The 144,179-nt window shown below is 39.5% G+C and overlaps 2 protein-coding genes, 1 non-coding gene and 1 pseudogene across 6 annotated transcripts in view; 3 read left to right on the top strand and 1 right to left on the bottom strand.

Moving 5' to 3' along the window:
• RSRC1 (arginine and serine rich coiled-coil 1) overlaps nucleotides 1-54,411 on the top strand; it is a 464,346-nt gene extending 409,935 nt beyond the window's left edge. The window contains exons 8-10 of the mRNA XM_062212576.1: nucleotides 39,712-39,818; nucleotides 53,341-53,493; nucleotides 54,119-54,411. Of these exons, the coding sequence (XP_062068560.1) occupies nucleotides 39,712-39,818; nucleotides 53,341-53,493; nucleotides 54,119-54,211 (353 nt within the window). The 3' untranslated portion in view covers nucleotides 54,212-54,411. The remainder of the gene's footprint in view (nucleotides 1-39,711; nucleotides 39,819-53,340; nucleotides 53,494-54,118) is intronic.
• Nucleotides 54,412-73,002: 18,591 nt separating this feature from the next.
• Nucleotides 73,003-137,789, top strand: MLF1 (myeloid leukemia factor 1). Of its 4 annotated transcripts, none has more exons than XM_062178328.1 (8): nucleotides 73,003-73,150; nucleotides 99,597-99,744; nucleotides 125,551-125,595; nucleotides 129,442-129,501; nucleotides 131,300-131,428; nucleotides 133,492-133,651; nucleotides 135,597-135,738; nucleotides 137,220-137,789. In XM_062178328.1, the coding sequence occupies exons 1-8, from the start codon at nucleotides 73,104-73,106 to the stop codon at nucleotides 137,323-137,325; spliced, it is 837 nt and encodes a 278-aa protein (XP_062034312.1). In that variant the 5' UTR covers nucleotides 73,003-73,103; the 3' UTR covers nucleotides 137,326-137,789. The 4 variants fall into 4 exon arrangements, with proteins under 4 accessions (XP_062034312.1, XP_062034303.1, XP_062034320.1 ...); XM_062178319.1 differs by having other exon boundaries at nucleotides 129,418-129,501; nucleotides 137,220-137,786; XM_062178336.1 differs by lacking the exon at nucleotides 125,551-125,595 and having other exon boundaries at nucleotides 129,418-129,501; nucleotides 137,220-137,788.
• LOC133752701 (U6 spliceosomal RNA) lies at nucleotides 88,584-88,690 on the top strand. The gene has a single exon (XR_009864967.1). It is a non-coding gene; the product is annotated as a U6 spliceosomal RNA (small nuclear RNA).
• Nucleotides 122,540-124,915, bottom strand: LOC133777225 (protein Churchill-like; annotated as a pseudogene).
• Nucleotides 137,790-144,179: the final 6,390 nt, after the last annotated feature.

Below are 144,179 nucleotides of genomic sequence, written 5' to 3'. Positions count from 1 at the left end.
GTATTCATTGGTGAACTTGGTTGTTATTACTGACACGTGAACCTTCAACTAGCCCTCAACTGGCTATCATGAAAACTTTCCAGGACCACTAGGGGAAAGAAGTTGAGTTCCCCACTACTCTCCAGAAGCCTTCCACTGACACTTCTGCATAAAACTTGCTGAATGGTTGTGAGTAACTTGAAAGAAAACCCCAGAGACAGTGGTGGGGCACCCTTTTAACAAATGCAGCCTTGTGGCCAGAGTTGTGGCATGGTGGGTAAAGCCACCACCTGTGGCACCAGCATCCATATGGGCGCCAGTTTGGGTCTTGGCTGCTTCACTTCCATTTCCAGCTACCTGCTAATGGTCTTGAAAATGGCAGAGGATGACAGGATGGCCCAAGTGTTTGGGCCCCTTGCCACTCATGTAGGAGACCCAGATGAAGCTCCTGGCTTCCACCTGGCCCAATTCTGGGCTGTTGCATCCATTTGTGGAGTGAAACAGCAGATTGAAGATATCTGTGTGTGTGTGTGTGTGTGTCTCCTTCTTTCTCTGTAACTCTGACTTCCAAATAAATAAATAAATCTTTATTAAGGAAAAAAAAAAAAAAAAGAAAGAAGGCAGGCAGGCAAAAAGGCATCTGGCATCATGCACAGTGGGTCAAGCCTGCAATACCCGGCATCCCATATGGGCACCAGTTCCAGTCCCAGCTGCTCCACTTTCAGTCCAATTCCCTGCTAATGAGCCTGGAAAAGTACTTGGGCCCCTATCACTTATGTGGGAAACCCAGAGGCTCCTGCCTGAAGCCTGTCCCAGCCCCAGCTGTTGTGGCCATTTGAGGTGTGAACTAGCAGATGGAATGTCTCTCTCTATCTCTGCCTTTTAAAAAAAAAGGTAGCCTCACAAGTACTCTTTCTCAATGCTTTATTTTTGTTTGCTATATAGTTACTGTACATATGTACAACTTATTCCATGATGTTTTGATTACATGTATACATTGGATAATGAAATTTTGAATGTCTCACAAATAATTCTTATTGGTAAAGAGAAAACTGACTTTGAGAGCAAGATGTTGAAAAGTTAGTAGAGTCATATTCTGAATGTGAAGTTTTGGAAATACTCTAGCCAATCTATTTCTGTCGTTTATATATGTACAAGAGTGATATGCAATAAAAAATGTTTTGAATCTGAAAGAATTATTTCAAAGAGCATAAAGTATCTTCAGTGATAAGGAAGCAATAGACCACAGTTTGAAAGCTGCTGCTTTCTTACTAATATTTAAAGAATTCTACATAATCAGTGGCATCTTAGATTTATTGATGTCATATTATTACCTACATCATATTATTTCATTGTGCTTTTTATCATATACTTTCTCTGTTATGACCTGCCATATTTAGCTTAGATACATGATTCCTTGTGATTATGACTGGCAAGAGGATGTTTTTCAACCAACAGCAAGCATTTTGGAAATTTTAGACATTAAACAGGAACTGCTTAGATATTAGAGCATATCAAGATATTATTAGAAACTTTAGAAACTCTAGTAAAGTGTTTGTTATAGAAATAAAATGCTCTGGTAATTTTTTAAATAAAGTCAGTTTTCTTTTTGACAGGTGAAAGAGGCCATTCCCACATTACCCACCACTGTTAAAAGAGTAGCTTATTTCTAACTGAGTTAAGCCAGGAGATGAGTCCCTTTGTTTAACACTTCTTAAAGTAAAAGTTAACATCCTGCCTTTATCTAATTGCTATCAAAGGCATTAGCCTATTTGGCTGTAGCATGATTCAATTGCATGAGGTCATGCAGCCTAGCTGTAATAACTTAAAGTGCTTCACTTGGTGATAAGAAAATATATTAAAATGCTCTCAGGTTCATTAGTTACTGCCTAAGGTCATGCTTTATGGTCAGTCCATTTACTAAAGTTTATTGTAATTGCACTAAACCAAACTCAACATTTTTAAGTCTTTTGATATAGGAAACGTAGTGAGTTTTAAGAAAGCATGCTTGCATTTTAACCCACTTTTTAAATGGTGATTATTTTCATTTTTCCCACTTAGTAGAGGAGTTGGAGATAAATTTAATGTTATCTTGTCACTAAAGCATACATAAAAGATTTTTTCAGCCTTAATTTTGAAGACAGATTTTTAAAAATCTCCAATGTAAATGGGAAGGTTCTGATTTAATTTCATTTTTTGCTTTGATTTCAAATCCTTCTCTATACTTGCATAATAACCAAATGAGAGCAGGTCCCTCCAAGTCCACCCTTTGTATCCCTCATGAGCATGTGTTGCTTCATTAGGCTGACTCAACCACCTGGTGTGGAATCTTTGGTCTCAAGAGACTCTCTCAACATCTGGCATTAGCTATGATCTTTGTATATGTATGCTTAATCTTTTTATTGACATTTTGTAAGGAAAAATAATGTGAGACAAGTTAGGAAGGTATATATATATATATATATATGGAATAATATAAAATAAAACTACAGGAGACTGACATGCAATAATATTCTGTAGTGTATAGAAGAAATAAACAATAAATAGAAGATCAGTAAGTATTTCAAATTAATTTATTTTGGAACTTAATGTGATATGTATGATATTAAAGGTTTATTTATTTTATGTGAAGTATTGTTGCTTGGGGAATTATCCTAAGGCAAAAACTCCATCATCCATACAAAAAAACTATAGATTTCACTTGACTATTAAAAATTATTATAGCTTTTTAAAATCATTTTAATAGATTAAATTTTTGAATGATTTATTAGGAAAACAGGAAAAAGGATTGGTATCTTAACCTTCTAAATGATAATGGAGTTGAGTTTCTGAAGTAGGGAATATTGAGATAATGTATGAAAGTGAGTGATTTCTTATCACAGAAAAACTAAGAACATTATCCATTATGTCCTGAAAAAAAGGAAAGAGTTATTGAGTAACTGTAATTGAATTAGTTACAGTAAAAACAAAAGTATGATGGCTTCCTTTTATATGAAAAATTTTTACTGTATTAAAAATTTTAAATACATTTTAAAGAGCAAAATTATATGTAATTCTTTAAATTATCATATGTATTTAAAATGAAGCAAATCTGGCTCCCTATGCAGAAAATAAAATTAGTGTGTAGTAATGTGAAGTGTCACCTTTTTTATGTCTATTTATAGATGTAGTCATTCCATGTAGTAGTATTTAATACTTTTATTAGAAGCAAATAAAAATGAATTACTGAATAAGATATAGCTGTCATTTTTATGTATTTAATTTAGATAAAATAGACATTTGACTTTGTAACATATATATTTACTTGGGGTATGGAACATTGTTGAGACTCTACATAGCAGATCTGTAGGTGAATGAAGATAATTTGTGCGTGGAGCCCCAGAGATGGAGACTGACCCTGATCTTAATCTACTGACCTGCTGAATGATCTTGATTGGTGTTCAAATTATACACATACAGCTAAGATTGGGAAGATTGTGCAGCTATTAAACACATTGCTGTTATAACTTAATGGGACAAAGATTAACAGCATCATTGAACACTAATTTAATATAACAGATTCACTAAGCACAGTTTTAGCAGTTGAAGACAAACCTCTCTAATAATTTGTGGGGGGAGTGGAGACATCATTTATTATTCTGATACTTAAGTGAGGTCAGTACACTAAATTATATAAAGCTTTTGCTCTTCAATTATTGTCTTTTGCTGCCCCATTTTGAGGTTGACTGAAACTGGTAATTATATCATGATTATGTGGTTTATAGGATAGATATCTCATTTCCTGTTGTCTACTAGGAAATAGCCCAGGAAAAAGTGCCGTAAAATAAAAAAGTACTAGCTGTAGCAGCACTTTCACTGAAAACTTCTTTGCCTGTTTAATATTATTTTTAATTTAGTCATTCTAAAAATGAGAGGTGTTCTTAATGTAGGTTCCTACTGATCAGAAATTGTGTATTGTCCCCCCTTCACTACTGCATATTTCTGGCAAAGGGTGTCTAGGAGGTTCAGGTGGGAGGGAGATACGGAAAAATTTTTTTAAAAAATGTTTTTAGTAGAGCAAGACAACAACCAGACAAGTAAACTAGATATGATCTTTAAGATTCCTCACAGTTCTAACATTACGTGACTTTATTTAGCAGGAAATAAAGTGGCACTAGAAGTGAAATAAAATGTTAACTTGAAAACAGATGGACTGCAGTAGTGAAGGAGGGACAAACTAAACCTGATAAAAGGGAGAAAAGTGCTTCCAAAGGCTACAGTGCAGAAAAAGGAATTCTAAGAGTCATATTGCTTGGGAAAGTGGCCATTTCTGTCATGGAAACTTGTTCTGGAAAGACACATAAAAGTGTAACTCAGCAATAGCAAAAAAAAAAGCTAGTATTCATATTTGCTGTTAACTGACTCTACTCAGTGGTTCCTGACCTGACTCTAGGGGTTTTACAGTACTGAACATCTTCTTTGATCTTCAGTGGAGTTGGAGAATTCAGGGAAGCATATTGAAGTAAAGTGAGACTTGTTAAATCCCCTTTAGCAAATGCTGCAAGAAGCCCTGGGCTGGAGCAGTAGGTCATTGTTCAAAACTAAGCAATTGTTGAGGATCTTGGATTGGTGGTGCCTGTAAACTTTCATTCCGCAACCCAGCAGAAGCTTTCAAAGCAGTTTTAGTCAAGTCCCATTTCATATTTTGAATTTTGGACTGTTAGTTTGTTTTCTGGTGTGGGTAAAAAGGGCAAGCGGATACTGAGCCTAGAATATAGGAAAAATTTTTTGTTCCTTTTAGTTGTTGCTTTAAGAGCCAGCTCTTTCTTTTTATGAGATTCTCCACACATGGACCAAACTAGAGAAAATAAAGACTATTTGACGTATCCAAAGAAGTCAAAATTTTTAAAATGGATTCAAGACTAGAATGCAAAAAATAAGGATGGATGGAGTAGTTTATCAGAGTTTTAAAATAATATTAACCATGTTATCTTAAATGCAATTAGGGAATAATTGAGATGTTTTATGTTCTTAGGGCATGTTAACAAACAGAAAGCCAAAATTATTCAATCAGGGCAAGCAAACCTATTATGTGCCAAACTCTACACCTTATCTGTATTCTCTTGGCATCTACTGAGGTAGATAAGGAAACTGAGATTTGGGAAGGTAATTTTCCTGTAATTGCATTACTAATATGCACTAGAACCAAGATTCAAACTCAGTTTGTATATCTGAATCCCTTGTTTTTAAGATTTATTTGAGAGGCTAGCATTGTGGCAAAGTGGGTAAAGCCACCACCTGTAACATTGGCATCCCTTATGGGTGCCAGTTCATGTCCCAGCTGCTCCACTTCCAATCCAGTGTCCTGCTAATAGCCTGGGAAAAGCAGCAGAAGATGACCCAAGTGTTTGGGCCTCTGCCACCCATGGGGGAGACCTGGCTGAACTCTTGGCTCCTGGCTTTGGCCCTTCCCAGCACTGGCCATTTGCAATCATCTGGGAAGTAAACCAGTAGATGGAAGATCTCTCTCTGTCTCTCTTTGTCTCTCTGTCACTCTGACTTCCAAATAAATAAATAAATCTTACTTATAAAAATAAATAGATGTATTGAAAGGCAGAGTGATAGAGGTTGGGGGTGGGCATTTTAGATGCCTGCCACAGCCACGGCTAGGTTAGGCCAAAGCCAGGAGCCAGGAACTCCATCTGGGTCTCCTACGTGACTGGTAGGGACTCAAACACTTGAACCATCATCTACTGCCTCCCAGTTGTTAAGAGCAGGAAGCTGAATGGGAAACGGAGTAGCCAGGAATTGAAGCAGACACTCCAAAATGGAATACAATATCCTAAGTGGCAGCTTAACTCTGTGTCACAATTCCCACCCACCCTTATTTTTTAATATAGTGTCTCAGTGCCCATAAAAAATAAATTTGACTTTTAATAATAATAGTTGACAAAGTAGAATATTTCTGTTGTCACAAAGCCCCAACTAGACATTAAATCAGCATGTAATACATATCACTACCTAATTAGGTATAAACACACTTTTATGATCTTTTTCTTCAAAAAGCTTCTGTCTTTAAATTTTAATTCTGTTGATGCCTCTAAAAGTATGTATACAATCTTAATTTGTATATTGTACATATTTGCTTCATAAAAAGCAGTGTCTCCAGTGTGAATTATTCATGCAGCATTTGGTTCCTGATTATGCACATACTGCCTTCAGGTCACTCAGGAAACTCAGGCAATGAAAATGTGTTTTAAAGACAGCTTAAGACAGGGTCAGCAGACTACCACCAACTGACTAAATCTAGCCTATCACCTTGTTATATAAATGAAGAACAGTTGGGGACAAAAGCCACACTCGTTTGCTTATGTATCTTTTGTGACTTCTTCTACAGTAGCAGAATCACATAGTTGTGACAAAGACTATATGACTCACAAAACCTCAAGTATGTACTGTCTAGGCCTTTACAGAAAAGTTTTCAAACCTTTGTCTTAAATCAGCAACCAAAAAAGTACTTCTAATACCAAACTATAATAGAAAACAGTCAGATACATGCTGTTTGAGAAAACCTGGTAAAGAAGAACTGGCTGCCAAAGTTGGAAGGTGCCTTGAAACTGAAGAAGATGGACAGAGATGGGTATGTGGCTTAGCTGGTAAGGCGCCATAAGGGATGCCCACATTCTTGGGTTTGAGTCCTGGCTCCATTCCCAGTTCCAGCTTCCTGCTAATGCCCACCCTAGGAGGCAATAGGTGATGGCTCAGGTACTTGGATTCCTGCTGTCCATGTGAGAGACTTGGATTGAGTTCATGGCTCCCAACTTTGACCTGGCCTAATCCTAACTGTTGTACCCATTTCGGGAATGAACCAGCAGACAGGAGCACGTTTAATATCTCTATATATATATACCTCCGTCCCTCCCCCTCTCTCCCTCCCTCCCACCCCAGTCTCTCTGACTCTCAAATAATTTTTTGAAACAGGTAAACAAATCCAGGATTACACAATGTATAATTTATTAGGGTCTTAAGGACAGACGCATAGTCTTGGGCAGCCACAAGACAGATGAGTTCCTACAAAGCCGAAGAAAAAGGTGGACCATGGCTAATCAGAATGTACCTGGACTTCCTCAAGAAATGTTAACATCCCTGGCATCAGATAAGAGATATTCCAGGGTCTGTGCTTGGCATATAGTGCTCAGAAGATTATTTTAATAGCTTTGTTTATCCCACAGGGTTAGGTCATGGTCACCTAAAAGTTAAAATCACAGTTACAACAAACATGGCTGTAATGTCAAGCTAGAGCCTTGTACACACACACCTACATGCATACATATGTACTTACATACACATACACATATGTTGTGTAGATATAAGTACACATAAAGTAAGTTATTTAGAAATTATCTGTTCTTCCATGGCATCTGTGCCCCTGTACACGTCTTACCTAGATTACTGCTATATTCTGATAAAATTTATCTAAAGGGACAGTTGCGACTTAAAATATATTTATGGCTAATTTCTCTGAAAAGTGAGAAATGTGTCTTCCACATGTTTACATATTTGAAATATTAGATTTCTATTTAAATAGAACAGGCCAGTGGTTTCTCAAACTTTAATGTGCCTCCAGATCACCTGGAGAGTGATTTTAATACACCCAAAGTTTCAGATTCAGTGATTCTGAGATGGGGACTGATAATTGGATTTCTAACAAGTACACGGATGATAATGATAACTTTGGTCTAGGAACCGCACCTTGAGAAGTGTTGAAATAGACCTTGAAGATAGTAAAAGGGTAGCAGGAGACCAATTATTCACCTAGCTGGCCTGAATCTTCTGAAAATTTACCACCCTTCCCTAGAATGAGCTGTGTGGCATTATGAACATTAAAACTGCTTTAGAAGAGGTGCTCAAGATTCCTATCTTCCACAATGGTGGAGCATGAGGAATTTACAAAGCTGCCAAAGCCTCAGAAAAGTATCAAGTCCACCTCTATAAGCTTACCTCTGTAATGAGCCTATGCCTGTCAAGTTTGTGGAGACCGCTTGTGCTGCAAATCAGTCTGATTAAGGTCAATGACAATAAGAAACCAGGGGAATGAGTAAAAGACTTCTGCAGATTTAACAGGAGGAACCTCATAAAGCAGTTGGTTATAGTTGTGTAGTAGTTAAGCACCAGGGCAAAGAATCTCGGGCCAAGAATGACATCAAAGAGTATTTTTTTAAAGATTTTATTTATTTATTTATTTGAGAGGTAGAGTTACAGACAGTGAGAGGGAGAGCAGAGAGAAAGGTCTTTTTTCCGCTGGTTCACTCCCCAAAAGGCCGCAACAGCCACAGCTGGGCCAATCTGAAGCCAGGAACTTCCTCCAGGTCTCCCACATGAGTGCAGGGGCCCAAGGACTTGGGCCATCTTCTACTGCTTTCCCAGGCCATAGCAGAGAGCTGGAATGGAAGAGGAGCAGCCAGGACTTGAACTGGCCCCCATATGGAATGCCGGCGCTGCAGGCGGAGGATTAACTTACTGCGCCACGGTGCCAGCCCCATCAAAGAGTATTTTAAACACAAGAAATGAACAAAGAAAACTGGCATACAGGGGGAAAATAGAGAGGCTTTGTTAAGTATGTGTGAAAAAGCAGAATACAAAATAGAATATATACTACAAAAATTTGCGACAGTATAGCCAATAAACATAAGGTAATATAACAGTGAAACGTATGAAGAGTGGAAGGATGAGGGCTGATGCAGTGGGTTGGGCCCCCGCCTGCAGCGATGGCATCCCATGTTGGCACTGGTTCTAGTCCCGGCTGCTTCACCTCCAGTCCAGCTCCATGCTAGTGTGCCTGCGGGTGCAATGGAGGATGGCCCAAGTGTTTCAGCCCTTACACTCACATGGGAGACCTGGAAGAAGCTCCTGGCTCCTGGCTTTGGCCTGGCACAACCCCAGTTATTGTGGCCATTTGGGAAGTGAGCCAGTAGATGGAAGAGCACTCGCTCGCTCTCGCTTGCTCTCTCTCCTCTCTGTAGCTCTGCCTTTCAAATAAATAAATAAAATCTTTTTTTTTTTTTTGAAAGAGAGTAGAAGGGTGAAATGGTTATTTACTATTTTATATTCTTTTTTATATTGCTTTTTCATTTGAGACACAGAGATTCACAAACTGGCCTTTTTATTTACTGGTTGAGTAACCTTGGCCATATCACTTAACCTCACTAAACTTCAGCTCTTCAAGTAAAATAAATATTAAAGCAATGTTTATCTCTCAGGGATTTTATAAGGGCTAACTACATGAAAGCACTTTGCAGCATTTATACAAGTGTTAGCTAAAGGCTATATAAATACAAAATGTTGATTGTGGAAGAGTTTTTTGAAATGGAGAACATACCTATTATGAAAATATCTCACTATAATAAAGAAACTCCCCTAAAGTGTGTTAGTGGAAAGAGATGATCACCACTTTCCTCAGCTGTCAAGTGTCCTAGATTCATTTGTTAGGTATTTCATTAGTTGTGAGATTTAGCCTTCAAATTTCCATTAATTCAGATTGTTCAAACTATTGAGTTCTCATTTGTCATAATTGTTAGCTCTTGGGTATTACTAACAGAAATATTGATGTGTAGCTTGGCCTGTTAATTATCAATGGAAATCATAAAATCAATATCCTTAATAGCTGTTCATTATATAGTTGCTGCATTTGTAGGACTACATTGAGTACCATCAGTGAATGGTCAGTTCAGTCAAAATCTGTTACCAGATTAGCCACAGAACTTTTTTAATATAATATTTTATTTATTTATGACTTTATACATAACTACTGCAGCATTTTTTAAAATATTTATTTATTTGAAAGGCAGAGTTACAGAGAAAGACAAGGAGAGACAGAGATCCTCCATCCACTGGTTCACTCCCCAAATTGCTGAAACCGGGCCAATCCAAAGCCAGGAGACAAGAGCTTCTTCCTGGTTTCCCATGTGGGGACAGAGCCTGAAGCACTTGGGCCGCCTTCTACTGCTTTCCCAGGCACATTAGCAGGAAGCTGGACTGGAAGTGGAGCAGCCAGGACTCTAACTGGCACCCGCCCATATGGGATGCTGGCACTGCAGGTCGCAGCTTTACTCACTACGTCACAGTGCTCGCCCCCCATAGCATTTTTAAAATAAGCTATCCTCTTGCTGTCTGAGATTTGTACTGGTTATAATTTTGGTCCTTCCATACAGCTGGAAGCCCCTATTACCCTAGAGGAATTCCTGCATTTCTGTGTAATAGTCATCTTGGTATAAACAGGGCTCTAACTCAGTCCAGCTTCCCATCGTAGAATTAATTTCATCTAGTCCATTCACTCAACCAGCTTACCCTTACTGAATCCCTACTATCTGCTAAATGCTGTGGGAATACATATAAGTATGCTTCAAAAAGCTCATGAAAAATGGAATGAAAAGATAAATTTTGATGCAAAAAACTTTGAAAGCTGTGCATACTTTTTTCATAAAAGTCATTTTTCATGAACATTTTGAAGACCCCTCAAATTCATAAGCCTCAGTTTTGTTTGGTCCCCAAATAAAGCCTTCTTTTAAATTCTATTTTCCACAAATATTCAGAGGTAGTAGATCTGGGCTCTTTTGTATTGTATCATCTACTGGGTGAGAAAATGTATGAAACTATAATATAAAAATATTGAATAAATGCCATGTTGGTGGTTCAGTCAACTCCAGAGATTTGGAAAGGCCTCAGAGAGAGTGGCATTTGTGCTGAATTTTGCAAAAATAAAATTCATTTGGGGTAATCTAGGTGGTAGGCATTCCAGCCTGAAGTAAGAACTTAAAAAGGATATTTTGTGTTCTATAGAAGTTCATAGGAAGATTGCTAATCAGACTTACAGGTTCAAGGGAAGATTTCTGGTGAAGGTAAATTCTGCACTGAGGGTTAGAGAACAAGTGTCGAGCAGATGAAAGGGAGAAAGGATAGCAATATTCCAGGTAGAGGAAACAGCTTTTGTGAAACCTAGAGACGTGGCCCAAAGATCCCAGCCTGTTTGTTTTCCTTTTCCTCTCTTTCTCAGATTTTTATTTTATCTCAGCTTCCTATCATTTCATGCATTTTTTGCATGTCTCTTTGTTACATTTACCTCTTCATTCTTTCTGTACTTGCTTCTTCCATAGCCCCCATTTCTCCCCTTAACTGTCCACACTATAGAAAGTCTATGTTGTATTTGTTATGCTTAATAGCCTGTCACTATATTTCTTTCTTCCTCTTTTAAAATACCTATTAAAGTGGTATGCATGTTTCTCCCCAAGTACATTCTATTATTCACATATGTGAACATAGGTGATTTGCTTTTTCATATATTCACCTTTTTGTCCTCTTGTGTCAATGACATTTAACTGGAAAAGATTCACTAATCTTACGTTATTGACTATACACAGAAGCTAAAGAGGAAGCTTTTAGGGATCACCTTTACTGTCAGCGTTTGCATTGCTGTTAGCAGAGATTGCATTGGAATATTCTTCCTGGGATCCCTGTGGCATAGATGTTATTAAAATAATCTTGGAAGGCTCCATAGAGGAAGTAAGTACAATGACTGTCTATTACTTTATTTTCAACACAGTACCTTTCTCTAGGCAGAGGCATCATCTATGAGCTAACCTGCACCTCAGTGATGTTTGCTTGGCCTCCCTTTTCTTACCACAGACATTAGTACTTCATTGCTGTATGCCACACCCACTTCCTTTTTATAATGCATTAAGAAGACTATTCATTCTGCAAAATTAGAGCTAGAAAATAATAGTCTGATACCAGTGCAGTATATGGAAAACAAAAGAACTACTTATATTCAATTATTTTCATTTTGGATGATGTCTTTTTTAATTTTAATTTTTTTATTTATTTGAAAGGCAGAGAGAGAGAGATTCATCTCCCAAATGCATCCAACAGCCAGGGCTGATCCAGGCTGATGCCAGAAGTTGGGAATTCGATCCAGGTCTCTCACATAGGAGCAGGAATTCAAGCACTTGAGCTATCACCTCCTGCCTCCCATGGTGCATGTTAGTATGAAGCTGGAATCAGAAGTGGAGCTGGACTCAAACTCTGGCACTCCAGTATGGGGTATAGGCATCCAAAGTGGCATCTTAACTGCTGTACCAAGTACTTGCCCCTAGATGACATATTTGATTCACCAAATAATTGACATACTTGTCATATTCCTTACTGAGTACTCCTGAAAAATGATTCTGATTATGCCACAATATCAGATCCAGGATTGATTCTTTAATGTAACATTGGGACTCTGTCCTAGCAGTGTGTTGTAGCAGATGAAACATGGCCTTAGAATCAGAGGTTTGTCTTCAAATGCTAGCTCTAACAACTACTAGCTGACTGGTTTCTCTTTTGTTTCAGGAATGGGGAATGTCCAACCCATAGGCCATATAATGCCCACCAAATTATTTGGTCTGGCCCTGCCAAGGCAACCACAGGCAGGACTCGAAATTCAATAAATCTATAGCAGGCTAATTAAGTTGACAGTGTTGTGTACCCCATGAATGATGTTATAAATATCCAAATGTCTCTTGGCGGAAAAAAGTTTCCCCACCCTTGGTATATCATAACAGACCTCAGGGAGGTATATTCAACTACACATCCATACCATTGTTTTTCTCCAGGAGACTCACTTTCCTAAGCCAACTGTGTCATAGCATCTTTCTCCTCAATCTTTTTACACCTTTTCCTTTTTCCTTATGCTCAACTGATGACCTATCTCACCCTCATTGACCAAACGTCCTCACCTTTAACACCTGCACTTCAGTTAGCCAACTGGAATTTGCTCCTGCCTCCTATCCTCTTCTTCCAGCTCTTGTATTAGTGCTAGTGTCACATCCTCCAGTGCTGTTCCCAGATACTTCTTGCTTTATCAAGCACTTTTCCCCTTTCTCCTTTCTCTTCTGAATTACTGATCTTTCTCTTTTCTGTATCAGGAAACAATCATTGTCTACAATTTCATCTTAATATAACACCATTGAATCACAGTGACCATCATTTTTCTCTGTTATCCTCAAAGCCAGATTTTTTTTTCTTAAGATTATTTATTTTTTTGAAAGAGTTAGGGAGAGAAAAGGAGAAAGGAAGGGAGGGACGGAGAGAGAGAGAATCTTCCATTCACTGGTTTCCTCCCCAGGCATCCAACAGCCAGCTCTGGTCCAGGCCAGATTCTTCCAGGTCTCCCATGTAGGTGGCAAGGGCAAATATTTGGGCTGTCTTCCTATGCTTTACCCAGGTCATTAGCAAGGAGCTGGATCAGAAGTGGAGCAGCCAAGATACAAGCCAGCAGCTATATGGGATGCTGGCATTGCAGGCAGTGGCTTTACCCACTATGATACAATGCAAGCCCCTGCCAGATTCTTTCTAAGCATATGGCTTTCACTACTTTACCTCTAATTCACTGTTTTTAAAATGCAGATTTATTGAGATATGATTCACATGCCATGCAGTCACCCATTTACATATATAGTTTAGTGGTTTTGATACATTTAACGAGTACTATAACCATCACCACAATGAATGTTAGTGTATTTTCATTACTTGCAGGAGAAACTCTACTCATTAACAGTCACTTCTCATCTTAAACGCTAATCATAGGTAAGCACCAGGCTTTTTTCTATCTTTATAGATTTACCTATTCTGAATATACCACGTAGATGAAATTGATCCACATGTGGAATTTTTTGGTTGTTTTTTTCACTTAACAAAATGTTTTCCAGGTTCATCCATGTTACAGCATGTATCAGTTATTTCTTTTATAACTAACATTCCATTGAGAGGATATAATATATTTTAAGTATCCATTCATCATTTGAAGGACATTTGAATTATTTACACTTTTTGGCTATTATAAGTAAAGATTCTGAACATTGATCTGTGAGGAACATTTCAATTAAATGGAATATTCAGAATAGGCAAATCTATAAAGGCAGAAAGATAGTGGTGATGACTATGACTAGGTGATGGAATAGAAAGTAGCTATTAATGGGTGTAGAATTTCTCCTGCAGGTGATGAAAATGTGCTAAAATTCATTGTGGTGATGGTTGTACAACTCAATCAGAAATCACTGCACAAATGTTTATGCAAATATGCTTCATTTCTCCTGAATTGCTGGATCATGTTGTAAATCTGTGCTGATAATAAGAGTGTCAATTGTTAGATCAACAACAGGAGTCACTGTGCACTTACTCCCCATGTAGGATCTCTGTCCTTAATGTGTTGAACTATGAGAATTAACGGTAAAACTAGTCTTCAAACAGTATTTTATATTTTGTGTGTCTGTGTGGGTGCAGTCTGTTGAAATCTTTACTTAGTATATACTAAATTGATCTTCTGTATATATAGATAATTAAAAATGAATCTTGCCGGCGCCGTGGCTTAACAGGCTAATCCTCTGCCTTGTGGTGCCAGCACACCGGGTTCTAGTCCCGGTTGGGGTGCCGGATTCTATCCCGGTTGCCCCTCTTCCAGGCCAGCTCTCTGCTATGGCCCGGGAAGGCAGTGGAGGATGGCCCAAGTCCTTGGGCCCTGCACCCGCATGGGAGACCAGGAGAAGCACCTGGCTCCTGGCTTCAGATCAGCACAATGCGCCGGCCGCAGCGGCCATTGGAGGGTGAACCAACGGCAAAAAGGAAGACCTTTCTTTCTGTCTCTCTCTCTCTTTCACTATCCACTCTGCCTATCAAAAAAAAAAATCTATAAAAAAAATGAATCTTAATGAAGAATGGGATGGGAGAGGGAGTAGGAGATGGGATGGTTTGCTGGTGGGAGGGTGGTTATGGAGGGAAAAACCACTATAATCCAAAAGTTGTACTTTCAAAATTTATATTTATTAAATAAAAGTCTTCTAAAAAAATCTGTGTTCACCATGGTAAAAACTGCCACACAGTTTTCCAAAACCACTGTACCATTTTATATTCTACCATGTAATGTACAGTTTCCAGTTTTCCACATCTTCTTTAACATTTATTATTCCTTATTTTAAATCATAGCCATTCTAGTAGGTATGCAGTAGTATCCCATTGTAGTTTCAATTTTCACTACCCTGATGGATAGTGATGTTGAGTATATTTCATAGAATTGGCCATTTGTGGCCGGCACCGTGGCTCACTTGGCTAATCCTCCGCCTACGGTGCCAGCACCCCGGGTTCAGTTCCCAGTTTGGGCACCGGATTCTGTCCTGGTTGCTCCTCTTCCAGTCCAGCTCTCTGCTGTGGCCCAGAAGGGCAGCGGAGGATGGCCCAAGTGCTTGGGTCCCTGCACCCGCATGGGAGACCAGGAGGAAGCACCTGGCTCCTGGCTTCAGATCGGCATAGCTCCAGCTGTAGCGGTCATTAGGGGAGTGAACCGACGGAAAGAAGACCTTTCTCTCTCTCTCTCTCTGTCTCTCTCTCTCTCTGTCTATAACTCTACCTGTCAAAAAAAAAAAAAAAAGAATTGGCCATTTGTGTATATTTTCTTAGGAAAGATGTCTGTATAAACCAGAGTCCAAGATTTACTGGAAATTTTAGAGTTCAGATTGTTTGAAACTTTGATTTTTTGAATGCCTGTCAAGAATGCCAAGAAGGCTCAAAATCCAAAATATCTGGTTGAAATAAGATTCCTTAAAATCATGACATAATATAAACCAAATTTGGTCATTGTTACAAGGTGATTATTCAAATCTTTGAAAATAAGCACATATTTAAATAACCTATAAATCTTAATAAAAATTCAGCTGTTTTTGAACAATTAGAATTTAACAGACATCAAGAGAACATAGTAGATTACTTTAACACATTGCTTTCACAGAGAATCAGATTTTAATTCTATGTCAAAGAGAAATTGAGCTTCCTGTGATCTTTTACTGTGAGGTTTCCTTCCTTTACCTTCTTTCATATTGATGACCAGGTTTCTGTGTTTCTGTGTGTAACACAGCTTTAAGCATCTTTTGCAGGGCTGGACGAGTGGCGACAAATTCTTTCAATTTCTGTTTGCTGTAAAAGGTCTTTATTTCACCTTCATTCACAAATGAGAGCTTTGCAGGATATAATATTCTGGGCTGGCAGTTTTTCTCTCTTAGTACCTGGGCTATGTCTTGCCATTCCCTTCTAGCCTATAGAGCTGCTGATGAGAAGTCTGCTGTGAGTCTAATTGGAGATCCTCTGAGAGTAATCTGACGTTTCTCTCTTGCACATTTTAGAATCTTTTCTTTATGTTTCACTGTGGTGAGTTTAATTACAACGTGTCTTGGTGAGGATCTCTTTTGGTCATGTTTACTAGGGGTTCTATGAATTTCCTGTACTTGGATGTCTCTGTCCTTCTCCAGACCCGGGAAATTCTCTGCAAGTATCTCACTAAAAAGGCCTTCTAATCCTTTCTCCCTCTCCATGCCTTCAGGAACTCCTAGAACCCGAATGTTGGGTTTTTTAATAGTATCCTGTAGATTCCCAACAATATTTTTTAGATTTCTAATATCCTCTTCTTTTCTTTGGTTTGACCGTATACGTTCCTGTTCTCTGTCTTCTAAGTCCGATATTCTCTCTTCTGCTTCGCCCATTCTGTTTTTAAGGCTCTCTAATGTGTTTGTCATTTGATCTATTGAATTCTTCATTTCATTATAATTTCTCATCACTATCACAGTTTCTTGTTCTACTAGTTGTTTCATTTTGATTCCTCCTTAACATTTCATTTTCATGAGAGAGATTTTCTATCTTGTCCATTAAGGATTTATGTAGTTCAAGAATTTGTTTTTGAGAACTTCTTAATGTTCTTATGAATTTTTTGAGTTCTGCTTCTTGCATTTCTTCGATCTCATCATCTTCATAATCTTGAATTGGGGTGTCTTTTTCATTTGGGGGCATCATAGTGTCTTCCTTGTTCTTGTTACCTCGGTTTTTGCGTTTGTTGCTTGGCATATTGGAGATATTCTTTGGTTTCCTCACTGTGGTGTTTTTTCTTGTTACTATAACTCTAGATTAAGTGGACTGTCTGCTTTCGATGGAGCCTTAGAGGCTTGATATGGGTGTGGCCTGAGAGCTCTGTTTGGTTCCTCAGGGTTAAGGGTGTGCCAAAGGTGACACTCCCAGGTTAGGAGTGGTAAATCTCTCTCTTTCTTTTTTCTTTCTTTTTTTTTTTTTTTTGATTCAAAAAGGAAGTAATTCCACAGAGCCAAACGGAATTGGAGGTAGTTAGCAGGTGAATGATACACCCACAGGAGCCAGAGATCGGAAGCTCTTTCCCAAGGACCACACAGGGAATCTGTGCTGCCCTCAGTGTGGGCTCCAATTCTCCTGCAGTCTCCCACTGGGTTGCCAAGGTTACTGAACTGCAGCGTCTCTGGAGAGTACCCACGTGAATTCCATGAGTTCTCTTCCCACCATCTCCTTTTTCACAGTCTCAATTCATCAGCACCACACATTCATTAGATCCTAATCTCCTGTTATTTCACCCTCCCAGAGTCAGGTTTTTCTGCTAGGCTCAGGGCCGGTGCAGACCTGAGGTCACCCTGCTTATGACGTATGTCCAAAATGGCGCCTGCTGTTTGTCTTGCTCGCCTTTGAGAGGTGAGCGGAGAGAGAGAAACTCGTGTCCATATTGGTCACTTTTTTTTTTTCTCTCTCTCTCTCTCTTCTAGTTAGCCTGGTGAACTTTTCCCCATGAGGTTTCAAGCCTCGTTCCCTCTAGTCTCCTCTTTCTGCTACCCTGCTGGTGTTTGGGCTATTGAGGTTCGGCTCACCTCGCGTTCCAGCGCTGGTGTGTTGAGTCTGCCGCTGGTGTCCCGAACTTGGGCTCCCACACTCTCCACGCAGGTCCACTGTGAATCACTAGTTCCGGAAGAGTTTCCTCTGCTGTTTCTTCCCCTACTCTTCCTTGAACCTGCAGTATCTCCACTTTTATTAAACTGTCTCTCCCCAGACTATCAGTGTGCTCCCTTCCTATTCCTCCATCTTGCCACTCTGGATACTGATTTTATACACAAATTTTCTCTTTAGCTACTTTCAGATTTTCCTTACAATCATCTTATCATTTTATTTCTTCCAATTATTATTCATTTGTTCATTTTTCTTACCCTACTCACCTGACTGGGGGAGTACCTCTCAGTACCTAATATTAAATGGTGATAGCTAATATCATTATCTTCTTTGTGATCATAAAGGTCGTTGTTAAAATATTCACCATTAGGTATATTTGCTTCGTCTTTTATTTATTTGGGTTGGGTGTTTTGTTTGTTTTGGATAGGTTCCTCTTGTTTCAGATCAGGGATGTTTCCATCTTTTTCTAGTTTGTTTTCAACCTCAAAGAAATGTTGAGTTTTGTTAAATAACTTTAGTTTTTTTAGTTTAGACTTTCTACTTTAATCAGAGAATGTTATGAATTACCTGAACAAACTCTCTAAGTATTTGGAATTCTAGAATAAATCCCATATGTTTATGATATATTATTCTTTTTACATTCCTGATTTCCTTTGTTTATATATAAATTTCACATTTGTATGTGTATGTATGTGTCTTTAAATCTGTATGTCAATCTGTGAGTGTGTTTGTAGGTTTTACTCTTTTAACATCTGCATTCGTGATTTGCTCTTCTATAGCATCAATCTATTGAGTTTAGAGGCAAGATTGTGCTAACCTAATAAAATGAGTTAGGAAGGAAGTCAGTTTGTATAACATCAAAATTATCTTTTCCTTGAATTCATGTTATGTTTCTAAGAGATTTTTTCACGAATGATTCAGTTGATATAGGGAATAGAGTACTAGTAGACTGTTGACTTTATTTTTGTCCTTAGTGGATTCCTTACTTCCTGTGATCTCAAAAATACATTTAATTTTATTTTTAGAAATGTGTTATCTGGTGTTACTTGCTGTGTTCAGCTTAAGTATCAGTGAATTTTACTCTCCATAAGCCAGAAAACAGAAGTCTCTGTTTCCCATTATCATCTTCCAATGTGGTTTACTATACCACTGCATTAAAACTGTTTTTGTCAGAAACACCAATGCTTTTCATTTTGGCAAATCTAATGGAATATTCCTCATATTCAGTCTCAGCAGCATTCAACTCAGCTACCAGCCCTGGCCAGTTCTCTCTCTTCTTCTTTCTTTTTTTTTTTTTTAACTTTTATTTAATGAATATAAATTTCCAAAGTACAGCTCATGGGTTACAATGGCTTCCCCCTCCCAAAACTTCCCTCCCACCCACAACCCTCCCCTTTCCCGCTCCCTCTCCCCTTCCAATCACATCATGATTCATTTTCAATTCTCTTTATATACAAAAGATCAGTTTAGTATAAATTAGGTAACGATTTCAATAGTTTGCCCCCATATAGCAACACAAAGTGAAAAAAAAATACTGTTGGAGTACTAGTTATAGCATTAAATAAGAGTGTACAGCACATTAAAGGCAGAGATCCTACATAATATTTTTTTAAAAATTAATTAATTTTCTATGCCATTTCCAATTTAACACCAGGTTTTTTTTTTTCATTTCCAATTATCTTTATATACAGGAGATCGATTCAGTATATAATCAGTAAAGATCTCATCAGTTTGTACCCACGCAGAAACACAAAGTATAAAAATACTGTTTCAGTACTAGTTATAGCATCACTTCACATTAGACAACACATTAAGGACAGATCCCACATGGGGTGTAAGTACACAGTGACTTCTGTTGCTGACTTAACAATTTGACACTCCTGTTCATGGCGTCAGTAATCTCCCTAGGCTCTAGTCATGAGTTGCCAGGGCTATGGAAGCCTTTAGGGTTCGCTGACTTTGATCTTATTCCGATACAGTTCTCTCTCTTCTTCTATCCAAACTCCAAGTGTTGTTTATTAGAACTCAGTTCTCTTCTTGCCTAACTCCATTTTTCTTCTCAGGTGATTTTACAATTTTCCATTGGTGTAAATGTCTTATATATGCTTATTACTTCCAAAATTTTATCTTCAGCACACATTCTGTTGTTCTCCTGTTCTGGAGACACTTTTTAAAAAAACTAGGCTTATTTAATAACCTCACAATAAACTGGTTTCATTGTCAATGTGAGAGTGACAGTAGATAGTTTAGATTGAGTGTTCTGGGCAGATCTTTCTGAAAAGCTGTTACTTAAGCTAAACCTGAGAAACTAAAAGGAACTTGCCATCCAAAGAGCATTCTAGGTAAAGGGAACAGCTTCTGTGAAGATCCTAGTGTAAATATAAGCTGAGAATGCTTAAGAACCACAAAGAGGGGCCAGCGCCGTGGTTCACTTGGTTAATCCTCCACCTGCGGCACCAGCATCCCATATGGGCGCAGGTTCTAGTCCCAGCTGCTCCTCTTCCAGTCCAGCTCTCTGCTGTGGCCCGGGAAGGCAGTGGAGGATGGCCCAGGTGCTTGGGCGCCTGCACCGTGTGAGAGACCAGGAGAAGCACCTGGCTCCTAGTGTAGCTCCGGCCGTAGCAGCCATTTGGGGAAGTAAACCAGCGGAAGGAAGACCTTTCTCTCTCTTTCTCTCACTGTCTAACTCATCTGTCAAATAAAGAAAGAAAGAACCACAAAGAAGGCCAGTGGGGCTAAGGCCTGAGTTTCAGGTTTGGTTGAACAATTCAGTAGGAATCAGAGTCTGTATAGTTTTTTAAGTAAAAGTGTAGAATTTGAATTTTATTCTACACTTGATTTTAGCAAAAAGGCTGAGAAGCAATTGAATTTTATTCTAAATGTAGGATATGGTATTTGAGCCTGAAATTTGGAAAAATATAATATTTGAGGCTCATTTGCCTATTTATATGTGTGTGCGTATTTATTTATTTATAAATAAAGGTCACAGAAAGAGACTATAAAGAAGAAAAAGGGGCCCAGGATTGAAACTTAGGAGTACCCTAACATACAGAGGAGCTTTTATATAAGAATGAGGAATTATGGCCAGTGAGGAGGGAGAAAAGCAGAAATACATGATGTCATGGAAACAGAAAGAAAAAAGTGTTTCAAGAATAAGGAAGTTGGAGCCAGCGCTGTGGCTCACTTGGTTAATCCTCCGCCTGCAGCACCAGCATTCCAGCCGGGTTCTAGTCCCGCTTGCTCCTCTTCCAGTCCAGCTCTCTGCTGTGGCCCGGGAGTGCAGTGGAGGATGGCCCAAGTCCTTGGGCCCTGTACCTGCATAGGAGACCAGGAGGAAGCACCTGGCTCCTGGCTTCTGATCCTTGCAGCGCCGGCCATAGCAGCCATTTGGGGAGTGAACTAATGAAAGGAAGACCTTTCTCTCTGTCTTTTTCTCTCACTATCTATAACTCTACCTGTCAAATAAGGAAAAAAAAAAAAAGAATAAGGAAGTGGTCACTTCTATTGAATGATGAGTAAGATGAGTTGGAGAAGAAATAGAAACAAAATACTGCTACAGAAGTCCTAATTGAGCAGCTTTGAGGACAATGAAAGTTAGCTTTTAAGTACTCCAAAAAAAAAAAAAATTGTGTGAGTTGAACAAATATCTTCCATATTCTCAAAATTTAGACACAGAATTAGGGAGAGAGAGAACCTTCAAACCTCCAAGTAACTTTCTTCCCCCTAAAAAAGAAATGCTACATTCTTCAATCACAGTGACCAATTGATGTTCATCTCCCCGTTTAGTAAATACTTATTGGATTCATTGTGAATGTTTAGTATATTCCAAACAGTGTTCCTTTTAAACTTTCAAATATATCATTTATTTATCTGATTTATTCCAGTTTGGCCCATTTCTATTTGTAGGGATAGTTGGTAATATTTTGGAATAAATCAGGTTCCCATAAAGCTTACAGCTTTGCAGTATCTCTGACTAGAGAAACACAAAGAAATAGGTATGTTTACCTAGCAGTCAGCACACAGAGAAATAAGTAAACCTGTCTGTTTGAAAGAAGAATCCTTCCTGTAACCTCTCTTTTGAACAAAGATTTTTTGCAGTCAGTAATTATTGTTTGAGGTAGTTACTGGCTCTATGAATTTGTTTACTATACAAGATTTTAAGAAAGGTGCAGCAGGGACACCCTGAAACTTATCTTCCAAATCCGTTTTCTAAGCATTTTGGTGAAATGGCTTTCTGATGTGTTGGACAGTAATTGTTTCCAGAGACTTGCTTTACTGTCTGACTAATCACTGTCTCGTTGCTTTTGGATTATTGACCTCCTATGTCCATCTGGCTGCCAGGATCAAGCCCTGAGTCAGCCTGTAAAACCTTTTCTTGAAATGCTAAAATTAATTGTGGATTTGCAATGATTTCATTTTCAATGGTTTATTTTTAGTTCTAACAATATTTTTAATAGTTTTGTGACCTTTAAGTGAGTTTAAGTAGGCCTGGAAATATGTTATGCATATATATGTATGTGTATGTATGTAAAATTTATTTTATATAAATTTTGCATATGTAAAATTTTATCTAGCTTAATGTTCATGAGCTGAGATTTTTGTTCCTACTTTGTTTACATTTTTAACTTGAATTAAAGTGGCATTCTTATCCAACTTAACAAATATTCTCTGGTTATTCAGTTATAGATGCTACAAAGTGGCAAATATACCTTAAGAGGTTTATACAGTTCTACTTGTGTGGACTCATTATCTTCTCTGACTTTGAGAAACTACAGAATGATTGTTATAAGCACTATATCTCCCCATTCCCAAAGATCACATGTCTTTAGAATACCAGTTACCTATCTGTGATTGATATGAACCTGTAAGAATTAAAATGTGTGATATATTAATAGAATGCTCAGAAATTAAGTTGTTATGGTTAGAGATTATGCCCTAGAGTCACACTTACCTTCCACATTGCTCCCTAGCAAATGTGCATGTGAAGTGCAGAGCTGTTAAAAAGTTCTGTTCACCATCTCTTCTTTCATTTTTATGCTTCCTACCTTGCTCACATGTTCAGAAACCCTTGTCATACCTTGTCCTTGGGGCCGAGCACTCACACAGTCCTACTGTTCCCATCAGTTCCTCGCCTCCTGAGGGTTTCCTTCCTCCAGATTTATCAGTCTTGCAGAACTCTGTTGTCTTCTATGAAATAAACTCATCTCTGCTAAAGTACTTTCTTTGTCCTGAGATATTATTAGCTGTTTCATTACACCATATCTAAACCAGAAGGAAATGGATGATCATATAATGAGTTGTGAAACTGGAACTTAGAATACTTAGTCACTTATTTTACCTGTAAATAGATCTGGATCTGCCTTTTATTTTTATAATATTATGACTTGAAACATTGTTTATCATGAAAAAAACACTTCTACTAAATACCATTAGTCGGAGCAAATTAATGGTTATATTATTTCTATAGCTAGTTTCCCTCAAAGTTTCTGATGAATAGACTAAAATATGTATCCTGTTTGCCATTTGTTAAATCCTTTATTTATTTATTTTTTAACAGGCAGAGTGGACAGTGAGAGAGAGAGAGAAAGAGAGAAAAGTCTTCCTTTAGCCGTTGGTTCACCCTCCAATGGCTGCCGCGGCCGGCGCACCGCGCTGATCCAAAGCCAGGAGCCAGGTGCTTCTCCTGGTCTCCCATGCAGGTGCAGGGCCCAAGCACTTGGGCTATCCTCCACTGCACTCCCGGGCCACAGCAGAGAGCTGGCCTGGAAGAGGAGCAACCGGGACAGAATCCAGTGCCCCTACCAGGACTAGAACCCCGGTGCCAGCGCTGCAGGTGGAAGATTAGCCTATTGAGCCACGGCGCTGGCCCAATCCTTTATTTCTTTATATTCTACTTCGATCCTTATCATGTCTGAATGACCCTGTCAGTTTAATCTAGCAAATGTGGGTATTAGATATGGTTTGCTTTATTAAGATCATAATGTATTAGAAGTATGTTGAAGTATAGAAACATTTCCCCATTTGTAGAGTATAATCATTTATACACATAGTTCATGGCTCTGATTATCATTTAGTCTGTATAACATTATCAAGCAGATTTCAGGCCTATCCACAGCTAGAAGCAGTAAGTTAAAATCAAATAAGAATTATGGATATAGTCCTTGATACAACTTAACCAACTGGATTTCAATGTACAGGAAAACCCAGGGCCCACATGACTTTAATAATAGAGGTAATGTGTCATTTATAGCTTTTTTGATTAAAAAGCCAAGAATCTTATTTGCATTTCTTTGAAGGAAAAAGCTGAAATGAAAGTAGAATATTGGCAAAATGATTCACCAGATAGATAAGAAATTATAATTACGGATTTCAGAGTACAGTTTAGGATGCTTTTGTATATTGCTTCTTAAATGATAGTTTAAAGAGTAGACATTATTTATTTATTTGATTTGAGATCAGTATGTTGTAGTTCTATTCCCTGGACAGTTAAAATTTCCCTAACCAGTCAGAATCTTTTTTTTTTTTTTTTTTTTGACAGGCAGAGTGGACAGTGAGAGAGAGAGACAGAGAGAAAGATCTTCCTTTGGCTGTTGGTTCACCCTCCAATGGCCACCGTGGCTGGCGTGCTGCAGCCTGCGCACTGTGCTGATCCAAAGGCAGGAGCCAGGTGCTCTCCTGGTCTCCCACGCAGATGGAGGGCCCAAGCACTTGGGCCATCCTCCACTGCACTCCCGGGCCACAGCAGAGAGCTGGCCTGGAAGAGGGGCAGCCAGGACAGAATCCGGCACCCCGACTGGGACTAGAACCCCAGGTGCCAGTGCTGCAGGTGGAAGATTAGCCTATTGAGCCACGGCGCCGGCCAAAGTCAGAATCTTAAATATATGCACTTACCCTTGATTATTTAAAATCCCTGAAAAGTTGCCTTTTCTAATAGTCTACCATCTGAATACATTTTCAAGAATATATTCATTGACCAAAAATACAAAGAAAAATTTTGCATCAACTATTTTTGTCATTTTAACCATCATCTACTTGTGTGGCAACTTTTTTATAGAATAATGTAAATGTGGCCCAGGTTTTGGTTCTTAAATCAGAATAAGTATTTGCAAGAATAGTATCTACTTGTGATAAATAACCTTTTCACAAGTTTATCAGGTTCCAAAGGCCATTATTTCTTAAAAGTTTTTGATTTATTATTTATCTGAGAGCCAAACAGACGTAGGGTGGATTCCCATCCACTGCTTCACCCACCAAATGCCTGCAAAGAGACCAAAGCTGAGAACTGAGAACTCAATTCAGGTCTCCCGTGTGGTTGTGGGAACCCAATTGCTTGAGCCATCACTGTTGCCTCCTAGGATCTGCATTTGACAGGGAACTAGAGTCAGGAACTGGACCTAGGAATTGAACCCAGGCACTCTGATTTAGGATACAGGAATCTTAAACATTAGAGTAAATGCCCTCTGTCCCCAAAAATTGTTTTTAAATTGACCTAAGTAATAATAAATGGTTTTCTACTTTAAGTATTGTATCTAATAGACTCACATTTGGAGGGCCTTTAATTTTATTAATCATGTGTCTTTCTACTTATTCTTGAAATTTAATTACGTTATACCTTGCATCTATTATAATGCTGAAATTCAACATGCAGTGTTAGAAGCAAAGTTTCTACTAAGAATCAATTTAATGTGAAATGAAAATAGTCTTGCATAATTTAAGCATAAAAATAGATGACTTAGACTCCCTGTTTTCAAGACTTACTACAGAATAAATAGCTCTTTAAAAAGTTTGTGGGAGGCCGGCGCTGCGGCTCACTAGGCTAATCCTCCGCCTTGCGGCGCCGGCACACCAGGTTCTAGTCCCGGTCAGGGCACCGATCCTGTCCCGGTTGCCCCTCTTCCAGGCCAGCTCTCTGCTGTGGCCCGGGAGTGCAGTGGAGGATGGCCCAAGTTCTTGGGCCCTGCACCCCATGGGAGACCAGGAGAAGCACCTGGCTCCTGCCATCGGATCAGCGCGGTGCGCCGGCCGCAGCGCGCTACCGCGGCGGCCATTGGAGGGTGAACCAACGGCAAAAGGAAGACCTTTCTCTCTGTCTCTCTCTCACTATCCACTCTGCCTGTCAAAAAAAAAAAAAAAAAAAAAAAACACCCAAAAAAAAAAAAAAAGTTTGTGGGAAGTGCATGTTATGAAAAATTGTACATGGATTTCAAAATGTTTTTATATAAAAACTTACTTGTAGCAGTATTTTCCATGAGCCTTTAAAAAATTATTTATTCTTTTATTTATTTGGAGGGTACAGTGACAGAAAGAGAAGGAGAGACAGAGAGAAAAAGAAATTTTCCTGGAGCTGGAGCTGAGGTGTAGCCTGCAGTGCCGGCATCCCATATGGGTGCCAGTTTGAACCTCGGCTGCTCCACTTCTGATCCAGCTCTCTGCCATGGCCTGGGAAAGCAGTGAAAAATGACTAAGTCCTTAGGCCCCAGCACCCACATGGGAGACCCAGAAGAAGCTCCTGGCTCCTATCTTTGGATTGGCCCAACTCCAGCCATTATAGCCATTTTGAGGAGTGAACCAACGGATGGATGGCCCCCCCCCTCTGTAATTCTGCCTTTCAAATAAATAAATAAATATTAAAAAAAAAAAAAAGAAAAGAAAGAAATTTTTCATCTACTGTTCACTCCCCAAATAACCATAACAGCTAGGCTAGGCCAAACCAGGTCTCCTTGTGGGTGTCAGGGACCTAGTACTTGGGTCATCATCTGCCACCTACCAAGCACATTCACAGGAAACTGAATCAGAAGCGGAGATATGACTTGATCTAGGCGCTCTGATATGGGATATGGATATCCTAAGAGGCAGCTTAACCCACTGCACTACAAAGCCCCACCCCCTAAACTTTTGAAGTACCGTCATATAAAACTATAGCGATCAGGAGATGTAGATTACTCTAAGTATAGGCACATAATGAAAAAAGACTAATATGACCAGATATCAACCATCAAATATATGATAAATTTTTAACAAAACTTCTAAAGCTATTTTTAGAGAACAAAACATCTTTTCAATAAATGGTGCTGAAAAAAAATGAATATCCTTATGGAGAAAAATAAACATTGACCATTCCCTCACATCATATGTAAAACTTAGTTTGTTTGTTTTGTTTTGTTTTTTTTGACAGGCAGAGTGGACGGTGAGAGAGAGAGACAGAGAGAAAGGTCTTCCTTTTGCCGTTGGTTCACCCTCCAATGGCTGCTGCGGTAGGCGCGCTGCGGCCGGCGCACCGCGCTGATCCGATGGCAGGAGCCAGGCTCTTATCCTGGTCTCCCATGGGGTGCAGGGCCCAAGCACTTGGGCCATCCTCCACTGCACTCCCTGGCCACAGCAGAGAGCTGGCCTGGAAGAGGGGCAACCGGGACAGGATCGGTGCCCCGACCGGGACTAGAACCTGGTGTCCCGGCGCCGCTAGGCGGAGGATTAGCCTAGTGAGCCGCGGCGCCGGCTGTAATACTTAGTTTGAAATGTGTTATATGTGTACATATAAAGGCTAAAATTGTAAAACTTCCAAAAGAAAATATAGGAGAAAAATCTTTCTGGCCTAAATTAGGCGAAGATTTCTTTGATAACATACAAAAAGCAGAGGCTAGTGTTGCTGCATAGCAGTTAAGCCACCTGCTGTGATGTTCCCATCCCATATCAGAGTGCCATTTTGAGTCCTGGCTTCTCTGCTTCCAGTCTAGTTTCCTGCTAATGCACCTGGGAAGGCAGCAGATGATGGCACAAGTACTTGGGCCCCTGTCACCCATGTGAGAGAACCAGATGGAGTTCTAGGCTCCTGACCTTGGCCTGACCCAACCCTGGCCATTTCAAACATTTGGGGAGTGATCCAGCAGATGGAAGCTCTCTCCCTTTCTGTGTTTCTCTCTCTCTCTCTCTCTCTCTCTCTCTCTCTCTCTCTCTCTTACTCTGTCTTTCAATAAAATGTGTATGTATGTGTGTGTAATATACAAACTAATTTTTAAAAAATGAAAAATTGGACTTTTTAAATTAAAAACTTTTGCTCTTTGAAAGACACCATTGAGAAACACAAAAGCAGGTTACAGAATAGGAGAAAATATTGTAATACACATCAACAAAGAATTCATATTCAGTATATATTAATAGCTCTTATAACTAAATAATAACATGAAACAACCCAATTGAAAAATCAAGAAAGATTTGAATACATACTTCACCAGAGAATTAATAACTAATAATTGCATGAAAAAAAGTGCTCAGTATCATTAATCAGGGAGATGCAAATTAAATCAGCAGCGAGGTACTGCAGTGTATCAATTAGAATGGCTACAATTGAAAATCTGTTCATGGCAAATATTAGTGAAGATGTGTAACAATCTCTGGATCACTCTTATGCACTGGTAGTAGAAATGTAAAGCAGTAAAGCCACCTTGGAAAATGGTTTGGGATTTTCTTAGAAATGGAAACATATTAGGCCAGCGCCATGGCTTAACAGGCTAATCCTCCGCCTTGCGGCGCCGGCACACTGGGTTCCAGTCCCGGTTGGGGCGCCAGATTCTGTCCCGGATGCCCCTCTTCCAGGCCAGCTCTCTGCTATGGCCCAGGAGTGCAGTGGGGGATGGCCCAAGTGCTTGGGCCCTGCACCCGCATGGGAGACCAGGAGAAGCACCTGGCTCCTGCCTTCGGATCAGCACGATGCGCCGGCCACAGCGGCCATTGGAGGGTGAACCAACGGCAAAAAGGAAGACCTTTCTCTCTGTCTCTCTCTCTCTCTCTCTCTCTCTCTCACTATCCACTCTGCCTGTCAATAAATAAATAAATAAATAAATAAATAAAAAGAAATGGAAACATATTCTGCCATACAACCCAAGTATTCCAATATTATGGTAGTATTCACTACCCAAGAGAATGAAAACATATGTTTGTACAAAGACTTACTTGATAGAATAACTTTTCTCAAAAGCTAAAAACTGGCGACAATCCAAATGCTCAACAGGTGAATAGATTTTTTAAAATTGCAGGTATTTGTATAATAGAATTTTGCCAGCATTAAAAGGAACAAACTACAGATGTACTTAACAACATGGACTTATCTCAGAAACATGTTGAGTGAAAGACATCAGCTATCAAAGACTATACAATTTATATGAAATCTGATTTTCTGAGGTCAGGGTATAGATAGATTGACAAGGAAATTATTGATAACTATGGCAGTGTTCTGTATCTCAATTAGAGTAGTGGTTAAACAGGTTTAATATTGCCATAATGAGTGCAATTATCATAGATGAAGTAAATCTATCTTTTATAGATAAGGGAAGCTAATTTTTGAAAATGCAATTTGAAATATTTAATTATTTCCTTTATCCTTAGTATTTTATATGCTGCACTTCAGTAATATTACAGTAAAATATTCTGCTTTTAAGAAAGAAGTTAATCTTCTCCCATCTACTACCACTCTCCCTACCCTGTCTAGGTTTAAAAGATCAAAATAGTATATGAAATTGATAAGTAATTAAAATAAGCACACGTAATTCTAACTGTCACCATGTAAGGTTTTCAGAGATTCAAAAACTAACAGCCACTAGTGTAATGGAAATGATACAGAATTTGAAGTGCAAAGACAGTGTCATACTCCAACTCTGACTCTATTGCAAATCTTAAACTTTTAAAAATGAGACTATTCATTACTAAATATTATGACTTTTCAGAATCAAATGAAGTAACAGATGCAAAAACAAAGTATAAACCCAACAAATCCCTGTACCTCCCCTCAGTACATTCAGCTTATAACTGTGTGCACATAAAAATTACAAGCAAGAGTTCATTTTGTCTATGCACTCTAAGAGGCCAAAAACTACATTATTTTCTGTTTTCTTTTTAAGATTTATTTATTTGTTTGTTTGAAAGTCAGAGTTACACAGAGAGAGAAAGAGAAGCAGAGAGAGAGAGAGGTCTTCCATCTGCTGGTTCACTCCCCAACTGGCCGCAAGGGTCAGAGCTGTGCCAATCCGAAGCCAGAGCCAGAGGCTTCTTCTGGGTTTCCCACGTCGGTGCAGGGGCCCAAGGACTTGGGCCATCTTGTACTGCTTTCTCAGGCCATAGTACAGAGCTGGATCAGAAGTGGAGTAGCTGGGACCTGAACTAGCGCCCATATGGGACGCCAGCACTGCAGGCCACAGCCTCACCCGATATGCCGTAGCGCCAGCCCCAAACTATGTTATTTTCAACCAGAAATGTTCAGCACCTGGCATAGAAACATGTTGACTACTGTTTCTTTTTTCTTTTTTAAAATATTTTATTTATTTTATTTGAGAGTTAAGAGTTACAGACAGTGAGAGGGAGAGACAGAGAGAAAGGTCTTCCTTCCATTGGTTCACTCTCCAAATGGCCTCAACAGCTGGAGCTGTGCTGACCGGAAGCCGGGAGCCAGGTGCTTCTTCCTGGTCTCCCATGCTGGTGCAGGGGCCCAAGCACTTGGGCCATCTTCTGCTGTTTTCCCAGGCCATAGCAGAGAGCTGGATTGGAAGTGGAGCAGCCGGGACTAGACCAGCACCCATATGGGATGCCTGCGCCGCAGGAGGAGGATTAACCTGTGCCACGGCACCGACCCAGACCATTGTTTCTAATCTCCAATATTTTTATTAGTATGTTCAGAGAAATCAGGGTCCATGGGACCATTAACTATTTTATCTAAGCTTCTGAACACAAATAGAATGTGCTTATAAGAAGATATTAGAATGAATAACTTTTTATACTGACTACTTTAATGTTTAAATAGTAGCTCTTTGCTCCTGAGGCCATAAAGGAATAGATCACAGAAGACTTGGCTTAGGTTTTCTGCTTATCCTGGCCTAGCAAATACCCTGGTTGAGAGAATCAAGTCCATGTAGAATTTGGCATCACTAATTTCTAGTCTATACAAGACTTTCTATTAAAAATGAAAACTAATAAAGAACTAGCCATGAGAGGAAATACAAGTATGAGATGAAGTCAAGCCAATCATCATATTCTGTATGTTTTAAGTAGTTAGCAATTCAAAACCTGGGGTTTTTTTTTTCCTCTCTTTTTTTTAATCAGACACTGAGTATACTCCCCACTACCTACCTCATCCCATGGTGTTAGAGATAGGCTACAGCTGTGTAACTCAAAACGACTGGGCTGTTACTAATACCGGCACTGCTGACATTTTCCTAGTAAGTTTTATGTCATTAACATTAATGTTATTCATACACCTTTTTCTCTAGCTAATGGGCAGCCAGAACATAAAAACTTGAAAACAAAGCCAAAGGCATTACTGGAAGAGAGTTGGAGATTTATTTTTTTTAATATCCATTGCGCCTAGGAGTTCAGTAACCAGTGCTTTTGAGGGACTCTAAGGAGAGTGTTTCTTGTCACATTCTCTGGGATAGAGAACTAAATGGATATGTTGCCTCTGGATTCGATATGTATTTGTGGAGAATTTTTCTTTTCATTTTACTATGAACCTCTAATAAACTGGTGTATCTACTTTGCAAAATACAAGCTGAGTTATGCACTTCCAAACACACTTTTGTATAAATGATTCAGTATTTTAATAGTCTTCATTTCTGTCTCACTGATTTTCAAGTTTCAACACAGTTTTAAAAAATAAGGATTTAGACATGAGATAATATTCCTAGGAAAATAACCAAGAAATTTCAAGTTATTATTTCTACAAGTATTTTTTAGTATTTCCACCCTTGAGGATGTTTATAATAGTCAACCAGTATCATTATTCCTTTTTTCTCTAATGTTTAATAAATCTGTAACTTTGATATTATATTTTATCATGAGATTCATATTGATATCTCTATATTTGAACCCAAATGGCAATATGAATTTGTGAGAGCTTGGTTTTGTATTAATACCTATATTCTGTAATGTGTATTGTGTGTATATGTATGTTTATTGTAAATACATTTGCCTTTATATATTCACAGATTATTTATATAGAGGCATAAGAAAAAAACAGGCCTAGTCAGTCATGGGTGTTCATTATATATAAATGTTATTGGGGATGCAAAGATATAAAAGATAGAAGAACCTAGTAATTGCCTTTAAGATCAGAGCACAAAGCATTAGTTTGGATTTTACAAGGCCAGCCAGCAACAAAAGAGCAGTAATTTATGAGCTCAGCGTAAAAGAATAGCATAATTGCATTAAAAATTAATGCTAATGAACACTAAAATGGGGAAGGTGGTTATGATGAAAGTTTGTATTCATCTTCCCTGGTTTGAATGATGGCTAGTGGCTTGATTAATGGCTTAATTTCTATCAATTAGCGGGGAAAAAATCTCCTGCGAGACAAGGGTAAATTGAGCATTGAATTACATATCTTGCTTTTGTGTGCTAAGAAAAAAGAGCTGCGTATCTCTGATATTAGCCACAGTGACAAATGTGGTGTGCCCCACGATGTCTGCATTAGCTCTCCTGACAGGCGAGTGGTGTGTGGTTATGGGGTGTTTGGAGATGGCTGGCAGACAGCATTCACTGCAAGTTCCTTAGAAACGTACAACTCTTCCATCTACAGAATTTTAATTAGAGTCAATAAGAATTCAAGAATTAAAATGGACAGCAAACAGCAACTGCAGAGTCTGTGTTCTAGCCTATTAATCTGGTATACCTCAAATTATATTCCTTTCTTTCATGTGTTAAAATAAGATTTCCAGTAGCTTTAGTTTTGTTGGAACTATTATTTCTTACCACTCTATTTAAGTGGATTGGACTGCATAATTCAATAGTTTATGTAGTTGGACTACACAGTGGTTACTGGTTTAGCCAAATTCATGAAAACCGTTCTAGGTTTTTGTCAAAATAATTGCTGTACAGTAAATAAAGAACAACTCTAAATTACCTTCTTTGGTTGTATGCAGGCTTAGGGTGGCAGGGAAGGCAAGGGTTTCTAGGAATGTTATGTTTTTTGTTCAATTATAAAGGCTTTTGGAAAGTGACATGCAGCTGTTTAAAAACTTTTTTCATACATAAAAATTATGTTTATACATCTGTGATCTCTCAAGATAATACCTGAAAAACAGTCTATATCTCTTCTACAAAAAAGCTACATTTTGTTTTCCTAAATGAATAAGCATTAAAATGCTTTCAGAACAAGACCAAGAATATTTATTATTTTCTAGGAAGTGGATGGGATAGCAGAAAACATAATTTGTTGCTTTGCAAGAGTGCATCCATTTGACTGGGAAATAATGACTGAATCACAATTCAAGGATTGATTCTCTCACCAGCAAGCCATGTGACTGTGGCCGAGTTACTTATCACCTTCAGTTTCTCATCTTTACAGTGAGAGTATTAGTATTATCTCTCATAGTTATGATAGTTAAATTCATGTGATGGCTTAGCACAGAGTCCCTGAAATGGTCAATTTGTGCCACCACTGCTTTTCCATGTTCTGTTCTCAGAGCAGCTCATGTGGTCTTCTTAACAACTGCTTCATGGGAAAATTTGTCTCTGTGGCCTCCCTCCCAGAAAGGCATTGCAAATGCACATCAACAGGAAGAGTTCTGTGAGTCCACGCACACTAGACTGAAACGCAGTTGCTTTAAAACGTTGTTTCTCTCATGTACAAGTGCCTTCGGGTAGCTGGTGTTGTGACACTTCCCTAGGACCAGGAGAACCTCCCGTCTGTCTGGTGAGTCGCTGCAACCCGGGTAACCACAGGTCAGCCAAACACTACATCCCCACTCACCTAGCAAGCCATGATTCAGTGGCGGCACTGGGGTCTTGGTTAACCACCAAGTTAACCACCTTCTGTGCCTTCTTGGACATACAGACAGGCCTGCCCTCCACTGCATCCATTCCCAGTCCCCTCCTCCAGTCATTCCCACAATACTGCCACCCCACAGGGATACCTCCGGGTGTGTGAGCCACAGTATGTATGGCTTTAAACCATCCTAACAGAAATTTGTAAACACAAACATCATAGCCAACTTCCATGTCTAGTACTGTTACTGAATTAGCACTTTAGAGCTATCACTAGTGATAAACCATTGTTTATTAAGTCCTTTTAATGCTTCATTAGTCATGCACTGAACACAAGCATCATCTCAGATTTGCGTGGCTTACTCCTTCACATAGTGCTTTATTTTTTTTAAAGGTTTATTTTCGTTCCTCTTTCTATCTCCCTTTCTTTTTGTATTTTCATTTATTTATTGAGAGACAGAGAGAGCTCCCTCCCAATTGCTGGTTTACTCCCCAGATGCCTGCCAATGCCAGCACGCTAGGCCAAGGCCAAAGCTGGGAGCCAGGAACTCAATCCAGGTCTCCCACATGGAAGACTCAGTTGTTTAAGTTGGAGTCAGAAGCTACAGGCTGGTAATAAGCCTAGACCCTCTGTGTGATGTAACCACTGAGACAAACGCCCCCCCCTCCCTCCCCTTGTTCTTTCTGCTGAAATATTACCACATCAAGGAGTGCTTCCCTGGTTACTGTGTCTGGAGCAGTTCCCCTTCCTCCTGTGTAGTCCTCTTCTCTGTTCTCTTTGATATTTTATTTCCTTGTTCATTATTTTCCTGGTAAAATTTAAACTCCATAAAGAAAGAAACTCTTACTCATTTCTAAATCCTTAGGATATGAAACGATGTCTTGTACATTGACTGTGCTCAAATATTTGAATGGAGGAAGAGGAGAGAAGAGTGAAGGGTAGGAAATCTCTCAAGCATCTTGTGATGTTTAGATTATTATTATCCCAATGCCACGGATGAGAAAACCGAGACTAACACTGCCTGAACCACTTGTACAAGGCCACAAAGCTAGTACAGAGCAGTGTCAGGGTTTAACCCTGACAGTCCAAACCCAAGGCCCTTAAAACTAACCAAATACATTTAATTTCTTAAGTTGCTAAAACTTCCTATGATTTGACAATTTTCCCCCATGAAGTTTTTTTGTTTTGATGGTTTCTTTAATGCTGTTTAATTTACAGTTATTCAACAAATATTTCTTGACTGCTTACTAAATAATTGAGCACACTCCACTAAGTTCTGGAGGTAACACAAAGAGGTATGTCCCCTGTAATTGGGGAGATGAAACTTCTACTCACAAAAAAGATTAATCTCACTGAAAGACGGCACATGCTAATGCTCAATGAATTATAGAAAAGGTCCCTTTTCTCACAGGTGGCAAGAGAGAAGATATAATCAAAAGGTAGACATTAAGCATAGTCCTAAATTTCAGGGAGGATTCACAAAAGAGCATTCCAAGTGAGTCACTCAGTGTGATTTTTTCTTTTTTCTGAAAATAAAGCATAGCCTGATGCCCAGTTCACTTACGCTTACTTAAATGTTTAACAGAAATTCTTCTTCACTGGTACAACCACATAGAAGTTATTCCTGTTACTTAGTCTGATATGGTAAGCAGTTGAATATAAGGTGAGCTTTTCTTGGACTCCATCCAACAGGGGTATTATTAGAGACACTTCACAAGGTTCACTGACGTACAACTCAACATAGATTTCCCAAAGACTAATAAACAAGCCCAATTCCACTTAAGTTTTTTCATCTTGCAAGTTATTTGTGTTTATCAGTTCCAGAAATTCATCCCCAGGGACATTGGCCTTATGAGCAACCTTAAAATGTTTCAGGTAGATGGATTTCTAATGTTTTGTATGCTTTTTAAGAGAAACATTTTTAATGTACTATTAGGAAAGGAAAAGCAATGACTGTGTTAAGATTTATACTCATGAGAGATTATTTTAATAACTGTAAAATTCCAAGTAAGCTTTATGAGATGCTTTGTGTGTTTTATAACAGCCATCTTTGGCATACAAGTTTGTTGCTGTTTGCTTTTTTCTCATTCTTGTCAAGCACTTGAAAATGGTTTACATTTCCAAGGCTTTTTTTTTTTTAAATCTATTGTGTGCCATAAAAAAGGAAATTCATGGATGTTTCCCTTCTTGACTAATATTTGAGTCAATTTAATCTGAAAATAAGACAATCTTTTGTATTATTCATGTATTTGTAGCAATACTGTTAGTATATACATATTTTTTTTCCTCTGGAAAAATATTGTAAGTAACTCAGTAACTGTGGGGCCCACTGACCCAAATTCTTTATAACATAAAATGCTTTTTAACTTTAGGGAAATTCATAAAATATTAATATTCAAAAGGAGTCCGTTGAACATGAGATCTTGGTATGTCTGAGATAGCTTTCATGACTCCTTGCCTTTCATCCAATTACATCTTGGGCAATAGTGCCATCTGCTGTTCACAACTTAGAGTTACTAGGTCTATGTTTATATTCTACAAATGCAGTAGACTAAAAATTTGCCTTTACAAATGAAAGGTTTATATTGGATAGTCTCATCTTACCGTTTTTAAATTTGCATATAACTTGATAATGGTTTTAAATAAAACTTTGTAAACTTTGTGAAATTCATTACAAACATAACTTGAACTCATAGGAGAGGCTAATTTTTATAATGCAATGTCAGTAATAACTAATAAGATATTTGGTTTTAATTTTTCATAACAAAAGGAACAAATATAGTCTGTGCAGTTAGTATTGATTCTTTTCATCTGTAGTAACTTGGCTTTCTGATTCCCTTATTTCTTATTTTACTGTGAATTATATATTCCTTCTGATAACTGACAAACAACATATGCAAGTTCTATATTTCCCAATTGTGTGCTTATTTAAGAAAATCACCAAGTGCTAATGGATGTCTTTTCATGATTATCATTTTCATTCTCTCAGTAACTTTATTACTTGTCTATTTTTGCCATATGGCTGATAAATATAGGATACTGTAACATAAATGATAACTAGTTTTAAGACACATTTTTCACAATATTACAATTGACACATGATTTTTAAATACCAGATTGGCATGTATAATTAAAATTATCAATTTTTTTCCTATGTCTGTTGTTTTCAGACACCACAGAACTAAACTATTAAAAGGCTGAAAATGTAAGTCTTCCATGAATCTCTCAAATTTTAATTTAAACATCGCTTTCTTACAACCAGTAAAATGAATCCCACATTGAAAGATAAAAGCTATGCCGGTTTATTTTCATATTAGAAGTCAGGCAAACTGGCTTTTTCCTATCTGCCCTGTCACTTTGTTATTCCTGTGGTGATCTTTAAAGAAGCACAGTGAAAATGTTCTGTTTTTCTCTAATCTTTCTTCTTCTTTCCTTTATAATTCCTCCAGTGCTGTTTGTTAAGCATACTAGCCCTTGCCCAGCTTCAGCAATAACACTTTTATTTGTATCAGGAGCTGGTTGTATGTTCAAATTTAAAGCTACAAACACCACAAGCTTTAGACATCAAGTCTTGTTTGCGAGTTCACCTCTGACATTTAATACTAATGATGTGCTTTGCAAATCCAAATTGGAGGATATGTTAGAGAATACATTCCAAGGGATCCAATACTTGATATGTATGAGACATCATCCTGAAGTCAGAAATAATGTCTCTTGGTTGGGAATTAGTGATTATGAAATAATCGTAGTGAAACTAATTAAGACCAAGAGGAACAAATGTTTTCATATTGGCATTAAAACTGGATCTCATGGAATGGTACCCACTGTGACTTTACCCTGCTGTATTAACATTACTACATATGTGTAATTGTGTTAATATTAAGAAATTAGCTGGACAAAGAATCTCGTTTCACATACTGAGTACATTGCATAATTAGAATTCAAAGTAGCTTTTGTTCTAAAGGCCTGTAGAACTATTTGCTCTTCAGTGGCACTCTGTGTTTATGCTTGCATGTAAGCAAGACAGTGTATTCCACCCAAGATATGAGTGTTGCCTGTGGTGGCTGCTACTTCCAAACATTCCACTCACAGTTTCTCACTTGAGAAAAGACTGGCTATATCTTCCAGAGACACATCTTCGAAAGAGCTCTTTTCCACAAATAAACCAAAGCTTGCATAAGACTAGGTAATTGTAATTGTGATTAGCCAGAAGTTCAGACAAAGATCTTTCAGAAAACATTTCTATCTTAATTTATAAAGCCTACTTTCTTTTCATACTCTTTATATTTATCTCCATAGCAACTTTTAACCTTTTCAGTTGGAGCTTCTGGGATGTAACAATTTCTTTAATGTAAATAATTCTACTTGTCAAAAGAGTTATTACTGTGTGTGAGTGTGTGTTTTGTTTTGTTTTGAAATATATAGCTTTCTTGTTTTCTTTTAAAGACTTATTTATTTATTTGAAAGGCAGAGTTACAGAGAGAGAGAGAGAGAGAGAGAGAGAAGGAGAGACAGAGAGGGACCTTCCATCCACTGATTCACTGTTCAAATGGCTGCAATGGCCAGGCCGGAACCAGGAGCCAGGAGCTTCCTCCAGTTCTACCACGTGGGTGTGGGGACCCATCAGCACTGCAGATGGTGGCTTCACCTGCTGTGCCATAGCACCATTCCCCCAGCCCCGCTTTTTTTTTTTTTTTTTTTTTTTTTTTTTTTTTTTTTTTAAGCCGAGACAGAGGTCCTATCCGCTGGTTTGCTCCCCCAGATGCCTGAACCATCTATGGCTAGACCCAGGACAAAGCTGGGAGTCAAGAACTTAATCCAGGTCTCCCACATGAGTGGCAAGAACCCAATCACTTGAGCCATCATTGGCTCCCTCCCAGGGTGTACATCAATAGGAAGCTAGAATCAGATATGCGGCCTAGACTCAAACTCAGTCACTAACTATGGGATGCAGGTATTCCGGATGGAATCATAACTGCTGCACCAAATGCTTGCCTCTGCAGTTGTTTCTTAGAAAGAAAATCCAGTTTTTATCTGTGAAATCTAGATCCCAAAATTTTTAGTTGCCTTAACTGTGTAATGGCTCCTAATTCAGCTATAGATTCATACCTGCTTAGAGCAGAAGTTTAAACAGCAAGGCTGTGAACCATAATGTTATTTTTTTCCACCCAGCTGGCATGTAAAAAAGAAATGCAAGGGGCCAGCACTGTGGTATAGCAGGTAAAGCCACCACCTGCTGTGCTGGCATCCCATTTGGGCACCAGTTTGAGTCCCGGCTGCTCCACCTCCAATCCAGCTCTCTGCTATGGCCTGGGAAAGCAGTGGAGGATGGCCCAAGTGCTTGGGCCCCTGTACCCGCATGGGAGATCTGGAAGAACTCCTGGCACCTGGCACCTGGCTCCTGGCTCCTGGCTCCTGGCTCCTGGCTTCTGGCTTCGGATCGGCACAGCTCCAGCCATTGCGGCCATTTGGGGAGTGAACCCACGGATGGAAGACCTCTCTCTCTCTCTCTCTCTCTCTCTCTCTCTGCCTCTCCTTTTCTCTCTGTGTAACCCTGACTTTCAAATAGATAAATCTTTTTTAAAAAACTTAAAAGCCCTCCTACTATATTAGCATAGATTACCTGATCAAGAGTTCCTACTCAGCAATGTTTTATATTTTAGATGAGAGTCTTCCTAGGAATGTTATATTTGTGGATCTGGGGAGGGGCGAAGAATTTCTTTTTTTAAAAAATATTTATTTGAAAGAGTTACATGGAGAAGGAGAGGCAGAGAGAGAAAGAGAGAGAGAGAGAGAGGTCTTCCATCTGATGGTTCACTCCCCAATTGGCTGCAACGGCCAGAGCTGCACCAATCTGAAGCCAGGATCCTCTTCCAGGTCTCCCACGCGGGTGCAGGGGCCCAAGGACTTGGGCCATCTTCCACTGCTTTCCCAGGCCATAGCAGAGAACTGGATGAGAAGTAGAGCAGCCGGGTCTCGAACCGGCACCCATATGGGATGCAAGCACTGCAGGCAGTGGCCTTACCTGCTGCACCACAGGAATTTCTTGTTATAGTACAACTGTAATATCTTCATCATATTTCATAAGTAGTAAAATTTCCTCATAGAAAGAAAGAACATTGCTTAGATCGAGTGTTAACAAGCTTATACCAAGATACACTTACATTATACTCTTCTTTTTTTAGACCAAGCCACCCTGGTAGAACAAGTGAAAAGAGTAAAAGAAATTGAAGCTATTGAAAGTGATTCTTTTATTCAGCAGACATTCAGGTCAAGTAAAGAAGTCAAAAAGGTAAGTTTTCATCCAGGCATTATGAACCACACTTTGGGTGCCAACTGAAGAGATGCTTTAATAATGCATTTTTCTAAAATGTGAGTGCTTCCTCTAGTAGATGAAGAAGGCTTAGAGACTGTCAGGTTTGTTATTGAAAGAGAGAGAGAGAGAGAATGAATCAGAATCAGCTCAAGCTTAACTTGCATAAAAATATACTGTAAAAATGTGTCTGATGCCATTTTTATTTTATAATTCATGGAGAAGACAAAAAGTAAGATGTCAACTTTATGGTTCTTCTTTTTTTTTTTTTTTTTTTTTAATTAGAGTTAGACAGTGAGAGAGAGAGAGAAAGGTCTTCCTTCCATTGGTTCACCCCCCAAATGGCTGCTACGGCCGGTGTGCTGCACCGATCCAAAGCCAGGAGCCAGATGCTTTTCCTGGTCTTCCAAGTGGGTGCAGGCGCCCAAGCACTTAGGCCATCCTCCACTGTCTTCCCAGGTCACAGCAGAGAGCTGGACTGGAAGAGCAACTGGGGCTAGAACCCGGCGCCCATATAGGATGCCAGCACTGCAGGCGGAGGATTAACCAAGTGAGCCACAGCGCCGGCCCAACTTTATGGTTCTATAACAAGTAATAAGCATTTCATGAACATATATAGTTTTCTTTTCAAATATATACATCTATTTTTTGAATTGACTGCTAGAGAAAAATTAGAAACTTATACAAGTAGTAATATATATCTTCAGTCTTTGCCAGTTGGGTGTCACTCAACTCTACTAAGGAGGCTTTGATTGACATTTTATTTCTGTTGACTTTTCCTTAGTAAGACTGGTTTTAGGAATTTTCTTATGTTCTCCAATAGGAAAAGGCATTTTAAGGTAGAAACTTATTCTATAATAACATTCATGTAATAAAGATATGGTTATAATTACCACTTGTTCTCAAATATTCTATATCTATAAGTATATTTATGGCTGTATTACTGATGAATGTAACATTTATTAATTTTTCCTCTGATGTCAGATATTTAAGTAGTTTTAAGTTTAGAAGTATAACATAAATGCTTGCAAATAATCATTACTATCTTCTTAAAATAAAACTTTCAAGTTGGAGTTCTTTGTTAAAAGTTGACATTGTTTATTTTAGCACATATCCAAAGTCATCCACCAAAAGCGCTGTACCAGTTCAAATCTCACCCAAAAGTGCAAAATGTCTGCCTCTCACACCATGGTTAACACAAGGTCCTATCAGCCAGTTTCATTTCTACTAATCTGATAGGTGAAAACAGACATATTGTTTTCATTAGCACTCTCGTTGTTACTAGTTATCTTTCAATGACTAGACACTTTTTAAGTAATTAATTCATGAGATAGAAATTGAGCATGTGTTATGTGCTAGGCACAGAACCCAGTAGCCTTGGATAATCTATAGTACCTGCGTTGTCAGTATGTTGATTGCATTTGAACTTTTGATAGTTTGACATCACAATGCCTGAAAAATGGAGCTGTGAAATTCATAATCATAAAAATACTTGCCCATTAGTTAATCTTGCTTGCATATTTTTTTTCATTTATTAAACTTTTATTTAATGAATACAAATTTCCAAAGTACAGCTTATGGGTTACAGTGGCTTCCCCCCTCCCATAACTTCCCTCCCACCCTCAACCCTCCCCTTTCCCGCTCCCTCTCCCCTTCCATTCGCATCAAGATTCATTTTCAATTCTCTTTATATACAGAAGATCAGTTTAGTATATATTAGGTAAAGATTTAAACAGTTTGCCCCCATATAGCAACACGAAATGAAAAAAATACTGTTAGAGTACTAGTTATAGCATTAAATAACAGTGCACAGCACATTAAAGACAGAGATCCTACATAATATTTTTTTTTAAAAATTAATTAATTTTCTATGCCATTTCCAATTTAACACCAGGTTTTTTTTTTTTTCATTTCCAATTCTCTTTATATACAGAAGATCGATTCAGTATATAATTAGTAAAGATCTCATCAGTTTGTACCCACACAGAGACACAAAGTGTAAAAATACTGTTTCAGTACTAGTTATAGCATCACTGCACATTAGACAACACATTAAGGACAGATCCCACATGGGATGTAAGTACATAGTGACTTCTGTTGCTGACTTAACAATTTGACACTCCTGTTCATGGCGTCAGTAATCTCCCTAGGCTCTAGTCATGAGTTGCCATGGCTATGGAAGCCTTTAGAGTTCGCTGACTTTGATCTTATTCCGATAGGGTCATAGTCAAAGTGGAAGTTCTCTCCTCCCTTCAGAGAAAGGTACCTCCTTCTTTGATGGCCCCGTTCTTTCCACTGGGATCTCACTCACAGAGATCTTTCATTTAGGTCTTCTTTTTTTTCTTTTCCATGGTATCTTGGCTTTCCATTAATCTTGCTTGCATATTATAAGGCCATTTATACTTACAGAATTACTGGGACTACTTTTTTTTTTTTAAGATTTATTTATTTAATTGAAAGTCAGAGTGAGAAGGAGAGGCAGAGAGAGAGAGAGAGAGAGAGAGAGATCTTCCATCCCTGGTTCACTCCCCAAAGTGGAGTCACCGGCTTCAGCCATGAATGGCTTCACCGGCTGCAGCTGTACCGATCCGGACCCAGGATCCAGGAGCTTCTTCCGGGTCTCCCACATGGGTTCAGGGGCCCAAGGTCGTGGGCCATCTTCTACTGCTTTCCCAGACCATAGCAGAGTGCTAGATCTGAAGTAGAGCAGCCGGGACTCGAACTGGCACCCATATGGAATGCCAGCACTGCAGGTGGCAGCTTCAGCCGCTACACCACAGCACCGGCCCCTGGGATTATTTTTGAAGGTTTATTTATTTATTTGAAAGGCAGAGTGACAGAGACAGAAAGAGAGACATGGCGGGGGTCAGGGGTGGGGGAGTGAGGAGTGGGGATGGGATCATTCATACACTGGTTCATTCTCAAAATGTCCCCAAGAACTGGGGCTATTCCAGGCCGAACTCCATCCAGTTTTCTTCATGGGTGGCAGAGACTCAAGTACTTCAGCCACCACCTGCTGCCTCCCATGAAAATTAGTAAAAAGCTAGAGCGGAAGGAGAATAGCCCAGACTCAAACCAACCAAACACTCCAATCTGGGTGCACACATCCCAAACAGCAACTTAATCTGTACACCCACCTCTAAAATTTATTTTTTTAATTTATTTTCCTACTATTTATTTTCTGAAATTCACCCTGATTTGTCAGTTCTCATTTGACTCTTTTATAATAAATTAGAATTTTCTTTCTGTAGAAATACTTATTCTTCCATGGTCATTATACTGAGTTTTCTTCTAAACAGTTTTTTCCTGTTTGATACAATTGCTATTGTTTCTCTTTAGATTTCTTTTTAATTCAGTCCCTCTCTTTCAAGAAAGTGTGCATTGAAAGGTAGGAAGTGGTGCCAACAGGAGAATGTGCTGAAAAAAAAAGCCTTAGGAAATAGCATTTACATTGGTGAATGCACAGTAGTCTAAAGTCTTAGTCATCCAACATTAGACTTTTTTTTATTAGTCATAATACTTTGAAATGATCAGAACAGCAGTGATAGGCTAACAATGAGTAATTTCTCAGTCTATTGAAATATAAAATAGAAGGAAAATATATTAGTTCAGAAAGTGATATCCCTTGCTAGTTTCTAAAATATCTGTGTCTGTAATATAACACAGAGATTCAGGATGCCCAAGAAGCTGAATTATTTATGAGGAGATTACTTAGCAAAGGGAGGTAAATTATCTTGAGGACTATTTCATCTAGATCATGGGGAGATATGATAGGCTATCCCTGATGCATAGCAACAATTAACTGTCTTGATGACTGAATTACCCATGATGCTAGTTTTAACATCTTTCCTCTGGACAGTTCTATATGCTTTGGTATGAAGTTTGTACCTTTGAAAAAGCTCTTCTATGCCAGTCATCCCTTCAGTTGATACAGTCTTTCTTTACCTGCGTTAATTCCACTAATTAAGCTATGGAGCTGTTACCAGAAAAGTGGCTATTATCAGTGACATGCTAGACACTATGTTTCCTGCAGCCTGTATTGATTGAACTAGTTTAACTCTCTAAAACCATTTTTCTGTCTGAGTATAGAATCTGATAGCTCCTGTTATATCATTAACTTTAAGATCCAAGATACAACTTGTTTTCAAACTGTTGTTACAGAGTGGTTTCTTAGCAGTTATTCGATCCTGTTATTGTTACATCTGGCAGATGACTGCCTGCCTATGTTGGAAAGGAGAGTAAATAACCTTATGCCTGGGGGCCTTTAGTTCTTTTACTTGGAAGTACATTGTAAAACTAATTTTTCCTAACAGAACCACCAGGTGGCAGTGATACTCAAAACCACGTTTGATTATGGCCATGTTGAGGCTTTGTTTTATCGTCAAAATAAACTTTTCTTTGACAGTTTTAATCACTTAAATAAAGAAGAAATCAATATTTCTCCCCTCATATTATTAGCATCCATTTTTAAGTAATAATTTCCATCTGTGATCCTAACCATTGAGAGCTTCACTTTCTACAAGTATGTGCTTATGTACTTCTCAAAGAAAATGTTAAGGTATTGTGTAGACATTGTGTCTTTGGCAACTGGAATAGTAACTCAGCATCATTTCAAGGCAACTCAACATGGACTGCCAGCCTCCTGTCCAGGTCTTATCACAGCATGGCTGAGATATGCAAAATTATACACACATCAATTGGCATACTTCCCACTTTCCTCTATGCAGAATGTTGAGCTTTACTAGTAGATGTTCTCAGCTTTATGAAGAATCAGTGTAACCTATCACATAGGACCATGAGCCTTCTCAAACCAGTGTGTTGTAAACTTACACATGCTTGAGACCTTGGCTTCAAAATATGAGAAAGCTGTCAGATCAATCTAATACATATTTCTTTACATGCATATAAAAATTAATATTTTAATTTCCATGTGTTTCTAAATTTTGTGTTGTTCTTACTGTTGATTTCTAGTTTTATGCCTTTGTGGTCTGAGAAGATATAGAGTATGATTTCAACCTTTTTAAATTTACTGAGACTTGGCCGGCGCCGCGGCTCACTAGGCTAATCCTCCGCCTTGCGGCGCCGGCACACTGGGTTCTAGTCCCGGTCGGGGCACCGGATTCTGTCCCGGTTGCCCCTCTTCCAGGCCAGCTCTCTGCTGTGGCCAGGGAGTGCAGTGGAGGATGGCCCAAGTCCTTGGGCCCTGCACCCCATGGGAGACCAGGGGAAGCACCTGGCTCCTGCCATCGGATCAGCGCGGTGCGCCGGCCGCAGCGGCCATTGGAGGGTAAACCAACGGCAAAAGGAAGACCTTTCTCTCTGTCTCTCTCTCTCACTATCCACTCTGCCTGTCAAAAAAAAAAAAATGCTTTAAAAATTTACTGAGACTTTATTTGTGGCCTAATGTATGGCCTATGCTAGAGAATGTTCCATGTGCCAATGAGAAGAATATATATGCTGTTGGGTGAAATGTTCTGAAGATGTGTGTAAGGGTCATTTCCTTAAAGTATGGTTCAACCCTGATTTATCTTGTTGATTTTCTGTCTGGGTGATATGGCAATTGATGACAGTAAAGTGTTAAAGTCCCCACTATTATTGTACTTGAGTCTGTCTCTCCCTTTAGGTCTAATAATATTTGTTGTATATATCTGAGTGATCTTATGGTAGGGGCAGATATATTTGTGATTGTTAGATCAAAGGTCTTTCTAAATTTATCCATTTATCAACATATAATATCCTCCTTAATTTCATTTTACCGTTTTTGATTTGAAGTCTGATATATCTGATATGAGTATAGCTACTGCTACCTGTTTCTGGCTTCCATTTACATGGTATATCTTTTTCCAGCCCTTTATTTTAAGTCTATGTGTGTCTTTATCTGTGAAGTAAATTTATTGTAGACAGCATATAGTTGGGTCTTATTTTTTACCCATTCAGCAAACTGTATCTTTTGACTGGGGTTAAATCTATTTATATGCAAGGTTAATATTGATAGATAAGAAATAACTCCTGTCATTTGGTTGATTGTTCCTGTTCTGTTAGTGAATGTGGTACTGTCACGTGTTTTCATAATGTTTGCTTATAACACAAGACTCCTGTCAGGATTTCTTACAAGGCTAGTCTAGTGGTAATGAATTCTCCCAGGGGTTTTTGTTTTTTGTTTTTTAAATATCTTACTTATTTCTCCTTCACTTATAAAGAATAGCTTTGCCAGATAAAATATTATTGATTGCAAGTTGTTTTTTTTTTTCTTCTAACATCTGGAAATATATATTGTCTTCAGGCCTGTATGGTTTCTGTTGAGAAGTCTGTTAGTCTAATTTACTTTCCTTGCTATGTAGCTTGACTTTTTTCTTTCACTGTATTTTGGATTCTCTCCTTTTTCTTATCTTTTGACAATTTGACTGTATTATACCTAGGAGAAAACTTTTTTTTATTGACTTTGTTTGGGGTTCCTTAAGCTTCCTGCATCTGGATGAACATATCTGTTTCAAGAATTGGGAAATTGAAGATTATTATTTGGTTCAGCTTGTTCTCAGTGATTTTTTTTTCTTCTCTCTCCTTGAGGTATCCTTATCATATAAAATTTGTTCTCTTAATGGTATCCCATATGTCACATAGGCTTTTTTTTTTTAATTCTTTTTCATTTTCTCTCTTTCTCTCTCTTTTTCTTTTATCTGACTGTACTACTTCAAAAGTCTTGTCCTACAGATCACAAATTCTTTCCTACACTTGGTATATTGTGCTTTTGAAGCTCTCATTGATATTTTTTATTTCACTGATTGAAGTTATCAGCTCCAACATTCCTATTTGGTTCTTTTAAATTATTTCTTTTAATTGACCTTCTCATCCTGTTATCTATTGTTTTCCTCACTTCTTTAAGCTATCGATCTCTATTTGAAGAAACTAAAAAGGAAATAAAAAACTTCCTTGAAAAAAAGTGAAAATGAAAACACAAATATCAAAACCTGTGAGGTACAACAAAAGCAGATTTAGAAAGAAAGTTTATAGCGGTATATTGCTTACTCTGAAAAAATAGATCTCAAATGAACAATCTAATGATGCATTTCAAATATTTAGAAAAATAAAACTCAAAATTAGCAGGAGGTGGAAAATAATAAGAATCAGAGAAATAATCACAGAAATAAATGAAATTGGGGAAAAATACAGAAAATAAACAAAATGAAAAGTTGGTTTTTTGAGATTGAAAAAAATAGACAAATCTTTAAGCAGACCAACAAGAAAAAAAAGAGAGAAAAGTCAAATAAATATAATTACAGATGAAAAAGGAGACATTACAACCAATACTACTGAAATACAAAGGATTATAAGAAACTACTATGTGAAATTGACATCTTTTCATTTTATTGTTTATAGCCCTTGGTGATATTCCTGTGGAACTATGGTCTTTTTACTTTTTACATGTTGAATTCTTTGTTTAGTGGAACATTAAGCATTTGGTTATAATGTAAATTAAAAATACATTATCTCAAAATAAAAAAGCTAGTAGAATACTTATATGCTAACAGACTGGAATATGCCAAGGAAATGGATAAATTCCTGGATACATATAACCTACCATGATTAACTCAAGAAGATATAGAAAGTCTAAACAAAAACAGACCTATAACCAGTAACGAGATTGAAGCAATAATTAAAAGTCTCTCATCAAAGAAAAGTCCAGGACCTGATGGATTCATTGCTGAATTCTACAAAATACTTAAAGAGGAACTAACCACAATACTTTTTAAATTATTTCAAAGTATTCAAAAGTTTGGAACTCTGCCAAGTCTTTTTTACAAGGCCAGCATCACTCTGATACTAAAACCAGACAAAGACACACAACACAAACAGAAAACCATAGACCATTATAGTTACAAAAATGTTCCACAAATTATTAGCAAACCAAATCCAACACTACATCAAAAAGATTATGCATTACTATCAAGTGCATTTATTCCAGAGATGCAAATGTGGTTCAATATTCACAAATCAATAAATGTCGTAAATCACATCAAAAGACTGAAGAACAAAATCTGTATGATCATCTCAATAAATGCAGAGAAAGCACTTGATAAAATTTGACATCCCTTCTTGATAAAACCCCTCTACAAATTAGGTATAGAAGGAACATACCTCAAAATTGTATAAGGCTATTATATATGACAAACCAATAGCCAGTGTCATGCTGAAAGGGAAAAGCTGAAAGCATTTCCCCTCAGATCTTGAACAAGACAAGGATGTTCAGTTTCACCACTCTTACTCAGATTAGTACAGGAAGTATTAACGAGCAATTAAGGAGGAGAAAGAAAGAAAGGGCATCAAAATGTCAAGGGAGGCGAACAAAGTCTCCATCTTTGCAGGTGATGTGATGTTGTACATGGAAAATCCTAAACAGTCCACCAAAAAGCTGTTAGAACTGCTAAGTCAATTCACTAATCTTGAGATACAAACTCAACATACTAAAAACAGTAGCATTTTTATGTACTAACAATGATCTTGCTGAAAAAGAAATCAGAAAAGCAATCTTGGGGCCAGCACTGTAGCGCAGTGGATTAAAGCCCTGGCCTGCAGTGCCACCATCCAATAAGGACGCCAGTTTGATTCCTGGCTTCTCCACTTCTGATCTAGCTTCCTGCTGATGCACCTGGAAAATCAACAGAGAATGGCCCAGGTCCTTGGGCTTCTGCACCCACCCGGGAGACCTGGAATAAGCTCCTGCTCCTGGCTTCAGATCAGCTCAGCTACAGCCATTGCAGCCATTTGGGAAGTGAACCAGCAGATGGAAGCCCTCTCCCTCTCTACCTCTACCTCTCTCTATATCTCTGTCTTTCAAATAAATAAAGTAAATCTGAAAAAAAAGAAAATCAGTATCATTCACAATAACCACAAAAAGTCAAATATTTAGGAATAAATTTAGCCAAAAAAGTGAAAGATCTCTACAATGTAAATTAAAAAACATTGATGAAAGTAAACATCAAGGGCACAGAAAAGTAGTAAGATATTCTTTGCTGTTGGATCAGAAAAATTAGTATCACTAAAATGCTTGTATTATCTAAAGTAATCTACAGATTCAATGTAATCCCTATCAAAATAACAATGACATTGTTAACAGAGTAAGAAAAAACATTCTGAAAATTCATATGAAATCACACACACACAAAAAAAATATGAGAATAACCAGATCAAACATGAGCAAAACAGAATCGAGCTTGGAAGCATCACGAATACTGGCAGTGACGTGGACAAAGGGGAACTGTTATACACCATTCATGGGAATATAAATTAGTGCAGCCACTATGAAAAACAGTATGGAGATTCCATTAAAAACTAGAAATGGGGAATAGCATTGTGGTATAGCAGGTAAAACCACTGCCTGCAATGCCAGCTTCCCACATGGGCACCAGTTTGTGTCCCAGGTGCTCCACTTCCTATCCAGCTCCCAGGAAAAGCAGGGAAATGTGGCCCACATGTTTGGGTTCCTGCCACCCACATTGGAGACCCAGATGAAGCTCCTGGCTCCTGCCTTAGGCATGACCAAAGGCTGGCTGTTGTAGCTGTCTCAGGAGTGAACCACTGGGTAGAAGATATATATATATATATATATATATATATATATATATATATATATATATATATCCCTCTCCCTCTTTACTTCCCTCTCTCTGTAACTCTGACTTTCAAAATAAATAAATCTTTTAAGAAACAAAAACTGGAAATGGAGCAGCCATGTTGATCCAACAATTCCACTACTGGGTATGTACCCAAAAGACACAGACTCATCAAAGAGTTAACTCCTTCACCATGTTTATAGCAACACTGTTCACAGTAGCCAATATATGGAATCAACTAAGGTGTCCATCATCAGATGAATGGATAAAGAAAACGTGGCATGTGTACACACTGAAATACTATTCAACTAAAAAAAGAATGATTCCTGTCCTTTGTTTGCAGCAAAATAGGTGGAACTGGTGGACATCATGTTGAGTAAAACAAGCCAGACAAGAAAGACAGATACCATATTTTCTCCTTTATATTTGGGAGCTAAATTTTTTTTTAAAATATGAACACAGAATGTTGATTACTAGAGGCTAGGAATCCAAAAATATTTTTGGATTAAAACAATAGAGGAACTTGGGTGTGGTTCATTATTGGTGGCAAACATATTAATATGAGATGTTAATAGGGGCCATGGGGTGAGGTATATTTGGGAACTCTTTGTAAAGATTAAGTTTATGGAAAAAAAACTTACACCAAAATAAATAAAAAGATTTTGAAAAAAGTATTTTGATTAGCATTATTAGTAGTTAGCTTTATTATTCATAAATACCTCCATATTTAAAAACAGCTTATAGAATAGATTTTTCTTATTTTGCTTGACTTCTTAAACATAACTACCCAAACTATCTAGCCTTCAGGGCCTTGTTTCATGATATAAATCTTTCCTATAGCTGTAGACCAGCTCTCATCACCATAAAAACAAATTATTTGATTGAATAAAATACTTCAGATGATATTTTGAAGGTGGATCTTGACTTCATCACCTGCAAAATAGCTCAGAATTTGTTTCCTTTCAACTGTCTGCAGCCACAACCCTAATCCAAGTCATCTCCTCACTTGGTACCTAGGTCGCAGCCCTTCATAAATCATCCTGTTCTTCTTGCATTTCTCAGTACAGAACCTACCTAGCAACCAGAACAATCTTTTTGAGCTTCTGGTACTGACCAACACAGAATAACTGGTTTCAAATTCATCCTCTCATCATAAACAACTATAGAACTTAACAAGAAACATGAGGCTTTATTTTCAGACATCAAATAATAGCCCACACAGGACTGGTGATCTTTGAGAGAAGGGAAACAAGATGAGTCCCAAAATGTCCAAAGTTTTGCCTGGGAGCAGTTTCCTGCTGTGTTTCTAGGAGGTGATACCCAAGCAGAGTGATGATGTGGCTGAGTTAAAGAAGCAGTGACCCTAGTTCTGGACTGAAGTGTCCCATTGCTTACTGTGCACCTCTGGCCTGTCTGATATTCGGACACACCCAGGTGTTCCCCACCTGAGATCTTTGTAGTCAGCCCTCAGTCCAGAGCAATAATCCTGTTCCTCCTCACAGACCTGGCTCCTTCTCATTCTCCAGGTCTTAAATTTCACCTGAGAGACAGTGCTTCTATATACTCCGCCAAAAGTAGACCCTCCTCCCGGGTCCCCGTCATTCTCTGTGTCAGCACCTTTTTTACTGCTTGAGAGCATGTGCTACAATTGGTGATTGTGTATTTATTTTGGTATTTATCTGTTTTTCATCATCTACTGCATTAGCAACATGTAACCTCCACTTGGCACAGAGACCCTATCTGTTTTTTCTTCCTGTGCACCCAGTGCTTAACAATTAGGAGTGCTCAGTAAGTACTGGGTAAGTAGATGAGTTTCCAACTCTAAGATAAATGACTAAGAAAGGAGTAACTAATTCACGCCTGTGTCATTCCGCACAGATTTTCCCCAGTGATGTCTGTTTTGTTCTTCCTTCAGTGAATAGATATTCCAAGTAGGTATTTCTTTTCAAAAGAAAATAGAAATTGAGGAAGAATAAGTTCAGAACCAGTAGATCTAGAAAAACACTACATAGTGGAATTAACCTCCCTTTCATCTTGGGTGGGTTTTTTATTTTAATTTCTACTTTCAGATTCTAATCCATATCATTTTATCCCTGCAACATTATGCTAATGAGTCACTTTCCTGGCTTTCTGTCTCAGCAAAGAAGATGTTGAAGTTTGCCTGAGTGAGCACTATACTGTTGGCTATGTCAAGGCAGGAACAATGCTTTATCAGTCTTCGTGTCCCTAGCACTTAGTGCACTGCACAGTATGTAGTGAACTCTCAGTAAATGGGGAATGAATTGAGTGTCTACAGTTTGCCAGATGTTGGAAGAAATCCTACAGTATTTTTTTCAAAGATATGACATTATTTTTTCTGAACACTTCTATATATTTTTAATATTTTAATTAGCCTTAAGAGATAAACTTTGAGTCCATCAGCTGATGAGTGGATACATAAAATGAGGTAGAGCAATACAATGAAATATTATTTGGCACTAAAAAGGAATGCATTATTGATGCATGCTGCAACAAGGATGAACCTTAAAATCATTATTCAGAATGAAAGAACCAGTCACATTAGGCCACCTATTTTATGAAATAAAATATCTTTTAAAATTCATATCTAGGGGCTGGCGCTGTGGTGCAGTGGGTTAATGCCCTGGCCTGAAGCGCCGGCATCCCCTATGAGCGCTAGTTCTAGTTCCGGCTGCTCCACTTCCGATCCAGCTCTCTGCTATGACCTGGGAAAGCAGTAGAAGAAGGCCCATGTCCTTGGGCCCTGAACCCCCTGGGAGACCTGGAAGAAGCTCCTGACTCCTGGCTTCAGATCAGCGCAGCTCCAGCCGTTGCAGCCAGTTGGGGAGTGAACCATCAGATGGAAGACCTCTCTCTCTCTCTCTCTCTCTCTCTCTCTCTCTGCCTCTCTTCTCTCTGTGTAACTCTGACTTTCAAATAAATAAATCTTTTTAAAAAATATGAAATATCTAGAATAGGAAAACTCACAGAGAGTAGATTAGTGGTTGCCTGGGAGTGAAAAGGTTAGGGGGAATGGAGAACAGTTGCTCATAGGTATGGGGTATAGGGGAAGGATGATGAAAATGTTCTAAAGTTGGCTGAAATAGTTGGCGCTCAATTCTGTGAGTATGCGTATTGCCTCTGATTGGAGTATATACTTTGGATGGGTGAGCTGTGTGGTACACACAGCCAAAATTGTGCCAGAGTAAAACTGTATTGAAAAAATAATAATAAATGAAAAACCCTTGAATTTTCTTTTAATACCTAAAGAGGCTAACTAAATGCTGAATATTTGTTGCAATCTTGGTTTGATTAATATTATTTATTTATTTGAGAAACAAAGAAAAAAAAAACAGAGTTTCTACCCACTGTTTCATTCCCCAAATACACACAAAGAGCTGGGCTGGGCCAGGGCCTGGGCTGGAGCCAGGAATGGGGAACACAATCTATGTCTCCCACAAAGTTGGCAGGAACGCAGTTATTGAGCCATCACCCCTGCCTCATGGGTTCTGCATTGGCAGAAGGCTGGAGTCAGAACTCAAACCCAGGTACTCTGATGTGGGACACAGGTATCTCAACCACTAGGCTAAATGCTTGCCCTGATGAATAGGATTTAGATATAAATAAATATGCATATGTTTCAATAGTATAGACTCACAAGCACCAATTTCTTAAGAAAAATTGCACATTATAAGAAATGATAAACATTTCCCCAGCATTTTTTTTTGTTTTTTGTTTTATGAATTATTTCTCATTCAGTAATATGGAACTTTTTGAGATGGATGTCACCTCAAAGGAGACTAATCATACAATTATCATTAAAAATCAGAAATATTATTAAAGAAAAATTCTAATTGTGTATTGCTTAAATTATTGTATGTTGTGCCTCTCAGTCAGTGGAACCTACTGAAGTGAAACATGCGACTTCAACATCAGGACCAGCATCAGTACTTGCTGATCCACCCAGTACTGAAAAAGAAATAGACACTACCAGCATCCCTACTGCAATCAAGTACCAAGATGACAATTCTCTGGCCCATCCAAATGTAAGATCTGAAACCTTAAGAATGTCAATCAAACCATAGTTAACTGAAATCAAACTGTCCTTTTGTGATAGCACTCAGACAATTATAGGAAATGGTTTGTATGTTCCTATTTGCTAAAAGTAGGCTGCTGGCCCTCAACCCTTCAGCTATTACATATATTTGAATCCAGTATAGTCCCACTCATGTTGTGTAGCTTCTAGAAATATTCTTTGTGTGGCTAAGACAAGTAGGCAGAGATTAGTTAAAAAAAAATCGCACTAAAAATTCTAATCCTAGTTTAACTCTTGTTAATTGACTGTGAACATGTTGCTAATGTCATATTTGGTGTCTTCCATCAAATGTTGTAATTTCACTGTATCTCTCAGAAAGGTTATCAGAAATGAACCTCACAAATGAAAGTTGTAAAATCATTAACCAATGATGTTGATGTCGATCATTTTACTACAAGACTTTCTGTGCAATATTAATGCCAAATAGATGGTCTTCATTTCAAAAGTCATCAAGAGTTAAACAGTATCCAAATCTTGTGCTGAGAGATACATTATAAAAAAGCGATTTGTATCATATTAGGTCAAATGCAAGTCAATAGCAGACAATAACATGCTTTCTTTTCCTTTTCTTTCAGTTATTTGTTGACAAAGCTGATGCTGAGGAAAAGTGGTTCAAGAGATTAATTGCACTCCGACAGGAAAGGCTAATGGGCAGTCCAGTGGCTTAAGTAAATACACATGTTGTTGAATTGACAGTACCATTGAAAAGTCAGGTTTTTAAATCCCAATATTAACTTTTTACTCTTAGAAACAATTTAGCAGGTGTATTCTCATTTCATTCTTCTCTCTTATAGGCTCAAATATTTGTTGATTTGATTTAAATAAAACATTGCATATAATTAATGTAAAATGTTAAGAAGCATGAAAATGTAATGGTATTAATAAAGTCAAAAAATGTCAACACTAAAATAAGTGGTACATGGTGTTTCTTATTACAATTTGAAAACTGTCAAGTTCACATTTAAAGATGTATTTTTATTAATTATGCACATTTAAAAATCAAATTTTATGCTATGAGATTCCATCTTCCATGTATTACAAGACCGTTGTTGTTTTTTTTTTTTTGTAACGTTTTCTGTTTTTATTTTTTTTTTTTATTTTTTATTTTGACAGGCAGTGTTAGAGAGACAGAGAGAAAGGTCTTCCTTCTGCTGGTTCACTCCCCAAATGGCCGCTACAGCCAGCGCACTGCGCCAATCCAAAGCCAGGAGCCAGGTGCTTCCTCTTGGTCTCCCATGAGGGTGCAAGGCCCAAGCACTTGGGCCATCCTCCACTGCCTTCCCAGGCCACTGCAGAGAGCTGGACTGGAAGAGGAGCAACCGGGACAGAATCCGGCGCCCCGACCGGGACTAGAACCCGGGGTGCTGGCACCGCAGCTGGAGGATTAGCCTAGTGAGCCATGGCGCCGGCCATAAGACCATTTTTGATTCCTGTATTTCACCTTATTAGAAATTTTTATCACAATAAAAAGCATCCTAAATTATCTACCAGAGTATACATGTTAAACTGTAAAGGAATAGCGTGTTTACTGAAAATTAAATAGATGGATGATTTTTGCTTAAAGATCCATTTGTGCTAGGTGCTCCTTTTTGAAACAGGTCAGCAGATTCCAGCTCATGCTTTAGAAATCACATGTTCATGCTAGACCTAACCAGTTGACCAGACACCATAATGGGGAAGTCATTTTTGAGAAAATTGGTGAGCGTTCTCACTTGAGTCTTAACCAACTGCTGTTCCCTGCAGAGGAAGCAGCTAAGTGTTCTTATGATAAGGCTCTCAGTGTAGAATACCTTTCTCTGGTAGCAGAATGACAATCAACTCTGCATTCTGTACTGAACACCCAGAGATAAGGACTTCAGACTTTGCTTTGCAAAACTGATCATCAACAGCTGACGTGACTGTTTCTCTTTACTATTTTGTTCTGTTTCCCGTTCTCGCTCTTGTTGAGTCTATAAGAATACAGGATAAACATGAAAAGTCTTTGGAATAGGATTACCAACACAGAGGACATTTTAATGCTGACTTTTTTGTATTTTTAGACCTACTAAAATTCTAATCTCTGTCAAAAATGAAAAAATAAAGAGCTTAAACTCAGATACCAATGGTATGGAAAATATACCAATGTCAAATACTTGTTTTCATAAACAGATATTTTTTCATTTTAAATAGAAGTTTGTGTACTTTTTGCTTAGCTGTATCCAGTATGAATTCAGTTTTGTGTAGGTTTTAAATAGATATGCAAATTTTAATGGCTTCAAAAAGGTATTACAATTTCTAAAATATTTTATATTTTATTCTTTACATAAGGTATAAACTGTAGAAGTACTATTACTGTCTTAGAATATGTATTTTAGAACTCAAGGCAAGAATATGGGTTGTTATTTAAGCCACTAGTGATTCTTCACAGAGAGAACCTAGACTAGGCAGTTTTCTTTTAATTAATTTATTTTATTTTGTTTGAAAGGCCGAAAAACAGAGAAATAGATTGAGAGATCTTCTATCCACTGGTTCACTCCCTCTGCTACACTCAACAGCCAGGGTGGGGCCAGACCAAAGTCAAGAACCTGACACTCTTTCCAGGTCTCCTGCATGGATGCCAGGGACCCTTCCCAGGTGCACATTAGCAGGAAGCTGTATCAGAAGCAGAGTAGCTAGCACTGGAACCAGGAACAATATGAGTCCCCGGTGTTCCACACAGTGATGCTGTAGCACATTCTTGACCCACTGTTTTTCTCAGTGTGCCTAATGGTCCTCATTTCTAAAATAGTAAAAATATTATTCTCAGCTAGCTACTTTTTAAAAAATTATTTATTCTTATTGTTTATTTCAAGGGCAGACAGAGAGAGACAGATGAAGAGAAATCTATCTATTGGTTTACTCCCCAGTTGCCTGCAACAGCCAAAGCTGTGCCAGGCCCAAGCCAGAAGCCAGGAACTCAATCCAGGACTCCCATGGGGGTGGCAGAGACCCAAGTACTTGAGCCATCACTTGCTGTTTTACCAAGTGTGAAGCAAGTAGCAAGACTCCAAACAGGCAGGAAGCCAAGTAGCGGGACTCCAGACAGACAGTCGGATATGGGAGGCTGCTTTCTCAAGCAGTGACTTAACCAGCATGACAAACATCCTCCCTGTCGCCTACTTTAATTACTCTCAACACCAATATTTCTCTGTGTCCACTATCCTGAATACAGACGCTCTAATTGCAATAGATTCGTATTTAAAGCTAAATTTTTCATAGATAATAGAAAAGTTGAAGTTTTTTTTACTAATGAGATAATCCTTAGTTCCTGCAGAAATTCAGTTACTACATCCCTCTCTTCTGCTTCCCAACATGATCCATTGTGATATAGTATTAACTTTGTTTACCTGTACTCCCATTTAAGACCACACTATTACCACACAAGCCAAATCAAATTTAATAAGAAAGGCTTCAAAAAAATACTATCGAACATATCACAAAACTCAAGCTAGGTGACGCATCCTGGCCTTCTTTAATATCCTAATGTAATGAGTCTATAAAACAGAGCAATCTCTTTCATGTCACTTGATTAATGATAACAATTTAAGCTTACACGAAGCCATAGTGTTTGTTGAAACAAAATGATAGATACTCATAATACAAGTTGAGTTTTTATTTCTGACTGCTGAGTGCATTCTCAGGGAAAATGGAGTAAGACATTATTGTGGCACTCTGTAGTCAGGAGGAAGCAGACAGGTAAAGATATGAGGTCAGAACACTTTGAGTCACTCACCTGCTTTGCTTCAGCATCCTAGCCTGTGGAATGAGGATGCTAGTAACTGACTTGCCTGCTTTGAGTTTTCAATGAGATGACACAAAAGAAAGCCTGTCAAAGAAAAATACCCTGTTGGGGCCAGTGCAGTGGCATAGTGGATAAAGCCGCTGCCTGCAGCACTGGCATCCCATTTGGCGCTAGTTCAAGTCCTGGCTGCTCCATTTCCAATGCAGCTCCCTGCTAATGAGCCTGCATCCATGTGGGAGACCTGGAAGAAGCTGCTGGCTCCTAGCTTTGGATTGGCCCACCTCCAGCCATTGCAGCTATTTAGGGAGTGAACCAACAGATGGAAGATATTGCTCTCCCCCCACCCCCCCACCGCCTCTCTGTGTAACTCTGCCTTTCAAATAAATAAATAAATCTTCAAAGAAAAGAAGAATGCCCTGTTTATGCCAAAGGAACATTTTAACACAGTAGACATCTTAATGAAATATGGAACAAATAGTTGCATTGTTTGAAAAGCTACACTCCAGCTTCAGCATACTTAGTGTGTTCTTGCACCACCATGGTGTAACAGTCCCCATGCCAACTTTGTCTTCAGCCTTTCCTGATGTGTCTCCATGTCAAGGCTGTAGAAACCCTACCAACTCAACAGTTAGGGATGCGATATCTACTAACTTGAAGAAAGAGGTGAGGTGTACTTATCCATTTATTCATTAACATTATTTTGAGTGCCTGGATTATGCTGACCACAGAAAGGGGGACTTGGATACACTGGTAAATCCAGTGGGAATCCTGCCCTCAAGATGCTTAGTTACAAAGCCCAGACCTGTAGATGATGTAAGAGGTATAGCATCTAGCAGCAGAGGAGAGGACTTCATTGTGAAGAATAGAGAAATAACTCGGAAAGCTTCATGAAAGAAATCAAAGACTAAGAAGGCTTGCCTACGGCCATGCCACCATGAACACACCGATCTCATCTGATCTCAGAAGCTAAGCAGGGTTGGGTCTGGTTAGTACTTGGATGGGAGAAAGCTTAAGCTTCAGGCATTCACAGTCACCCACTTGTATCTTCTACAGTAAAAGACTGGCAACTGCTATAGTTCCAACCTAAGGACAGAGTCCCTGCATAGAAGACCCAAATAACCCTGTTCTCCCAATCTTATAAAAGGTGGGGGCAAAATTTTAGGTTCCTGGTCCCCCTCCTGACCCCTCCATTTCTTTCAGTAGAGAATCAGGTGGATGAGACAAGTCTTCATTTAGCTATGAGAGTCAATAGTCTTGCATTACTGCCACTTCTCAGCCAAGACAGCATGATGTTCTGCAGTGGTAGCTAAAGGGACTGTCATTGCCCCTAAAAAAAATTCTGCCAGTAAAGGCCCACATAGCCATGTGTACCGGTGTGTGCTCCTTGATTTTCTGTGTTTTTCTATTCCATACTGTTATAGAAAATATCATTTTGGACCTAAGAGAGCTGATTCATCTGCCTGTGGTTAGGTTCTTCCCCAAAAATTCCTTAGATTTGAGCATCAAGTGAAAATCTCAGCAAGTAAGATAATGACAAAAGCTAGAAATGAAACATGGACATTTTTAGTCCCTAAAGTATGGATGATTTGATTCTGGAGTGCTTACACCCATGTTTCTTTCCTTTATCTACCCCAAAATTCCTTTTGAGTGTTGAAAAAAAGACTTTAAACCAGCTCTTGGCCATTGCCCAATTGATAGTGCTTGGAATATTTAAACATTGTTTAAATGCCGTCCTGCAAGCTTTACTTCTTGGAATTCCTTTATGGAATAATGGAAAAGTAAGAAAGCTAACAGAGTTGTTTGGATATCATGGAGAAGTACAGAGTATGTGCTGCCTCCTCTATTGCATTAGGGACTCACACAGAAGGGCTAGAGTTTCAGTTCGGATCTTATTAGTCCTACACCTGCCTGGGCTTTCTTTTGGTCTAATTTTCTTCTTGTGTAAGTATTCCAAATGATGAGGATATAGCCATGAAGAGTCCACCTGCTGACACCTATGATTGCTCTCCTTCCAAAGCAATAGGTGAATTTTCAAGAAATAAAGGCTGACAATCTAATAAGACAACACTTTAAACTCAACAAGGTACTGTTTTATTTTTAGGTCTCAGGAGGAATGGCAAAATGATCTCGCTGTGATTCTCTAAGAGTGATGAACTGAATTGACCCTCTCTTAGCATCTTGTAACTCAGTACTCGGGCTTCAATCCCGTAGTATAAGAGAAAAACACACTGTCATGCAGGCTCCTTCATAATATTTTTTAAATGAGCTGCTAAACTATTATGTCTTGAGTCTATGTATGTTCTGAGAAAAATGTTATAAACTTAAAATGGAATTGAACAACGTAAATAATTTAAAAATATTTTCTGCCTATCAGCACAATATTGAAAGCAGTGAAGAATGGATAGCTGTTTAAAACAAATTCTGAAACTAGGTGGTAGCTCCTCTCCTTCCTTTTTCTGCTATAGTAAGCCTAGCTGAGCTGGAGAAAACAAGGTATATAATAAGTAATATATTAACAGTTTTAAAAAAGAAATCTTCCCCAAAATTCTGTATATTTGAATCAGCTGCAACCTAATTATGTAAAATGAAATTGAATTATCTTCCAGACTAATCTCTGATAAATATACATCTCTCCATGTTTGCATTGTTTCATAAGAAAAATTTGTATTTCCCCACCAAGGGCCATAAGCAACAGTCCAAGCCCTGTTGAACTTTCAAGTTGAAACTCTTTTTCACATTAATACTGGTTGTCCTACACCCTTGTGTTTCAAAAGTCATGACTCTTTTTCACAAAAATGGAACTTCCCTTTATAATTCACAATAAGAGAAGATGACAGGTAAATGGAAATCAAATAAGCTTTTCTTGCTCTAATAACTGTGTGATATAATTTCAATTAATTTCTAACTCTTGCACAGATTTTTACACAGACCTTGGAGATCTTTGAAAGTAAGAGTTATATGAGTTTTGTAGTTTTTCTCTTACTTTTTGAACAATCTGTTTTGGGGACTGGCTTATTGGTGGAGCGGGTTGAACTGGCCTACAAAGCCAGCATCCTATATGAGCCCTGGTTCAAGTTCTGGCTGCTCTACTTCTTATCCAGCTCCCTGCTAATGTGTCTGAGAAAGCAGCAGAAGACAGCCCAAGTGCCTGGGCCCCTGCTACCCACATGGGAGGCCCAGGTCGAGTTCCAGGCTCCTGGCTTTGGCCTGACCCAGTATGGCTGTTGGAGCCATTTGAGGAGTAAACCTGCAGATGAACAAGCTCTCTTTCCCTCTCTTTGTAACTCTGTTTTTCAAATAAGTAAATAAAAATCTTTTCAAAAATCTATTTTGGAATTACCACTGTCTGTGACAGAAATCTGAAAGACGGCTTTGAAATACATTTGAAACTTTGATAGAATAAAAGTTTTAAAAACTCAACATTTAAATGTCAGTGGGGATTTAAATACTGGATTCCAGTTCAGATATGGAATTTGTGAATTAAATATTCTTTCTGCTAGGTACCTCAGATTTCTCTCAAGATTCATTTATGCATTTTTTCTATACCTTGATAGTTTAAGTATTCTAACTGGCCCCTGTAGTTTATTAAATCTACTCATTTGCTAGTCCTGTGTAGATAGAGGACACGGCCTGATAAAAGGAATAAAGTAGAAGTTATATCCCAGATTAAGCTTTCTCTTGTATCTTCCACATTTTTATGTTTCTTTTTTCCATTGAAAAATACAAAAAATCACAGAAGGAAAAGCAAAGTGACCCGTGAGCAGCCAGATTTTAAATGTGAAGAGTCCATCTGCCTCATCTACCCAGAGGTGACGTTTGGAGCATGGGTGCCTCAATGAGTGTGTCTGTGCAGAGATGTTTACACGCAGGCGTGCTTCTCTGATCACAGAGACATCAGGGTCTGAGGAAAATGGACTGGTCTACGGGTCACTTTTCCCTGGGTAACTCCCCCAAGCAGTACCTCTCTATGCCTCATGGCTTTTAGTGGCTACATGAATTCCTAAAGGGGACTATGCTGACCCATAGGGTATGCATCTTTCGCATTTAAATGAGTAAACAGTAAATGAACAGCAACAAACAATAAGCTTTCAGTAGTTGATTTCATACAAATTAAGATTTCATCAGTATCATCAAATCACATAAAAACTAAAAAAAGTCATTTTGTAACTAGGATAACTAAGAAGCAAATGCCCTCCACTGTTGTTTCAGAATCTTTCTTCCCTCCTGTTTCCCTGCAGCTTCCCAGGAGGCTGACCTTTATAGACTGCATCCCCCAGTTTCCCTTGCTGCCTGGCTCTGATCACATTCAGCCATCAGGAGGCCCTGGCAGGAAATCACAGGGAAGGAGGGACAACTTCCTAGGCCAAGTTTCAAGTATGCCTGGTTTCCTAAGGCACAGGTCTTTTTTTTTTTTTTTTTTTTTTTTAAAGATTATTTGTTTGAGGCAAAGTTACAGAGAGAGAGAGAGAGAGAGAGAGGTCTTCCAATGGCCAGAGCTGGGCCAATCCTAAGCCAGAAGCTGCTTTCTGGTATCCTGGGCAACTTGGGCCATCCTCTGCTGCTTTCCCAGGCCGTTAGCAGAGAGCTGGATCGGAAGTGGAGCAGCCAGGATTCAAATCGGTGCCCATGTGAATGCTGGCACCACAGGTAGAGCCTCAACCCACTATACCATACTGCCGGCTACAAAGCCACAGCTCTTGGAGGGTAGCCCTCTCCCTCCCCGTGTTACCTCAACAGCACCCTCTTGACCTTCAGACCTAGGGACTCAACAGTTTCCTGTAGCTACTACTCCCTGATGCAGCTCCTAGCTAATGTACCTGGAAGGCAACAGATGATGGCCTATGTGCCTGGGTTGCCTGGTGCCATTTGGGAGACCAGCTAGATTTACTGGCTTTTGGCTTCAGCCTGGCCCAGCCCTAGATGTTGTAGACATTTGGAGAGTGAACCAGTAAAAAAGATTCTCTCTCTCTGTCTCTCTCTCTCTGTCTCTCTCTCTCTGTCTCTCTCTTTCAAATAAATAAGTGAATCTTTTTAAAAATAAATTAATCTGTTTTTTGAAAACCCTGTCTGAAAATTCTTTGTGGCTTCCAACAATAGGGGTGGACGTCTGTGTCCTCTCAGTCGAATGTGGGTCAGTCTCTGACTTGCTTATAAACAACAGAAATGCAGTGGAACGGGTGCAGTGGAACTTCTAAAGCTAGTTCCAGAAAGGCTGATGCCTCAATCTCTTGGCATACTCGCCCACTGCACCTCTGCATGACCACGTACTTTGGAGTTGCCATGTTGTGAGAAAACTTGGGCACTACGTAGAGTCCACACGCTGGTGTTCTTGTTAAAAGCCCAACCACCAGCATCAACCACAGACATGTGAGTGAAGCTTCCTCCAGCGGTAGAGTCTTCTAGGGGTAAATCACTCAGCAAATATGTCGTCTTGATTGTCCTGCACAGATCCCTACCCACAGAATCCATGAAGATATTAGAATGGCTCTTTCACATCACATTTTGGTGTGGTTTAAAGAAGGCAATAATAATCAAAACACCAACTCTACTGAGTCACAGAAAACCTGGCTGAACCACATACTGCTAAATCCTGATATGTAGATGAAGACCTGCTTGGAGCTGGGTGATTGCTCAGAGAGGCTGCCTAGCATGGCACTGTGGTCATGACCATGGAGTAGAGATTCTGTTCTGGCAAGCTGCCTCCTGAGCCTGTTTCATTTTCTAATAAACAGGAAGTGTCAGGTTTTCTCATCCGGAATTCCAATGTGGATTAACATTGACGTGTAAAACTACACAATTTGGGCCAGCATCATGGCACAGTGGGCTAAGCCACCACCTGCTATGCCAACATCCCATATGGGTTCTGGTTCGAGTCCTGGCTGTTCCATTTCCAATCCAGCTCCTTGCTAATGCAAATGGGAAAGCAGTAGAAAATGGCCCAAGTGCATGGGCCCCTGCACCTTCGTGGGAAACCCAGATGGAGTCTCTCCTGCAGCCATTTAGGGAGTGAACCAGCAGATGGAAGATCTTCCTCTCTGTTTCTCCCTCTCTCTGCCCTTCAGATAAGTAAAGCCTTATTCAAAATTGCAGTACTATAATTTTGTGAATCTATGTTCCTTGTCGTTTCACTTTCCAAGTGAAGCTTTATTGTCTTGTGAGTGACTTCCTTCCACAAAGTGGACTCACCGTATACAGCTATGGACAGACACACCTGTATGAGTAGGTTAAATTATTAAATATAATTATAAAATAGAATGCCATGTAAAAACAAATAAAGGATTATTTAGTGCCTTTTGCTGGAAAGTGGCATGGCCTACACAGCTAACTGGCATGAATAAGATTGAATGAGCCATAATCATCAAAATGACTGAGAATTAAGAAAGAAAATTAATTCCCAGAGGAAATCACTGTAGGTCTCATTATTTCAGGAATGCAATACCTTAGGACTTTAATTAAAACTAATATTTATTCAAAATAAATGAGTGCTGGCAGGTTTCTGCCGAATCCATAATCTTGGTTATGCTAAATCTTCTTATATTAAGGCAGACATCATTAATCTCATTTGAGATGCCCTCCAGTCTGACAGCCCGCACAGCACTGGGGCAGTTTCTTGCAGAATCCTTTTTATCTTCACAAAAGAGTTATAACTCATGCAGATACCTAATGTATAAAGGTCTGGGCAATTAGAGACATCACTGTGAGATCGACACTGGCACTTTATCATGTTAGCAAGCCTCTCATAATGAGCTTGTTCTCAAAAGGAGGCCAAGATCTCAACATTACCATCCAATTAACGGTGGGTTATTTTATTATTTTATTTACTTATTTCTAGCAGTCTTTGTTCCAGAAAAGCATCAAGTGTTTTATCAAAATTCATAGGCTATGGCCAGATAAAGCAAATTTCAGTAAGTCAATGAGAAAATGGAACAAAGGCAAGAAAGAGGGTAGAAGAGGTAAGAAGTTAGATGAAATAAGGTTAATATTCAAAATGCGTACTACAAAGTTCGGTAAAGATACACACATGTCAAGTTTGCTGACTGATTGTTGGGTCCCACTGCAAGCTCTAAATAGTGACTAACCCTGAGAGCTTTGTTCTGTGCCTGTTCGGATCATTTTTGTGTTAGTTATTAATAGATACATATACTAAGTTAAATAGTAGTCCCCCCCAAAAAATGCATGTCTACCTGTAACTCATAAATGTGACTTCATTTGGAAATAGGTCACAGATGCCCTCAAATTAAGAGGAAGTCATACTGGGTCAGGGTGGGCACCAAATCCAGTGACCGAGGCTCTTATCAGGAGAGGGAGCTCTGGCTTGTGAGTGAGGCCGGGAGGAGGCCATGTGATGACAGAGGCGGAGACTGGCATGACAGAGGGGCGCGCCCAGGAACACCGAGATTATCAGCAACCTCAGGAAGCGGCAAGCTGCAGGGACAGATTCTTCCCGGAGGCCAGAGCCCTGCCACATCTTGACTGCAGACCTAGCTCAGGCCTGTGCAGACGAGGTTTCTTGTTGTCCTAAGCTAGCCAGGCTGTGGCACTCTGTTGTGGCACTCCTAAGAAACTAATAAAGTGCTTACACATGTTTTTTTTCTGAAGAACTAGGGTACAATCTCCATGTAAATATAAAAGTATAAAGGGAAAAAAAAATCCTAGAAATATTATCTAGTAAGCTTTATGGCTAATACCTGTGACCGTGCAGCACTTTCTAACTGGTGACAAGTATCAAGAAAACAAATGACTGATCTTACCAATTGTTTAGTGGAACAGATTCTTTTATGTGGACATACGGGTCTTCGCTGTGTTATGTCAGGCATTACTATTATTAGAGGCTAATTTTGCCCACACTGGACAGGGAGGTCAGCGCCAGTAAACAACTTGAAAGGCAAGCTCTTAGAGCAGAAGCCACGATGATTGCAATCCACCTTGAGGCTGCCTACCGAGAATGAACCATCATACCCGGAACCTGAAAGACTTGTGCCAGCTTCCCGCAACCCAGACACAAAATTCACTTGTAATGAAAATATTCTGCAGAAATCAAAGTACAACCTCACAGCCCTGACATTTTCAAATATGCACCCCCCTCCCCGCCCCCGTGATGTGGTCCGTGGCTGGCGTCCACTCACAAAGCCTCACTGCCCTTTTCTCGGGTCTCACGAGGCAGGGCTTGCTGTTACCAGAGTTCGGAGTTACATTTGGAAACCAATGTGTGGCTGCCACGGTGCTCCTGCGTCCCTTTCATGCCATGAGAACTCACACTCCCAGGAACCAGATCACAGGCTGGCAGCCTGCGGGCCACATTCAGCCCACAGGCTTGTTTTGTTTGGCCTGCTCAGGTATTTTGTTGTTAATTAATTGTTAATTTTTAAAAATTAGGAGATTTCATGTAAAATTGTGCATTACCAGTGGGCATGAATTTCTGCAGGGCAATTATCTGGAGCCCAGGGGTGACACTCCCTTTGCTGGAGGCAAGCCCCCCCATGGGGCCCCATGGCTGTGAGACACACTGCTGCCAGTGAGGGCGCTCTGGCTGGCTGTGTGACCTTGACTGTGGGCTTTCTCCTCTCCTCTTCCTTCTGGGCAAAACGGGCATAATAATAGTGCTTTCCTCATTAGGTTGTTTGGAGGATTAGGGGATTAACACTTGTAAGGCACTTAGAGCAGTGCACAGTAGAAACTCAATGTTATTTTGATCGTTATTCATTCTTTTTCTAATCATGTTACCTGGCCTCCTTCCCTCACTTTTGTATCTGCTGGATCCTACAGGTGTCTGTGTCAGCCCCACCTCCACTTAAAGCCCCACCCTCAAGTGGAGCTAAAGGAAACAACTGGGCTCCCGTGTGTAAGGCCGTGGGGCCAGCAGGTATTACACCCACGGTGTTGAACAGCCTGGATTCTGGGCCAGACAGCCTAGGCTCCAACCTTGACTCTGCAAATTCCCAGAAATGCAGCATTAAGCAAATCACTTCACTCTAACACCTGTACTTAATCCTATGAAATGACAGTGGAGCCGTTGTAAATGTGTGCCTACAGCACGGTAGGTTTTGGCTTTTGTTGAAGAACACATAGTAGGCCACACATTCTCCCGCCCACCAGCAACGTCAGACCTTGGTCTCCCATCAGGTGTCTAGCACCATCCAAGTGTGTCTTGGTGTCCCAAGGTGGGGGGTTAGGTCTGAGAGAGATGAATATGAGAAAATCAGGTACAGCTTTTTTTCTTATTTTTATTTTCATTTTCTATTTTTTAAGATTTTAATTATTTTATTTTAAAGGTGAAGTTACAGAAAGGGAGAAACAGAGACTGAGAGACCATCCATCTACTGGTTCACTCCCCAAATGGTTGCAATGGCTGAAGCTAGGCCGATCTGAAGCCAGGAGCCAGAAGCTTCTTCTGGGTCTCCCATGCAGGTGCAGGGACCCAAGCACTTTAGCCATCCTCCATTGCTCTCCCAGGCCATTAGCAGGGAACTCGGTGGGAAGTGGATGCCGGCACCATAGGCAGAAGCCTAACTTACTACACCATAGCGCCAGCTCCCATTTTCATTTTCTTTGAAAAGCAGGGAGGTAGAGAGACAGAACACAAAGAGATATGTTGGTTCATTCCCCAAATGCCTGCAATATCCAAGGCTGAGTCAGGCCTAAGACAGAAACCAGAACTCAGTCAAGGTCTCCCAGGTGATGACAGAAACTCGGGTACTTAGCCATCACTGCTGCCTCCCAGGGTGGGCCTTACAAGGAAGCAGAGACCCAGGGACTCGGGTCAGCCACCCCATCTGGGACGTCGGCATTGAAAGTGGTGACTTAACTACTGCACCACATGGCCGCCACCCCTCTTTGTCTTGTTAACCCTAAAATATATGGCACGAATGGCTGTAAAACTTGCATGGCCTTCCACTGACTGTTACAGTCTTTCTGGCTTCTTGGAGCTAAAAACAATTATTGGTGGTGGGAGCAGATGTTCCTACCACTTCAAATGGGACTGGCGTCTGAGCATGTGACCAAGGGGTGGAGGCATTCCCGCTCCCTAATGCTCTCCAGATACTCCCTTGTGCCTACACAGACAGCTTGAACTCTTTCCAAATCTTATCAAGGACTAAAAATAACTTGCAGCAGCACTTTAGACAGCCACAGTGAGCCGCTTCTAAGAACAGGGGACCTCAACAGCATTCCCTAACAATGCTTTCTACAATTCAGCCTCTTTTCTGTTCTACAATTTCAAAACTTTCGTTTTTTGAAAAGAACACATAGTGGAACCAGGCGTTTCTTCCATACCATATATCAAAGACACTGGCAATCAAAGGGTTGACTCAATATGAAATCCTCCTCGTGAAACCATTGTCTGCTCAAAAAAGATGCCCCTGTCCCAGTGTGCCTGGGTTCAATACCTGGCTGCAGCTCCCGACTCCAGGTTCCTGCCAATGCAGACTGGGAGGCAGTGGCAATGACTCAGATAATCAAGGTGTCTGTCACCCACATTTGGATCATATTCTTGCCTCCCTGATCTGACCCCAGCTCAGCCTGGCTCTTGTAGGCATTTGGAACCATTTCTCTCTCTCTTTCTCTCTCTCTTCTCTCTGTATTTATATTTATTAACAATCTTTAGCTCAATCTGGTGTCTACAGCAAGTCCTGACTTCCTCTACTGTTTCCTAGCAGCCTCACCCTCTTCCACCACTGGAACAGAACATTCCTCTACTTCTCTCCTATAAACTTCAACTGCCACATGAATGCTAGGACGCTCACTCCAAGTCCTGCAGCCTGTACTTCTGGCTCCAAGAGCCTGCCTACAACATCTTCCCACAAAGGTCTCTTGGCAACTCCCCCAGCAAGGGGTACTTACTTGACATTTTCCTAAATAAAATGAGTCCATTATAATTTGTACAAAATTAACTCCCAGCTGTGAGTCCACGTGTCCACAGGAAAACAAGGCTTAAAGCAACTATGACTGCAGCAAGTCTGCTGCTTGGTCATAGTTTTGTCCTCTCCTGGCCCTCACCTGCAATAATAGGCACCATAAAAGAGAATTCAACATAGGAAAAGTTTCTTTATGAACCTAAATTTCCTTTGCATTTTACACCACTGGAGAAAAAAAAATTGCTCTAGAGACTGTGTTGCTCAAAGTGGGAGGGGTGCTATTGACATTGAAGGCCAAGACAAGTCTTCATTGTGCCACACACAGTGAGATGTTCAATAACCTTGGCTTGACCCAGTAGGGGAATAAAGATGCCTTGAGAGAGGCAGTGTGGGTGGCAACCATCTACACCTAGGCATTGTCTCCGTGAGAGAGGAAACAGGGGGTCACTCCCAATGGAACTGGTGTCCAGAAGGTACATTAAATTCAGGTACAGGATAATAAAATTATATTTCTTGCACATGAGTTCGTGGGTGGAGCTTGGCACTCAGTAACTCATGTCTAGTGGAAAGAATCTAGGCTTAGGCATGGGAATGCCATGGACAGGTATGTGCACACCTGCTAAGGTGGTACCCATCATGTCATACACATTGTAAACTTGTGGTTTTTTTTTTTTTTAAAGATTGATTTATTTGAAAACAGAGTTACAGAGAAAGAGAGAGAGGGGGAGAGAGAGAAAGAGAGAGAGAGAATTTCCATCTGCTGGTTCACTCCCCAAGTGGCTAACCTGGGGATTCTTCCAAGTCTCCCATGTGGGTGGCCGGGGCCCAAGTACTCAGGCCATCTTCCACTACTTTTCCAGGAATACTAGCAGGGAGCTGGATCAGAAGTAGAACAGCCAGGACATGAACCAGAGTCCTTATGGGATGTCACCGTCACAGGTGGTGGCTTAACCCACTCCGCCACGACACTGGCACCAACTTTGCGTGTATGTGTTTAAGATTTATTTACATATTTGAAAGTCAGAGTTACAGAGAGAGAGAGAGACAGAGAGAGAGATATCTTCCATCTGTTGGCTCACTCTCCAAATGGCCTCAGTGGCCAGGCTGAGCCAGGCTAAAGCCAGGAGCCAAGAGCTTCCTCGGGGTCTCCTACATGGGTGACAGGGCCCCAAGTACTTGGGCCATCTTCCGCTGCTTTTCTCAGGCGCATTAGCAGGGAGCTGGATGGTAAGTGGAGTAGCCAAGACATGAACCGGTACCCATATGGGGTGCCAGCATGCAGGCAGTGGCTTAATGCACTATGCCACAGCACCGGCCCCATCTCATGTGGTTTGTGAGACCACTTTTCCCACTACTGGAAGTATCCTGAAGAGACATGTTTTTCTGATTTGGGAAAAGAAGCCATGGGGACTATTACTTAGGGAGGTTGTTTGAAGACCTTTGAACCCCTGTTGTCCTGAGGTAAGCCCTGTCACTCTGCAGCTTCTCCCATCTTCCACAGCGGCGTGGAGCAAAGCTGGAGGACTGAGAATACGTCTGACAGCAAGGACGATTAGGCCTAAAAAGAAAATGAATTGCATGTGTTAGAGAAAATGGATGCATTGTGCAAACGTTTTTCTTCTTTTACTTTGAAAAAAGGAAGAAAGGCTGGCTGTGGGGTCCCGTCAGAGTGCCCAGCCTGCCTTACTTCAGGAGCCCCCCTTGTCTCAGTGACTTTTCTGCTGTGTCCCCTGGGTCTAAAGAAATACTGACTCGGTCTCTTGTTTCACACAGTAAGGTCCAAACAACTTAAGGTTGTCTGTCCTAGAAACTCAGTAAAACAAAAACAACGACAACAACAACAACAAAAAACTAAAAAAAAATTGAAAGAAAAAATATTTAGGGCCCATAGTGTGGCCTCACAGGTTAAGCCGCGGCCTGGAGTGCCAGCATGCCCTCTCAGGTGCCAGTTGGAGTCCCAGCTGTGCTGCTTCCCTTCCTGCTTCCTGTCGATGCACTTGGGAATCAGCAGAGGATAGCCCGAGGAGTTAGACTGGGCAGTGGACCAGCAGATGGAAGATCTGTCTCTGTCCACCTCTCCACCTGTCTCTGTAATTCTGACTTTCAAATAAATAAATACATACATCTGGGGCCGGCGCTGTGGTAGAGTGGGTTAACACCCTGGCCTGAAGCGCCAGCATCCCATATGGGTGCTGGTTTGAGTCCCGGCTGCTCCATTTCTGATCCAGCTCTCTGCTATGGCCTGGGAAAGCAGTAGAAGATGGCCCAAGTCCTTGGGCCCTTGAACCCATGTGGGAGACCTGAAACTCCTGGCTTCTGGCTTCAGATCGGTGCAGCTCCAGCTGTTGTGGCCAATTTGGGAATGAACCAGCAGATGGAAGACCTCTCTCTCTATGCCTCTCCTGCTTTCTCTGTGTAACTCTGACTTTCAAATAAATAATCTTAAAAAAAAAAACATAAGCTGTAGTATGGTGAGAGGCAGCCCACCACACAGGGGATTTCACAAGTGGTTCATTCAGTATTTTGTATGGGGCAGGAAAGTAATAAAGTGGTGAGAACATAGGCTTTGGAGTAAAAGAGATTGGGGTTTGAATTGAGAAGACAACCATCACATTTGGGTGTGTCCATGAGGGTGTCTCTAAATGAGATTAACATGGGAGTCTGAGCAGATTAAGAGAGAAGACCCAGCCTCAGTGTGGGGAGGAACCACCAGTTGGCCAGGGGTATGGAAAGAACTGCTACAGAAGGAAAACTCGTCTCTTGCTTTGAGAGCTGGGCCTCTGGCTGTGGATGTCAACTGCTGATCCTTGAACTCTAGGACTTACACTGTGGCCCCCTTGCTGGAACTCAGGCTTTCAGCCTTGAACAGAGTTCTACCCTCAGTTTCCCTGGTTCTGAGTCCCTTGGATTTGGACTGAGCCAAGCTACTGGCATCACAGGGTGTCTAGCCTGCAAGATGACCTGTTGTTGTGGGATTTCTCAGCTGCTGTAATGGTTCGGTCAATTTCCCTAATAATTCCCCCTTTGTGTGTCCCTGCACATATCCTAGAACCACAACACTCCTATCTAATCTGAAACTCACATCAAAGTCTCTCTGGCCTCAAATCTTTTTCCTCCATCAACATTAAAACAAACAAACAAACAAACAAAAACACTTGCTATTAGATCCATTCTGCTTTCAGAACCTCCAGGTAGCTCTCTGGCTAACCTGTGTTTGGACCAAAGCTTTTGTGTTTTAACAACATGAGTCCAGGAAGAATTCCCATAGAAACAAGAGAGGGACATTTCTCACAAGGTTATTTGCCCTTAGTTCAACTCTATTTTATTACTATCATTTATGATATAACATCTTAATTTAAGCCTTTTTAAGAAGTGTGCCTTGAAATTTATAAATTTTTTAGCCTTGAAATTTAAAAATTCTCTAGTATGTATATTCTGAGTTTTATTCTGAGGCCAGAAAGAAAGAAAATATCCTACTCCCTGGAAGAGCTGTGCCATCTTATCTGAGGCTGTGAAGTCTGCCCTAACTCCTGCCACCAGTTTCAGGGAAAGGAGCCTGCCAGAGAACTTGGCTAGAGGTGGAGGGTAAAAGGTCCAAGGATTAAATTTCCAGCTCCCAAAATAACCCGCGAGTACTCCTGCCACCTCCAAATCAGGCCTTGCACGCTTCTGCACTCTGGCAGACAGCCACCTCTGTGGCCTGATCCCAGGGGCCCTGATGAGCCATGGGTATGGGTTGCACTCCATCTCCACAGGACAGCCGTCTAGAGAGGCCAGAGGGCCGATGAATTCAGAGAGGATGTGCAGACTACGCCTTCTCTTGCTTATGCCCTCATCACTGTTCTTCAGGCTCCTTTCTTCGGCCTCCTTCTCCACCCGACTCCTGGAAGGCCCCAAGACAGTGTTTTCCAAAAGTCAGCAATTTGAGTGGCACGGTAGTGATATTCCATGCACACCGCTGTATTGAAACCTCACCTGTACTGTTAGCTCACTTTTCCACTGAAATCATTGCAGACTAGTTGGTAATGTATAGCACTGCTTGAAGTTTAAAACTAGTTTCCTTGCCATAAATTTAGATTACTTTTTAAATATAATGATGGATGTGGCTCCTCCTGCAGACCTTTGCCTGAATCTTGCTGTTAGATTAGGGAACGCTGGAAAGATGTGGAAGACATTTCAGCTTCAAAGTCAGACTTGATCCTTCAATCAGAGAGATAAAAGAGGGCCAAAAAGAGGGCGACATTCTCGTTTATTTCTCATGCCATGCCTGCCTATTACACGCTGAGAAGCACCGCTTGAATTTCAAACTCACACAAGGCAAATTAATGTGCTGAAATCCTATAGGCTTCATCCTAATATTTCAAGAATGGAGTACACTATTTGTGAACTGTTCTCAAAAAGTTTTTGCACATCTTGGTCATTATTCGTGCACAGCTTTTGAGCAACTACTGGAGAATGTTTCAGATACAGAACTAGTTCCTGCGTATCACAGAATATGGCAGGCCCAGGGGACTTTGGCTGTCCTCTAGGTGACCCTTCTGCATTTTTGTAGACCTGGGGGTCGGGACCGAAGGCCATCAGCCCAAGGTCACAAAGAGGGTGGTCATATGTTTTGCTTCCTGCAGCCCAGACAAGCTATCCCGTCCCTCTATAGGCTTGATGAAAAGTTGCCTTGCCGGCCCAAAGCCAAACTCACCTCCACTGTGTTGATTGCGGTTGCCATGACAGCGGCGCATTGTTTCCCCCGCCTCGCTTTAGTGACGTCAGGAGACCGCCGTCCAATAGGAAAGCAGCTCGGTGTCCACGCCCCGCCTTTCCCAGCAGGCACCGCCTTCGCGGCCGGGAGAGGAGCGTCGACGGTTCCTAGGAGGCAGGCTCCGGCCGCGGCCGCGGCGAGTTACACCGTTTTCCAACCAGTCCGCGCCCGCCGCAGCCGAGACAGCCAGAATGTTCAGGATGCTGAGCAGCGGCTTCGAGGATGATCCTTTCTTCTCGTGAGTGTCGGGGGTCAGGAGTCTGCGGCCGCACGGGCGTTCAGGGCTCCTGAGGGGAGGTATTTTGAAGGAATAGAGCGAGGTGTTGAGGGCCAGAGGGGCTTCGGGTGACGGGGAGGCAGTTAGAGGGGCAGGAGGATTTGGGGGCGAGGAGCGCGGAGGTCCGGGCTCCTACACACACCCGCGGTGCGCAGCCCTCGCCTGACTGGAGCGCCACTGGCTTCCCGCGTTCCGAGGCCGCCGTCGCAGCCGCCGGGCGCCGCCACAGGTGGCTGGAGCTGCCGGGGAGGACCCTGTCCACTGCCGACTTAATCCCAAGTCGGGCCGGGGGATATCGTATCGGCTGACAGTCCCATGGAATGGAAAACGTGTTTCAGACCGCCTTTTTAATGTGAAGAGGAATGTGTCCATGACAGCACAGCGAAGTCGGGGCGTTGGGCTGGGAGCTGTCCCGTGCGCTGTTAACTTACTGGGCTTGCTTGGTTAACAAAGCTAGCCTTGTTTGCAACGCCACTCCTTTCTGTCAGCAGCACAAGGCCGGGAAGCAGAGACGGGGTGCCTGTAGCACCCCAGGGAGACAAGTGCCACTGCCCCATGAACAGGTCCCAGTGAAGTCTTGCGATGCCCTAGTAAGACGGCGAACAGACACCGGTTTCAGCGATCTAGTTTCTTGTTGTTTTTTTCCTTATTAAAAAAGTATTTCTCTAAAGGTAATAGAATAAACTAGTTGGATTCCCCAAGACAGGACTCTTTGGAATACTTTTTTTCCCTAAGAGTTTTGCCAGTTTGAATTTTGACTTGGGTATCCCAATTTATTTTGAGCCCTTAGAATTCTCTGTGAAATTTGGGGACCTTTTCTTTTTTAAAATTTATTTTTTATTTACATAAAGGGAAGAAATTTCATGTGTTTCAAATATACCGTTTTAAGAGCTTCATACTTCCTACCCTACCCGCACTGCCATCCACTCTCTTCCTTCATTTTTCTTTTAATTTTTACAATGACATACTCTCAATTTACTATATAATCACAAGCTTACCCCGCCACTGAATAATTAAACAAGTAGTAAGTAGAAAAACCACTGTTCCTCAAGAGTATAGACCAGCACCATAAGCAATATCAGATCTCAAAATGTCAATTTCGCTTATATACATTACGTTTTTTGTACCCTGAATATTAGTTACTACAAGTCAGGGAAAACGTATTTATCTTCTTGAGACTGGTTTATTTCACTAAGCATAATGAGGAATAAATGTTTATTCTGCAGTTTACGGCACAGATTTTTTTGTTTTTAAAGAAAAATGTTACCTTGGTTTAACTATATAAGTATGAATTCAAAACCAAAATTCGGTGTTATGACTTTCCTCTCTTAAAAGCCTTTGAGAGTGGGGACTAAATATATCCGTAGATAAGTTGAGCTCTTGAAGTTGTTCTTATGTAGATGTGACATGAGTACCGTGGGTAACAATTAAGACCATTATGACATACAATTTTTGAGTTGTGTTATATCCTTGTTACATCAAAAGGAGCAGTGGCCTGAAGTAAACTATGAATATGCAATTAGTATCTTCTTTAAAATGTCTAGCAGAAGTGTAATTTAAACTCTTGGGTGACTCTTTCTGAGTAAAGGTAATGAACCTAAGAGTCAGGGTCAGAAATAGTAACAGACCACAAATAGTAGTCATACATCAAAGAGCGCTCTGCTTAGGAGGGAAAAGCTCAGCAGTTTCATCAGTCTCTCAGTCATCACTGCTTGTAACCTTCTGCAGACATGAGCAGCCATGCCATAGACATTTAAGATCATTTTATCTTAATTAACTTTAATAAACTGATTCATGTTTACTGATTTCTTTCTTCGCAATTAATTGTAAACAAACACTTGGCGGTAAGGGACGAAGAATGTGAATTTGTAGTTATTTCAGGTTTCTGTCATCTGACCCACACCTTTCACCCCAACTCCAACCAAAATGTCCATATTTAATAGAAGTGAAATGTAAGGAATTCATAAAGATGACAACAAACTGATTAAATTATCCACACACTTTAGGGGCCTAGAAGGGGAGTGGGACACTTAGGCCATGCCTGCCATCTTTTATATAAACATTGTCCCTGTTGCTAATACTGTATCTGATCATTGGGTTCTACAATAAATATTGTTTAATGATGATCTGGTGTCCTTTACTTTCTCTCTTATAGTTAGTTTGCCATTTGGTTGCTAGCTGAAAGTATCATCTGCATTCACAAAATGCCATTGTTGACATTGACATTTTCCAATTAGAACATTACCATTTTCTTTTTCTTTTTAAGGTTTATTTATGTATTTGAAAGGCAGAGTTATACAGAGAGGCAGAGGCGCAGAGAGAGTTATTCCACCCACTGGTTCACTTCGCAAATGATGGCAATGGCTGGAGCTGAGCCAATCTGAAGCTGGAAGCCATAGGCTTCTTCTGGGTCTCCCACGTGGGTTCAGGAGCCGAAGCACTTGGGCTGTCTTGTACTGCTTTCCCACGCCATAGCAGAGAGCTGGATCAGAACTGGAGGAGCCGGAACATGAACTGGCACTCATATGGGATGCTGGCACTGCAGGCAGCAACTTTACCCACTACGCCACAGCGCCAGCCCTTGAACATTACCATTTTCTAAATAACCCATGAGATCACGATCAAGCATAATCAATATAAACACACTGTACTAATTTACCAGTTATTCAAAAGTGGACAGACAAAAGGTATATACTTGATATGGATATAAAATTAGAATTATTAATTTGACACTGATAAACCATAGTCAAATTGTTAAATGCTTAAAAATTTCAACTTAAGGCTGGCACTGTGGCTCACTAGGCTAATCCTTTGCCTGCGGTGCTGGCACCCTGGGTTCTAGTCCCGGTTGGGGCACCAGATTCTGTCCTGGTTGCTCCTCTTCCAGCCCAGCTCTCTGCTGTGGCCCAGGAGTGCAGTGGAGGATGGCCCAAGTGCTTGGGCCCTGTACCCACATGGGAGACCAGGAGGAAGCACCTGGCTCCTGGCTTCAGATCGGCACAGCGTGCCAGCTGCAACGCGCCGGCGGCCACAGCGGCCACTTGGGGGGAGAACCAACGGAAAAAGGAAGACCTTTCTGTCTGTCTCTCTCTCACTAACTCTGCCTGTCCAAAAATTTAAAAAAAAAAGTCAACTTAAAAAATGATTAAAATTTGTAGAATTCAGATATTCTCTTGTTTCAGAGTTTATCTTCTAAGTGCATTTTAAATATTTCATTGGAAAACTAAAGATAGAAACTTTTAAAAGTTGTATTTTAAAATTTCATTTGATAAAAATGTGTTTGATATTTAAAAAAAATTTTGGTATCTTATGTCTCTGAGCTGAAGTTATTTCAGTGAAAATTTGTAATGCAGTATGTTTAGGCATACCTTCCTAAGTAATACTTGCAACTTGATTAAAAACAAAGCTTAAAATTGACACTTTGTGGCATGAGTTTTCTCAAGAAAACTACTTCCTCACATTTGTATTTGCTGAAGAATATATAAATGGGATGGGCATTTGGCACAGCAGTTAAGATGACACCTGGGACACCCAACTACTATATCACAGTGACTGAGTTCCATTCCTGACTCTGATCCCAATTCCCACTTCCTGCTACTCTGTACCGTGGGAGGCAGTGGGTGATGGCTTATGTAGTTGAGTCTCTGCCAGCCTACATGATTGAGTTCCTGGCTACTGCCTTGGTCCAATTGCAGCTGTTTCTGGTATTTGGGGAGTAAACCAGCAGATGGAAGATCTGCGTCTGTATGTTTGTGTCTGCATGTGTGTGTGTGTACACATGCTCCTCTCTGCCTTAAATACATAAAATAAAAATTGAAAAGTATATTTATAGTTAAGTAGGTGTGTTTAGACAGGACAATTAACTTGAGGTTAAAATGATTTGGGTAACTATACCCTAAAGAACATTGAATTTTTAGTATAAAAGATATATCTAATAAGATCCAGAATTTTCTACTTGGCACAAAAACTCTGAGTCTTCTGACCTCTAGGAAAGAAATTCTGATCAGGCAAATCTACAAAGATACCTATGTTACTACTTATCAGCTGTGAGTAACTAAAGGCAGAACTGGCTGGAAAATCTTTGCCTTATTTTTAATCACCAATTATGTTTTCCTTAAACCACTTACCACCTCATGTGTATGTCATATGTGTGATGATTAGTCGTCGGTCAAAGTAACTGCATATAAAGGCACTTCAAAGTTTGGAAAATGGAATTGAGAGATACGTTTATGTGCAAAAAATTTTGAAATTCATGCATAGTTTTTTCATAATCTGTATTTTCCATGACCTTTTGACAACTGCTTGTATATTCACAGTATGTTACCACTTCCATCTCCTTGCTGTCAGTTGGAGCTAAAACTTATTACATTTCTATAGTCGCTATTTTAACAATTTTTAACAAATATTTATTCTGTACTTAGGAATTAGTTGACTATTAAAGGATATTGCCTTGACCTAGTCCATGTACAAGGCATGCTTCAATTGTTTTCTTGATTGAGAACATTCTGACAGCAGGAAATAAGAGAATGGAATATTAATCAAGGTATCATAGTTTGTTTCTAATTAGTGTTCCACATATACCTCTCATCCTAAGCACTTAATAAAGGTAAGTTGAGAATATTCAGCTAAAATTTAAGGTAATTGATTTTTCAAGGTCCTACTCTATGTTAAGTCCGCCCCATAGCTATTTTTAGCTCCTATTGTACTTTTCTCAGAAATATTTTACTATACAAATTTCTTGTCAATGAATTTTGTAAATTTTAAGATATCTGATAGAATGAAGCTCTAAATCCTTGAATTGAAAATTTTTCTGAGGTAGACTATTCATTTGGGGTATTCTTCAGTTTGTTGGGTAAAAACTGCTAAGTTAGGCGCCAAGAAGCACAACTTGAGTATGGCAACTATAGTTAGTTACTGGCTAAAAGAATACTATTTGGTGGTCTCCACTTGCATAATAATGCCTAATTCTATCAATGCACAGTATAGATATACACGGAAAAGGAGAGAAATAATTATAGGATGGCAAGAGGGCATAGCCATTCCTACAACCCTCTTCAAGGGCTTCTGAAACACCAACATTTTAAACTTTGCTTCTAGACCTCAGAAAAACAGAATTGCCTTATGGAAATTTGGTTCATTCCTCAAGTACTTCATAGATTTCTATTATATATATATATATATATATATATATATATATATAGGCCCAACTATGCGGAGTCTGTTATAAATTTGTAGAAGTCATGGTCCCAGACCTCAAGAGTCTTTTTTGAATGTTACATACTTTATTTATAATATCAAAATATAGGTCACCTAATTTTCTCTTCTGTATGGACTGGTCAACTTCATTGAAACTAGGAGTCATTTCTTTCCAATTTTAGTATATGTGCTGCCGAAGCGAGCACGAGGAGTCATTTCTTTATGATCAAGAGAGCCATAACAATCTGCTGGCTAAGCTTTTGCCGCCATCATGTATAATGGCATGTAAATGATATAAGAACCTTATATAACAAAGCAATGCTTGTTACTTAGAAGCACATCTATATTTTCATTTAGACCAAAGAAAATTATAAGGGGTCAAAAGTGTGTGTGTATTTCAGAGAGTTTTTTAAGATATATTTAATTGCAAGTCACAACTATAAGAGAGAGAGAGAGAGATCTTCTGTCTGCTAGTTCACTCCCCAAATGGCCGCAGCTGTCCAAAGCCAGGGGCCATCAGCTTCATATAGGTCTCTCACAAGTGTTCAGGGGCCCAAGCACTTGGACCATCTCCCGCTGCTTTTCCCAGGTCATTATCAGGCAGCTGGATTAGAAGTGGAACAATCAAGAGTAAACTGGCACCCAAATGGGATGTTGGCCTCGTAGGCATTGACTTTATCCACTATGCCACATGCCACTCAGAGAGTCTGAAAAACAAGAATTTACTCTGAAAGGAAAAATTACCAGCTCTTTAAAAAAAAAAAAAACAGTTTGTGTTAAAATAATTCCCAGGAGCCTCAGCATCCATTTAAGGGATAACATAAACACTTTTGTGAAAGGAGGGGGGAGCAGTGTATTTTCTCCTAACTTATGATAAACTCTGAAGGTAAAGAAAATGGAGTAGAAAGTACATTAGGACTAATTTCATTGAGTTTGGTTGTGGCTTGTGTCAGCAATCCTGAAACGGGTAGTATTGCCATCATAACAGTAAATATAAGGAAATTTACCTGACTTAAATGAAAATGCATGATCATAAAAAACCTAAAAACTATGGAAAATTTGGTAAAAGAATAATGTAACTCATTATTTTTGTGTATTTTATTACATTTTCCATATCTTTTTTTTTAATTTTACAAAATTGGTACCAAGCTTTATGGTTAAATAATCTTTTTTCCTCTAATGTACGCCGTGAGCAGTTTTCTGATCTATATATGTTCTTCAAAGTATGACTTTAAAGTCTACAAAATATTGTAGATGTACAAAGAAATTTTTTCACATATTTACATTTTAAATTATCACATTAGTTCATGTACATGAAATGACTAGTTTGTAGCCTGTGAATTTTTAAAACCCTCATGATACCTCTATAGTTTTAATTCCTATGAATGAAACATTTGTTTTCCAATGAGAACAATATATTTTTAGGATACATTCATATACAAGTGTAAACTTTTCTCAGTTGAGAAAACAAACTCTAAATAAGATTAATTTTAAAAATATAAAAACTCCTTGCTACCCCAAGAGGTTGTTGGCTTTGATGGAAGTGAATTCAAGCATGAGTTTAAAATCCAAGCATTTTGGCCGGCGCCGTGGCTCAACAGGCTAATCCTCCGCCTAGCGGCGCCGGCACACTGGGTTCTAGTCCCGGTCAGGGCACCGATCCTGTCCCGGTTGCCCCTCTTCCAGGCCAGCTCTCTGCTGTGGCCCGGGAGTGCAGTGGAGGATGGCCCAAGTCCTTGGGCCCTGCACCCCATGGGAGACCAGGAGAAGCACCTGGCTCCTGCCATCAGATCAGCGCGGTGCGCCGGCCGCAGCGCGCTACCGCGGCGGCCATTGGAGGGTGAACCAACGGCAAAAGGAAGACCTTTCTCTCTGTCTCTGTCTCTCACTGTCCACTCTGCCTGTCAAAAAAAAAAAAAAAAATCCAAGCATTTGCCATTCTGGGTACACAGGAATTGAACTCAGCAGAAGGCCCAACCATATTTCTCCCTGAGTTTTGCAGACAGGTGCGAAAATCAAGTTGTGAGCCCACTTTTGTATCAATGCTTTTTTTTTTTTTTTTTTTTTTTGGACAGGCAGAGTGGACCGTGAGAGAGAGAGACAGAAAGGTCTTCCTTTTGCCGTTCACCCTCCAATGGCCGCTGCGGCTGGCGCACTGCAGCCGGCGCACCGCGCGGATCCGAAGGCAGGAGCCAGGTGCTTCTCCTGGTCTCCCATGGGGTGCAGGGCCCAAGCACTTGGACCATCCTCCACTGCACTCCCGGGCCACAGCAGAGAGCTGGCCTGGAAGAGGGGCAACCGGGACAGAACCCAGTGTGCCGGCGCCGCAGGCGGGGGATTAGCCTATTGAGCCACGGCGCCGGCCCTCAATGCTTTTTTACAAAAGGCAACCTTTGTTCACGTCACTCAAGAAATGAAAATTTTTATAGCATTTGCTGTACATATGTATTTAACTATGCCTTTTTAAACTGGAAACCCTGAGCAACACTTTAAGTGAACCACATTAGTTGATGAATTTTAAGCCCAATTACAATGCAGTAAGAATAAACCCCATCAATTTTATATTTCTATAGAAAAATGATAGTGTAATGCTCATTTATTCACAGAACAAAATTTAATACTGAAATATTTTTCTTCATTGTAGTTAAATCTCATCCATTTATCTAAAGGAAAGTTGACTGACTTTCTTAAGTAAATGCAAGAACCAACACTGTGTTCTCTGTGCTTGTAACCACATGCTAAGCTCTAAATGTCCAGTGACTATGGAGCACTAACCCAAAGGACCCCCTTTGGCATCACCCATTTTATTTATTTTTAAAGATTATTTATTTGAAAGGCAGAGAGAGATACCCTTCACCCCCTGGTTTACTCCCCAAATGGCCTTAATGGCTGGAGGTGGGCCGATCTGGAGCCAGGATCTGCCTCCAGGTCTCCCATATGAGCGCTTGGGCCATCTTTCACTGCTGTCCCAAGCCATAAGCAGAGAGCTGGTCTGGAAGAGGAGCAGCCAGGTCTTGAACCACTGCCCATATGTGATAGTGGGACCACAGGTGGAGGCCCATCCTACTATGCCGCAACACTGGCCCTGCATCGCCCATTTTAAAACATCGGGTACTAAATCTTTTAACTCCACATAGTACTATTTCTTTATTTTCATTATGAAACTCTTCAAACATACTAAAAAGATATAACAAATACTTTGGAGTAATCTAGTTTTTGAGGTGAGAATTAGAAATTATTACTTTGGCAGCACCTTTATGCATCTTAGGATTCCTTAGAGCAGTCTTCAAACTATTCTTTCAAATAAAAAGTAGGGAGCTTTGGGGCCAGCGCTGTGGTGCAGTGGGTTGGTTAATGCCCTGGCCTGAAATGCCGGCATCGCATATGGGCGCCGGTTCTAGTCCTGGCTGCTCCACTTCCAATCCAGCTCTCTGCTATGGCTGGGAGAGCAGTAGAAGAGGGCCCAAGGGCTTGAGCCCCTGCCACCCCCGTGGGAGACCCGAAGAAGTTCCTGGCTCCTGGCTTCGGATTGGCACAGCTCCAGCAGTTTCAGCCCATTGGGAAGTGAACCATCGGATGGAAGACTCTCTCTCTCTCTCTCTCTCTCTCTCTCTCTCTCTCTCTCTCTCTGTCACTCTGCCTCTCCTCTCTCTGTGTAACTCTTTCAAATGACTAAATAAATAAATCTCAAAAAAAAGTAGAGAGCTACAAATGCCAAATTTTGATTCCTTAATTTTAAAGTAACTTGATCTTCGGGTCATGATTTGGGAAGCATTAAAAAAAAAACACTTTTCTATCCTCTAGAATATCAAAACATGAGGCACTCATTGTGTGCTCTTTCTTTTTAATTTGTAAATTAAAACAATTATCTCATAGTGCTAGCTGCCTATATTTTTCCTAGAACATGGATTCTCAGACCTTCAGCAGATGAAAAATAAAGGAATGATTGTCTTAAACTTTCTGTACCCTCCTTATTCATAAGACAAAACTTAAGGCTAAAATCCTGCAAGAGACCGCAAGTAAGGAGCTTAAAGGTCACCACTCTGTGCTAACATCGTATTAAAAACTAAACAAACTTGAAAACCAATGACTTCACTTCTGCCAGAGAAGTGAGGTTGCAGGGCAAACCAGTGCCCCAACAGTATGACACAGATCATCACAACTTAGCTGAGCGACAACGCATAGACCCTCCTCAGAGCCAAACCAGGGAAAGAAAATGCAAACTGTAACTGATGAATTGCTGGAGGCTATCATAGACAAGTGTGAGAGTTAAACTCCCGCAGGACTCAGTCATAGTCTTCCCCAGCCCACTTGTGCGAGTTTTACCTACAAGAACTCTAGCGGGGCCTCACAGTAAGTATCTGAGAAAATCTCTTGGGGCCTGGCGCTGTGGCGTATCAGGTGAGGCCGCCACCGCAGTGCCAACCTCCCATATGGGTACTGTTTAAGAGTCCTGGCTGCTCCACTTCCTATCCAGCTCTCTGCTATGGCCTGGGAAAGCAGTGGAGGATGGCCCAAGTCCTTGGGCTCCTGTACCCACATGGGCCACCCAGAAGAAGCTCTGGATTCCTGGCTTCGGATCGGCACAGCTCTGGCTATTGTGGTCATTTGGGGAGTGAACCAGTGGATGGAAGGCCTCCTTCTCTCTGCCTCTCTGGAACTTTGCCTTTCAAATAAATAAATAAATAAATCTTTAAAAAAAAAAAAAATCTCCTCTTGCTTTCTGCAGAGTGAAGAGAAAAGTAACCATTTTAGAATATGCTGAGCACTGTTTTTCTTAACTAGGGCTGTGGTCAGGAAAAACTTTAAAAAAGTTTTTTTATTATATTTACCCAAGCCTAACCTGCTGAGGTTTTATCAGAACCTAACCTACCTGGGGAAAGGGAGATACTCAACTCCAGCTTCCAGTCGCCCTGTCCCACTGTGGGAGTATTAGGAAGCAGTAATGAAACTCTTAATCCCAGATCACAGGCTGACAAAAAGACTGTGAATTTTATGGCCATAGAACACTATCCTCTCTCCCCACACCTTTCCACTGTATTACTAACAGCCTATTTAGTGGCAGGTGTTTGGGCAGTTGAGATGTTCACATTCCTCATCAGAATGCCTGGGTGTCTTTCCTGCCTTCAACTCCTGACTCCAACTTCCTGTTAATGCAAACCCTGGGAAGCAGCAGTGATCGCTAATGTGATTGGGCTCTTGCCACCCACATGGGAGACCTGGCTTGAATTGCTGGCCCCAGTTGTGGGCATTTGGGGAGTGAATCTGCAGATGGAATTGCATATTCATTTTCCCTCCCTCTCTCATAATTAAAAGGCCTATTTTAACACAACTCCTTTTTCCCTATATATCATGTATGCCTTTCAACAACAAAACATTACATGACATACTGAAAAGCAAAACACAATTTGAAGAAACTCAACAAGTTGGGGCCGTCGCTGTGGCTCAGTAGGACAATCCTCCGCCTGCAGCAATGGCAGCATATGGGCACCGGTTCTAGTCCTGGCTGCTCCTCTTCTGATCCAGCTCTCTGCTATGGCCTGGGAAAGCAGTAGAAGATGACCCAGGTGCTTGGGCTCCTGCACCCATGTGGGAGACCTGGAAGAAGCTCCTGGATCCTTCAGATCTGCTCAGCTCTGGCTATTGTAACCATTGGAAGAGTGAACCAGTGGAAGGAAGACCTTTCTCTCTGTCTTTCTCTCTAACTGTCTTTAACTCTAACTCAAACAAATGAATAAAATCTTAAAAAAAAAAAAAAAACTGAACAAGTATCCAAGCCAGAGTTAAATAGGGCATGAATGTTGGAATCACAAGTATCAGACTAGGAGTTTCTTAAAACTATGGGTAATATGCTAAAGGCTATATTGGAAAAAGTAGTCAGTATTCAGGAACAGATGTAAGCCAAGACATAGAAATTTTAAGGAAGAAAAAAATGCTAATGATCAAAAACAGGAAGAATGCCTTTGACAGACTACTTAGTAGACGACATGGTTGAGGAAAGAGATTCTGAGGATATAACCATAGAAATTTCCAAAACTGAAAAGCAGACAAAAGACTAAAAAAAAAAAAAGTCCAGAATACACACCACCTGGGGGGCGAAAACTATTGAAGGTATAATGTATGTGTAATAAGAACAGCAGAAACCAAAGGGAAAAAAATGGAACAAAGCAATATTTGAAGCAATAATGACCAAATTGTCCCCTAATTTTTTTTCTAAGATTTATTTAATTGAAAGGTGGAGTTACAGAGAGGCAGAGGCAGAGAGAGAGAGAGATCTTCCATCCACTGGTTCACTCCCCAAATGGACACAACGGCTGGAGCTGGGCTGATCCACAGGCAGCAGCCTCCTCCTAAATAATCTTAGAAAACAAACTACAAATACAGGAACCTCAGAGCAACAAGCAGGATAAATATAAAAAATAAACCTTAGCATATCCTATTACAATTTGAAAAAAATAAAATATTTTTTAAAAGATGACATTTATTTATTTGGTAGGTAGAGTTACAGACAGAGAGAGAGGGAGAGTCAGAGAGAAGGATCTTCCATCCACTTGTTCACTCCCCCAAATTGCTGCAGTGGCCCAGGGGCTAGGCCAGGCTGAAACCAGGAGCTAGGAGCTTCTTCCTGTCTCCGACATGGGTGCAGGGGCCCAAGCTCCTGCCCCATCTTCTGTGTTTCCAGGCTATAGCAGAGAGCTAGTTCTGAAGAGGAGCAAGCCAGGACATGAACTGGCGCCCATAAGGGATACTGGCATCATAGGCAGAGGCTTAGCCTATTACACCACAGTGCTGGCCCAAAATAAAGTCTGGAAGAAGGCCAGAGGTGAAAAAATATATAGAGAAGCAAATGTAAGAATTACATGTAGGGTCAGCGTTCTGGCACAGTGGGTTAAGCTGCCACTTATGACACTGGCATCCCATATAGGAGTGCCAGTTCAAGTCCCAGCTGCTCTACTCCTGATCCATCTCCCTGCTATCTAAGAGGAGGCAGCAATAGACCAGGTGGCTGGGGTCCTGATACCCATGTTGGATACCTAGATTGAGTTTCCAACTTCCTACTTGGACCTGGCCCAGCTCTAGGTGTTGCTGGCCTTTGGGAAGTGAACCAGCAGATGGGAGTGCAATCTCTCCCTCTCACATGCTCACACACAATCTCTCAGTCTCTCTGACTCCCAAACACAAAACAGTGTTAAGAGAAAAAGAATTAATGTAGAATTCTGCACACTGTGATATTATCCTTCAAAACTGAAGGAGAAATACTTCTCAGACAACAACTCAGGGAGTTTGTTGCCAGAAAACTTCCCTTGCAAGAAATCTTAAATTCCTCAAGAAGAAGGAAAATGATCTTCTCTACTGAAAGAAATGAAGAGCATCAGAGAATGAATGAAAGTAAAATAAAGGCATTTTTCTCTTAATTGATCTCACAGATAACAGTTTGTTCAAAACAGAGCATTGTATTTGATGATGTACAGGTAAGCACCTACAGTCATACCCATGTGGGAGAAAGGAATTAGGACTATTTTGTTGATGTAAGGTGTTTGTACTACCTGTGATGCAGTATAATGTTATTTGGAAGTGGGGTTGAGTTAATTATAAATGTGTATTACAGAATCTAGTGCAATCATCAAAAAATAAAATCCTAACAGTAATTAATTGAAAATACCTTATGATTCTTTACTGCATTCTATATATAAAGATATGTCTTTACTTCTTTGCTCCTTAATATATTAAAGTCTGATATTATAAATAAATTTATTTTCTAAATTTATTTAGGAAATTTTATTAACTTTATTTTCTAAATAAATCTAATAGCCTATGTTTCTGAACTCTTTGGTTCTGCACTTTTTTATACTTGGACAGTATCAATTGTTTTTATTTTTAAGATTTATTTATTTATTTGAGAGGCAGAGAGAGAGAGGGAGAGACAGGGAAAGAGGTCTTCCAACCACTGGTTTACTCCCCAAATGGCCGCAACAGCCAGGGCTGGGCCAGGCCAAAACTAGGAGCCTGAAACTCTATCTGGGTCCCCCACATAGGTATTGAGAACCCAAGTACTTGGGCCATCTTCCTCATTAGCAGGGAGCTGGATCATTAAGTGGAGCAGCTGAGACTCAAACCAACACTCATATGAGATGCTGTCTTCACAGGTGGCAACTTAACCCACTGAGCTATAGTGCTGGCCCCCAAAACTAATGCCTGATTACCAACTGGAAGATATAATTTATTAAACAGAAAACATATTAGCTTCTTGTCATGAAGATCAAAGTTTGACATGCTAAAAATATACTTTAACGATCTAATAATACACTTTTACGATTTTCAAAGTAAGATAAATTGGAATCTTTCATTTTATGTTTTAATGGGAATTGCCAAGAGATTGTTTTGTTATAAAAGGAAAATAGATTAATACAATCTAGACTGAAAATATGCATTTGATTTAGAACTGCAAAAGTTTTTTCAGGAAAAAAAAAAAAAACAAAAAACAACTCCCTGGAGAAGGTACTGGAGAATTGCCTAAAGCAGACATAACACCTGAGAATACTCTACAGTTTAAAAAGGAAAAAAAATGGCAGGGGCAGGCATTTTTTGCTACTGCTACTTTGGGAGCCCACATTCCATTTCAGAGTGCTGGCTCAAATCCTGGCTGTGGGCCAGTGCCGCAGCTCACTAGGCTAATCCTCCGCCTTGCGGCGCCGGCACACTGGGTTCTAGTCCTGGTTGGGCGCCGGATTCTGTCCCATTTGCCCCTCTTTCAGACCAGCTCTCTGCTGTGGCCCGGGAGTGCAGTGGAGGATGGCCCAAGTGCTTGGGCCCTGTACCCGCATGGGAGACCAGGAGAAGCACCTGGCTCCTGCCTTCGGATCTGCGCGGTGCACTGGCTGCGGCGGCCATTGGAGGGTGAACCAACGGTAAAGAAGACCTTTCTCTCTGTCTCTCTCACTGACTAACTCTGCCTGTCAAAAAAAAAAAAATACTGGCTGTTCCATTTCCCATTCAGCTTCCTGCTAATGTTCCTGGGAAGGCAGTGGAAGATGTCCCAAGTTCTTGGACCTCTGCTACACAACCCACATGGTCAGGATGGACTTCCAGGCCCAGAGTTGTCTTTTGTAGCCATTTGGGGAGTGAACCAGAGGATGAAAAATCTCTTGCTCACTTGCTCGCTCGTTCTCCCTCCTACCCTTCCTTTTTGTCACTCTGCCTTTCAAATAAATAAATCTTTAAAAAAAGAAAAAAGACAATTATAGCTTGGCAAGACTTCTTTTCTGTGTAGCATGGCTGAGACTCCACTACAAGATGCAAGTCTTTCTTACCTAAGAACCAAGGATAGAGTTCAATACAACCAGCCACTGGAAGGTAAGGAAGTCTCAAAAACAGAATCAGAGAGGGTAAGCACCAAAACATAAAAATAAATTCTATACAAATTTCCATCTGAGGCTTAACCACACATAAATGATACCAGAATCAAAGCAGCTCACCTAAGGATAACAGAACTAAACAGATTCTAACTACAACTCAAGACAGAATTAGAATTTTAATGCCATCTAGATTAATTGAATGCTTAAAAAAAATCAGGGGCAGGCATGTAGTCTAGTGGTTAAAACACCTGCATCCCCTTGGAGTACCCAGTTTTGATTCATAGCTGCAGCTCCTCACTCCAGCTTCCTGATGATGCAGACTCTGGGAGGAAGTGATGATAGTTCTATTAATGGGGTAGCTGCCACCCAAATAGGAGACCTGGATTGTTCCCAGCTTCAGCCCTGGCCATTGCAGGCATTTGGGGGAGTGAACAAATAGATGGGAGTACGCATGTGCGTGCTCTGTCTCCTCGACCCCTCTCAATTTTTTTTTTTTTTTAAATCTGGTACGTCTGAGGCTGGCACTGTGGCACAGCAGATTAAAGCCCCAGCCTGCAGTTCTGACATCCCATGTGGGCACCAGTTAGAATTCCAGCTGCTCCACTTCCAATCCAGCTTCCTGTTAATGTGCCTGGGAAAGCTGCAGAGGATGACCCAAGTCCTTGGGCTCCTGCACCTGTGTGGGAGTCCTGGAAGAAGCTCCTGGCTTCAGATTGGCTCAGCTCCAACCCTTGCGCCCATTTGCGGAATAAACCAGCAGATGGAAGACCTGTCTCTCTCTGTCTCTACTTCTCTCTATATCTCTGTCTTTCAAATAAATAAAATCTTTAAAAAAAAATCCGGTGCTAACTTCAGCAGCACAAATACTAAAATTGGAATGATACAGAAAACATTAGCATGGCCCCTGTGCAAGGATGACATGCAAATTCATGAAGCATTTCATATTTTAAAAAATAATAATCCAAATCTCCTAAAGAACATAACAAAATCCTGGGCCTCAGCATAACAACCACAATGTCATACAGCTACAACCTAAATGAACAGGAAAATGTAATCCACTCTACAGATAATCAAGAGACTTATCTAAAAATGAAAAATACATGAGATTAATGAATCATCATTTTAAACAGTTATAGCCTGTATTTTTGCTCAGTAATATAAATGAAAATATACTTGTAATGGATGAAAAAATATATATGTATAATTATATAATTCTAGAACTGAAAGATCAATATTTTAAAGAAGAAACTACATGGGCTTAACAGCACAAATGAGAAGCTAGACGTCAGTAAACTCAAAGATAGATGATTGAAAGTCAATCAGTTTGAAAACCAGAAAAAAAAGAACTGCATTTATTTGAAGGGATCAAAATGTCTAACATTGAGTGTAACTGAGAAGAAGAGAGAGTGAGCCATAAGAACTGGTTGAAATAATAATAGAAATTACTGGACTACAGAATAAAGAAGTTATAAGTGAGGCCGGCGCTGCAGCGCCGGCACACTGGGTTCTAGTCCCAGTTGGGGCTCCGGTTCTGTCCCGGTTGCTCCTCTTCCAGTCCAGCTCTCTGGACTGGCCCGGGAAGGCAGTGGAGGATGGCCCAAGTGCTTGGGCCCTGCACCCACATAGGAGACCAGGAGGAAGCACCTGGCTCCTGGCTTCGGATTGGTGCAGCGCCAGCAGTAGTGGCCATTTGGGGAGTGAACCAATGTAAGGAAGACCTTTCTCTCTGTCTCTCTCTCTCACTGTCTAACTCTGCCTGTCCAAAAAAAAAAAAATTGTAAGTGAATTCTAAGCAGGAGAAATAGGAAATCATGCATCAGTCCATTTTAGTCAAACTTCTACAAGAAGTGATACAGAGAAAATTCTTGAAAACAGAGGAAATGATGCATTTATTGGATATAGGAGAAAAACAGTTGGCATTGCGTTTGACTTCTCATCAGAAATAGTAGTAAAAGGTGAGATAACACATTCAGTGTGGAGAAAGAAAGAAACCCTGTCAAACTAGATTTATCTTGTGAAAATATCTTTTAAGAGTAAAGAATAAAAATATTTTCAGATAAAAGAATTTATTAAAAGCATACCTATGGAACATATATGTTAAATGTACTTTGGTAAAGGGAAATGATACCAGATAATACTTGCATATTAAGGAAAGAACATCAAAAATGTTTAATATATGAATAAATGTGAAATATCTTCAGAAATTTCAAATAATGCTGTAGCCATTTTAAAATATGTCAGAAATAAAAAATTTGATCATAAAATTTTTAAAAAACTAATAAAATTGTGTTAAGAATTGAGAATGGGGGTATATATTTAACACAGTGGTTAAGATGCCACTTGGAATGCCTACATCCCATTTCAGAGAACCTGGGTTTGAGTTCTGGCCTTACTTTCAATTCCAACTTCCTGCTAATATACACCCTAGGAGGCAGCAAGTGATGGCTGAAGTGCTTGGATTCTTGCCACCCATGTGGGAGACCCTGACTGGGCTCCTGGCTTTGGCCTGGTCTAGCCTTGGCTATTGCAGCCATGTGGGGAGTAGAGGATCTCTTTTTATCTCTGCCTTTCAAATAAATATAAAAATAATTACAATTTTTAGAAAATGTTCACAACTGGGGTTGGTGTTGTGGTGCAGTAGGTTAAACTGCTGTCTGTAATGCCCACATCCCATATGGGCACCAGCTGCTCCATTTGATCCGGCTCCCTGCTAATGTGCCTGGGAAAGCAGCAGAGGATGGCTCAAGTATTTGGCCTCTGCACCCATGTGGGAGACCTGGATGGAATTTCTGCCATTTGGAGAGCTAACCAGTAGATGGAAGATATCTCCTTGTCTCTCCCTCTCTCTGTAACTCTGCCTTTCAAATAAAATAAATAAATCTTTATTTAAAAGAGACAAAAAAAAAAAAAAAAGGAAATGCTTACAACCGAAAAGTGAGTTAGTAAGCTAGGAAAATGAGCAAAGGAATTTGTTCTTGACATGCTCCACAAAATTATAGAGTGAGAAAGATAAGCTTTTAATCAATTAATTTTTAATTCATTTGAAAGGCAGAGAGAGACAGACAGAGGTTCACCATCCACTAGTGCAACTCCACAAATGCCCACAACAGTAGGTCTGGGCCAGGCCAAAGTCAGAAACCTGGAATTCAATTTGAGTTTCTTATGTGAGTTGCAGGGATCTGAGTATTTGAGTCATCGCCTGCTGCCTGCCAGGGTGCACTTTACCAGGAAGGTGGAATAAACAGAGAGCCAGGTCTGAAAACCAGGCACTCCAACATAGGATACAGGTATCCCAAGGGACAGCCTAACTACCTGCCCCAAGAAATGCTTTTTCAGAGTTTGATAAGAAAACAGAAGAAAGAAAGAAATAGGAAATACTCAACAAAGTAATAACAATTTCTAGAACTGATGAAAGGCTGAAATCCGTAGGACCCAGCCTGAAAAAAGGCAATTTGTCAGGGTAATTTGTTTTTTAAAAGCTAAAACTGGACCCATGGTAATATACCTTCTAAAAGTTAAATTATATCTATATCTATATCTATATCTATATCTATAAAGAATAGGCACCGAGCCACCACCTGTGACACTAGCATACCATGAGTGTCGATTGGAGTCCTGGCTACTCCACTCCCATCCAGCTTCCTGCTATTGTTCCTGGGAAAACAACAGATGATGGGCAAGTATGTGAGTCCCTGACACCCATGTGGTAGACCCAGATGAAGTTCCAGCCCTGGCCATTGTGGCCATTTGGGGGGGTGAATCAGCAGATGGAAGATCTTTTTCTCTCTGTATTAACGCTACCTTTCAAGTAAATAAATAAATCATATATAATATATAAAGAATCAAAACTTCCACAGAATATAGATTATTTATTTGACAGATAGAATTAGACAGTGAGAGAGAGAGAGAGAGAGAAAGGTCTTCCTTCCGTTGGTTCACCCCCCAAATGGCCGCTACGGACGCAGCTACGCCGATCCGAAGCCAGTAGCCAGGTGCTTCTTCCTGGTCCCCCTTGCGGGTGCAGGGCCCAAGGACTTGGGCCATCCTCCACTGCCTTCCCGGGCCATAGCAGAGAGCTGGAGTGGAAGAGGAACAACCGGGACTAGAACCCGGCACCCATATGGGATGCCAGCGCTGCAAGGCGGAGGATTAACCAAGTGAGCCACAGCACCGGCCCCAGAATATAGAATTTTTTAAAGACTGAGAGCCAAATTGTTCCCTGAAAAGATTTCTCTTCAGCAACACGAGGTACAGAAAATAATAGAGCAATAGCCTCAAAATACTAAGGGGAGAGGATGCAGATTTCTGTGCCTAGGTAAAGCCAGTATTTTAGGTCCCAGTGAAAAATAAATTTAGACATAGGATTCTCAGAATTTACTGTGTTCAAATTAGTAGATGTTGGGGTAGACGTTGTGGCATGGTGGGTTAAGCATCCACCTGCAATGCTGGCATCCCCCATGGGCACCAGCTTGAAGCTCCACTTCTGATCCAGCCCCCTGCTAATGTACCTGGGAAAGCAGCAGAAGATAGCCTAACTGCTCGGGCCCCTGCACCTATGTGGAAGACTCAGAAGTCCTGGGCTCCTGGCTTTGGCCTGGCCCTGCATGGGGCATTATGGCCATTTGGGGAGTGAACCAGAGGATGGAAGATTCTCTCTCTCGGAGGTTGGGGGGGGGGGAGCCACAACAATACAAAAGTTGCACTTTGTAAATTCACATTTATGAAATAAAAAAATCTAAAAAAAGAGAAAAAAAAATTCTCTCTCTCCCTGCTCCTCCCCTTCCCCTCCCCTTCCCTCTTCCCCTCCCTCTCCCCCACCCCTCCCCTCCCTCTCCCCCTCCCCCTTTCCCTCCATCTCCGTCTCTATCTCTCGCACTGCTTTTCCTTTCAAATAAGTAAATAATTCTTTAAAAAACAATTACTAGATGTTAGAATCCTGAGAAGAAATAAGATACAAGAGCAGAAGTAACTCAGAAGTAAATCAAACTCAACTTTTCTTGGAGAGAGATTAAACTAGAGCACCATCTCCCCTCTCCCTTTCGATGGAATACGTTTTCCCTTTTCTTCCCAATGGCACCAGCACAGGGCAGATAAAAACCCAAGCAGCATCTGACCTAAGCTTGAAGTTTTGAAGCTAGAAGCCTTGGAAAATAATGGCTATCTGTGCTTTTAATAAAATTAGGTGCATGAAGAGGAGAAGCTGGCTAAGGAAACAGTGTTGGAAATGTGAGGCTTAAAGAGTGATTAGGATATAAAATAGGCTAATGTGTAACCTTTGCTTTCTTATTATTTATAATTTATATTCTTGAGTATTTTAGAAAGTATCCCAACTTCATAGCCAATAGGAAATTAAAAATTGGCTCTAGACCCTGCCAGGGATCAGGGCTCTTTTCCCACCACCTAGCACAGTGTATTTTACATAGGTATTCAGTACTTGATAAAAATATGGAGACTGTCCAACAAAGCAGGCAGAAGGTGAGCTGGGGCTACCTTATAATGTAGTCTAATACATTGATGGTTATCCATGTGAAGTGCTTGGAACACCTACATTAGGGTTACTTCATTTTTTTTATTTTTATTTTTTGCCGCATCTGAAGCATTTTATTTGTTCACATTTATCCTATTTGAGGTTAACACTACTTCATTTGACAGTTTAAAAAGTCATTCTGTAAACAAAATAGGAAACAAAGCAGCAACAGCTAAAATAAGGATGCGGTGTATAATAAAATAAAGGAATGTGTTAAAAGGAATATTCTGAATAGGCAAAGGAAATGTGAACATGATTATGAATTCAACGACATGGAGAAAAACCTCCCAACATCTGTAAAAAACAAAAACGTAACAGTAAGAAAAAGGAAGCTAGAATTCAAAGTGCAGGTGTGCAAGCTTAGGGTTATTTTAAAGGCTTGCTAATGCAGATTATGGGCAGGGCTTTAGCCTAGCAATTGAGACGCCTGCATCCTATGTGTGAATAACAGATTAGTTACCTAGCTGCAGCTCCTGCAGTCCCTAGGAGGCAGTGGTGATGGCTCAAATACTTAGGTCTCTGCCACCCACATATAAGTCCTGGATTGAGTTCAGGACTTTGACCAGGCCCAGTCCTGGCTTTTGTGGGCTCTTGGAGTGTAAACCAGAGATATTTCTCTTTCTTTCTTTCCCTCCCTTCCTCCCTTTCTCCCCTTCCTAAATAACTTTTAAACATTATTTTAAAGATTTTCTTTTTAAAATGCAGATCCCCAGGCTTCACCCCTGATATATTGTATCAAAATCCTGGAGATATGTCTCAGCAATAGTTACTTTAAGGAAGTACTTCTGTTGCTTTTTAAGTATGATCAAGTTAAAACAAAATAGTCCTTAGAGGGCAGGAAACAGAAGACTGGATAAAGGATCAAGCATGGAGAAGGCATGACTTTAGCAAGGCAGTACTCCTCAACATTTTATTTTATTTTTTGACAGGCAGAGCGGGCAGTGAGATAGAGAGAAAGGTCTTCCTTTTGCCGTTCACCCTCCAATGGCCACCGTGGCCGGTGCGCTGCGGCTGGCGCATCACGCTGATCCGAAGGCAGGAGCCAGGTGCTTCTCCTGGTCTCCCATGTGGGTGCAGGGCCCAAGGACTTGGGCCATAGCAGAGAGCTGGCCTGGAAGGGGGGCAACCGGGACAGAATCCGGCACCCTGACCGGGACTAGAACCCGGTGTGCCGGCGCCGCAGGTGGAGGATTAGCCTATTGAGCCATGGTGCCGACCCACTCCTCAACATTTTAATGTCAGCCACATGTTGAAGTAAAGGGAGTAGAGACTAATGGAAGCTGGAAGTAAGCAGCTCCAGAGGCTTTGGCAGGCTTAGGTCTCACTGGTTGCCAAGGCTACAAGTTATCAGTATTTTGATAACACTAACCTATGTGTCACACTCAAAAAGGAACAATTAGAGGATAATTAGGAAGTATATCAAGTCAAGCTGAAAACTGTGCATTTCTCCAAAATTAGAATTGTTACATATTGCTGAAATTCAAGGAGAAAGTGGATTGACCTTTGGGTTTCAATAGTTGGAGGGTCAAGGAAGTTTTTGCAGTTTTAATACGCAGGTGGAGGGTAAGAAAGAAGTATTTGTGAACAAATAAAGTAAATGAGTTGCAAGGACGTTAAGGACATAAAGATGATTACATGAAGAGTCCCAAGTGCTATAGGAAAGGAAACAATATACATGAGTACAGAGAAAATGATGTCATAGGGGAGAATATTTCTCTGGAGCTGATGCTTTCAGGATCTTTTCTTGGTTTGTCCTCATTCAGGCTCTTTTTCTTCATTACTCTCTTAATCTTCATTCATAAGCATGTCATTCAGCATTCTGGTGTCACATTGGTCACATACATTACTTTAAAGCATTTTGATATTCTGTAACTGTTTTATACAGGCTGGACAGGAACTGTTGGGTGGTTTTTCTAACAATTGCTCAAAATAATGTTACTTCAGGAGCACATCTGTGGTAGACAAAATAATGATTCCTCTAAGGATGTGTATGTCCTAATTCCTGGTTCCTGTGACTGTGTTATATGGCATGGCAAGGGGAATTATGGTTACCAGTGGAACTGAGGTTGTTAATCAGCTCACTTTCAAGTAGCATTAGTTTGGATTATCCAGGCTCAGTCATGCATGAGAGAACATATAGGACCGAGAACCATGGTCCTTTTAAAATGTAATCTCAGAAGTGACATCATCTCATCATTTCTGTTGTATTCTGTTTATTAAAAACAAGTCAGTCACACACACACACAAAACACACACACACAAATAAAAACAAGTCAGTTAGTACAGCCTGTATTCAAGGGAAAAAGATCACTCAGTTGCCTAAATACTTGGGAGCGGTGCTCTTTAGAGTCCTCCTGATCTCCCATGCGGGTGCAGGGGCCCAAACACTTGGGCCATCTTCCACTGCCTTCCTGGGCCACAGCAGAGAGCTGGACTGGAAGAGGAGCAACTGGGACTAGAACCTTGTGCCCATATGGGATTCTGGCGCTGCAGGTGGAGGATTAATCTGTGCCACCATGCCAGCCCCTAGTTCTTTTCATTTTAAAATTTGTATTTATTCTTCATCTTCTAAAAAAGAATCTAAAGCACTTTATAAAGATGTAAAATGTTAGAATTAAGGTTATCTTTAAAAAGAAAGGCAAAGATAAAAAATTAAGTCATAAAACAGGGTTTTTCAAAAGTTAATGGAAAATGGAATTTAATGTGAGTTATTTTTGGTACAAAAATGTTTGAAATTTATATAAAAGTGGTCTTCAATAAGTTCATGGAAAATTTCCATTGTGAAAAAAACTGCATGATTTCAAAATCTCTTTATAGAAACATAAACTTATTTACTCTATTTCTCCACAAAGTTTTTGAAGGTCTCTCTTATGCAAGGCCACAGTCTGTGGTGAAAACTGAAGACCTAACAAAGATTTTTTGCTGTGTGGCTGAATAAGTAGATGTTAAGAAAATAAAGAGGCAATTCCCACACTGGGGAAAAAAACTATAAGATCTATATCTAATAAAAGGCTTGTGTCTAGAATATTTAAATGACTGTTATAACTCAATAAAAACAGGACAACAGCTTGATTTGTTTTAAAATGGGGGAAAATGTTTGAACATACACTTTATCAAAGAAGATATATCAGTGACAAATGATACAAAATAAAACCACAGTGAGATATTATTATACCACCACTGGAATGGCTAAAATTAGACTCATGGTACCAAATTTTAGCAAGATTGTAGTGCATTTGGAGCTCTCAGTTCACAGTTTTTGTAAAGTTAGTAAACTCTTATCACACAACCCAGAAGTTTGACTCCTACTACCATATTTACATGTTTATTCAAAAGAAACTATGTGCAGACTTTCACATGAATCTTCATAGCAGCTTTATTCATAATAGCCAAAACTAGAAAGTTTATGATTATGTTGTAATGTAACCATATGCATGTAATTGGCTTAGTAATAAAACTGAGTAAACTACTGATAAATGGAGCAACATGGATGAACTAGAAAAATAATGCTCAGTGAAAGAGGCTAGAAATAAAAGGCTATGTATTATATGATTCTATTATATGAAGTTCTGGAAAGGACAAAACTGTAGTGACGGAAAGCCTATTTATTGGTAATTAGGATTAGGGAAGGCAATTGTCTGCAAAAAGGCAGGAAAAATTTGGGAGCCAAGGAAATGTCTAATGTTTTCATTGTAGTGGTTCTTATGACACTACATTTTTCAAAGCATCAAACTGTACAGTTAAAATGCATAAATTTCAGCAGCTGTAAATCATTATCTAAGCAAAGCTGAATTAAAACAAGAAGCTTCTCTACAAACCTGAATACAAATCCAGTTGAACAGTTAGTAATCTTAAAACAATTTGCACTTACAGCTATTATGTATTCTTTTTTTATCTGTATACCTACAAGGTAATACATGAATACATCTGAGCTCTCTTGAAGTAGGTTTATATATACAAGTACTACATAATTCAAAAGAAAAACTGTCTTCCTGGGATTTCTGGCAGATGACAATTTTTGAGCTTTCTAATGGTGATATCATAGGGTTAGAATTGTATTCAAAGGGAGAAGGTGACCTAACCAGGATCCAACTAAGGGGGAAGTCTGAAAGGAGGCCAGACTATTGGGGGCTCAATAGAACAGCAGAAAAGTCTAAGATTACTTTGGTAAAGGGAACTCCAATAATGTGTCTTACAGTTCTAGAATGCAGAATAAGGAATTGACTAGTGATTCAGTGGCTTTTCAACTGTAACAAAATTGGGAATCATTGTTATATAAAGCATTAAAAGTTTCAGTTTCTTGAATGAGATTCTCCGTGGAAGGGTTAACATCCATTTATGAGCATTGATATTTATAGAGCATGTATGAGGATACTTCAAAAGGGTGGTAGAAAGTGGAATTAAAGATGTTTACTGGTGGGTCCAGTGCTGTGGCATGACAGGTTGGGCCATGGCTTTGGCCCTGGCATCTTATATGGGTACTTGTTCTAGTCCTGGGTACTCCACTTCCAATTCAGCTCCCTGCTGATACAGCTGGGAAAGCAGTGGTAGATGGCCCAAGTCCTTGGGCTCCTACACCCATGTGGGAGACCCAGAAGAGGCTTCTTGCTCCTGGCTCCATTTGAGGGTGAACCAGTAGATGGAAGATCTGTATCTCTCTGTCTCTCCTTTTCTCTATTTGTAACTTTGCCTTTCAAATAAATAAGTAAATCTTTTAAAAAATGTTTTTGGTACAACAATTTTAGGAATCCATTCATACAAGGGTTCTTCAGAAAGTTCATGGAAAATGTGGATATGATAAAACTGCATGTATATAAAAAATTTTTTGCACAAAGGTGAGCTGAGCTTGTCATTCCATTTTTCCATGAACTTTTTGAAGTACTCACAAAGAATAGGGCCTAACTGCTTATTGTTGTATATGTTTTCTGAATAAAATATATTTTTTTCATGAGAGGGACTTAATGATAGAATAATGGGATGTGGTATCCACAAGTGAGTTAGGAAGAGAAAGTAGTGGCAATTAACATTTATTCAGTACATTGTATAGATCAGATACTGTATGCTTTCAGGTTACCTATTTAATCTTGACAATAGGGACATGTGATACTCTGATTTTTGCAACTATGAAAACAAGCTCAAGAAGAGAGGCTTGGGTTCTAATCAATTCAGTTACTACAAATGCAGAAGAGGTAATATTCCTCAAAGGTTAGTGAGGGCCTGCTTGAACTGAAATCACCAGGGATGCATGTCCACAAATCATACCTAAGGGGGAAATGGAGAATGAGATCTCCATTAGTACCCAGCCCACTAATTACTTGGTAATCCCGAAAATGTTTGAGAAACACTATCTTAAGACTTAGCAGATATTTTTTGCTGTATAGTGATTTCTAGTGTTTAGAGTTCTTAGAAGCAAAGGTTAGCCTCATAGAGGTTATCCTTAATTTTGTCTATTAAAATATGTTTGTGTTAATCAGCTTTTTGTCCTATAATGAAATACTGGAAGCAAGTAAGACTTAAAAAGTTTATTTTGGCTCATGGTTTAGAGATTCCCTCAAAGATCAGGTGACCCCACTCGTTCAGCCTTTGGTGATGATGGTCTTGCCAGGGAGTCTCAAGGTGGCACCAGGTACCACATAGCCAGAGACAGGGAGTAATCATGTCTGTCTATCAGTCAGTGGTCTCTGCCTCCATCAGAGCCACCAGGAGCCAAGATTAGCTCTCTGCACTAGTGACCTAATCTAATCTTTCGCTTCCCAAAGGCCCTCCCCACAAACACCGTAATTGGATTAAATTTCTACCCTAGGGGTAGCATTAATTTATAACTTTGGGGTTTAAACTCCTGCATGAAATTGGTTACCAAATTATAATCAAAACACAGCAATGTTTTATCATAATATAGCTGCAGTTCTCAGTATTTACATTTCAGAAGTAAGACTTTAAAAAACATAAGCACATATTATTTATTAGCTCTCACTAGAATTTATATTATTGACTGCCCAAAATGGCATCTATCTAGTAGCAGTATTTGTCAGATTACTTAATTTTTTTTTTGCCATTTTCCTTACTTTAAGCTATCTGACATGTGTTACCTTGTGTTTACCATGTTTGTAACAGTAAGGAATAAGTAAAGATTGATTTTGTTTTTATATATAAGTGAACCGTGGTGAATAACAAAGAGAGCAAGTTTTCCTAAATTGTTTTCACAAGTAGTAGATTTTTCTTAATGAAATTATTCTAATCTCTGAAACTCTTTTCTCTAACAGATTTAGCTACCTACTTTTTAAATTTTAACACTTAATCTTACATGATAATATGTATTTTTCAACAGCGATTCTTTCCTTGCACACCGAGAAAGTATGCGTCAGATGATGAGAAGCTTTTCTGAACCCTTTGGCAGAGACTTGCTCAGTATTTCTGATGGTAGAGGACGAGCTCATCAGCATACAGGACATGATGATGGAGAAGACTCCGTGACTGTAAGGTTTTTTATTTTAAAGACAGTGACAAGGTCTTTCAGGAACTAGAAGAAAAGTGTTACAGAAGTGTAGATCTATGATAATAAATAGTTATGTTACAGAAATAACTATTATAGAAAAAGGAAAGTCTGTTGGAAAGCTGAATTCTCGAACAGTGAAAATCTGTTGGAAAGCTGAATTCTGGAACAATGAATTCTAGAGAATTCCACTGTGCTATCAAAACTTTTAGGATCATAGTGATATATATTATAAACCAAACTTAAACCATTACTTTTTAAATACATATATGCTTATTTTATAACTTTCTCTTATAACTTAAATTAGAGTAGGCAAAGAAATGCCTTCTTGACATATGCACTTTTTATGATACTTCACAATAATAGTATGATGCTTTATCTTTATTAGATCAGGAAACACTAATCTACATGGCTGCCGCCAAAGCAGTGATTAACCTTGAACTGTATTTCAAAAGTCTTGCACAACTTCATTATATGTGTCTTGTCTGAGATCAAAGCCAGGAGACTACAAACATACTTAACTCAAGAAAAGATGAAATCTGGATATTTATGTTTTTTAACTATTTTATTTTTTACATCTGTTGTTTCTGTTTTGTACACTCGGGAATGATAGTTGAATAACAAATTGACAGGGTTTCTGTAAAAATGAATCTTGGTTTTTCAAGATGGTGGCACAGGGAGGGAGCTTACTGCTCTAGTCTAGGGGAGGATTGTTACCAAAAAAAAAGTGAATAGAGTGCAGTCAGGAAAGGGTTAGGGAGAAAACAGGACAGGAAACTCCATGCAAATTGGGGAGACACTGTGGACCTATGTGAGGATGTGGTTATATCCAGCCCAGGACCCCAACAGCTGAGAGCATAAGCACCAGCTTTGGAGTTAGGTGAGACCAGCCTGCAGCAGCCCAAGCCACTGGAAATAAAGCTGTGGGAAGAGCCTGGCATGGGCCCAGCTTGGAGTCCTGTGGGGTCAGTGTACCTGCCAACCTAGAGGGGGAAAAAAGGAGCCTGTTTCTTTCTCCCTGACCACCTGGCACCAGCATCCTCTAGCCAAGAAATGTCAGGTGCCATTTTGTTCAAATGTAACAGCTATACCAGCTCATGTCCATGTGCCCAGCAACCAGCTGACAGGAGATGCCTGAGTCTGGCTGGGAGAATTGACAGGGATCTGGGGGCTCAAGACTTTGGGAGCCTTGTGTGCTGGTACTGTGAAAACACTGTGCCTGCATGGGAGGGCACAGGATGTAGCTGGGACTTTGAGCAGTCACTGTCAAACTCTCCACCTGCTCGTGGCTTCCCGATTCCCTGGTGAGGGTCATTGCTGTAGAATCCATGTTCACACCAAGGACTGCATAGATCTTTTGTGTGTTTCTTGTGACAGTGTGGATGAAATTGCACCTACTGGGGCTAGCACCCAGGCATTGGTCTCCTTTGAGGAAAGTAGGTGAGTGTATGCGAACAGAGCAGAACAAACCTATCCTCTGGGAAAAAAAAAAGAGAGAGAGAGAGAGAGAGATTTACTGCACCCAACTTGGGTGGTCACTTTAGAAAAACTCCCTTCACCCTGCAGCAGTGAGCAGAGCTCCCTGACCACACCCAGCACATGCCTCTGAGTATTCACTGAAAGACAGGACACTCCATTAAGACACAGATGTGTAGTCCAAAGATAAAAGCCATCACAGAGGAAAAATAAAAAACAAAAACCAGCAAGTATCACCACAAATGCCTAATAATAAACACAGCAATTCAAGAAACAAGAATAAGCAAGACAACATGATGGCCCCAAAAGAACACTTCAATACTAAAATGTGAAGATGAAGAGATTAATGAAATGCCAGAAACAGAATTCAAAAAATTGATTGTAGGATTACTTAGAAGTAATCAGAAGCAAATTCTTGAACTAAAGAAATTCATACATGACATGAATAAAATTTTTTCCCAAGAAATTGAGATTTTAAGGAGAAATCAAAGTGAAATATTGGAAATGAAGAATTAAACAGAACAAATAAAAAGTACATGGAAAGCCTTATGTTCAGACTCAGTGAGGCAGAAGAAAAAATCCAAGTTAGAAGACAAATCTCTGGAAATTTTATAGTCAGACCAAGGTGGAGGGTGAACCAACGGCAAAAAGGAAGACCTTTCTCTCTGTCTCTCTCTCTCTCACTATCCACTATGCCTGTCAAAAAAAAAAAAGAAAAGAAAAGAAAACTAATAAGCAGTGTCATATTTATGGAATACTATCAAGCAACCCAACGTATGGGTCTTAGGAATTCTTGAAGGCATGGAAAGAGAGAATGGACTAGAAGGCCTTTTTAGTGAAATAATTACAGAAAACTTAACCTAATTTGGAGAGAGAAAGGGATCTCCAAGTACAGGAAGCAAATAGAACTCCTAATAGAAATGACCAGAAAAGATATTCATCATGATGCATTGTAGTCAAATTCTCCACAGTAAAATGTAAAGAAAATGTTCTACAATGTGCACAAGAGAAATGCCGTATTACTTTCAGAGGATCTCCAATAAGACTCACAGCTGAACTCTCATCAGAAACCCTACAGGCTAGGAGAGAATGGTGAGAAATATTTCAAGTCTTAAGGGGAAAAAACTGTCAACCCAGAATACTGTACTCTGAAAAGCTCTCATTTGTGAATCAAGGTGAAATAAACACCTTGCATATCAGACAAAAATTGAAAGAATTTGTCAGCACTCATCCATCCTTACAAAAGATGGATGTGCTGCACACAGAAACATAATCATCACTATGAAAGAAGGTGAAGGCAGAAAATTGCCCATTAAAAGTACAATGAAATCCAAAGTAAACAATAGGAATATTTATGGAAAAATGGCAGGGCCAAGTTGTTACTTATCAATACTTACCTTGAATGTAAATGGCCTCAACTCTCCAGTTAAAAGATATAGACTGCCTGGGTGGATTAAAAAACAAAACCCATCTATTTGCTGCCTACAAGAAACACATCTCACCTACAAAGATACTTGCAGACTGAAAGTGAAAGGATAGAAAAAGATATTCCATGCTAACAGGAATCAAAAAAGAGCAGGGGTAGCCATCCTTATATCAGACAAAATAGACTTTCACGTAAAAACAAGAGACAAAGGAAGACACTATAAAAAATACAAAAGATCAGCAAAATGAAACGATGTTTTTTAGAAAAAATAAATAAAATTGACACAACATTGGCTCAACTTACAAAAAAAGAGGGAGAAGACCCAAATCAAGAAAATTAGAGATGAAAAAGGAAAAACATAAAAGCAGATACAACAGAAATAAAAAGAATCATCAGAAATTGCTAGAGAGAGCTGTATGCCAATAAATTGGGAAAACTGGAAGAAAATGGATAGATTCCTGGACACATATAACCTGCCTGAATTGAGCCATGAAGACATAGAATGTCTTCTATGAAGACATAGAAAACCTAAACAGACCAATGACCAAGACAGAAATTGAATTAGTAGTCAAGACCATTCCAACAAAGGAAAGCTCAAGACTGGATGGCTTCATTGCTGAATGCTACTAAACATTTAAAGAAGAACTAACTCCAATTGGTCTAAAGCTATTCAGAACAATTTAAAGAGAGAGCATCCTCCCAAACTCATCTATGAAGCAAGCATCACCTTAATTTCTAAGCCTGAAAAAGATAACAACAGAGGAAGAGAACTGCAGACCAATTTTCCTGATGAACGTAGATGCAAAAATCCTCAACAAAATACTAGCCAATTGAAATACAATAACACATAAGAAAGATCACTCACCTGGACCAATTGGGATTTATCCCTGGTATGCAGGGATGTTTCAACATTAGCAAATCAATGTAATATATCACATTAACAAATTGAAGAACAAAACCATATGATTATCTCAATAGATGCAGAGAAAACATTTGATGATCAAAACTTTAAGCAAATTGTGTTTAGAAGGAACATTCCTCCACAAAAATCAAGGCAATTTATGACAAACCCACTTCCAGCATCCTATTGAATGGGGAAAGTTAGAAGCATTTCCACTGAGATCCAGAACCAGACAAAGATGCCCATTGTCACCATGGCTATTCAATACAGTCTTGGAAGTGTTAGCCAGAGCCATTAGGCAAGTAAAAGAAAACAAAGGGGATATGAATTGGGAAGGAGGAAGTCAGACCATCCTTGTTTGCATATGACTTGATTCCATATATAGAGGATCCAAAAGATTCCACTAAGAGACTGTTGGAAATCATGGAAGAGTTTCGTAAATTGGCAGGATGTAAAATCAACACAGAAAGATCAACAGCCTTTGTATGCCACAGCTGAAAAAGAACTTCTATCAATCCCATTCACAATAGTTACAAAAAAATCAAATACCTTGGAATGAATTTAGCCAAAGATGTCAAAGATCTCTATGATGTATATTACAAAACATTAAATAAAGAAATAGAAAAAGACACAAAAAATGGAAAAAATTCCATGTTCATAGATTGGAAGAATCAATATCATCAAAATGTCCATTCTACCAAAAGGAATTTATAGATCAATGCAATACCAATCAAAATACAAAGGACATTCTTCTCAGATATAGAAAAAATGATGCTGAAATTCATATGGAAACACAGGAGACCCCTAATAGCTTAAGCAATCTTATATGGTGAAACCAAAGTCAGAGATATCATCATTACCAGATTTCAAGACATACCATGGGGCAGTTATAATCAAAACAGCCTAGTACTGGCACAAAAACAGATGGATAGACCAATGGAACAGAAACAGAAATGCCAGGAATAAATCCATGCATCTATAGCCAACTTATCTTGGATTGAAGAGCTAAAATCAATTCCTATAGTCAGGACAGTCTCTTCAACAAATGGTGCTGGGAAAACTGGATCTCTGCATGCAGAAGTATGAAGGAAGTCCCCTACCTTACACCTTACACAAAAATCCACTCAAAATGCATTAAAGACTTAATCTATGACCTGATACCATCAAATTATTAGAGAACATTGGGGAAACCCTGCAAGACATTGGCATAGGCAAAGAGTTATTAGAAAAGATCCCAGAGGCACAGACAATCAAAACAAAAACTGACAAATATGATTACAGCAAATTGAGAAGCTTCTGAATTGCAAAAGAAACACTCAGCAAAGTGAAGAGGCAACTGACAGAATGGGAGAAATTATTTGCAAACTATGCAACTGATAAGGGATTTATAACCAGAATATATAGAGACCGAAAAACTCAACAACAACAAAACAAAAACCCAGTTGAAAAATGGACAAGGGACTTAAACAGGCATTTTTTTTTTTTGACAGGCAGAGTGGATAGTGAGAGTGAGAGAGACAGAGAGAAAGGTCTTCCTTTTTGCCGTTGGTTCACCCTCCAATGGCCACTGCGGCCAGCGCATCTCACTGATCTGAAGCCAGGAGCCAGGTGCTTCTCCTGGTCTCCCATGTGGGTGCAGGGCCCAAGCACTTGGGCCATCCTCCACTGCCTTCCCGGGCCATAGCAGAGAGCTGGCCTGGAAGAGGGGCAACCAGGATAGAATCCGGCACATCAAAACCACAACGAGGTTTCACCTCACCCTGGTTAGAATGGCTTTCAAATCAACAAATGACAAATGGCTGGCTAGGATGTGGGGAAAAGAGTACCCTAATCCACTGTTGATGGGAATGTAAACTGGTAAAGCCACTATGGAAGACAGTATAGCGATTCCTCAGAAATCTCAATATAGACCTACCATATGACCCAGCTACCCCACTCCTCGGAATTTACCCAAGGGAAATGAAATCAACAAATAAAAGAGTTATCTGTACCCCCATGTTTATTGCAGTTTGATTCAAAATAGCTAAGATATGTAATCAACACAAATGCCCATCAACTGAAGATTGCATAAAGAAATTATGGGATAATACACAGCAGTTAACAAAATGAATTCCTGGCTGGCGCCATGGCTCACTAGGCTAACCCTCCACCTGCAGCACTGGCACCCCGGGTTTTAGTCACAGTTGGGGCGCCGGATTCTGTCCCGGTTGCTCCTCTTCTAGTCAAGCTCTCTGCTGTGGCCCGGGAAGGCAGTGGAGGATGGCCCAAGTGCTTGGGCCCTGCACCCACATGGGAGACCAGGAGGAAGCACCTGGCTCCCGGCTTCAGATCAGCGCAGCACGCCGGCCTTAGCGGCCATTTTGGGGGTGAACCAACAGAAGGAAGACCTTTCTCTCTGTCTCTCTCACTGGCTAACTCTGCCTGTTAAAAAAAAAATGAATTCCTGTCATTTGCAGCAAAATGGATGAAACTGGACAACATCATACTTATTGAAATAAGCCCAGTCCCAAAAGGACAAATACCAAATGTTCTCCTTGATCTGTGATAACTAATAGAACACCTAAAAGGTTATTTATAGAGGTGAAATTAACGCTTTGAGATGCAATGGCTTTGAACAGCCCTTGTCTTGACAGTTGAAGAACAGGTTTTTGTTTTGTTTTTTTTTTTTTTTCATAAAATTTGTTGAACTCTTTACTTAGTATAGAGTTAGTTGTATGTATATAATCATATGTGTTAATCATATGGGAAAATAGATCTTTCTAAAAAATAAGATTGGGACTAGGAGAGGGAAGAGGAAGAAGGATGGAAGTGTGGATGGGAGGGCAAGTATAGTGGGAAGAATCACTATATTCCTGAAGTTGTATTTATGAAACAATAAATAAATAGTTATACATTCAAATACACATATTTGAATGTATATTTATATACATATATAACTATATTCATTATTTTTATATTATATATATTTATATATATAAATTGGAAGGCCAGCGCCGTGGCTTAACAGGCCAATCCTCTGCCTTGCGGCACCTGCACACCGGGTTCTAGTCCTGGTTGGGGCACCGGATTCTATCCCAGTTACCCCTCTTCCAGGCCAGCTCTCTGCTATGGCCCGGGAAGGCAGTGGAGGATGGCCCAAGTGCTTGGGCCCTGCACCCACATGGGAGACCAGGAGAAGCACCTGGCTCCTGGCTTCAGATCAGTGAGATGCGCCGGCCGCAGTGGCCATTGGAGGGTGAACCAATGGCAAAAAGGAAGATCTTTCTCTCTGTCTCTCTCTCTCTCACTATCCACTCTGCCTGTCAAAAATAAATAAATAAATAAATATAAATTGGGGGCAGGCACTTGGCATGCCTGTATCACATATGTAGTGCCTGAGATACAACCATGCCTCTTCCAATACAGCTTCCTACTACTGTGCCTGGGAGGCAGCAAATAATGTTTCAAGTTCTTGGGTTTCTGCCATCCATGTGAGAGACATGGATGGAGCTCTTGGCTCCTGGCTTCAGAGTGGTCCTGCCCTGGCTATTGTGAGCACTGAGGAGTGAACCATCAGGCAGAAAGTCTCTGTCTTTCCCTCTTTCTCTGTCATTCTGACTTTCAAATAAATAAATAAAACTTAAAGGAAAATGTAACCTCAAGTAACCGATGTTGATTAATCAGGTTTTTTTGGTTGTTTTGTTTCCTTGTTCCCACATCACAAAACCCACTGTTTTGTTACCTCCCAGTGGGAACTCTCATTCTATTTTATAGAATGGAAACTGCCTTGATTCATGACTTAGAAATAAAAGTCAATCTGATCTATAACTAAAAAAAATGTACAATTAAAATGTAGATATTTGGAACTCAGTACACACTGAATTGTTCAATTATGAAACTTCTAGAATCTTGAAAAAAAAACTTCAGATTTTCTGTTTGCAATAATTTAAACAGAGCAAAATATTTAGATCTGCCTTGAATAAAATTACATTTACTATTTACAATGAAAATAATCTTCATGTTCTTTTTTAAAAATATTTATTTTATTTATTTGAAAGATAGAATTCCAGAGAGAGGTAGAGACAGAGAGTGAGGTCTTCCATCCACTGGTTCACTCCCCAGATGGCTGCAATGGCCAGAGCTGCTCCGATCTGAAGCCAGGAGCCAGGAGCTTCGTCTGGGTCTCCCACGCGGGTGCAGAGGCCCAAGGACTTGGGCTGTCTTCTGCTGCTTTCCCAGGCCATAGTAGAGAGCTGGATCAGAAGAGGAGCAGCTGGGACTAGAACCGGCGCCCATATGTGATGCCAGTGCTTCAGGCCAGGGCTTTAACCCACTGCGCCACAGCGCCGGCCTTTCATGTTCTTTTTATACATGTGTGTATTTGAACAAGTTAGTGGAAAACTGAAATTAAAAGTAGCACCAAAAATTTTAAATATATGCATTTTTTGGAATATGCATTTTCCATGAACTCTTTGAAGTACCCTCATATATTTACAAGCACCATGTTCAAATTCCAATTTGTTTTATTTGAAGTAGTGAATAGTTGGTATCATATACATTATTTCTATTTTCATGGCTTATCAGTTTACATTAAAGATTAAAATTAGTATTAAGGAACAATTATCAAAGAGGGCAAGAAAATAAGTTTGATGTTCTGAAATTTTATTTCATGTGAATATTAAAAATTTTGTGTATCTGCTGTAACTACAGCAAGGAAAGAATAGGCCTAAGTATAGCTCTTTGTACTTATACACATAAATGAGGTGTTCTTACCTTTTATGAAAGAAGCAAAAAGTGGAAGTTTTGTTCCTTTACTGGTAAGCATAGAAAAGAGATATTACAATTCAACTGAAAATTTCTTACTAAGGTGCCAGTATGCACATCACCTATAACTATACTGGTCAACCTTTGGAAGTAGAAGTAAATGTTTCTTTCCTAAGCACTTGTGTTTAAAGCATTGAATGTTTTAACAAGAGCTGGAATAAATATTAATCAAAGAAATAGATAAATTTCTATGAAACTGTACTTTGTAAGATTAACAATTTGTAACTGTTTGCATTTTAGTATACTTTGCATTATATTTGTCTTGCCAAAGTGACTTTAAATCAAGTGTTGGGGGTGGGGAAGAAGACACACAGTTGAAATAATATTGTTGCATAAATACAATGATTAAATAAGAAAAGTCAAGGAGGGAAACAATTATAAATATAAAGGAATGTCCATAGCAACATTTGAACGAAAAACTAAAATAATTCTTGTTGTAGATGAATTGCTATGAAAAATTACCTTAGATTGAGTAGCTGCTGGGGACTGGGAAGTCCAAGGTTGTCATGCTGGCAAATTCACTCTGTGGTGAGGGTTTGCTCTCTCATATGTAGATGGTGCCATTTTGCTGTGTCCTCACACAGAAAGACAGAAAAAGCAAACAGGCTCCCTTAGGCATCTTTTGTAAATCACTAATCCCATTTATGAGGGCTCTGTCTCATGATTAAGCACCTTTAAAGCTCCAATCTTTCATTACTATTGGGCTGAGAAGTAGGTTTCAACTTATGAGAACAAAAATGTTCCAGATGTGTGCTGTTCAGCATGGTGGCCACTGGCCACATAGTTTATGGAAGACTTGTAATATGCCTCATACTCATCAAAAACAAAATTAAATGGAAAAGCTTCTGCATGCAAAGCCAAGGAAACAGTTAAAAAAAGTAGAGAAACAATCCACAGAATAGGAAAAAAAATGTTTGCAAACCATTATCAAGTAAGGGGTTAATGTCCAAAATATATAAGGAACTCAATTCAATGACAAGATATCATGTAACCCAATTAAAAACCAGACCAATCACCTGAACAGTCATTTCTCTAAAGAAGATATACAAATGGCCAACAGGTACATGAAAAAGTACTCAGCATCACTAATCATTAGGGAAATGCAAATTAAAACTACAACGAGATATCACCTCACATCTGTTAGAATATTTTTTAAAAGATGCTATTTATTTATTTGACAGGTAGAATTACAGAGGGAGGGAAAGACAGAAAAAAAGGTGTTCAGTCTGCAAGTTCACTCTCCAAATGGCCACAATAGCCAGAGATGGGCTAATCTGAAGCCAGGAGTCAGGAGCTTCTTCCAGATCTCCCACACGGGTACAGGGTCCCAAGCACTTGGGCCATATTCTACTGCTTTCCCAGGCCATAACAGAGAGCCATATTGGAAGTGGAGCAACTGGGACATGAACCGGCACCTTTATGAGATACCAACGCTGCTGGCAGAGGCTTGGCCTACTGCACCACAGGGCCGGCCCCAGAATTTTTTTTTTTTTAAGATTTTTTATTCATTTGAAAGGAAGAGTTACAGAGAGAGGGAAAGATAGAGATATGTTCTATCCACTGGGTCACTCCCCAGATGGCTGCAACATCCAAAACTGGGCCAGGCTGAAGTCAGGAGCCTGGAACTCCATCTGGGTCTTTCACATGGGTGGCAGATACCCAAGCACTTGAGCCATCTTCTGCTGTTTTCCTAGATTTATTAGCAGGAGCTGTATGGGTGGAGCAACTGGCTCTCATATGGGATGGCAGCATCTCAGGTGGCAGCTTAACCTGCTGTACCACAACTCCTGGCCTCTAGATTGGTGTTTTTTAATATAAAATGTTACAGACCCACACACTTATGCATACACCACAGAGGAAAGGCCATGCCAGGCAAAAGCTGAGTGCTTGGAACTCAATCCAGGTTTGCCAAATGGGTGGCAGCAGCCAAATCACTTGAGCCATCACTGCGACCTTCTGGGGTTTGTATTAGAAGGAAAATGGAAATAGGAGCCAGAGCCAGGTACTCCAATGTAAAATGCTGATGGTCTAACTGATGTCAACCTTTAGGCCAAATGCCAACCCATAAAATTAATTTTAAAAACTTCCATATGGCTAGTGGCTACCTTAATGGACAGTGTTATGATAGGCATTTAAATAGACTCCCAAGCATTTAGCTTTTTTTAAGCAATATGAAGTAAAGAGCATTTATCACCTGTATATGCACCTGTCATCTTATTTCTTATTTAATAATCATCTCTTTAAACATTTCCCCAAGAAGCACTCCAGTATGCATACATCTATTACATGGAAATAAATGGTAGGGCAGGCGTTTGGTCTAGCAGTTGAGGTGATCATGTTCTGTATCAGAGTGCCTGGTTCAGTTGGCTCTGCTCCTAACAACAGCTTCCTGCTAATGCAGACCCTGGGATGCAGTGGTCATGGCTGAAGTGACTGGATTCCTGATACCCAAGAGGGAGACCTGGATTGAGTTCCTGGCTCCAGGCTTTGGCCCCTGTGGGAGGTTATTGAGGGCATTTTGGGAGTGAACCAGCAAATGGGAGCTCTCTGTCTGTCTCTCAAATAAATAAAAATAAATTCTAAAAAAGTAAATGGTAACTTTTACTATATCAGATCTAGACTAATTCTCTTCATGAAACCTTAAACATAAGTCTCATAGTTTTTAAAATAGTAATATGGGGGCCGGCGCCGTGGCTCACTTGGTTAATCCTCCGCCTGCAGCACCGGCATCCCATATGGGCCCCGGGTTCCAGTACTGGTTGCTCCTCTTCCAGTCCAGCTCTCTACTGTGGCCCGGGAGGACAGTGGAAGATGGCCCAAGTGCTTGAGCCCTGCACCCGCATGGGAGACCATGAGGAAGCACCAGGTTCCTGGCTTCATATCGGCGCAGTGCCAGCTGTGGTGGCCATTTGGGGGGTGAACCAACGGAAGGAAGACCTGTCTGTCTCACTGTCTAACTCTACCTGTCAAATAAATAAATAAAGTAGTAATATGGCCTCTCATATTTAAAATCAAGTTTTAGTATACATTTCTTTATTACATTGTTATCAACTGTCCTAGAATGCTAACACCAATGAGTTTTTTTCTCTTGTTGAAACTATTTTTTATAGAAAACTTTTATTTAATAAATATAAATTTAATAAGTACAACTTTTAGATTATAGCGGTTCTTCCCCCCAAACCTGCCCTCCCACCCCCAAATCATCCCACCTCCTACTCCCTCTCCCATCCCATTCTTTTTTTTTATAAATTTTTTTTAAATTTTTTTTTAAACTTTTATTTAATGAATATAAATTTCCAAAGTATAGCTTATGGGTTACAATGGCTTCTCCCCTCCTACAACCTCCCTCCCGCCCGCAACCCTCCCCCCTCCCGCTCCCTTTCCCCTTCCATTCATGTAAAGATTCATTTTCAATTCTCTTTGTATACAGAAGATCAATTTAGTATATATTAGGTAAAGATTTCAACATTTTGCCCATATAGCAATATCAAGTGAAAAAACTACCATTGGATTACTAATTATAGCATTAAATAGCAATGTACAGCACATTAAAGACAGAGATCCTACATAATTTTTTTTTTCAAAATAATTAATTTTCTATGCCATTTCCATTTTAACACCCGGTTGTTTTTTTTTTTTTTTTTCATTTCCAATTCTCTTTATATACAGAAGATCACTTCAGTATATAATTAGCAAAGACCTCATCAGTCTGCGCCCACACAGAAACGCAAAGTATAAAAATACTGTTTCAGTACCAGTCATAGCATCACTTGGCTTTAGACGACACATTAGGGACAGATCCCGCATGGGGTGTAAGTACACAGTGACTCCTGTTGCTGACTTAACAATTTGACACTCCTGTTCATGGCGTCAGTAATCTCCCTAGGCTCTAGTCATGAGTTGCCAGGGCTATGGAAGCCTTTAGAGTTCGCTGACTTTGGTCTTATTCCGATAGGGTCATAGTCAAAGTGGAGGTTCTCTCCTCCCTTCGGAGAAGGGTACCTCCTTCTTTGATGGCCCCGTTCTTTCCACTGGGATCTCACTCACAGAGATCCTTCATTTAGGTCTTTTTTTTTTTTTCCATGATATCTTGGCTTTCCATGCCTGCTATACTCTCATGGGCTCTTCAGCCAGATCTGAATGCCTTGAGGGCTGATTCTGAGGCCGGAGTGTTGTTTAGGACATCTGCCATCCTATGAGTCTGCTGTGTATCCCACTTCCCATGTTGGATCTTTCTCTCCCTTTTTGATTCTATCAGTTAGTATTAGCAGATACTTGTCTTGTTTGTGTGATCTCTTTGACTCTTAGACCTATCAGAGCTATCAATTGTGAGCTGAAATTGATCACTTGGACTAGTGCGATGGCATTGGTACATGCCATCTTGATGGAATTGTGTTGGAATCCCCTGCACATTTCTAACTCCACCATTTGCGGCCAGTCCGATTGAGCATGTTCCAAATTGTTCATCTCCTCCCTCTCTTTTTCCACTCTTAGATTTAACAGGGATCACTTTTCAGTTAAAATTTAAACACCTGAGAATAATTGTGTGTTAATTACTGAGTTCAACCAATAGTACTAGAACAACAACAACAACAACAAATACTAAAAAGGATAAAGTATTACATTGTACATATAAAGTCAGGACAGGAGCTGATCAGTTCATTGTTGCTTATAGTGTCCATTTCACCTAACAGGTTTCCTCTTTGGCGCTCAGTTGTCATCGATCAGGGAAAACAAATGATATTTTTCTCTTTGGGACTGGCTTAATTCACTCAGCATGATGTTTTCCAGATTGCTCCATCTTGTTGCAAATGACTGGGTTTCATTGTTTCTTACTGCTGTATAGTATTCTATGGAGTACATGTCCCATAATTTCTTTATCCAGTCTACTGTTGATGGGCATTTGGGTTGGTTCCAGGTCTTAGCTATTGTGAATTGAGCTGCAATAAACATTAATGTGCAGATGGCTTTTTTATTTGTCAAATTAAATTCCTTTGGGTAAATTCCAAGGAGTGGGATGGCTGGGTTGTATGGTAGGGTTATGTTCAGGTTTCTGAGGAATCTCCAGACAGACTTCCATAGTGGCTTAACCAGTTTGCATTCCCACCAACAGTGGGTTAGTGTCCCTTTTTCCCCACATCCTCTCCAGCATCTGTTGTTGGTAGATTTCTGAATGTGAGCTGTTCTCACCGGGGTGAGATGGAACCTCATTGTGGTTTTGATTTGCATTTCTCTGATTGCTAGTGATCTTGAACATTTTTTCATGTGTCTGTTGGCCATTTGGATTTCCTCTTTCGAAAAATGTCTATTGAGGTCCTTGGCCCATCTCTTCAGTGGGTTGTTTGTTCTGTTGTTGTGGATTTTCTTGATTTCTTTGTAGATTCTGGTTATCAACCCTTTATCTGTAGTATAGTTTGCAAATATTTTTTCCCATTCTGTTGGTTGCCTCTTCACTTTCCTGACTGTTTCTTTTGAAGTACAGAAACTTCTCAATTTGATGCAATCCCAAATGTTAATTTTGGTTTTGACTGCCTGTGCTGTTGGAGTATTTTCCAGGAAGTCTTTGCCTGTGCCTATATCTTGCAGGGTTTCTCCAATGCTCTCTAATAATTTGATGGTTTCGGGTCGTAGATTTAAGTCTTTAATCCATGTTGAGTGAATTTTTGTGTAAGGTGATAGGTATGGGTCTTGCTTCAAGCTTCTGCACGTGGAAATCCAATTTTCCCAGCACCATTTATTGAATAGACTGTCCTTATTCCAGGGATTAGATTTGGATCTTTGGTCAAATATAAGTTGGCTGTAGATGTTTGGATTGATTTCTGGTGTTTCTATTCTGTTCCATTGGTCTATCCATCTGTTTCTGTACCAGTACCATGCTGTTTTGATAACAACTGCCCTGTAGTATGTCCTAAAATCAGGTATTGTGATTCCTCCGGCTTTGTTTTTGTTGTACAGGATTGCTTTGGCTATTCGAGGTCTTCTGTGTCTCCATATGAATTTCAGCATCATTTTTTCTAGATCTGAGAAGAAGGTCTTCGGGATCTTGATGGGTATTGCATTGAATGTATAAATTGCTTTTGGGAGAATAGACATTTTGATGATATTGATTCTTCCAATCCATGAGCATGGAAGATTTCTCCATTTTTTGGTATCCTCTTCTATTTCTTTCTGTAAGGTTTTGTAGTTTTCATCGTAGAGATCTTTAACGTCTTTGGTTAAGTTTATTCCAAGGTATTTGATTGTTTTTGTAGCTATTGTGAATGGGATTGATTTTAGAAGTTCTTCCTCAGCCGTGGCATTGCCTGTGTATACAAAGGCTGTTGATTTTTGTGGATTGATTTTATATCCTGCTACTTTGCCAAACTCTTCGATGAGTTCCAGCAGTCTCTTAGTAGAGTTCTTTGGGTCCCCTAAATAAAGAATCATATCATCTGCAAAGAGGGATAGTTTGAGTTCGTCCTTCCCGATTTGTATCCCTTTAATTTCTTTTTCTTGCCTAATAGCTCTGGCCAAAACTTCCAGAACTATATTGAATAGCAGTGGTGAGAGAGGGCATCCCTGTCTGGTACCAGATTTCAGTGGAAATGCTTCCAACTTTTCCCCATTCAATAGGATGTTGGCCGTGGGTTTTTCATATATTGCTTTGATTGTATTAAGGAATGTTCCTTCCATACCCAGTTTGCTTAGAGTTTTCATCATGAAAGAGTGTTGTATTTTATCAAATGCTTTCTCTGCGTCTATTGAGAGAATCATATGGTTTTTCTTCTGCAGTCTGTTAATGTAGTGTATTACGTTGATTGTTTTGCGAATGTTGAACCATCCCTGCATACCGGGGATGAATCCCACTTGGTCTGGGTGGATGATCTTTCTGATGTGTTGTTGCATTCTATTGGCCAGAATTTTATTGAGTATTTTTGCATCTATGTTCATCAGGGATATTGGTCTGTAATTCTCTTTCAATGTTGCGTCTCTTTCTGGCTTAGGAATTAAGGTGATGGTGGCTTCATAGAAAGAATTTGGGAGGATTCCCTCTTTTTCGATTGCTCTGAATAGTTTGAGAAGAATTGGAGTTAGTTCTTCTCTAAGTGTCTGGTAGAACTCAGCAGTGAATCCATCTGGCCCTGGGCTTTTCTTTGTTGGGAGGGCCTTTATTACTGTTTCAATTTCTGTGTCAGTTATTGGTCTGTTTAGGTTTTCTATGTCTTCCTGGCTCAATTTAGGGAGGTTGTATGTGTCCAAGAATCTGTCCATTTCTGATAGATTTCCCTGTTTGCTGGCATACAAGTCCTTGTAGTAATTTCTGATGATTCTTTTTATTTCTGTGGCGTCTGTTGTTACGTTTCCCATTTCATCTCTGATCCTATTGATTTGGGTCTTTTCTCTTCTTTTTTTAGTTAGTTGGGCCAATGGGGTGTCAATTTTGTTTATTTTTTCAAAAAACCAGCTCCTCGTTTGGCTGATTTTTTGTAATGTTTTTTTGGATTCAATCCTGTTGATTTCTTCTCTGATTTTAATTATTTCTCTTCTCCTACTGGGTTTGGGTTTGGTTTGCTGCAGATTTTCTAGATCCTTGAGATGACTTGAAAGCTCATCTATTTGGTGCCTTTCCAATTTCTTGATGTAGGCACCTATTGATATAAACTTTCCTCTTAACACTGCTTTTGTTGTATCCCATAGGTTTTGGTATGTTGTGCTGTTATCCTCATTTACTTCCAGAAAATTTTTGATTTCTCTTTTAATTTCTTCTATGACCCGTTGTTCATTCAGGAGCATGTTGTTCAATCTCCATGTGTTTACACGTGCTCTAGGGATTCCTGAGTTGCCAATTTCCAATTTCATTCCTTTGTGGTCTGAGAAGCTGCATGGTATGATTCTAATTCTTTTGAATTTGCTGAGACTTGCTTTATGGCCTAGTATGTGGTCAATCCTAGAGAGGGTTCCATGTACTGCTGAGAAGAATGTGAAGTCCTTAGATGTAGGATGAAATGTTCTGTAGATGTCTGTTAGATCCATTTGGGCTATAGTGTCATTTAAATCTACTGTCTCCTTGTTTATCTTCTGTCCTGTTGATCTGTCTATCTCTGAGAGTGGAGTATTGAAGTCCCCCAGTACTATTGTATTGGGGTCTAAGTCTCCCTTTAAGTCCCTTAACAAGTCTTTTAAATAAGCTGGTGCCCTGTAATTAGGTGCATATACGTTGATAATCGTTATATCTTCCTGTTGAATGGATCCCTTAATCATTATATAGTGCCCCTCTTTGTCTCTCCTAACAGTTTTTGTGGTAAAGTTTATGTTGTCCGATATTAAGATGGCTACGCCCGCTCTCTTTTCATTTCTGTTGGCGTGGTATATCTTTTTCCAGCCTTTCACTCTCAGCTTGTATGGATCATTGTTGGATAGATGGGTTTCTTGTAAGCAGCAAAAGGATGGGTTTTGTTCCTTAACCCAATCAGCCAATCGGTGTCTTTTAACTGGACAGTTCAAGCCATTAACATTCAATGTGACTATTGAGAAGGAGTAACTTTGCCCTGCCATTTGCCAAAGGTATTTTCTAATATCTGGTTTGAGATTCCTGTGATCTTTTGCTCTGAGGTTTCCTTCCTTTACCTTCTTTCATATTGGTGACCGTGTTTCTGTGTTTCTGTATGTAACACATCTTTAAGCATCTTTTGCAGGGCTGGACGAGTGGCGACAAATTCTTTCAATTTCTGTTTGCTGTGAAAGGTCTTAATTTCACCTTCATTCACAAATGAGAGCTTTGCAGGATATAATATTCTGGGCTGGCAGTTTTTCTCTCTTAGTACCTGGGCTATATCTCGCCATTCTCTCCTGGCTTGTAGGGTTTCTGATGAGAAATCAGCTGTAAGTCTAATTGGAGATCCTCTGAGAGTAATCTGTCGTTTCTCTCTTGCACATTTTAGGATCTTTTCTTTGTGTTTCACTGTGGTGAGTTTGATTACGACGTGTCGTGGTGAGGATCTCTTTTGATCATGTTTATTAGGGGTTCTCTGAGCTTCCTGTACTAGGATGTCTCTGTCCTTCTCCAAACTTGGGAAATTTTCTGCTAGTATCTCACTAAAAAGGCCTTCTAATCCTTTCTCCCTTTCCATGCCTTCAGGAACTCCTAGAACCCGAATGTTGGGTTTTTAATAGTATCCTGTAGATTCCTGACAGTATATTTTAGATTTCTGATTTCTTCTTCTTTTCTTTGATTTGACTGTTTCCTTTCCTGTTCTCTATCTTCTAGTTCCGATATTCTCTCTTCTGCTTCATCCATTCTGTTTTTAAGGCTCTCTAATGTGTTTGCCATTTGATCTATTGAGTTCTTCATTTCATTGAGGTTTTTTTTCATTATCGCAGTTTCCTGTTCCACTAGTTGTTTCATTTCATTTTGATTCCTCCTTAATATTTCATTTTCACGGGAGATATTTTCTATCTTGTCCATTAAGGATTTCTGTAGTTCAAGAATTTGTTTTTGAGAACTTCTTAATGTTCTTATGAATTTTTTGAAATCTGCTTCTTGCATTTGCTCTATCTCTTCATCTTCATAATCTTGCATTGGCGTGTCTTGTTCACTTGGGGGCGTCATAGTGCCTTCCTTGTTCTTGGTACCTCCGCTTCTATGTTTCTTGCTTGGCATGTTAGAGATAATTTGTGGTGTTTTTGTTTTTGTTTTTTTTTTTTCTCTCGTTATACTATGCCTCTAAGTGAGCTGTCTGTTTTGTTGGAGCCTTAGGGGCTGTGATGGGTGTGGCCAGAGAGCTATGCTTGTTTCTTGAGGTTTAAGGCTGTGTAAAGAGCGACTCTCCCAGATTATTTGCTCCTTGCTGGGACGCTCTCTCTCTCTCTCTTTTTTTTTTTTTTTTTTTTGACTCAGTTGGGAGTGGAGTTGAGGGTAGTTGAAATCTAGCCTCTGTGAGTATTCGTTTGATCTACCCCTGGGACCATACACAGAGTTTATGCAGCCCTCAATGTGTTCTCCAGTTTCGCTAAAGATACTGAGTTTGGCTGAGCTTTACATATGTAAAATCGCGGTGCTCTTTGTTTTGCTTGGTGAGTGAAGGGAGAGGCCTCTGTTCCCCCTCCCCCCAATGTCTCGGACTTCTCAGGTCTTTGTCTTTCTTACCCTCCTCCGTTCCCGCTTGGCAAGTTAGAGATAATTTGTGGTGTTTTTGTTTTTGTTTTTTTTCTCTCGTTATACTATGCCTCTAAGTGAGCTGTCTGTTTTGTTGGAGCCTTAGGGGCTGTGATGGGTGTGGCCAGAGAGCTATGCTTGTTTCTTGAGGTTTAAGGCTGTGTAAAGAGCGACTCTCCCAGATTATTTGCTCCTTGCTGGGACGCTCTCTCTCTCTCTCTCTCTTTTTTTTTTTTTTTTTTTGACTCAGTTGGGAGTGGAGTTGAGGGTAGTTGAAATCTAGCCTCTGTGAGTATTCGTTTGATCTACCCCTGGGACCATACACAGAGTTTATGCAGCCCTCAATGTGTTCTCCAGTTTCGCTAAAGATACTGAGTTTGGCTGAGCTTTACATATGTAAAATCGCTGTAAAATCGCGGTGCTCTTTGTTTTGCTTGGTGAGTGAAGGGAGAGGCCTCTGTTCCCCCTCCCCCCAATGTCTCGGACTTCTCAGGTCTTTGTCTTTCTTACCCTCCTCCGTTCCCGCGCTGGCGAGATTCTGTGGCTCTGGCTCGCCGCTCGGCTCGTCTCGGTTGGTTTTCCACGCGGTGGGTTCCCTGTAAGTCCTCTGTGTCTCCTCCACAAGGTCCGGAAGCGATTCCTCTGCAGTTTTTTTCTTGAGTCTTTTCCTGAGGCTACAGTAATTCCACTTTTATGAAAGTTTATTTTCCCAAACTAAGGCACACGTCCTCACTATCCGCCATCTTGGCTCCGCCCTTTAATTTTTTTTTTTAATTTTTGACAGGCAGAGTGGACAGTGAGAGAGAGAGACAGAGAGAAAGGTCTTCCTTTGCCGTTGGTTCACCCTCTAATGGCCGCCGCGGTAGTGCGCTGCGGCCGGCGCACCGCGCTGATCCGATGGCAGGAGCCAGGTGCTTCTCCTGGTCTCCCATGGGGTGCAGAGCCCAAACACTTGGGCTATCCTCCACTGCACTCCCTGGCCACAGCAGAGAGCTGGCCTGGAAGAGGGGCAACCGGGACAGGATCGGTGCCCCGACCGGGACTAGAACCCGGTGTGCCGGCGCCGCAAGGCAGAGGATTAGCCTGTTGAGCCACGGCGCCGGCCCATCCCATTCTTAAGATTCATTTTTGGCCGGGGCTGCGGCTCAATAGGTTAATCCTCTGCCTTGCGGCACCGGCACACCGGGTTCTAGTCCTGGTCGGGGCGCCGGATTCTGTCCCGGCTGCCCCTCTTCCAGGCCAGCTCTCTGCTATGGCCCAGGAGTGCAGTGGAGGATGGCCCAAGTCCTTGGGCCCTGCACCCCATGGGAGACCAGGAGAAGCACCTGGCTCCTGCAATCGGATCAGCGCAGTGCGCTAGCCACAGCGCACCGGCCGCGGCGGCCATTGGAGGGTGAACCAACGGCAAAGGAAGACCTTTCTCTCTGTCTCTCTCTCTCACTGTCCACTCTGCCTGTCAAAAAAAAAAAAAGATTCATTTTTAATTACCTTTATATACAGAAGATCAACTCTATACTAAGTAAAGGTTTCAACAGTTTGCACCCCCACAGACACGCAAAGAATAAAGTACTGTTTGAAGACTAGTTTTACCGTTAATTCTCATAGTACAGCACATTAAGGACAGAGGTCCTACATGAAGAGCAAGTGCACAGTGACTCCTGTTGTTGATTTACTCTTGTTGAAACTTTTAAAGCCTTTTGCCAACCAAGAGCAGAGCGTTGTTCTAGGGCAATACTAATTTTTAAAATGCAGAATTTCATCTTACAGCAGATTTTAAAGCAAAAATTAAGTAAAATTAATGAAAATTCATTTTTCTCTACATTTATAATTTATACTGGGAAATATGGCTTTCCTTTTTTTCCTAGGATATGATATGTTTGAACAGCTTATATCTAAATATGAAAAACATAAATCATACCAAACCTAGTTAATTGAAAGGAAGCAAAACAAGCAACAACAGAAAACCATGTCCCAACCTGAATTTTCTAACAGTGTTTTTTGACTAGATGTGAAGGTGGGACAAAAAGAAACTGACTGCAGAAAATGGAAAAGGCTGTTGCTGCTAAGTTTGAAACTAGAGTCAAGAACACAGTAGTCTTTTTGAGCATAACTCTTCAAGTCTACTTGAACTTCTAATAAAAATTTAAAATGAGGTTTCTTCTGTTCTTGTAATTTTTTTTGTTTTTTTTATTTTTTATTTCATAAATGTGAATTTACAAAGTGCAACTTTTGTATTGTTGTAGCTTCCCCCACAACCTCCCTCCCTCCTGTGACCCTCCCCTCTCCCTCTCTCTCTCCCTCTCCCATCCCGCCCTTTATGGAGTTTCATTTTCAATTACCTTCATATACTGAAGATCAACTTAGTATATACTAAGCAAGGATTTCAACAGGCTGCATTCACACAACCGCACAAGGTATAGGGTATTGTTCAACTAGTAGTGTTTTTAAGTTTCATAGTAAAACACATTAAGGACAGAGATCCTACGTGGGGAGCATGTACCCAGTGACTCCCGTTGTTGATTTAACAATTGGCACTCTTATTTATGACGTCAGCAATCACCCATTTAAAATGAGTGTTTTGCTTAGGGAGTGAGCCAGTGTGCTGAGGCTTTTAGGCATAGTGGATGAAAAATCCTAATTTCATATTAGATGCCTTGATACTTTTTTCTTTATTTTTGGCCAATTTTTGTACACTTGTCATCTTTATCAGCCATATTATGAAGGAAAACAGAGACTTGTGTTAGAAGTAGAAGCATTAACTGTGCCATTTCTGTGTGTGTATTAATTAATTAGCGTTTTCTTCTGTACATGATTTCTTATATTGCTAAGTCAGTTCATTTTGTAAGGCTTAGTTTTGTTTGGCGCTGGATAGTTTAATCTGTTTCAGGAAACACCTTACAACTCAAGATATGGTATTTAGACTGAGTTGTGGTGCCAGAGTCAACCTCAAATCTGTTCTAAATGAGAATTCTGTTGGTCCATCCAACACACTTTGTAGACTACTGTTCTAGATACACAGTATAAGTATGTATCATCTGATATAAAATTTAATATAAACAATGTTTTCTCAATTTACTTACACAGGAAGAAAATTATTGCTGAATGAGAAGACTATATTGATTAATAATTAATACTTAATCTATAATATTTATAATTATAGTTGATAATATCATCTATAGTAAATAAGACTATTTTGAGTGGTATACTTTATTTAAAAATCTCATGGAAGGACCAGCATGTGGCATGGTTGGTTAAGCCACTGCCTGCAACAGTGACATCTCATGAGTGCCACCGGTTCAAACCCCAGCTGCTCAACTTCAGATCCAGCTCCCTGCTAATGCCACCTGGGAAAGTAGATGGCCCAAGTACCTAGGCCCCTGCCACCCCTGTGGGAGACTTGGATGGAGTTCCAGGCTCCTAGCTTCAACTTGGCCCAGCCCTGGTCGTTACAGCCATTTGAGGTGTAGACCAACAGATGGAAGTTTGATGTCTCTGCCTCTCCTTCTCTCTCTCCCTGCAACTCTGCTTTTCAAATAAATAAATTAAATCTTGAGCAAAAAATTTGTGAAAAATAAATGTAAAAAATAAGTTTTTTTGGTGTTCAAAACTTATGAGGTTCTATAAATAGGTTTTTGCTTTTACATGAGCTTTCAAAAGATCCTACATCTTCACGGATTACAAAATTTTTTGCACCAAGATAAACTTACCTTTTAATAATTTTTTCTTCATTTTTTAAAGTCTACACTTCATTAAGGTTTCCCTAATTTCTACCAAATACCCTTTTTTTCTGGTACAGAATCCCATCCAGAATACCACATTATCTTTGGTTGTCACATCTCCTTAATGTTCCTCTTCAGACTTTCCTTCTTCTTTGTGATGTTTATAGTTTGGAAGAGTACTGGGCAGGTATTTTGTAGAATTTTCCTCCATTGGAATGTGTGTGATACTTTTCCATGAGTACACTGGGGTTATGGGTTTGGGGGTGGGGTGCCTCACAGAGGTAAAATGCCATTTTCATCACACCAGGGGACATGCTATCAGTATGGCCTGTCACTGATGATATCCTCCATCAGCAGGTTGAACTGACAGTTGTCAAGTTGCTTCCTGCCCCCTTCTATATATTCTTTGGAAGGAAGTCCCTGTGGACAATAAGATGAGGTATCTTCATAAATGTTTGGAGTTCTTCTGCATGGGAGATTTGCCTATTCTCTCCCATTTGTTTATTTGATAATTTATTTCTATCACTAGAGGCGCATGGATCTTTATTATCTACTTTGGGTTGTAATCCAATACTACTTTATTTTGTTGCTCAAATTTTTCAAGCACCGATAAACAATTAATTTTTTTTTTTGACAGGCAGAGTGGACAGTGAGAGAGGGATAGAGAGAAAGGTCTTCCTTTGCTGTTGGTTCACCCTCCAATGGCCACCGCGGCTGGCGCGCTGCAGCCGGCGCACCGCGCTGATCTGAAGGCAGGAGCCAGATGCTTCTCCTGGTCTTCCATGGGGTGCAGGGCCCAAGCACTTGGGCCATCCTCCACTGCACATCCGGGCCATAGCAGAGAGCTGGCCTGGAAGAGGGGCAACCGGGACAGAATCCAGCGCCCTGACCGGGACTAGAACCCGGTGTGCCAGCACCACTAGGTGGAGGATTAGCCTGTTGAGCCACGGCGCCGGCCAACAATTAATTTTAATTCATGATTATACCACGTCTCATAGATAGCTTTGGAGACTAGCGGCTTCTTCAATGGCTCCTCTCTCTAACATACCACCCATTGCTGTCATTTTTTTTAGCACTTTTTTTTTTTTTTTTTGTGGCACAAAATACTCCAGGCCAAACTTTTGTATTTCCTGCTCAAGTCCTAGAATCAGTCTATCATTGTCAGGAGTTCTGATTCCTTTTATTGGAAACTAAGATCTAGGCACTGAGTATGTTCCCATTCTAATTATTCTTTGGCCACATAACTGATGACAAGGATGTTTCACGTTGACTGCCCTGATGAGAATGGGCACTTCAGCAGAAGGGCTCAGCTATAGAAAATAGCAATCCCTTAAATTACTTTGTCTTGCAAAAACAAGTGAGTCTAAGCATTAAAAAAATCCCACAAATTATTTTCATTATAAACTAAGACAAACCAGTGTGTTTGCAGTATTATATACCAATCCCACATAGTTACAGAACTGCAGAAGGATCCTTGGAATAACAAAGTCATTTGTTGGGGATTGTCAGAATACTGATAGTTTCTTCACCTTTGCCACATAACAGGTACTGCATGGTATGCTCCTGAAATTCATCCATGGTACTGAAGATATCCTCATGCCTGGCTATTACATGATGACAATTTTTACACAGATGATCATAGATATTCTCCATCTTCTACTTTCAAGCATGACATCCCGCTTCCTACACACTATTCAGCAAGAAAGATCCATTCTCCAGACAAGTGTTACCCCAAATGCAATATTTCTCCTGTACACATCAGGACACCAGTAACAGGGAATGTCCTCCACTGCTTCCTACCTTTAGTAATTGTCTACAAATGTATTCTTCTTCTTAGTCTTTGTCTTGTTATTATTATAATTATCATTTATATGAGGGGCAAGGCAATAAGGAGACAAACACACACACAGAAAGAGAGGGGTGGGGGAGGGAGAGAGAAAGAACCATTATCTCCTGGTTCACTCCCCAGATGCACTCAAGGGACAGGGTAGAGCTGAAGCTAGGAGCTGGGAATTCAATCCAGGTCTCCCATGTGAGTGACAGAAACCCAGTTACTTGGATCATTACTACTGCCTCCCAGGACCTGCATTGTCAGGAAGCTGTAGTTGTGAGGTGTAGCTAAGAATTGAACCCACGTATTCTGATGTGAGACATAGGCATTCAAACTAGCATCTTTTTTTTTTTTTTTTAAGATTGTTTAGTTATTTGAAAGGCAGTGTTTTAGAAAGTGAGAGAGAGAGTCCTCCATCTTCTGGTTCACTCTCCAAATGGTTATCCGAACAGCCAGAGAGGGGCTGATCCAAAGCCAGAAGCCAGGAGCTTCTTCCGGATGCAGGGGCCCAAGCACTTGGGCCATCCTCCATTACTTTCCCAGGCACATTAGCAGGGAACCAGATTGGAAGTGGAGCAGCTGAGACTCAAACTGGCACCCATATGGGATGGCAGTGACAAAGGTAGTGGCTTTACCCGCTATGCCTAGTGCCAGACCCCCAAATTAGCATCTTAACTTCTAAACTGAAAACCCACTTCTCTGTGAACTTTTTGAAGTACCCTTGTGTGTGTGTGTATATATATACTCAGAAATTCAAATTGTATTTTTAATGTTTCAAACTTCGAAGTAGTGAAAGCTTTAAATTTGTATACATCTAAATATTTATTTTTATTCATCTGTACTTGTTGAGTAATGTAATACATTACACATTAATTTTGGTTATTTCATCTATTATACTTAACATTATTTTTTCTTAGGAAGACTCTATATATGACCCTTTCTGAAGCCTGTATTAATTTCTTATTCCATGAACTGGTCTTTAGGAGCTATTAAAATTTTGTCTGGTATCTCTACTAATCTTTGGGAATTTTATTAATGTAGATTAAAAGTGTTTAATTGTTTACAGGCAAGAGTAACCGATCTTTTAAAAATATGGATAGTTGAGCAAAGGAAAGATGATTTATTCATTGTGCCTTATGTTTTAATTGATTTGGGGATGAATTTGCATTTCTTTTGATAAATGTTTATCTTAATCCATGGCAAAGACTTTTCCTTTCAACTGCTTTTAATAAATATTAGAGTAGTCATATTTTCAAGTGATATAAGGCCTCCCTATTTGCCTGCCAGGCTCCTGTCAGGCTCTACATTGAATAATAAGCAGATAATTTTAAAAATATATATTGAGTCAGTTTTGACTAAAAGATTCTTTAATTTTGGTTGCTCTGAGCTGTGTGGTTATGCAGTGCCTTCCTTTGTTTCTTTTTCTGTGGAGTGTTTCTTTTTCAGGATTATTATATAATAAATATATTACAGAATTAATTGGATATTATTTTTCTAGGCAATGAGTTGTTCTCTTCTGCCATTCAGCAGTTTTTGTGGTATGGTTCGTATCATGAGACAAAACCATTTTCTGAAAAATATTTATTTGTCATTAACTCAAGCAGACTGAATTGGCATGCAGCTCACTAACTTTCATAATGGCTTTTTGGTATTTGCACTGAACACATTTTTCATGTATTAAATTTATCTTAGAATTTTTAAATGTGTTTTCTGAAGTAAATCACATCAACATAAATAAATCTGTCTTCAAAAATAGAAAATATATTTTAATAAATTAATATTTGCTTGGTTTACAAAAGGGATCCCCATAGTTGTATTTGAAAGTTTGGGACTTCCTCATGCTTATGATGACTTTCCAAAAGTAGAAAGAGCTCCAAACTATAGATGGACAGGCTCAACAGCTGGTGATCAGATTGACTGCCTTCTCTGGTTTTTGCCAGTGTGCCTGCACTTCATTTCCATAGCCATATACAAATATGGCTACTGCAATCCGCATTTCTCCCACTCCTAGTTTTTTGGACTTTGATCTGGTGTCTGTGATACCAATTTTCAAAACACCAACAGCATCCTGGGTAATAGCAGAGAATAATATGAACTATTTGTTATCTACACTATAACTTTGTTGAGCTACACTATAGCACAACATTTGTTATCTACGCTGTCATGAATTTTTTTGTGTGATAGATTTGAATCATTTGTCCCTCTGAAGTTTGACATATTAAGATACTTCAAAATTTTCATGGAAGGAAGGAATTAAAAGAATGCACATTTTCCATGAACTTGCTGAAGATCCTCTTGTGTAACATTTATTCTTCCTGACCACTTTTTAGTGGAACAAATCATGAAAACAGTTATATCAATCATTTATCAATAAAATGGTCAGGAAGTTCAGTATGCTGTCAAAGCACAGTTAGGAAAAAAGCATTTAATCTAGACCTTGGAGGTGGGGTTGGATGGGGGTCAATCAGAGAAGACTTCCTGAACCTTAAGGATTAGTAGGACTCAGCCAAGAAAAACAGGCGAAACTAAGTGTGAACAACACAGAGGAAACAGCTTGTAGAAAGCTCTGCAGGCTAGGTGCTAAAAGATGTTTAGGATCACTTGGCCCTGGAGTATGAGTTGAACAATGTAAGTAAGGATAAGAGGTAACCAGATTTCCTCTGGCCTTCCCAAGGAGTGTGGACATTGTCTTAAGAGCAGGAAAGGCTCTTTGGACTTTAATCAAAGGATTCTGAGTCAGATTCTCATTTTAAAAAGATCATTGTGGCTGCAGGGAAGAGAAAGATTATGGAGGCTCAGTGGAGGTAGGGAGGCCAGGAGGCTGTTGAAACATTCTGCATAAATTATTAGTAATGACTTTTGCTTGGTAAGGCCATGGTAATAAGGAAAATTATCTCATTTGAGAGTTAAAGAGATGAGTGGACAGAACTTGGAGGCTGGTCAGGTTGAAGGAGCAGTAATTAGGGGGATGAAAAGTACATTGCCTGCTTTCCTAGCACGAGGAAACAGGTAGAAGGGAATGCCCCTAAACTAAGGAACAGAGCATTGATTCCCTGCAGATTGAGAGTAGAGGTGGTCAGAAGGATCATTTCAGTTTTGGATGTTTTATTTTGCGAGTGTCTGTGGATTGTCCAGGTAGAATTATCTGGTAAACAGTTGAATATATAGACTTAATCAGAGTAAGAAATAATTTGTTCATTCTTTTAGCAAATATTTCCTGAGCTCTCCTGTGTGCTGGAATTATTTTTAAGTATTAAAGATACAGCAGTAAACAAACAAACAAACAAACAAACAAAAAAACCACAACAACCCAAGAAGATAGCCCTGTCCTCACAGATGAACTTTATAAAGTGGACAGACAATAGACATGAAAATAATATCAGATAGCCATAGTACATGGAATGTGATGAAACAGGATGATAATCCAGAGGCAGGTAGGAGGTAAGATCAGATAGGGGTGGCTAGTGGTGCTTTCTAAGGAAGTGATCGATGATAAAAAGGAATTAACTGCTAAAAGTCAAGAGAAAACATTCAAGGAGAGAGGAGCATGTGTTCTGAAGTCCCAGTGGCCTTAAGGACCCACTGAAATCTTAGCTCCAGTTTGTACCCCATGTTTTTGTCACCCAAGGCTGTTGGGCCACCCTAGAGTGAGTACAACACAACATCTTTTGTTGATTGTTTTGAGAGTGAATGGAAAAAACAAAATACACTCAAACTCGTCTCTTCCTCCTTTTCTCCTTTGGGCTGTTTCATCTGTTGTGAATTATATATCTTATGCAGTCTGTGGTTCTCAACCTAGTACTGAAACAAAGTATTCAGAATATTTCCTCAGTTGTGTTGAATTCATGCAGATTAACTGTATTTCAGCCCTTGTGTTTCCAAATGTGTATTAGTATCTCCTTAAATGGGCCTCTTGTTTCCCACCATGTTAAGTTCAGGTCCTAAAGTGTTCTGATCTATTTCCCAGTACTATTAGCAGTAAAAACCCAATGGAAGACAGAGATACAAACAGACCTTTGATAATTCTTTATTAAGGCCCAGCTCAGCACCTGGCGAGAATCTCCAGGAGGACTGAAGCACTAGCGTTGAACTTCACAACACTTTATAGTAGATTCACAAGATTCCTCCTGCTTGAGGAGCTCCTTGAACAAAGCAATTCCTGTTCCATAAGAGTAAACCCTGCATTAGGCAGCACACTAGAGTGTGTGCTCCACTTTGGCTTTCTGGTGAATGTTCCAGTGATAAAACCTAAAATCAATAACTGGTAGATTTTTATAAAATGGTTTCTTAGCCTCAGCACTACTAACATTTAGGGTCAGATAATTCTTTGCTCTGGGAGGTGTCTGATGCAATTAGCCATGTTTAGCAGCCTCCCTGGACTCCCTGCGCAGTGGTCCTAGTGCTCCTCAACTGGGACAGCTGAAAATGAGTGTAATTATTACCCAGTGTCTCATGGGGCCAGAGTCGATCTTGATAGAGAAAACACTGTTCTCGAGGAAATCTTAGGTGTCCTTGTGAAGGAACAGACCTCATGTTTCAAAGGTATGGCATTCTGCTCCTTCTGTAGGCAGCAGATTGGGGGCCTGTCAGTAGAATGAGTTGCCTTTGTCATAACCTGGACCCTGAAATGATGACAGGAGAACCAGTCACTAGAACAAAGGTGAGGAACCTGTTTTCTCTCAAGGACCATTTGGATATTTAAAACATCATTCACAGGCCATACAAAATTTTCAGCTTAAAAAATTAGCCTGCTAAAATTATTGGATTTCCAGTCCTGCCTGTGGTTGCCTTGGCAGGGCCAGACCAAATGGTTTCATAGGCCAGATGTTTCCCACCTCTCTATAGAAAGACAGCTACCAATAGCCATGTGATACTGGTGGAGGTAACACTAGCATCTTACACTCAAATTTTATTTGTTTGCGTGATGGGGAATTGAGAGAGAAGAAGGAAATATTTGAAGACTATCCTATTCTAGAACTGGTCCAGCCAAGAATACCACTCAGTATTTAATATCAGCCAAAGTATGTTTTAAGAAAACTGACAAATGATATACAAATGTATATTTATATGTACATGCATGTGTATATATGTATATATTTAAATAGGGCTATAAGTGTATGTATTTATAGTGTTACAACCCTAATACTTTTTATGTTTACTGTTGTGAGATTTTGCATTTGCTTCAAATTTTTTCTTTAGCAGATTGCTCTCATTATATAGTCCTTAATTTATTTTTGCCTGGTTGATTATTGCATGAAATGCCAGTGAATGAATTGGGGCAAAATTTTCAGCTGTTTTGGGAAAACTGATTTGCTTCTTTTGTGTTGTACTTGTAGTTAATAATATACTTCCTAATATCCTGTAGCATACAGATGTCAACCCTTTTCAGGCAATGGACCGAATGATGTTAAATATGAGAAACAGTATGCAGGAATTACAAAGAAACTTTGTAAGTACTAAAAATAAAGTGGTGAGAACTTTGATTTCAGTTACTGGTACCCAATGTTATAGTGGCTTTCAAACATTTTTTAACCATAGTTGATAATGCTAAAAAAATACATCATACATAATTGACTCATGCACAATACTTGTATACTTAACACATATACCTGAAACGAAAGTTTCATGAGAAAATTATCATACTATTCATAGTGCATGTTAGTTTTTAAATTTTATTTCATGTTATAAAAATCCTCGTCATTGGGCAGGCATTGTGGTGCAGCAGGTTAAGCTGCTGCATTTGGGATGCCAACATCCCATATCAGAGTGCCAGTTGGAGTCCTGGCTAGTCTGCTTCTGATCCAGCTTCCTGCTAATGTGCCTAGGAAGACAACAGCTGACGGCCCAAGTACTTGAATCCCTTCCACCCACATGGGAGACCCAGGTGGAGTTCCTGGCTTCTGACTTCAGCCCAGCCCAAACCCAGCTGTTACAGGAATTTGAGGAGTGAACCAACAGCTGGAAGATTCTCTCTCTCTCTTTCTCTCTCTGTCTCTCTTTCTGTGTGTGTGTGTGTCTTTGTTTCTCCTTCTCTCTCTGTCATTCAAATAAATTGATAAGTATTTAAAAAAATATCCTGGTCATATTCCACTAAATGGATTTCACAACCTAAAAGTTTAAAAAAATGACAGTAGTTAATTTTCAAAATAAAATTTTAAAAAATTCAACATTAAAACCTTTGTTCTGCTGGAAGTCACTCTTGCAAATTAAGATTTTATATAAATAAATCTGCATATTTCCATGTTTATAACCATAAAAGGGTTTATAGCATATAATAAATTAAGTTTTAGTATTAAGAAAAACTGAGGGCCAGCGCCGTGGCTCAATAGGCTAATCCTCCGCCTGCGGTGCCAGCATACCAGGTTCTAGTCCCGGTCGGGGCACCGGATTCTGTCCCAGTTGCTCCTCTTCCAGTCCAGCTCTCTGCTGTGGCCCAGGAGTGCAGTGGAGGATGGCCCAAGTCCTTGGGCCCTGCACCCGCATGGGAGACTGGGAGGAAGCACCCGGCTCCTGGCTTTGGATTGGTGCAGCGCCAGCCATATCGGCCATTAGGGGAGTGAACCAACAGAAGGAAGACCTCTCTCTCTGTTGCTCTCTCACTGTCTATAATTCTACCTGTCAAATAAAAAGAAAGAAAGAAAGAAAGAAAAACTGAAGATAAAAATCTCAGTACTGATGTTTAGATACCAGATTAGAGCTATATAGTCAAACTGCTATAAACTAATACTAATATTTTTACTTTTCTACTTACAATAGTTACATCAAAAACAATAACTTGATTTGACCTGAAGAAGAGCAATATAATTCTAATCACCCAGTTTATATTTCCTGGGTCACCTAAGAATGCCCAAATCTAGGACTTTATTATTAATAATTTTAATAATAGAGCAATCCAGTATTCACTGGAGATACGAAACTTGTTGGTGTATAGCCAGATGACTTACACTCAGGAGTCAACCACTGATTATAGAAGTATCACAGGTTCAGGGCATAGCATGCTTATTTAAATCTAAGCCACAAAGACTTATGGATCTCTGAGTGAAGCACTTATTATTCCTTACAAAGAGAATGGGAATTGGTACCTAAAATGGAAGAAGGTTAGAGCTATGTGCCATTTGGATACACCATATTGGTAGTGTGGTATCCATAGTAGAATTTATAGCTAGCTTTGTTACTTATTTGAACCATCTGCTATAACCCTTTATATTTGACTAGATTCCAAATTTACAATTTCTGTTTACCTCTAGGGTAATCTTTCAATGGATCCACATGGACATTCATTCTGTTCTTCTTCGGTGATGACTTATTCCAAAGTAGGGGATGAACCACCAAAAGTTTTCCAGGCCTCAACCCAAACCCGCAGGGCTCCAGGAGGAGTAAGTATTTTCTAAGTATTCTTTAAGGTTCATAAAGTTGTGTGATGATAAATTGTCTATGTGAAATTTTAATCATTAAAATTTGATCTGGTTCAAGCTGAGGGGGGAGGGAGGAAGAGGCAACTGTAAGGCAGTCATCACTGTGAAAGCCATTAAAACTTAATTTTTGTCCCCTCCACCATGAGGGTGCTGTTTTTCATGTAAACACCTCTTGATGTTAATTGCCTTTCTACGTTTACAGGGTAAATAGACAAGAAGACTTTGTTTTTGAAATGTCTTTAGTTTATACTTGAAGGTTTTTTTAAATTCATGAAATACATACCTCAAGTGTATAAAAAGAATAGAGAAAATAATGAAATATAATGAATACCCACATTCCTACTACCCCATTTAATCAAATTATAATATCCTCTGTTTGCCTCAAGTTATCTCCTGTTGTTTTCTTTTAATCAAAAATATTCCAGATACTGTTAAAAGTTTCTAGTGCACTCCTCCAAGTCCTTTTCCCTTTCTCCTTCCCTATTTTCTGTGTCTGTAGTTCATCATTCTCACGTCATGTCTGCTTTACAATTTTATTTCTTTATATATACATCATAAAAATACAATGGGTTATTTTTGTAGGTTTTTTAGGATATATTTATTTATTTGAAAGGCAGAGAGTTATTTACAGAAAAGAGGAGACACAGGGAGGGAGGGAGGAAGGAGGAGAAAGAAAGAGAGAGAGAGAGAATCAATCTTCCACTATTGATTCACTCCCCAAATGGCTGCAATGGCCAGAGCCAGGCCAGTCTAAAGCCAGGAGCCAGAAGCTTCTTCTGGGTCTCCCACATGGGTGGCAGGGCCCCACATACTTGGGCCATCTTCCACTGCTTTCCCAAGTGCATTAGCAGGGAGCTGGATTGGAAGTGGAGCAGCCTGGACTCAAGCCAGGACTTGAACTAGCACCTATATGGGATGCTGGCATCACTGGCAGCAGCTTTTCTCACTTCACCACAATGCCAACCCCAGGTTTTTAAATATTATAAAATGGTATCATATGGCATGTGTCTTCTGAAACTTGCCTTTGCTCCATAACATGCTTCAGAGATTATTCAAGTTGATACTTGAAACCCTGGTTTCTTTGTTTTAACTTCTGTACTGGTATCCAAAATATGAATATTCCACAAATTTTTTTGCCCATTTTTCTATTGATAGATATTTATGTGAGTCTGATTCCTCACCAATTCATCCTTATGCAAATTAGTCTACAAAAGAGTCTAGGAATGATACTGCTGGTTAAAGGGTATGTGTACCTTCATCTTTACCTAGAAATTGCCCAATTATTATCCCACAGTGATCAAAACTGTTGGCTTCCATAGATCCTGTTGTATGAGAGTTCCCATTTCTCTACTTTGTTGTTAGTACTTATAGTAAAATTTTAGGTTTATCAGATTGAGTGTGAAGTAGTTCATTTTTTAGTTCTTATATATAAACATGGACTTTTTAATGATGCTTTTACTGTAGATCAGCTAATTCAGCATAGATATTTTAAGTTGCTAAAAGTAACAAAGTCTTAAATATAAACAACATAACTGTAGCTATCCTATAGCAAATAGTGTTAATAGTATTTGGCTGTTATACATACTTTAATAACACTTTCATAGAGTTGATAGAAGTTAATGATGAGATTCGATCCTGTCAATATGACTTTTGGAATTAGCTGCTCTTACTCTTAGGGATGCCAGCGCAAACTTGCACCTATTACATTGTCAAAGACAGTGTTGAAGGCAGTGAGTTTACATAGTAAGTTCTTTGTCTTAATTATTTGATTTACAATTTAGAGAAAAGTTAAAATTGTATTGTTTCTATTTGCCCTGGACATTCTCATTTTAAACAGTTCAGGAAACAGCAGACCTATTATCACAATTTCACTGCAAGTTGATAGTGGAACTATGCCCATTATCTTTATAGCAGTAGATTTATGGTCTTCTTCAAGAGGTGAACAGGTCCTGTGGAATTTAGAATTATATTTCTTCCATATATATTTAAACAATAACTAAATCATTTTTATTTTCTTTTTACAGATAAAGGAAACCAGAAAAGCAATGAGAGATTCTGACAGTGGACTAGAAAAAATGGCTGTTGGTCACCATATCCATGACCGAGCTCATGTCATTAAAAAGTCAAAGAACAACAAGACTGGAGATGAAGAGGTCAACCAAGAATTCATAAATATGAACGAAAGTAAGTTAATAGCATTCTTCCTTGTAAAGGTAAAAAAGCAACTACTTGTAAAGTTGATTCATATTTTGCAGAAACATTTCATAAGATGTAGTTTATAAATAAATAAGAATTTGTTGGGAATACCTGTTAGAGTAATAAAATTGAGATTTCATCAATTCATTGCAAATCTGTTTTTTACAGTGATTTTTTATAATGTAATGTATTGTTTATTTTTCTTGTTTTATAATTGGGAAACAATCTTGAATTATTATTTAGTAATACTATGAATAGACAAAATGAGTTTGTAAATATTTTTTCTGATTTTCAAGGAAGTACCTTTCAAAAGTATAAAGAAGAAAATAAAAAATCATCCATAATCCCAACCCAAAGTGACAGCACTATTGTGTTAACGTTTTCTTTCTAATAGTTTCATGTATAGATAAACACACATACCTTTATCAAATTAACATGTTACTATCTATGTGGTTTGTATTGTGCTTATTTTAACTTATCTTTTTAATTATAAACAGCTGCCTATTATGATGTTATTTTTCAAAAACATTCTAGATGGCTATGTGAAAGTTTTATCATGAGGGGCAGGCATTTGAAACAGTAGTTAAAATGTCATTTGTGATGCCCTTAATTCTATATCAGAGTGCCTGGGCTCCAGTCCTGGCTCCACTTTGGATTCCACTTTTCTGTTAATACATACCCTGGGAGGTAGGTAGTAAGTGATAGCCCAAGTACTTGATTACCTGCTCCCCATGTGGGAGACCCAGATTGAGTTCTCAACTCCTAGCTTCTGCCTGGCCCAGCCCTTGCTGTTATGGGCATTTGGGGAGTGAACCAGAGGATGGAAGATCGATCTTCCCAAAAAATTAAAATTAATTTTTAAAAATAAAAATAAAAGTTTTACCATGTTTATGCCATAATTTATTTAAGCCATTCTGTATTTGGGGGCACTTAGGTTTCTATATAGATAAGATTTTAATTTCTAGTATGTTATTTAGAGTATATAGATTTAATATTAATTTTTCAATACATTTAAGTCTTTCTGATATTGTAATCTCTTAGATTATACTGAAATATATTAACAGATTTAATCAACAAATTAAATCAATTTGTATTAATTTATGTTAATAAATATTAAGAATTAAGTTTTTGTGTTTAAAATAAATTTATTTATTTATTAGTGGAATTCTATTAAAATATTGTTATCAATTTCCTGTTTTCAGAAAGCATTTTCAATAATGTTTTATCATAGTAAAGGATTCATTATTTTAGAAAAATTCTATTAAGATTGAACTTTGATAAAATTATTCTTTAACAATAAGGTGGAAGTCACAATATCATGATATTAATTATATAATCTTTGTAATTTTATCATATTTAAATCTATACTTGAGTACTTCACAATAATTAACATGGAAAAAATTTTAATGAAGAACTATATTATTATAAAGGCAATCTAAAAAACAAGCACCATTATCTATCTATTATTGCTGATCTGGAAGTTAGATTGCCTACTTTGTGACAATGTAAATTGACAGTTGAGTAACCGTTATTAGGAAGGCTTGTGAGGTAAAGTTATAAAGGGAGATGGTGAGGTGAGTATGAGTACTAGCCATAGGAGTGTCCAAGTATACAAGCACGGCTTGGTCTCTATCAGGTGACCTGAGGAAAGATTATCTGTCAGCGTAATTAGGTCATCTGGTCCATTGGGTAGAATAATGTGATATCCAGGCAAGTGAATGGAAAAAAAGCAGACCATTAATAGAAATAGGAGTGGAATAAACAGGAAAACAGTTAGTACCCCAATCAAAGATTTTTGTATTTGAACAACTTTCTGCATCTATGTTGAACCTAGGCTGATGAAAACACAGGTTAGCATGAAGTGTATGGGAAGCAAGGCTCACTGAAGTCGATACCTTAATACTCATTCTTTGTATTTTAATATTTATTGTAGGTGATGCTCATGCTTTTGATGATGAGTGGCAAACTGAGATTTTGAAGTATAAACCCGGGGGACGATGGCGCAATGTTGAAAATGCTAAAATGCGCAGTGTTGGTCATGAGAAGAATCCAGGATCCCGAGAACTTAAAAGAAGGTATATATTATTTCTATACTAGTTTTTCTAAGAATTAGAGTAAAATGTACATAATATCTCTTATCAGGAATTTTTGATGAGCACACAAGTTGTAATGGTAATACATTTTTCTGAGATGTAAAGGTTTTACTTAAATTTGAGTATTCCACACATATTTAAATTTTCATCTAAAAAGCTTTAGGTTTGTATGGTGAGTAATACACACTTGAAAATTATGCTTCAAATGATAGTGACCAAAATCCTCCTAAGGAAAACTGATAGACTATAACCCAGTTATTGTTGTGAACCAGATTCTAATGTGGATATAGGTAGTCATACATTTCACACCAGGTAAAGTTACTTATGTCTAGAGATAGGATAAAGGGACAGGGGCTGTATTTAGAATACTTAACTGCCATACCAAGTCAAAATTCAGCATTTAGTGGTAAATGAATTTTTAGACACTTGTATAATATGAATATGTAACAGTCCATACAATACTGCATTTCATGTATATTAGATATTTTGTAACAGTTTTGCAAAAGCTTTAGCATCCTTTTGGACTAGCTGTGAAAATTAAATGTGCTGAAACCACATAGTAGAGATTGCAGGAATTTTTATACATACAGAACATAGTCTAGAGCTATAATTTAATTTGGTTCTCTAGTGAAAAATTGACAAAAAAAAAAAGTTAATTCCTACTGAAATTACATTTGAGAGAGAGAAAGAGAAGAAAGAGAGGCCTTCCCCCAGGCCTTAAAACAGAAATCTGTTCTAGGCGGTAAGGAAGTGGAGGATTGCTGCAGGAAGTGGAGGCTTCACAGACCCAGCGGTGGACAAGTGGGTATCCGTTACATCAGAAGCCTCATCTAGAATTTCATGTGCTAGCATCTTTTCTTTTTAAAATACTTGTTTAGGAACTTAGAAATCTAGTATTTCTTATTGAATGGCTGGAAAAGTTGTTCCCATATTAGTTTTAGTTAATATTTGGCTCACTTGGAAAAATATGTTGGTTAAAAACCAGAAAGTGCTAAATTTGAATAAGAAATCCACTCTTAGTTAGAGAAAGCATACTCTTTAGGGATGACTTCCAAATTGATGACCCTTAACAGTGGTGTTTTTCCTCTTAACCAAGCTGTGCAACAGCATTTTCTGAAATGATTTTCTGCTGTGATATATTATTCTGCCCAATACAGTAACCATCAGCCACAGGTGGCTGTGGAATCATACTTCAGATGTGGCTGTTACAGCTGAGTACTGAATTAAATAATTTTGAACAAAATAAATAAAAATATGGCTCATGGCTACCATATATAACAGCATGGTTTAAACTCTACTTAAAACTGTCTCAGATAGTTATTGCTATCTTAAATGTTCAGCGATAGTCTGCCTTCTGTTTTTAAAACTCTTCATCAATTACAGTGCTTTTTCATGTGTTTGTATTGACTTATAAATCATTAACCATTTTTAAAATGATATTATTGTTCCTATATATTTCTTAGGGAGAAATCTAATCAAAGTCCAGCCATTGAAAGTGGAAGAAGATCAAACGTTTTTGTGGACAAACTCAACATCAAAGGGTCACCTCTGAAAACCCACAAAAAATAAATTACCATGCATTTGATTCACTTAGTTTTCATTGTTTTAACTGAGAAAGTAATGGTGCTGGGTAATATATGTAAGACCAATCTCTGTTGTTAGATCAGTTCTATACTTTGCAACTTTCTTCTGGTATCTGAATCTTCTTGGAAATTCTAGATTTATGTTGTTCCTACTCTAGGAATAAAAGTTGATTTTGAATAAAGTGAATAAATTGTGAAACATTCTGTAAAACTCTACTTTAAAACACTAATTTTTAAAGCTAAAATGTTGGTTTTGCTTCCCCAGTTTTTATATTTGCTATGTATTCTTTTATATTTATCAAGATCAATTGTAGAGCTACTTGTATAATTTACAATTAGTTATAATAAAGCAAAATGTTAAAACAGTATCAGTTTTCACCCACCCTAGAGGTTTTGAATAATTTATCTCAAATTTTATGATGTAATATATAGAACAGCTAGCTTAAAGCTCTAAAAATAATAAAGCAAAAACTATCCTACTATATTTGGTGAGAAATTTTATTTTAAATAATTTATTTATGTATTTGAAAGGCAGAGTTAGAGAGAGGCAGAGGCAGAGGCAGAGGCAGAGAGAGAGAGAGAGAGAGAGAGAGAGAGAGAGATCCTCCATGCACTGGTTCACTCCCCAAATGGCTGCAACGGTTGGAACTGGGGCATTCTGAAACCAGGAGCCTGCAGCTTCTTCTGGGTCTGTAGATATAGGGGCCCAAAAACCTGGGCCCTCTGCTGCTGCTTTCCCAGGCTCATTAGCAGGGAGCTGGATCATCAGTGGAGCATCCAGGACTTGAACTGGGATGCTGGCACCGTACGCAGTGGCTTTACCAGCAACACCACATCACTGGACCTGAGAAATTATTTTGATAAAGGACAAGAATAATCAAATAGTTCATTTTTCAAAGAAAAATATTGTTAATGTATATCTATAATTTCTTTGTATAGCATATTATTTTTCTTTTGTATTAAATTCTTAATATTCATCAGACATTATATTGACCTCTTTAACATCTTTTTTTTTCTTTAAAGATTTATTTATGTATTTGAAAAGTGGAGTTAGAGTGAGAGAGAGAGAAAGAGAGAGCTTTCATTTGCTGGTTCACTCTCCAAATGGTCGCAAACAGCCAGGTCTGGGCCAGGCTGAAGCCAGGAGCCAGGAGCCAGGAGTTTCTTCGGGGGTCTTCCATGTGGTGGCAGGGTCCCAAGCAATCAGGCCATTTTCTGCTGCTTTTCCAGGCACTTAGCAGGGAGCTGGATTGGAAGTGGAGCAGCTGGGACACAAACTGGTACCCATATGGGATGCCAGTGAGGCAGGCGCCAGCTTAACCTACTATACCCCAACACCGGCCCCATATTGGTCTCTGATTTCTTAAGGTGTGATGTATTTCTGCTCTCCTTAGCCACAAACAGCTTAACCCACTTCCAAAGTTCTAAAGCTGGAGAATCCTTGGGAAAATGCTGGTTAGCATTTTTTGGGTATGTCATTTAGAAAAATATGCATTTGGTATTCTGAAAACCAGAATGATTCAGTCTCAGAATTTGTTAGATATATTTGAGCAAGGTGCTTAATAACTCTTTCGCTTGTGTCTTAATTATACCATTTAAAATTCATTTCTAGCTTCCCCCCTAGAATTCAAGGGTTAATCTTTTATGAAAGTTAGATATTAAGTTTATAAGACATAAAATCTGACCTCTTAAGTCTGTTACTTAAGACAATATTTCTATCAAGGAAAAAAAAATCCACTATTGATAATCCGAAGTATTTTCCTTTTTAAGGTTAAAAGTAAAATTATGGGGCCAGTGTTGTTGCACAGTGGGTAAAGCAATCACCTGCAATGATGGCATCCCTTATGGGTGGCAGTTCAAGGCCCAGCTGCTCCACTTCTGATCCAACTCTAATGGCCTGGGAAAGCAGCAGAAGAGGGTCTAAGTTCTTGGGCCCCTGTACCCATGTCAAGAGACCCATAAAAAGCTCCTGGCTCCTGGCTTAGCCCTGGCTGTTGTGCCCATTTGGGGAGTGAAACAGCAGATAAGAGATCTCTCTCTCTCTCTCTCTCTCAATCTCTGTGTCTCTGTCTCTGTGTAATTCTGCCTTTCAAATAAATGAAACGTTAAAAAAAAATTATGTGACTATGTTATACTCCTCTAGTTTTCTATATTATATTCCTATTAATTTTACTAATCTGCTTATGCCATTTATCACTAAAATAAGATGCAAATAATTTTTATTTGTGCATGTATTAGTTAAAAATTTTTTTTTCATATTCTTATTTTATTGGTATACTATTAAAATACTATAACATCTTGGGAAGTTGTCATAGGCATATATTTTATATATACATAAATTAACTTGATACAAGAGTAAAATCTTAATAGATACTGTCATTTTTCTCCTTTTGCCTAAGTCATTATAATAACAACTTGCATATTATATCCAGATCTAAAAACACAATTTAATAAATAATTGTGTCTACCAGTGAAACTCCTTTATATCACGTAGTAGTTAGAGAATTTATAGATAACTTTTTTCTCACAATTTTTCCCATTGAAATTGAATAAAAATTGAATTGGATACTTATTTCTTCTTATGCCACAAGGCTTTCTTAGGAGACACTTGTGAGATACAAGATATGTGACATATAGAGATTCAGTGTCAGATGATGGAACCAGCTCTGTGGCACTGTAGGTTAATCCTCTGCCTGCTGCACCGGCATCCTATATGGGTGCTGGTTCTAGTCTCAGCAGCTCCTCTTTCAATCCAGCTCTCTGTTATGGCTTGGGAATGCAGTAGAAGATAGCCCAAGTGCTGGGGCCCCAAACCCCTGTGGGAGACCTGGAGTAAGCTCCTGGCTCCTGGCTTCAGATTGGCCCAGCTCTGGCCATTCCTGCCATTTGGGAAGTGAACCAATGGATAGAAGACCTTTCTCTCTGTCTTTCCCTCTCACTGTCTGTAACTATACCTCTCAAATAAGTATATCTATTTTTAATTAAAAAAAAAGGAATTTTATAAGAAAAAAGTGTCACATGGTTCCCTGCCTGTGGCATGAGTTACATATAATTTTTTCAGTGGTCCTACTTGGGCCTTGAGAAAGGCACAACTAAGGGCAGTTGCTCATAGAAAGAGGTAGAGACAACAAGTTATGGGTTGTCTAACACATTCACATGCTTTCAACTAAGTGACATAAAGCTTGCTAATAACAATACTTATGCTACAGGAGCATAATTATTTTGTTTTTTTTTTTCAGAAATGGTTTTTGACTTTGACAATTGAAATTACATAAACTGATCTTTTTCCTTGCTAACATGTTCCCTTTTTAGTGTTGATTCATTTTTGTGAAGTATAAATCATATATTAAATATAAAATGTTTCATAAAATTACTAAATTTTATTCAGATTAACTTTTGTTTAGAATTTACTTAAATTATAAGCATCGAAAACCAGCTTAAGTTGCTGAAAATAACTGAGGAAGAAGTTTAAAAATAAAGCTATTGCCTCAGTTCTCAGAAATAAGTGTTAGCTAATGCCATTGTTTCCTTAATTTGTGGTACGTGATGATTTCCCCTTAAGTTGTATAAATGGAAATATTTGCAGTAGCAAGAGGGAATTACCCTTCACTCTGCTTTAGTGGAATGAAATGAAATTTTCTTATTCCTGTCGTGATAGATACTGCCTTGAGGCATTAACAGAGGGATATTAACCACCAAACTCTGCTTATTCTGCACATTCTATTTTATACTCTGTGGAAGTTGAATTCTTTAAAATGTAGGTAGGGAGCATACTGCAAAATAATTGACTAGTGCTCCTCAAAACTGTCAAGGCCATGAAACAAAAGACTTAGAAGCTGACACAGACCAGAGAAGACCAAGAACACCTCACAGGCGGAGAAAAGAAGGGGCTCTCCCTGCCAGCCAGGGAGTGAAGCAGACATGTTTCTCCCAGTAAGTATGCCTGTTCTGTTTGCTTGTTTCACCTTTGCATGTTAGCATTTTCACATGAAAGCCTTCTTTAGTTCCCAGTTTGGAATATATAGAATGCAAAATGTCTAGAACCAGAAGTCTCTTCTCTCAGAGTCTTACCTATTTTAACACTATGTTATTAGACATACAAGTATGGAAGTTTAGAATTGATGTATCTTCTTGCTAAATCCTTTAAGTGGGAACTCTTTTTGCATCACTTTTTGCCTCAGATATTTTATTATAATATAGACTTCCAGTTTTCTTTCAGCTGATACTTGGACTGTTACATCTTTCCCATCCTCTCAGTGTCAATATTTTAATGTTCTTTTGAGAATGACTTTGGTAAACAGCATATAATTGGATTCTTTTAAAAAAAAAATCTGAATTGATGGGGCAGGCATTGTGGTGCATTGGGTTAAGCTTCTACTTAATACCATGCTAGTTATGAGATGTGTTGGATATGGGATAGTGTCTGGGATAGAGTCAGACTTCTGCTTCCAATCTAGCTTCATGCTAAGGCACGTGGGAGGCATCAGATGATGGCCCAAGTGCTTGAGTTCCTGCTACCCATGTGGGAAATCTAGATGGAGTTTCTGGCTCCTGATTTCAGCCTGGCCTAACCCTGCCTGTTGTGGATATCTGCAGAAGTGAACCACTAGATGGAAGATTCTCTTTTTCTCTTTCTCCCCTTGCCTCCCTCTCTACCTCCCTCCCCCTCTCTCTCTGTCACTCTGCCAAATAAAACTCTAACAGTCTGAACTGATAATTTTTGACTTTAACTGGAAAGTTAAAGTTTTCCATGTAAAGTTAACTTTACATGGAAAGTTTCATGTATTTATCACTTTTGTAAAAATATACATATTCACATTTATTTCTTATCAATTTACCTTTTTTCTCTCTTTTTGCCTTATTTTAGATTGAATGTCTCCCTTTTTAGTTTATCTGCTTTCAGGTTGTATGGTCTTTACCATATTTTGACATGCATTTCTAATTTACCACAGTTGTTAATAATTTATCTTTACCTTGAGAATACAAGGTAAGATTCCAAGGACCTGGGACAGGCATTGTGGTACATCCCACAGTATGGGATGTCCATATTGGAGTGACTAGTTCAAGTCGTGGTTCTGCTGCAGAACCAGCTTCCTGCTGTTGTGCCTGGGAAGCAGCAGATGATGGCTCAAGTACTTGGGCTCTGATTTTGCCCTGGCCCAACCCTGGCTGTTGTGGGCCAGATGAACCAGAGACTTGGAAGATCTATCTTTGGCTCTGTGCTCTCTCTCGTCTCTCACACACTCTTGCTCTCTGTCACTCTGCTTTTCAAATAAATAAAAAGAAACAGACATTAAAAAATAGGACCACGGGTAATTTTAATTCTAATTACCCTTTTGAATTTACATTTAATGTCACATTGTAATTCTAGCTTGTTTTCCAAAACATTAGCCATTAATATTTTTATAAAGCTGGATGATTTTTATGATTAGCAAAACATATGAAAAACTTCCACTTTATTGTTTAAAAATTAATTCATATAAAATAATTCATTAGCTCATAAGAAGAGTAGAAAGAATTTCATAGACACGTTACCCTGAGATGAACACTCTCCCTGTTCTAGAAGACTTTCAAGAACAAAAGAAAAAGGCATTCTTGTGCAATTAACAATAAGGAATATATATATATATATACATATATGAAAAACAATCTTCTACTTTCAGTTTTTTAAAAATTCACATAAAAGAATTCATTAGCTCATAAAAAGGAGTGGAAATAAAATACAAATCTTAAAAATACCCAACATGCTATATAGTATGTGCATACAAGTAGTTTAAATCTATAGACTAGCAGTGTTTAGCCCTTATCTAAAAAAGCTGTTGCAAATCTTCTTGAGCATAGATGTTATTTAATAATCTTTTTTTTTTTTTGACGGCAAAGTGGACAGTGAGAGAGAGAGAGAGAGAGAGAGAGAGAGAGAGAGAGAGAGAGAGAAAGGTCTTCCTTTTGCCGTTGGTTCACCCTCCAATGGCCGCCACGCCCGGCGCGCTGTGGCCGGCGCACCGCACTGATCCAAAGGCAGGAGCCAGGTGCTTATCCTGGTCTCCCTTGCGGGTGCAGGGCCCAAACACCTGGGCCATGCTCCACTGCACTCCCTGGCCACAGCAGAGAGCTGGCCTGGATGAGGGGCAACCAGGACAGAATCCAGCGCCCCGACCGGGACTAGAACCCGGTGTGCCGGCACCGCAGGTGGAGGATTAGCCTATTGAGCCGCGGTGCCAGCTAATAATCTTTTTTATGGTGCAAAGGTAGAGCTGACTTTTAAGAAAACTTTGTAATACTTGAGTCTTAGCTTTTTACCTCATTTACTAGAGTCAGTGTGTTTCCAAGAACTGGAACTTGTAAGGATGTTTTTATTTATTTAAGTGATTAGTTTTACTATTTGATTATGTCCATTGTAGATATAGAAGAACACTAAAAATTACATTTTATCCTGCCACCCCAAATAGGAAAATACATGTGTATTCCTTTCTAGTACTCTTGGATGTACACATGGAAAATTTAAAACACTTCACAATTTGGAGTAAGCATTTCTTGAGGACAATGTTCCATCATTTGCATCAAAGTCATTAGCTGTACCACAATTTGCCACCAAATATTTGTTATTCTGATTGTTTTAAAATTGTATTATAAACACTGTTGTGAAGAATATTGTCGTTACATAAGTCCATATGTTTTGCTGATCATTTGTTTAAGGTAAATTCCTGATGGCAAGATTGCCAGTTCATTTCTTGGTATATTTTATTATGCTGCTTTACAGAAAGATCATACCAGCTTACAGTCATACAAACCATGGCCTTGCACAGATTTCAGGGACTGAGTGCAGTGTAGGATACTTCC

The sequence above is a fragment of the Lepus europaeus genome, chromosome 2 (genome assembly GCF_033115175.1).
Source record: "Lepus europaeus isolate LE1 chromosome 2, mLepTim1.pri, whole genome shotgun sequence".
Classification (NCBI taxonomy): domain Eukaryota; kingdom Metazoa; phylum Chordata; class Mammalia; order Lagomorpha; family Leporidae; genus Lepus; species Lepus europaeus.
The sequence above is the reverse complement of the archived record's forward strand: the minus strand, read 5'-3'. Positions and strand labels throughout refer to the sequence as shown.

Bases quoted from the DNA above. Each gene is read 5' to 3' on its own strand.
- MLF1 (XM_062178319.1), top strand. From the start codon at position 73,104: ATGTTCAGGATGCTGAGCAGCGGCTTCGAGGATGATCCTTTCTTCTC. The intron at 99,745-125,550 runs GTAAGGTTTTTT...TTATTTTTCTAG, and splicing joins ATGGAGAAGACTCCGTGACT to GCAATGAGTTGTTCTCTTCT. The intron at 133,652-135,596 runs GTAAGTTAATAG...TATTTATTGTAG, and splicing joins ATTCATAAATATGAACGAAA to GTGATGCTCATGCTTTTGAT.